This window comes from Periplaneta americana, chromosome 17 (genome assembly GCF_040183065.1).
Source record: "Periplaneta americana isolate PAMFEO1 chromosome 17, P.americana_PAMFEO1_priV1, whole genome shotgun sequence".
NCBI classification, from domain to species: Eukaryota; Metazoa; Arthropoda; class Insecta; order Blattodea; family Blattidae; genus Periplaneta; species Periplaneta americana.
In genome coordinates this window covers 7,131,677-7,275,855 of record NC_091133.1, presented here as the reverse complement: position 1 = coordinate 7,275,855, position 144,179 = coordinate 7,131,677, and the positions used below count along the sequence as shown (strand labels likewise).

The window sequence follows — 144,179 nt, the reverse complement described above, 5'->3', positions numbered from 1 at the left end:
ATACAGCCTTCAGTTCTTTTGTGCATATTATCGCACTATAGACTATTGCATCTAATTCCAATTACCAGTTTCGTCCTTCGTACTAGTAACTCAGGTTGAAATAATTCTACTCTATAAAAGAGTAGGGGAAACCCGGGCAAAGCGGATAAGCTAAGAATAAACAATGCCACAGGCTATATTTTGGTGCTCCCGAAATGAAAACTTCATGACTTTGGTTGTGACACATGTTGTCCACATATCTACAAAACAGTCATTCGTTTCTCATACCTAGCGAGAGTGATATGATTTGAGAAAGAAAATATAGTTAATTATTCGCCTTGCCCGGGTACACGGACAAAGCGAATAATTAACCCGGCAAAGTGAATATCCCTATAACATTTTCACTTTTCTATTTAATTTCTATTCACTGATAATAAAATTTAATCAACACATAAATACGATGCTAATGAGGCATATGAGACTATAACGAACATTATTACAGCCCTTTACAGCATGTTAGATTAGTACAAAATACAAATTTGAACAAGTCGACGTTTCACTGGCACTGAAGACTTGGATTTCTTCTGCTTTTGCTCCTGACCATAAGTTACTTCTCTTTCAACGTTTTTAATCTGTATAGATGTAAGGTCTTCAGAGCGCTGACATTTTCTTCGTTGAACTCGTATCTTTCTAGCATTCACTTTTGACACTCGTCTAAATCAAGACTAGGTTTCTCCTGCTGACGATGTTGAGGATTTTGGTGTAACCGAAACTGAAAATCTGATTGTAATTGATGTATTGAATATTTCGTCAACCTCTCAAGATGCCGACATCACAGATGTGGTTGATTCTGAGTCAGCATTAACTGTTTCTTCCGCCGCTGAAGAAGCTGTCACGCAGAATTTGTTAAATCTGAGCCAGCTGTCGTTTCGCTGATTTCTGTCTCAAGTGGGCGATCTGTAAGTTCATCTGGAGCAAAATCTTCATCAACAAACACGTTATGGTTGTATGGCCAGATACCAGAACCACTGATTGGAAAATTTTATTTCTTCAACTGCTTTCTTCATGGCTTCTTCAAACCAATGGCTTGCTCCGTCTTCCTCTTGAAAAATTAAACCATCTGAAAACACATTACGACCTCTTTAAGTAAACATTTAAGAGCAGTGTTGCTGATTTATAATTTAATTAGTGTGACTTAATGCCTCCACTATGTAAAATGATCTAACATGCTTTATTACAATAGACAAATACATACAAAAATGCAGCTGACACGTATATAGTCAAATAATGGTGGCAGGGCAAAGCGGATAAGTTATCCACTTTGCCCTATTCACTTTGCCCGCAGACGCAACTTCGCTTTTCATTTAAGGTTATACAAACATAAACGTCAATAATCTTCTTCGTAAGTACGGCACTTTAGAACTAATTCTATCGCCTATATATTACTATCACATAACAAAGAGCTTCTGCAGTACTGTGTTTTGTACATATGTTTCTCTTACTTTGAAATATTTTAAGGAAACAGTCAATTTTCTTCAAACACACGCTGACGTCTTCTTTTACTAGCTAGAATGACGACAAGTCAGTTCCAGCAGCAAAATCTGGTAGGGATTCTTCCCCAACATAGCAGAAAGCGCTACCTGTTGGCGTTTCTAAGAAATAGACATTATTCTCTTTGCCCGGGTTATTCGTTTTGCCCGGGTTTCCCCTACCTTACGTACTGTAAATTCAATTTTCACTTCTACCCGACTCTTACGGATAAAATTGCTCCTTTGTAAACTAACTCCGCTCTAGTGAGCTCAATAGCAATCTGCGTCTAAGGAAACCATGAAAAAGTTCAGTCAGATTGGTTGGTCACAAATTTTGAACCCATGATCTCCCGGATGCGAATCTCAAACTCCCTCAGTTGTGTATCTTAGTCTATTTATAATTCAATAATTTCCATTTAAAGACTTATATTTTAAGCCAAGCGGGAGAATTTGATCCACTTCTTTGTAATTATCGTAATAAGCCGTTTTCTTTACTGTAATTGGCACAGACATGCATACAAATAAAAATAAAAAAGGAACGTGATTTTTGTCTCAGGATGTGTAATTATAAATGATAAGTGCGTATATTTATTTAATGATCCATTTAATGAAACCTAGCATTAATTATTGTATTTTGTCGTTGCTTCAATAATTTCTCAGTAGGTGGGAAACAAATCGAATTCTACTCCAAATATGAGCGACCGTATTTTCATTGTAAATTAAAAAAAAAAAAAACAAACATTCCAGTTCACTGACCACAGCACCGGCAGAATATACTATTCACATCTTTTATTACTGTGTGTTATACGTGTTCTTTTATTTTATTCAACAAAAATCAGTTAAGCAGTTAATACATACTTACTGCTGATTATATAGGCTAAATGGAAATGTATTTAATGAAATTATAAATACCATATTGAACATAACGAGAATTATTGTGATGTAGTTTTCACATACTATCACTGAGCTTATTGTAACGTGAGATGACTCATAGAATATTGCAACATTAAAAGACACACAGCTAATCGTATGTTTCAATGTTAGATTCACCTATAAGAAACGCGGTTGTATTACTCTTCGTAGTCCGAAGATGGAAGTAATTTAAAGAAATGGGGTATGTCTGTTTGTACCCATCGCTGTAAAAAAAACAGCGTATTATGAAAATGACTCCATCTATTTAAGGCGGCCTTGCACAACAAACAGGGAATATTATTCATTTACCGAGACATATGGCATTATGTCAAATCATTCATCTGCACCTCATTAACTAAATTAAAATAGTACACATATTTGTACATTGCATTATTATTATTTTATTATTATTATTATTATTATTATTATTATTATTATTATTATTATTATTATTATTAATTCTGGAGATTGAAGGGATAGATGTAACAAGACTGAGCAGATTGATAAATACACAATGTTGCACATGAATTCGTGCAATTGATTATATGCGTTAACATATTGTGTGCCGCGTGTCTCGAACAAACGCCTGTGGTGAAGAGGCTCGCGTCTTGTCTGACGTTAAACTTTTTACATATTTCCACATGGGTCTATCCACGTCAGGCTAACCGCTGCTTTCTCTCGCAGACAAGCGAGACATGTGGCATTATATCAAATCATCATCCACACCTCATTAACCTCAGCAATTATTATTAAATTTTCGTGGAAGGAGTAAGGTAAAAGATTTGACTTCCTTAGAGTTTTCTCCATGATTATTATGTTGTACATTTTATTCACTTCTAGTAATCATATGTAATTGTTGAAGTGAGAATTGAGTTTTCACCACATATCTGAGTAATTTCATTCATTTCTACTCACCTTTCCAGCCTCTTGAATTCGATTTGATGCATTGTTTTACTTCCACCTTTCTCTTTCAATTACGGTGAACGGGTTGCGACGCTCCAGACAGCCACGTGCACTCAATGTCATATTGTCGATCACACAAATGGCTAAACCGACTGCGTAAGTATTCGAGACATAGTTTGCACTTCCGAGATGCGTGACCCACTTCTCACGCAGAGGCTACACCGTCCGCGTATTAAAAACTCATACAGAACTTTATTTTCAATTGGCCGTTGAAACGTTCTCACAATACAATGAACAAGGTCGCACACAACACGTGTCGAGGTGTTGTTTATCTTGTCACTTGCCAACGCTACACACATTCACTTCCACATTATTTTATAACCATGTGTATTACTAACAATGGACCTCGACACGTGTCGAGGGATTTACCTTGGCACTTACAAAACGCAGAGGTCAACAAGCTTTCACTTTCACAAAACCCCTCTCCCCACTAGCAGTTGAATTCAACATTCCCTCCATCCCCATTCGCTAATCGCTTTCCCATTATCCATTCGCATACGAGCATCACCCAACCTTTCCACCGTTTACGATCACTCACATACATCAGATCTCCGTCCTCATTCTCTAATCGAAAATCCACTCCACCCACATTCACCACTCAAATTTGAGACACGCCCCTATGCAATAATCAAAATTGAGTCCCCCCCCACTTTTTTCAACCAATCACGGGCCAGTCACGTCCCCTTCCTTCCAACTCTCCTTTGGCCACGCCCGTCCTGGCCCTCCATATCCACAAGCCAATGGCGTCAGTCCACTTTCTTATCTACTTCATAGATATTGCGAATAAATATAGTCATAAAGATGACCGTAGTAATGATGTGCATTTGAGCACCAGGAACATTAGCGGCAGTCAGTGGCGTATAATGGTTATGATACTAGGCGATGCGACATTCTGCTTGAAATAGTCTAGATGCTGTAGAATAAGTGACGTATCAAAATCATACAATAACACAAAACTAGCATGTTTAACATGGACAGTGATACCAACATAAATAATTTTATATAATTTTATTTCAATATTGTGCACAGTAATTTGAACATTAATAATTATAAAGACAAAATAATATTGATAATAATAATAATAATAATAATAATAATAATAATGACAAAGCGTCAGTGGCGTATCAAACTGGTTTTCTATGCTTCATTACGAGCAGGAACAATGGCGGTTACTACTGACAGGAAATGTTGAGCAGACAACAACAAAGCCACACAACATGAGAGTAACGACAACCTAGAACAATGAAGTAACTGCATTACACACAGAGCAGTGATGCCAAAACAACACATTTCCGATTATTAGTATGGTATAATGGTATTTCTGTCGTGTTGACAGCACTGCGTCTGCTCAGAACTGCAGCATGGCCGCCAATTTTGTGCGCCTGGACCGACGCGCCAAGTCCAGGGCCGTTCGTCCCCCCTTATCCCTCGCCCCCCGCTCAGCCCCGTGCTGCAACAGCAGCCGCACCACTGCGACATGGCCACTACATGCTGCACAGTGCAGTGCAGTCCACTTGTTTGCATAAGCAGGCTCGTTGGGCCGCGCACCAGCTTCCAGTAGCAACTCACATACTTCAAGACGCCCACGGTATGCAGCCTCATGCAGAGCAGTGCAGCCAAATGGTCCTCCCTTCACATGCAGCCGCGCCCCGGCAGCCAGCAGCGCCCTGCATGCATCCTGGCAGCCTTGCCATGCTGCTACCCACAAGGGCGTGCAGCCGTCAATATCAACGGCGTTCACCTGGCTGCCTGCATCCAGGAGCAGCTGCACAGCGTCTGTGTCACCCCGTTCTGCTGCCTCGTGTAGCTGAGTCATGCCTCGGCTGTCCTTCTGATCCCAGTCGGGCCCGAACTCAGCCGCAGCTCTTTGCTTCTGCAGCAGACAAAAAATCTGGTCAGAGGAAGCTCAGTCAGCTAGGTGACAGTTCCACTAGGCTGAGTGAAGCTGATGCCAGTAGTAGTGCCAGTAGCCATAACTACAGTAATGTCAGTTCAAGAGACAGTAGCCATAACTACAGTAATATCAGTAGTAGTGAACGTAGCCATAACTACAGCACTGTTAGCAATAGTGACAGTAGCCATAACCACAGTAATGTCAGTAGTAGTAACAGTAGCCATAATTACAGTAATGTCAGTAGTAGTGACAGTAGCCATAACTACACTAATGTTAGTAGTAGTGAAAGTGGCCATAACTACAGTAATATCAGCAATAGTGGCAGTAGCCATAACTACAGTAATGTCAGTAGTAGTCACAGTAGCGATGATTACAGTAATGTCAGTAGTAGTGACTGTATCCATAACCACAGTACTGTCAGTAGTAGCGACAGTATCCATATGTACAGTAATGCCAGTAGTATTGACAGTAGCCATAACTACAGTAATGTCAGTAGTTCTGACAATAGCCATAACAAGAATAATGATAGTAGTACTGACGGTAGCAACAACTACGGTAATGTCAGTAGTAGTGAGAGTAGCTATAACTACAGTAATGTCAGTAGTATTGACAGTAGCCATATCCACAGTAATCCGTAGTAGTGACATTAGTCTTAACTACAGTAATTTCAGTAGCAGCGACAGTAGCCATGACTACAGTAATGTCAGTAGTATTGACAGTAGCCACAACTACAATAATGTTAGTAGTAGTGACAGTAGCTATAGCTACAGTAATGTGAGTAGTAGTGACAGTACACATAACTACAGTATTGTGAGCTGTGGTGACAGTAACAACAACTATAGTATTGTCAGTTGTAGTAATAGTAACAATAACTACAGTAATGTCAGCAATAGTGACAGTAGTCATAACTACAGTAAAGTCAGTAGTAGTGGCAGGAGCCATAACTACTGTAATTTAACTGAAACTGGTCGCAATCTCTGATGTGACAGTTTGTATCAATCATTGCTCAGTAACTGTAACCATGGCGACAGGTCACACTTACTGCTGTCTTCTGGCGCTCCGCTTGCAATTCCTCTACCATTTTATTCAGTTCCTCCCCCTTCGCTTGCAGTTCTTTTCGCAGGACCCGTCGTGCTTCCTCTTCACTCTGTAATTAAAAACAAATATGGTTGAGATGTCGCTGAATTGAATAGGAACATAACTGCTATGATGATGATGATGATGGCGAGATTACGATGAATTGATGATAATAATAATAATAATAATAATAATAATAATAAACATTAATATTATCATCATCTTTATTAAAATGACAAATGACTGAATGGAGCTGGTAAACTTCCTCGTAACTATAACCATTCCAACAGTTCGCACTTACTTCTTCCAGCCGGTGCCTCATCTCCTGCTCAGACTCCAGTTGTTGTCTCAGCTTCCCCAGCTCTTCCTGGTAACTCTGTAATATAAACAATTCTGGGTTAGAGAAAGCTCAGCTAGTTACGTGATAGTCGGTCTTGAAGCAACAGGTTTCATGAAGAATCAAGCTGATAGCCGGTATACAGCATCAGGAAATGAGACAACAGCTACCATCGTATGTTTGGATAAATGCTTTAAAATAAAACCTCTCAGTCTGCCTATGGTTTTCCCTAAAGAGTTAAATAAAACTTACGTGGTCTCAAATAAATTAGACATCTGGAGAAACATAATCTTCATTCTCTTGGTGAAGTTTTAACAAATTCGTGAAAGATCGAATACTCTACCAGTACATATTGTAATTCGTATTTCATGATAAACCCTAATGCAAATAGGCTATGCTTTGAATTTTATAAGCTCTAAAATAAATGGGCCAATTGTGATCTAGACCACTGTCCGTCAAACTTTATGATGATGCGGCACTCTTTATGGCGAGACTTTACTTTGCAACACCCACCCCCACTACCGTTAATGAACCCCATTTGAACAATACAAACCCATGTATAATGGAAAAAATTATGATTTTATTGAAAACCAGGCGATAGCAGTCAACTTCTAATGTATCATTCTGAAAGATGAGAGATCCGAATATGCAAACCTACTTTCCAATTTATTCTATTTTGCTTCTTAGACGTGCCTTCCTTGCTGATGTGGCCTATCTTTCAAACACTTTAAATACGTAATTAGGAAGGTCAAGATGTTAACATAACAGCCAAAGATGAAACCAACAGATTTGTAAGAAAACTTGATTTCTGGTTGACAAAACTTCACACAAAGGAATTTGTGTATTTAATGAACTGTTGAGTGGTAAAGTTTTACAATGCAGGTTTATTAAATGTTCGGGAATTTAAGGTTTTGTGTGTGCTTGAATTTAGAAATCGTCGACAATTTCTTGTCTAAAATTATCCTGATTTTCATAAAAAAATATTTCCAATATATTATGGTATCGAAACTATACTTTTTCGTCTTTGGAGAAGAGATAGATTCTGAAAGACAAAGCATCACTTCTTCGATAACCAACTAGATGGAAACAGTGGTAAAGTGGTATAACTCAATTACATATACGACTGTTCCTCTCCATAACACTGACCATAGAATTCTCCTACCGCAATTACTTTAAATTGTAACATTTCTATCCATCTGTGCTTCCTAACCTAGTGAGAGGAGGTGGGATTGGACAGTTAAACTTCCACCAAAATATATTTTACAAACCTTTTAGTATGATCTTTGATGACATTAAGAACTTGAGCTGACTTTTTATTAATAGTGTTTTACCACACAGATCTCCTCCAGAGGATTTTTTTTCGAACCCGCCCATTAGACATGACGGATGTCTCAAAAAATAAGTTTTGCACGCATTAAAGCTCTTTGTTTTCAAGTTCAGAAAGCACTTTAGCGTAGCCGACTTTGGATCCTTTGATGTTTCCGAATTGTTCTCACAGCGATGTTGTTGATCGACAACCATCGAATTAGTCCCGAAAGGTAAGCGTTTTGAGAAGAATAATCTGTTGAAGCCCAAGATGAGGTGAAGGCAGATTTCCTATCGTCTTCAGAAATGAGTTCAGTATAACGTCTAGGGTACGGACACGTTGGAGCGACGATAAACGATAAAAGAAGCAGCGATGCTATATCAGAGAGAATTGAAGCATGCATTGTCATTGAGGTGTGCATATTGGAGTAACGATAAAAGCGAAGATACACGATAAAAGCGACGAAAAAAAAAGTACCATTTTCTTCGCTCTTGTCGTTTATATGATCTCTGATTAAGATAATATTAATCTGTATAATTACCGGTGGTTATCAATATATCCGAATATTAATCGATTTATTATTATTTCGGCATATTAAATTAATTATTGTAGATATTGGCAAATTGATCAGTTGTGTATTTATTCGTCATATGTTATGTGATCACAAGAACCAATCACAACACAACGAATTTATACTATCTTTGGAATGAGAAACGGGTTTAATTTTGTACGTATTTAAGTTATATTAACCTTGAACTTAACAGCTGATATTTCCTATATATCTTCTGTCATTAAGTGCATGCATAGAATATCTTCTACTTATAAATCAAAATGTTGGCTTCCCGCGTCCTCGTTGCTCCGATATGAACACTTGATTCTTTGATAATACCAAAGCGCCGCTAGATCGTTTCTTTTATCGTTAATCGTTGCTCCAACGTGTACTTACCCCAACACAGCAACAGTTTTTCTAATCAAACACTTTAGCAGGTATTACCACACCCTTTTTTGTGACATACGCCTTCCCAATATTATGATATATCTTAGCTTTCGCTCGCTTATGTATCGATTTATCATGCAAACGTTTCTTCCCCCCTTCCACTTGAATGAATTCCTCATTCACTGATATGATCAGTACAACTTGAAGATATTCTGTACATGTATACAAACATAACTTTAACCTAAACAATAACAGTGATAGCACACGATTGGTGGGGAAGCTACTAGTAGGTGTTGTGAGTTATACCGCTACACCAGTAGTGGCGCGACGATTCCAGTTACTGTAAGAAGATCTGATCGCCTTTCTATTGGCTAATCTTTGAAACAAAATTGTTACTTCACCAATTAATAGCCAACAACCTCATAGACGAGAACAGGCTGTAAATCAGAATTAATAAATTTTTTATTTATAACACATTGCTTCTCAGAAACTCAAATAAATCACGGTAAATTTAGCTGTGTACTGTATGACACGACAAACATAGAAATTCCCTTTAGACACATGCAATAAAGTTACACAGTTTTAAAGAATATATTACTGACCATCATCCAGAAGAAACTGGAAACAATTGTGACGTCCACAGATGGATACTGAATCCGTTTTAGACAGAAAAGCTGAATTAACTGAAATTCCACACAATATTAAACAAAAAACTCATTGCAATATGTAGCTACTTGCGAATCCTGAATGAAGCAGTAAAACAAGTGGACAACTACTCAAATACTTGGCGTGTACTGTAAGCAGTAACATGAGATGCTGCCAGGAAGTCAAGAGGAGGATAACAATGGCAAAGGAAACTTTTAACAGAAAAAGGGGAGTCTTCTGCTGACCTCTGGAAAAAATCTAAGGAAGAGATTAGTCAAGTGCTTTCTGTAGAGTCGGGCATTGTACAAGGCAGAAACATGAACATTGCGACAAAATCGAGAGAAACAATTAGAAGCACTTGAAATGTGAATATGGAGAAAAATGGAGTGTGTGAAATGGACAGACAAAATAAGAAATGAAACTGTTCTACAAAGAATGAGTGAAGAAATAATAATGCTGAAACTGATCAAAAAGAGAATAAGAAATTGACAGGGTCACTGGCTAAGAAATTGGCTACGGAAGGATGCACTGGAAGGAATAGAGAACTGCACAGTTCGGGGTCGAAGAAGATATCATATGACAGACGGATGATATGCGGAGACTAAGAGGAAGGCAGAAAAAAAGGAAAGATTGCTAAACGTTGAACTTTGTAGTGAAAGACACGCCCCTCGGCAGAAAACTGTGAATGAATTATGAAATGGTGAAACTATATGTGCGGAAGATCGAATACACTACCAGTACATACTGTAATTCGCATTTTCATGATAAACCCTAAAGTAAATAGGCCATAGTTTGATTTTTATCAATCAGTCAATCAATAAATCAATCAATAAATCAATTTTGGGACATTTCAAAATCTAAGTGGTTTCTAGTCTCATTCACGATATATCGCCATTCATCTCTGTTCTCTGGATCTTCTTGTCGTCCTCCCGCTGTACAAAGATTATCATATACTTGGTCCAGCGAATGGAGACCTGGTCTACCAAGAGGTCTCTTACATCTTGGAGAATAGTCGAAAGCTTTCCGTAGAAGAGAGTTTTCATCACGCCGTAGAACTTGTCCAAGCCAACATAGTCTTCGACTTTTTATTAAGGCTATTATTTCCGGATCTTTATAAATATCCATTAGTTCCTTGTTCTTCAAAACTCTCCATGTGTTATTTTCTTGAATGGGACCAAAAATCTTCCTCAATATTTTGTTCTCAAATTTAAAAAGGGATTTTGTTGTTTCTTTTGTTAATATCCAAGTTTAGCAGCAATATAGGGGAGTTGATAGGATTATTGTTTTATAGCATCTTAATTTTATTGAATTTGGTATTCCCAAGAAACTAGTTCTATTAATTAAAATGTGTCTCAGTGAAACGTACAGCAGAGTCCGTATAGGTCAGTTTCATACAGATGCGGTTCCAATTCACTGTAGGCTAAAGCAAGGAGATGCACTATCACCTTTACTTTTTAACTTTGCTCTAGAGTATGCCATTAGGAAAGTCCAGGATAACAGAGAGGGTTTGGAATTGAACGGGTTACATCAGCTGCTTGTCTATGCGTATGACGTGAATATGTTAGGAGAAAACCCACAAACGATTAGGGAAAACACGAGAATTTTACTGGAAGCAAGTAAAGAGATAGGTTTGGAAGTAAATCCCGAAAAGACAAAGTATATGATTATGTCTCGTGACGAGAATATTGTACGAAATGGAAATATAAAAATTGGAAATTTATCTTTCGAAATGGTGGAGAAGTTCAAATATCTTGGAACAACAGTAACAAATATAAATGAAACTCGGGAGAAAATTAAACACAAAATAAATATGGGAAATGCCTGTTATTATTCAGTTGAGAAGCTTTTATCATACAGTCTGCTGTCAAAAAATCTGAAAATTAGAATTTATAAAACAGTTATGTTACCGGTTGTTCTTTATGGGTGTGAAACCTGGACTATCACTTTGAGAGAGGAACATAGTTTAAGGGTGTTTGAGAATAAGTTGCTTAGAAAAATATTTGAGGTAAGAGAGATGAAGTTACAGGAGAATGGAGAAAGTTACACAACACAGAACTGCCCGCATTGTATTCTTCACCTGACATAATTAGGAACATTAAATCCAGATGTTTGAAATGGCAGGGCATGTAGCACGTATGGGCGAATCCAGAAATGTATATAGAATGTTAGTTGGGAGGCCAGAGGGAAAAAGACCTTTGGGGAGGCCGAAACGTAAATGGGAAGATAATATTAAAATGGATTTGAGGTAGGTGGGATATGATGATAGAGAATGGATTAATCTTGCTCAGGATAGGGACCAATGGCGGGCTTATGAGAGGGCGGCAATAAACCTCCGGGTTCCTTAAAAGCCAGTAAGTAAATAAGTAAATAAGTAAGTATGTAAGTAAGTAAATAAGCAAGTAAGCATATTTAATTTTGATAATCTAGAAAGGAGTTTGGAACTAAGCAATTTATGAAGGGAGTAAGAACAAATTTGATTTTTATAAACCCTAAAATAAGCCCACTTGCCATAACTACAGTAATATCGGTGCCGGTAGTAGTGACATTAGCCGTAACTACAATAATGGCAGTAGTGACAGTAGACACAAATATAGAAATGTTACTAGCAGTAGCAGTAGCAGTGGCAGTGGTGGTGGTGGTGGTAGTAGTAGTAGTAGTGGTGGTAGTGGTGGTAGTAGTAGTAGTAGTAGTAGTAGTAGTAGTAGTAGTGGTGGTAGTAGCAGTAGCAGCAGCAGCAGCATTTCCGAAAAATGAAATTAAGTTTGCTATTCAACTGCAGCTGGTCGCAATCTGTATTGTGACAGTCTGTATCAATCATTGCTCAGTAACTGTAACCATGGAAACAGCTCACACTTACTGCTGTCTTTTGACTCTCCGCTTCCAGTTCCTCTGCCAGCTTTTTCAGTTGCTCCCCCTTCGCATGCAGTTCTTCTCGGAGAGCTTGCAGTGCTTCGTCATTACTCTGAGATTAAAAACAAATCTGGTTGAGAGGAACCTCAGATGTCGATAACTTGACTACAAACATGACTACTATGATGATGTTGTCGAGGGTGATTATGATGACTTTATAATAATAATAATAATAATAATAATAATAATAATAATAGTAATAATAATAATAATAATAAAGGTAAAGGTAACGTGCCATGAAGGCACTTGGGGGGCATGGAGGTAGAGCCCCATGCTTTCCATGACCTCGGCACTAGAATGAGGTGGTGTGGTCGGCACCACGCTCTGACCGCCTTTTACCCCCGGGAAAGACCCGGTACTCAATTTTATAGGAGGCTGAGTGAGCCTTTGGGCCGTTCTGAAAGTTTGGCAACGAGAAAAAATCCTGTCACCACCTGGGATCGAACCCCGGACCTTCCAGTCCGTAGCCAGCTGCTCTACCAACTGAGCTACCCGGCCGCCATAATAATAATAATAATAATAATAATAATAATAATAATAATAATAATAATAATAATAATAATAATAATAATAGAAATTAGTGTTACGTTAATATTATCCAATAAATTATTAGGACTATTACTATCATCATCATCAACATTATTAAAATGAGAACTGACTGAATAGAGTGGATAAACTCCCTCATAACTGTAACCATGGCAACAGCTCACACTTACTTCTTCCAGCTGGCGCCTCATCTCTCGCTCAGACTCCAGTTCTTGTCTGAGCTTCCCCAGCTGTTCTTGGTAACTCTGTAATATAAACAATTCTGGATTAGAGAAAGCTCAGCTAATTAGGTGATAGTCTGAATTGAAGCAACAGGTTTCATGAAGGAATCAAGCTGATGGTCCGGTATACAGCATCAGGAAATGATACAACAGCCACCAACGTATAATGTTTGGATAGAGGCTTTAAAGTAAAACCTCTCAACCTGTCTATGGTTTTATCTAAAGAGTTAAATAAAACTTACATTGTCTCAAAAAAATTAGACATCTGCAGAAACATAATCTTCATTTTGTTGATGAAGTTACAAGATATGTGCCAAAAATCGACTACACTACCGGTACATATTGTAATTCGTATTTTCATGATAAACCCTAAAGTAAATAGGCCATAGTTTGACTTTTATAAGCCGTAAAATAATTCCAGTTGCCATAAATACAGTAATGTTAGTAGTAGTGACAGTAGCCGTATCTACAATAATGACAGTAATGACAGTAGGCACAAATATAGCAATGTTAGTAGAAGTGGCGGTGGCACTATCAGCATTAGTAGTAGTAGTAGTAGTAGTAGTAGTAGTAGTAGTAGTAATCCTTCTGAAAAATGAAATTAAGTTTGCTCTCCAACTGCAGCTGGTCGCAATCTGTGTTGTAACAGTTTGTATCAATCATTGCTCAGTAACTGTAACCATGGCAACAGCTCACACTTACTGCTGTCTTCTGGCGCTCCGCTTGCAGCTCCTCTGCCAGCTTCTTCAATTCTTCGTCCTTCACCTGCAGTTCTTCTCGGAGAGCTTGCAGTGCTTCCTCGTTAGTCTGTAATTAAAAACAAATCTGGTTGAGAAGAACCTCAGATGTCGATAACTTGACTACAAACATCACTACTACGATGATGATGATGATGATGATGATGATGATAATGATGATGATGACAAGGGTGATTATGATGACTTTATGATGAGAATAATAATAATAATAATAATAATAATAATAATAATAGAAATTAGTATTACGTTAATATTATCCAATAAATTATTAGGACTATTACTATCATCATCATCAACATTATTAAAATGAGAACTGACTGAATAGTGTGGATAAAGTCCCTCGTAACTGTAACCATGGCAACAGCTCACACTTACTTCTTCCAGCTGGCGCCTCATCTCTCGCTCAGACTCCAGTTCTTGTCTGAGCTTCCCCAGCTGTTCCTGGTAACTCTGTAATATAAACAATTCTGGATCAGAGAAAGCTCAGCTAATTAGGTGATAGTCTGAATTGAAGCAACAGGTTTCATGAAGGAATCAAGCTGATGGCCTGTATACAGCATCAGGAAATGAGACAACAGCTACCAACGTATAATGTTTGGATAGAGGGTTTAAAGTAAAACCTCTCACCCTGTCTATGGGTTTACCTAAACAGTTAAATAAAACGTACGTCGTCTCAAAAACATTAGACATCTGCAGACACATAATCTTCATTTTGTTGATGAAGTTATAAGAAATGTGCCAAAGATCGAATACACTACCAGTACTTAATGTAATTCGCATTTTCATGATAAACCCTAAATCAAATAGGCCATGCTTTGATTTTTATAAGCCATAAAATAATTGGGCCATTGGTCATCTAGACCAGTGTCCGTCAAATTTTATTATGATGCGGTATACATTTTGCGAGACTTTACTTTGCAACACCCACCCCCACTACCGTGTATGTACCCCATTCGAAAAATACAAATCCATATATAATCGAAAAAACTATGATTTTACTGAAAACCAGGCGATAGCAGCCAACTTCTAATGTATCGTACTGAATGATGAGAGATCCGAATATGCAAACTTACTTTTCAATTTATTCTATTTTGCTTCTTAGACGTGCCTTCCTTGCTGATGTAGGCTATCTTTCAAACACTTTCAATACTAATTTGGAAGGTCAAGATGTTAATACAATAACAGCCAAAGATAAAACCAACAGGTTTGTAAGGAAACTTGATATCTGGGTCACAACACTTCACACAAAAAAAATTGTGTATTTAATGAACTGTTGAGAGGTAAAGTTTTACAATGCGGATTTATTAAACTTTCGAGAATTTAAGGTTTTGTGTGTGCTTGGATTTAGAAATCGTCGACAATTTCTTATCTAAGTTTTCCTGAATTTCATCAAAAAAAATTTCCAATATATTATGGTATCGAAACTATACTTTTTTTTCTTTGAAAAAGAGATAGATTCTGAAAGACAAAGCATCACTTCTTCGATAAACAACTAGATGAAAATAGTGGTAAAGTGGTATAACTCAATTACATATACGACTGTTACTCTCCATGACATTGTCCATAGTATTCTCCTATCGAGCCTCAGATTCTTTTTCGCATTTACTTTAAATTGTAATATTTCTATCCATCTGTGCCTCCTAACCCAGGGAGAGGAGGTGGGATTGGACAGTTAAACTTCCAGCAAAATATTTTTTGCAAACTTTTTAGTGTGATCGTTGACGCCATTAAGAACTTCAGCTGACTTTTTATTAATAGTGTTTTACCACACACCAATTTCTTTTCTTTCTTTTAAGTTTTCGAACCCGTTCATTAGACATGACAGATAAGAGTGCAATATCTTAACGACAGTTCTCTCACATTTTTTCCTTTAGCAGGAGGAACAATTATTTCCTTTCATCTTAAGCCCGGAGGACATAACCATTGCTTTTTAAGGAACTAGATTGAAGAACCCAATTACACAGGACAAGTACAACACATCATGCCGCACGTGCGTCTTATCAAATATAGTTTGTAGACAGCTGCCTATATCACCCCTTGTGCGTGCACTGAAGGCAGATGTATTCACCAGTTGTTCGGAGATTCATTCCCTGAAATCCTGACATCGCATTTCTTTGCAAGGTGCTAGTAAAATCAACCGATTTATCGCTTTGACTAACATTAATGTTGGACAAGTTCAACTGGTCATTGAGTGTATTTCAGTCAATTGGAATTCAAAATAAGATATTAGTGAAATAAATAACAGCTTCATTAGAAAATTTTGCCAGCAAATTGGCCGGCGCCATATAAATCACACTTAAGCTATCCCCTCACCTAACCCACTCACACCTTCTCACTGTCCTCGGCCTCCTGTCACTTAGTTATCGCCTTTTTCGTCTTTCAGACATTGCCAGTATAGTAACTGTCACTACATTGTGATATATAAAGGAGTACCCATATTTACCATTCAATTAAATGCCCATTTGAACACAACTCAGCGTCTGCACGTCTGGCTATTTTAAAGCTTTTTGCTTCTGCAGCTGAGAAAACAATCTGGTCAGAGGAAGCTCAGTCAGCTAGGTGACAGTTCCACTAGGCTAAGTGAAGCTGATGACAGTAGTAGTAACAGTAGCCATAACTACAGTAATGTCAGTAGTAGTGAGAGTAGGCGTAACTACAGTAATGTCAGTAGTAACAAAAGTAACCATAACTGCAATAATGTCAGTAGTAGTGAAAGTAGCCATAATTACAGTCCTGTTAGTGGTAGTGACAGTAGGCATAACTACAGTCAGTAGTAGTGACAGAAGTCATAACTACAGTAATGTCAGTACTGTACTACTAACAGTAGCGATAACTACAGTAATTAATGTCACCAGCCATAACTACAGTAATGTAAGTAGTATTAGCAGTAGTATTTGTTGTAGCAGGTCTAGTCTGAAAACTGAAATTAAGTTTGCAAATCAAGATTTCAGGTACAACTCCCTGTAAAGTTGATTTGAATAATTTCGAGGGAAAAATTGTTCCGGAGCCGGGTATCGAACCCGGGACCTTTGGTTTAACGTACCAACGCTCTACCACTGAGCTACCCGGGAACTCTAACCGACACCGATCTAATTTTTCCTTCTATATCCACAGACCTCAAAGTGGGCTGACAACTGTCAAGCAACCAACTTCGAGTGCACACTAACTCCGTGTGACTTAAATTGTGGTTTTTCTGTTAACGAACAGTGACGTGTATTATGCAAATCAAGATTTCAGGTACAACTCCCTGTAAAGTTGATTTGAATAATTTCGAGGGAAAAATTGTTCCGGAGCCGGGTATCGAACCCGGGACCTTTGGTTTAACGTACAAACGCTCTACCACTGAGCTACCCGGGAACTCTAACCGACACCGATCCAATTTTTCCTTCTATATCCACAGACCTCAAAGTGGGCTGACAACTGTCAAGCAACCAACTTCGAGTGCACACTAACTCCGTGGGACTTAAATTGTGGTTTTTCTGTTAACGAACAGTGACGTGTATTATGCAAATCAAGATTTCAGGTACAACTCCCAGTAAAGTTGATTTGAATAATTTCGAGGGAAAAATTGTTCCGGAGCCGGGTATCGAATCCGGGACCTTTGGTTTAACGTACCAACGCTCAGTGGTAGAGCGTTGGTACGTTAAACCAAAGGTCCCGGGTTCGATACCCGGCTCCGGAACAATTTTTCCCTCGAAATTATTGAAATTAAGTTTGCTTTCCATTTGCAGCTGGTCGCAATCTGTGTTGTAACAGTTTCTATTAATCATTGCTCAGCAACTGTAACCATGGCAACAGCTCACACTTACTGCTGTCTTCTGGCACTCCGCTTGCACTTCCTCTACCATTTTCTTTAGTCCCTCCTCCTTTGCTTGCAATTCTTCTCGGAGAATTCGCAGTGCCTCCTCTTTACTCTGTAATTAATAGCAAATCTGGTTGAGAAGAACCTCAGATGTCGATAACTTGACTACAAACATGACTACTGTGATGATGATAATGATGATTTTATAATAATAATATAAATAATAATAATAGTAATAATAATAATAATATAAATAATAATAATAGTAGTAATAATAATAATAATAATAAGAATAATAATAATAATAATAATGTAACAGCTCACACTTACTTCTTCCAGCTGGCGCCTCATCTCCCGCTCAGCCTCCAATTCATGTCTCAGCTTCCCCAGCAGATTCAGGTAACTCTGTAATATAAACAATTCTGGATCAGAGAAAGCTCAGCTAGTTAGGTGACAGTCTGACTTGAAGCAACAGGTTTCATGAAAGAATCAAGCTGATGGCCTGTATACAGCATCAGGAAATGAGACAACAGCTACCAACGTATAATGTTTGGATAGAGGCTTTAAAGTAAAACCTCTCATCCTGCCTATGGTTTTCCCTAAAGAGTTAAATAAATGTTATGTGCCCTCAAATTAATTGAAAATATGCAGGAACATAATCATCATTTTTATAATGAACTCCTAAGAAATGGCCCACAGGGCGAATACACTACCAAAACAAACTGTAATTAATTCGTATTTTATGATAAACCCATACAGAAATGGGCCGTGAATGATCTAACTTCCCACAACGTAATTCGGATTTTCATAAACCCTAAAAGAAATTGCCGTGGATCATCTAGACCAGTCGTTGCCAGCAAACATTTTGAAGATGGGACCCATTTTTGAGCCAGACTTTTATTACAACCCCCGACGACTACATATATACATGTTAAACGTCTAACTCGGCTACAGATTTTATATTCAAACACTTTAGCAGGTATTAGCACATCCTTTTTTGTGACATACACGTTCCCAATATTACGATCTATCTTAGCTTTCGCTCATTTAGTCTATGTATCGAATTATGACGCAAACGTTTCTTCCCCCATTCCACTCGAATTCGTCATTCACTGAAATGATCAGTACAATTTGAAAATGGTTCTGTAGATGTATACAAAGATGACTTCAATCTAAACAATAACAATGAAGCACACGATTGGCGGGGAAGCTACTAGCAGGAGTTTTGAGTTATATACCGCTACACCAGTAGTGGCGCAGCGATTCTTGTTTCTGTAATAAGACCTAATCGCCTTTCTATTGACTAATCTTTGAAATACAATTGTCACTTCACTTATTAATGCTAACAACCTCACAGACGAGAACCTGGTAGAAACTCAAAATTAATAATTTTTTTAGTTATAACAATTTATATCCCAGGAGCTCAAATAAATCTTTGTAAATTTAGCTATGTAGCCTACTGTATGACACGACAAACACAGAGTTTTCTTTTTCAGACATGCAATTTAAGTACAAATTACACAGTTTTAAACAATATCTTACTGACCATCATCCAGAAGAAACTCAAAACAATTATTATGACAGTCATAGATGGATACTGAATCCGTTTTTAGACAGAAAAGCTGAATTGACTGAAATTCCACACAATATTAAAGAAAAAATCGTTCCAATATGTACCTACTTGCGAATCTGGAATGAAGCAATAAAACAAGTGGACAACTACTCAAATACTTGGCGTGTACTGTAAGCAGTAACATTAGCTGGTGCCAGGAAGTCAAAAGGAGAATAGCAATGGCCAAGGAAGCTTTTAATAGAAAAAGGAGCATCTTCTGCGGACATGTGAAAAAAAAGATCTAAGGAAGAGACTAGTGAAGTGCTTTGTGTGGAGTGGGGTATTGTGTGATGAGGCAGAAAAATAGACATTGCGACAAAACCAAGAGAAACGATTAGAAGCAATTGAAATGTGGATATGGAGAAAAATGAAGTGTGTGAAATGGACAGAGAGAATAAGAAATGAAACTATTCTAGAAAGAGTGGGTGAAGAAAGAATAATGTTGAAACTGATCAGAAAGAGAAAAAGAATTTGGCCGCGTTACTGGCCAAGAAGAAACTGCCTACTGAAGGATGCACTGGAAGGAACGGTGAACGGGAGAATAGTTCGTGGCAGAAGAAGATAGCCTATCAGGTGATAGACAACATTAAGATAAAATTTTCGGATCATATGCTGAGAATAAGAGGAAGGCAGAAAAAAATAAAGATTTGAGAATGCTGGATTTGCAGCAAATTCTTTTTATACTTGTAAACGATATCACTGTGTATGTTAGGGAATACAGAGTCTAGATTTGAGAAATTTATTTCTCAAAAACAGTCACATTTATTGCTTATATATATATATATATATATATATATATATATATATATATATATATATATATATATTCCTTATAACTATTGAAACATTTTTGTATTGTTATACTGAACGTTGTGTTTTGTTCCTAAGTGTAAAAAATATGTATGTTAATAAGGCGTTGTTTATTTTATTTTATAATCCATCCCTCAGCTGGTTACACATGACAACCCAGGGCGACGGGACCCATACTTTGGGAATCACTGATCTAGACTTGCCCTCCCAATATGTAGGCCTAATCCAGATTTTCATTATTAGAGCCAAAAGGAAATGGGCATAGATCATGTACTGTCCAGTACATAATCCATAGCAGGCTGGGTATATTGCCAATTAGCTACATTCTGTTACTACTCTTGAGGATGGAGGCGTGAGTGTATTTCTCAGATCTGACCTTAATTTTAAAAATATTGATCTTTCATATTTTTGCAAAGAGAGGGATTTAGAAATTTGTGCTGTTGAATTAGAAAATGAAACATATAATTTCATTATAATATGTCTATATAGAGCACCATCTGGAGAGTACGAAAATTTTATTCATTTATTGGAAAAGAACTAGAATACTTACAGAAACTGAAACGTGAATGTATTATTTGTGGAGATATCAATGTCGATTATCTAACAGAAAGCAATGGGAAAGATCAACTAAATTCATTGCTAGCATCTTTCAATTTAATTTACACAGTAAACTTTCCGACCAGAATACAAGGGGATTCAGCTACTGCAATAGACAACATATTCATCGGAAAAGAAAAAATAGGTATATCTTAAACAACCCCAATAATTAATGGTCTTTCGGATCACGATGCTCAACTCCTAAGTATAAATATTAACACATCATCAAAAAAACCAACTAAAGTGAGATTCAGAAATATAAACAGGGAATCATTAAATGATTTTGAAATAAATCTTAAAAATGAAACATGGGAATCAGTATACAGTCAAAGTGATATGAATAGTAAATTCAACGAGTTTCATAAAACATTTCTAAATATTTTTGAATCCAGTTTTCCTGTAAAGTATAAAAATGAAACAATATGTAACAATAGATGGATTACACAAGGTATTAAAATCTCATGCAAAACCAAGAGATCATTATACATACAGAGCAGAAATAGTAATGATACAAACTTAAAACAACATTATAAAAATTAATCAAAAATATTACACAAAGTAATTCAAAAAGTTAAAGAATTACACTGTAATACAACAATACAAAACTCTGATAATAAAATCAAAACAACTTGGAACATAATTAAAAAAGAAAGCGGACGATCAAAAAGTAAAGTAACAAACTGTACCCTTATATCTAACAATACAAAAACGTCAGACCCAAATGAAATTGCAAACATATTTAACAAATATTTTCTTACAATAACTGATAACCTCAACATCCCCCAAGATAATGTTACTAACAGTTTAGATTCTTTAACACAATATTTTCCGACAAAATTCCCAAATATTCAAATATTTCCAACAAACAAACAAGAAATAATTGCAATTATTAAAAATCTAAAGTCAAAAAACTCCTCAGGGTATGATGAAATAACAAGCAAAATATCAAAAGCGAGTTCACATATTATAGCTGGGCCATTAAGTTATTTATGTAACTATTCAATGTTCAATGGTATATTTCCCGAGAGATTAAAATATTCAGTGGTTATTCCTATCTTCAAAAAGGGAGAAACAACGTCTCCAGAAAATTACAGACCCATATCACTTCTACCAGTCTTCTCCAAAATCTTTGAAAAAGTAATGTATAAAAGATGATATCATCATCTAGAAAGGTACAACATTTTTAGTCCCAGAACAATTTGGATTCAGGGAATATAAAGGTACGGAAAATGCAACATTTACTTTAACTGAAATAATTCTGGAGGCAGTTAATAAAAAATTACAAGTTGGAGGGATTTTCTGTGATTTATCCAAAGCATTTGACTGTATAAATCATAAAATGCTGCTAGCTAAATTAGATTATTATGGAATTAAAGATGTTGCACACCAATGGTTTCACTCATATCTCATAGACAGGAAACAGAAAGTCGAAGTCAATACAGCGATGAAATCTGCCTCGGCATGAGGAACTATTAATAATGGAATTCCTCAAGGATCAATGTTAGGTCCCCTACTTTTTCTAGTGTTCATAAATGATCTTGCCCTCTAATAAAGGATGTAGGTCATCCCATATTATTTGCAAATGACACAAGTATAGTAATTACAGCCAATAACTCCAACACATTCCACTCTTCAACAGAGGAAATTCTCTTCAAAATATGTGACTGGTTCTCAGTCAATAAATTAGTATTAAATTGTAATAAAACTAACAATTCAATTTAAATCCTGTCCAAATTCAACCTCTCAAATTTATAGCGCAATAATTGACAATAGATCCCTATTAGAAACAACAAACAAATTTCTTGGCTTATAAATCGATAATGTGTTAAATTGGAAAAATCATATTAAAGAACTTAACCCCAAACTAAATTCAGCATGTTTTGCTATTAGATCTATGCAAAAGATAGTAAATATCAATACCTTAAAAACAATATACTTTGCATACTTTCACTCGGTAATGAGTTTTGGAATAATATTCTGGGGAAATTCGACGGATAGTAACAGTATATTTCTATTACAAAAGAGAGTAATTATAGTAGATGCCAAATCCAGAAAATCGTGTAGGATTATTAAAAAAAAACTACAAATAATGCCCATGGCTTGTCAGTATATCTTTTCATTAATAATCTTCCTCGTATGTAATCGTGAAATCTTTGTAACTAATGCAACAGTTCATAGCATAAATACACTTCAAAAAAATGACTTTCATACTCCATCGGGAAGTCTATCGTGCTTTGAAAGAGAAGTGCGTTACATGGCAGTCAAAATTTTTAATAGCCTTCCTAACGATATGAAAAATGAAACTCAAAACATAAGATAATTTAGGGCCAAATTAAAGAAGTACCTAATTTCTCACGCCTTCTATTCTGTAGGTGAATTCATGGCGTTGAATAACGGTTCATGAAATTGATACTAAAACTTTGTGTTGTACTGGCAGACTATGTTGTAGGCCTCGTCTGTATATATTTCATCTAGACTGTGACTACAAATTAAGACTTTATAATAGTATTAATTTTTTTGACTTGTTCCATATTCTAGCTGTGAAGCAATGTATGAATACATGGAATGTTAATAAATACAATACAATACAATACGGAGCTCATTTCCTAGGACTCAGAACATTTTTCATTACCGAAGATCGCCAAATGGGAATTCAGAAAATTACATACTTGTGAGCTGTTATGTCCTGAGACGTAAAATCAATACGTATCAAAGTTCAGATATTTCTCACTCGTGTACTAAAACATTCAATTTCTATTTTGATGCTTATTAATTTGTTACAACTTTAATGTAGGTAAATGGGATAGCAATGTCCTCTTATTTCCTCTAACCTTGCTCTGGCCGCGAAAACAGTTGGCCCGAGTTCGAATCCCAGTCTAGGTAATTTACCTGGTTGAGGTTTCTTCCGGTGTTTTCCCTCAACACAATATGAGCAAATGTTGGGCAACTATCGGTGCTGACCCCGGACTCATTTCACCGGAATTATCATCAGTTCATTCAGAATCTAAATAACCTGAGATGTTGATGTAGCGTTATAAAATAACCTACTAAATAAAATCCACTCTAAACTTATCACTGTCCTCGGCATCCTGTCACTTAGCTACCTCTCTTTTCGTGTTTCAGATATTGCCAGTACTGCTACTGTCTTTACGTAGTAATTAATAGACTATATAGTGGAATACCCATACTTATCATTCAATTAATTTCTCATTTTGAAAACGCTCTATATTGCCTGTGTGTGGGGCTATTTTAAACTTTTTCGTGCTTACTGCTCCAACCTTCAATGTACCTTGAACTGTCCAATTACTGTGTCTGTAACCACGGTAACAGCTCATCACTTACCTTTTTCTGCTGCAGCCGCAACTGGTGCTCTCCTTCATATTTCTGCCTGAGTTCTACTTTCTCCTGTAACCACAAAGGAATCAGGTCCAGGTATAGCCCAGTCAATAGAGTGGCAGTGCGATGAGAAACAGAATAAGACCCAACCAACTACTGAATATATTGTAGGCTACCAACTACTGAATATATTGTACTAAACAACACTACATTACTAATTCTATCTTCGCATTTTGCACATGGCTACAAATTGGTCTTAACTCTTTCGTCACCCATTTTGTGAATGCCTGGTACGAGGAAATAGTAACTAATAAAGGAAAGATTGCAGAATGTTGAACTTGCAGCGAAAGACATACCATTGGGCAGAAAACTCTGAATGAATTATGAAATGGTGAAACTATATGTGCTTTCTTTTCCCACAGCACTGACTATTTTTTTTATCTAAGGAATGCAATAATATCTCGGGTTTCCAAAACAAGCTAGTAAATTGTTGATAATTATTATTTGCAACCTTGTATTTATGCTAAATAAGTTTCTCGTCTATCACTGCCATCAAAACAAAAGTGAGAAATCTGCTTGAACTAGTAAAATGATATCACTGTGTTTGTATCGAATACAGAGTCCAGATTTGAGAAGCTAATTTCTAAAATAACAGACACATATTGTCGAATTCATTATTTTTCACATTACAACTATTGAAACATTTTTGTATAGTTATGTTCAACGTTGTATTTGTGTTCCTAAGTACAACATAAATATATGTTGATAAGCAGGCATCGGAAGTTAAGGCACTAAAAATTGTATTTTAGGCGCCTAAAAAGACTCTAAAAGCAATAAAGACTCTAGGGCAATAAAAGGCATTGAAATTATATTGAATCGTCCATAATTCATAAAGTAAACATCCATAAGACCATCAGTAACTAACTTCACAAAGTACACTGGAAAAGTAGTTTCTCTCTTCTACAGACTTGTTTCACTTGCACTTATTCATCCACAACTTCATGTCCATAATTTGAGTTACAATAAACAACAAGCAAATTTTCAAGTTTAACACACAAACTTCTGTCACGTTTATTGGACAAAATCAGTGTGACGATGATTAATGTAATAATAATGAGACGTCGCGTCGGTAGAACCGCGAAGTCCTACTAGTAAGCACCGTGTTTGTCCGCGACAAATTATAGTTGGACTCACCGGGATTCAAAACCGGGTTATCAGCGTGGAAATCCAATGCTTCAGGTAATCGACTAATAACTTATATTTGTTGTTGTTCAGTCAATTGTACGAAGACAGGTTTGAACCTCACAAGTGACACCAATAAGTCATTACTCATGAGGCAACTAAGCCAGGAATTAATGAGGTAGGTGAGTGCTGGAGTCAGGTAGCAGTGCTGAGTAAGGACAAGGTCGATTCCAGAGTAAGCGAAACAACAACATTGCATTGCAACAGAGTGTCCCTTTGACTGAGCATTAATGTTGGACACGTTCAACTTGTCATTGAGTGTATTTTATTCCATGGGAATTCAAAATAATACGCTAGTGAGTGAAATAAGCAGCTTTATTAGAAAATGTTGCCAGAAAATTGGCCGGCGAAGAAGGAAGCTTGTTCAAAGCAAATAGAAGCAGCGCCATATAAATCACACTTTAGCTAGCCCCTCACCTAATCCACTCAAACCTTATCACTGTCCTCGACCTCCTGTCACTTAGCTATCGCCCTTTTCGTCTTTGAGATATTGCCAGTATTGTCACTACATTACGAACTATCTCGACGAACACAAACTCCTTGATGACTATCAATCGGGTTTTAGGCCTGGGTACAGCCCTAGTTAAAGTGATTGAGGACATCCGTGAAGCTATGGATAGGGGTGAAGTAACGGCACTAACTCTTCTCGATTTCAGGAATGCCTTTAGTTCTGCTGATGTCGACCTGCTTCTTGCATTGATGAAGACTTTGCACCTGTCAGACAATACCTTGAGCTGGATGAACTGCTACCTACGTGACCGCCAACAGTGTGTTTCACTTGGTAATCAGTTCTCCCAATGGCGATGCACAAAGGCGGGAGTGCTGCAGGGCTCCGTATTAGGACCACTACTCTTCTCTATCTACATTAATGATGTATCAAAGAACTTACAGTATTGCCGATATCACCTCTATGCCGACGACCTACAACTTTACATACATTCCAGACCCAATACGATCAATGAATCAATTGACAAGTTGAATTGTGACCTAGCCACTGTTTCCACTTGGGCGGCCAATTTCGGACTCGCACTTAATCCAAGTAAGACTCAAGCTATAATTATTGGCCATAAGCGTTTAGTTAACTCTCTTAATAACAGTAATCTTTCAGTTGTTACCCTTAACAACACGCTAATCCCTCATTCATCTGTCGTAAAAAATCTTGGCTTCTTTTTCGATAATAATCTAAATTGGAATTTTCAAGTTAAAGAAACAATAAAAAAATCTGTTCCTCCATTCACTGTTTGAGTAGCTCAAGAAACTTCTTGCCCCAGCAACTAAACCTTACCCTAGTACAAACCCTAGTAATGCCGAATTTCGAATATTGTGACCTTTTGTTAAGTGACCTAAGTTCTGATCTGTCAGTCAAGTTACAGCGAGTTCAGAATATGTAGTCAGATACGTATGCAACATCCGACTATACGATCACATTTATCACCGTCCTTCGCAAGTCTTTCGTGGCTCCGACTTAAAGAACGTAGAACTTTACACTCCTTATCATTACTCTTTCGAATTCTGCACACTTCAACACCAAATTACCTTTCGTCTCGTTTCTCTTATCTATACTGTAACCACGACGTAAATACCAGATCACTTATCTGTGGCGCGTTAAGCCTACCTCTTCATAGAACATCTCGTTATTCATAATCTTTTACAGTATCCACCTCGCGACAATGGAATTCCCTGTCACAAAGTATTAGGGGCTGCAAGACAATAAACACTTTTAAAAACAGCTTAAAAGATAACCTTCTTAACATTTCACTCCAATCATACTGACTTAAACTATCACTGTCTACATTGTTACTCCTTCCTTTAGACATGCATCCTGATACTGAAGTGCTGTATTTTCAAAATTGTCTCATAATAATCTCTTTCTATTATCTAACATTATTACGGCCTTAACTTTGCCAGCTAAAATAAATTATTATTATTATTATTATTATTATTATTATTATTATTATTATTATTATTACATCGTGATATATAATGGAGTACCCATATTTATCAGTCAATTCAGTGTCCATTTCAACACACCTTAGCATCTGCATGTCTGCTTCTTTTAAAGTTTTTCGTGTTTACCGCTCCAACCTTTAATGTACCCTCAACAGTCCAATATCACTCTATCTGTAACCATGGTAACAACTCATCACTTACTTCTTCCTGCTCCAGCCGCAACTGATGCTCTCCTTCATATTTCGGCCTCAGTTCTACTTTCTCCTGTAACCACAAAGGAATCAGGTTCAGACATAGCCCAGTCAGTAAGGTGGCAGTGCGATGAGAAACAGAGTAACACACAACCAACTACTGAATGTACTGTCAACTACTAAACAACACGAAATTCTAATACTATCTTCACATTTTGTACGTGGTTGGGTCTACAATTGGTCTTAACTCTTCATTTTCCCACATCACCCATTTTGTGAATGTCTGGTACGAGCAAATAGTTCTATGGAATAAAACCTTAACTGTGACCGAATCTAAGGTATTCAGTGGTAACCGTAAATATGACAACAGTGTATCTCTTACCCTTTCACATCCTTCTTTCAGCTTTTCCAGTTCAGCTTGCGTCTCCCTCAATTCCCTCTCTTTCAGCTTCAGTCTCTCTTGCAGCTCATTAAGGTCGTTGCTGCTCCCTACGTTCTCCTCTTCCTTCCTCGCCTCCAGGTCATGCAGGGACCACAAGTCCATCCTCTCCTTGAGGACCCTCACCTCCTCTATGAGAGAAAGCAACAGACGTGCCTGTCCTTCCAGGGTCTTCACTCGCTGTTTGAGGTCTGGTATTGGGTTGGGTTTTGCCATACTGCACACCAGAAAGAACAACAGAAGTCACTAGCGACCTTCTGTTAACAGCTACTTCACCTATCTTAAGGAACTGTAAGTGATATGTGGGATTACAGGTTTCAAGGTCACTTCTGTGCATCAAATACTTCGCTTTGGTGAAATATGTTACTAAGTACGTAAACATTTGTTCTGAAAGTGTTAGACCGGAATAATACAACTTCACTGTGCTGACTAATATCAAGGGCTAGCTTCATAATATCATATTTGTGGTGATACATTATGTACTTTACCTTATTTACATAAATCGTGTCTAGGTTACCTTAACATTTATTCCTGATTTCCCTTTGTAATTCAATACAATAATTTGACATGTAAAAACTTGCAACAACTTTACAAGTTCGTGACAGTGGGAACCTACACTTGCTCCTTTACACATATTGAAATATCAGCAGTGCTAGATCAATACCATAATCACCAAGGCCTGGATATTGCTAGCATGTCACCTTTTATGTCAGAAGTTGCAGATATTGTTAATATATAGATATATCTAATCATAGATTTCTGGCTGTGAAACACACAGTTTTAAGATAAATTTTATCATTTGGATTTCTTTCGTTTTTAGATTAATGTTTGTAGTATTGATACATTCTTGGCCATTTGTTTATATTTTTGCTATACAATTTAATTTTGTTTTTTTTAATTGACTTTAATAAAATTGTAGTTTATTTTGTGTCTGCTTCACCTTCTCCCTTTACAGTAGCGGTAGTATGGAATTTATTTTTCATGGAAGAGGAATCCAAGAACAGAGAGTAAACTTGGACCATAGAAGAATGCCAAGGCTTTCGAGAGAGAAAGATGCCGAAATCAATCACTCAATTTCCAAATACAATAGACAACCTTCATAAAGTTTTAAGATTTTCCGGGTTTGAGTGAAATGTAATACTGAAGGAATATCTTCTTCTCTTTCTAAGATTCTATACAGAGAGCAGTTTTCTGTATTTCTTAGTAACTTTATTTCCACAGTCCCTACCCTAGAGTCAAATAGCAAACTGTCGCGAATGGTGCGAAAGAGAAACGATCAGCAAGATCTCTACTGTTAACGCGAACTACCGCCAGTCACAGTAAATCATCTCAGAATACAGAATACAGGGGAATTGCGGAACAATGTATCTCTTTTTTTTATTCACGAATTCACTGTGCTTGAGAATGGAAGATCTGCTGCCAACACCAAGCTGTACCTGATGTTAATTTTACTTAAAATAAACTTATTTCACAGCCACCAGCGTAGCTCAAGCGGTAGCGCGTTTTCCTGTTATCCAGATTTTCCCTCGTGCATGGATTCGATTCCCGCTTGGTCTGATTACATGGTTGGCTTTCTTCAGAGGTTTCACCCAAACGTAAGACGAATGTCACGTAATCTATGGCGGATTCTACGCCTCATCTCGCCAAATACCATCTCATTATCACCAATTCCATCGACGCTAAAAAAAGCAGTAGTTGATACAGCGTCGTTAAATAACAAATTTAAAAATTCTTATTTCAATCTCTTTAATAAATCTGATTTTGAGACGGCATGCTTCCTACATTTTTCAGGCAAATGTTTCAAGTATTTGACTCTGCTGTTAAACTACGTGTAACCACCAGCAAACAAGATTCAGGATAAATAAAACAATACGTCTTTATTGTGCACAGCAAATCCAACCCCACTTTTCATAAATCAATATGATTAAAAGCTCTATTGTAAGTTCCACTTTTGACGCTGAAATTTTGTTTTATCTGTAATTCTGATCTCTGGCAGTCTAAATCTCTGCTAAAAGTAGCCTGTGACCTGATTGCATATTTTTTGTGTGATTATTTTGTAATTATTTATTTAATTTTGAACCTCAACCCCCATCGGAAATCACTTTCAAACAAGGTTTTCACTCATAGGTCTAACTAATTCAAATAAAAACATTGTTGGCCACTCCATTATTATCATGTTAATTAAAACTAAATGCACTTTATCACTTATTATTAAAATTCGGCTACAGACTTGAGTATCTCACAAAGAAACTGGTTAAATAAACATGCAGTGACTTCCGATTTCCTAAATTGGCGGTACACCTTTATTTGTGACCAGTGGCGTCATTAAGAGGGAAGGGGTGTAAATTGAGCCCGCCCACGAAGTTTAAAACAAAAAACAATTAAGTACTAATATTATAGACGTTTAAGAAATAAAGGACGAACTAGTCAATGGCTTTGCTTAAAAGAAACAAAGGCATTAACCTTTGCTATATTAGCAATTCTTACCTATTGTTTCACTACCTAATTAATGGAATGCTCATAACATTGGATTTTCCCCATGAGTTGTTTTCTAACATATCAGAAAATGTCTGTGATGTCATTAACACTTCTCTCTGAAATATTGATAGCTTTACAGTTCAGTATGTGATGCAAGTTCATAGCTAAATCTTGTTCTCTGCACGGAACACGTTTTGGTGATGTATAAATTACAATTCTTCAGAGATGCGCTGCCAGACGGTCATGTCCAGTTGTTAGTCTGAAGATAGCCACTGCTGTTATTATGGGAGAATTAGGACTTAAGTATTTATCTCTTTTTTTCATTTCGGATCAGAATTTATTTTCACTAAACTTTTGTATTATAATTTAGTACTTTCCGTTTATAATTTTTTTTATTGATAATTTTGCTGCATAATGTGAAAACTCAGAATAAAATCTTTGTTGAATAGTTATTTATTTCTTAATGTATCAATTTTCATTTCCTTCCAATCCACATATGAAAAACAGGCTATTCATTGTAAAGCAACTACTTTCGTCTCTTTTTATACAAATCTATACGATCAATTTCTACGTCGTTATAATATGTGATTATGAAGAAGAAGCTGTTGTTACACAGCCAGATCCTACCTGTGTGAATTGAAAATGAAGTTATGTTAACACTCAGCGACACGAAGAACGGTGCTACCAACAGTGACGGAGTTCTGGTCAATTCTCAACACAATCGTCCAAAGACTTTCTACACGGAGAGAAAAGTGAAGAAGTTCGAACCAAAAACCACTTCGTTGAAAACGAGAATGATTAGTGATGCAATCCTGCTTCTGTGGAGTTATATAGTGCCTTATCTACCGATTAACATACAGCCAGATAAAGCTGTGAGACAGCTTACACAAACAAGGAAGAGTGGATCATACAAGAGGAGCTTGAAGATAGCCAATAGGAGAAAGGATTATTATTAAATATAGTTAAAACGTAACGATAAGATAACGCAGTGACATTCATTTTAAAATATATATTATTAAGATAATAGATTAGATAAATCACGTGACTGGTACCAGAAGTCAAGAGCTTGTTATCGTGTCTAGAGAGGTTGCATAACAATCCACTCATCGCGTGATAAAGATTGTCTTTCTTAATTACTGCAAGAAATGTCATTTCTATGGGCAAATTTTCCTTCTCTTCCAAGAGTTAAACATAATCCTGTAGTAAAAGTTTCTTGTAATATTCCATAGAGAGGAATATCACGCCCACCCATTAGATTTACCTGGTTTCGACATTGCATTCTCGCATTTGTCCATTCATCGATGGTGATTTGTAAAAAGAAAATCAGGAGATGTAAAAAAAATTGTTTAAGATCCATCATTTCATAAAATGTGTTATTTACTTTATGTTAGTATTTTCACAATTGTTTTCATACATCAAGCAAATGAGTTCATGGACAAATGATTTATAACCATTTATTAACGTGAAGCTACGAAAATGTTGATAACGCCCCTCTTACAAAACACCACTGGTATGAAGACAATGGTATGACATATCCGGGCTGTATGTTGGTTGGTACAGAATTTAGCTATCCCTCTCTACAGTTATGTGTGGAGACACGTGGATTATCAGATCATGCTTTGTCGAAATGGAAAGATAGAAAACTTGATTCCTGCAACATAATACTTGACATTGAAAACAAATCTTCTCAATAAACATTTGAGATAGGATTTACCGCTGGACATGTTTGGCGTAACTAGCCATAACGAGCCCCACAGAGTAAATCTTGAAGATGTTATATAGGGTTGACCACCAAGAAATCTGCTTATAAACTACAGTAAATTTAACACAATACGCCACATAGGAAAATAAAGAGTCAGTGTAAACTACAGCAAGAATCTGAAGGAAAAGAAACAATGTTACAGAATAGGCTCACAGAAATCTCTATGTGGTAACAGTTGCCAGGGCTCTTCAGAAATCTCTCAATTCTTTTTCAGTAACATTATAACGCACGTAAAATCATGACTTCGTTAATAAAAGAATAATGCGCAACATCACGGTCTTGTTTCAGCTGTTTTCTTTCGGTTGCTCTGGCAACGTGTAGAGATATCTGAAGATGCAAGAATTGAAATCATCTCGTTAGGAATCCTTTGCTCCCACAGTCTTTTTTATTGTCCTGTAGCCTGTAGGCCCTATCACTATCTTTCTTAATAATTCTTTTTGGGTACTCCAACTGCTCGTGTTTATATTTTTGTAGGACGATCATGCAATAAGATTTGAAATTTTATGTGATGTACTGCGGACATCTTTAATAATTGAATTTATTTCTTTATGGTACAGTATAGGCCTTCTAAAACACATTATTTAAATAATTTGTCAGTCCTGGAATAATTTCGAGGGGAAAATTGTTCCGGGGCCGGGCATCGAACCCGGGACCTTTGGTTTAACGTACCAACGCTCTACCAACTGAGCTACCCGGGAACTCTACCCGACACCGATTCAATTTCTCCCTCTATATCCACAGACCTCAAAGTGGGCTGACAACCGTCAAGCAACCAACTTCGAGTGCATACTAACTCCGTGTGACTTACATTGTGGTTTTCTGTTATATATTATGCAAATCAAGATTTCAGGTATAACTCCCTGTAAAGTTGATTTCAATAATTTCAAGGGGAAAATTGTTCCGGGGCCGGGCATCGAACCCGGGACCTTTGGTTTAACGTACCAACGCTCTACCAACTGAGCTACCAGGGAACATAATACACGTCACTGTTCGGAAGTATATTAAAATCGTTTAAATGTTAAACTCTGCACCTGCTACCACGCCCCTATTTTTTGACGTTTCAGTGCATTTGTTTCGGATATATATTTTTCTATCATCTAAAGAGTTTTCTCAAAATCTATAAATTCCAGACCTATGATTTTTTTAGGAGTTGGTTATTATATATTCCTGAACATTTAGAACCACAATGATAAATAATTCATTACTTATATATTTATTTTTAGGGTATTACATTAAGAATAAGAAATATTATTTTTTCAACTATAATTTCAAAATTTTACAAATAAAAAACTAATATGCATCTAGTATTCATTATAGTTGAGTAATCTTATAGCAGTATTAGCTTCATACAGTAAAAATTTCAAATGAATTTCATAATTAGGATTCATATTACGACTTTCATACACTGTTTTAAATGTTTATAATATATTTATGCGCATGTCTTACTCTTAGGTAGGCTTATTCCATTATATATTTTTTTTTTCATCGAATACAGTTCTTTGTCTTGATGCACAAAAAGTTTCATGTCTTTAACTTAAAAACTATGGTTATAACGATTTAAAAAATGAAATCATCCATTAAACTGACACGAAAGAAAAGAAAATCGCCTTTCAAGAATTGGTACTGAAATAAAAGAAACAAAGAAAATAAAATAATCTCTCACATATTGTCAACAAATGTTAATATTTTCTTAACCAGTGAAGAATTTGTTTTAGAAAAGTGATTCTAGCCTACATTACGAAATGAAACAACGTCTCGTTTCCGTCGACGATCCTCCATCTGAGGACGAAGAGATCGATTCATTGGCACACAGCAACGAACATCAGAGCCACTGGTGTAGTTCAGTCGGCTAAGGCGCTTGCCTGCGAATCCGTAGTTGCGCTCGGGAGCGAGCTGATTACCTGGTTGGGACTTTTCCGAGGTTTTCCCCAACCGTAAGGCGAATGTCAGGTAATCTATGGAGAATCTTCGGCTTCATCACGCCAAATACCATCTCACTATCACCAATCACATCGACGCTAAATAACATTATAGTTGACACAGCGTCGTTAAATAACCAAGTAAAAAAACGAGCATCAGTCTATTTGTAAGCCCACGATTTGTTAATCGTAGCCAATAAAGCTCCTTAGCGAGGTTTGCTGATTCTCTTGCTGTTCTCTACGTTAAATGAATATCGGCTAATTCAGCATCAGTGAATCTTTCCATTACGTCAAATGTTGGCAAACTAGGATTCTATAAGGTCAATGACCGTTTACTGACGAAGCAGAACTTATGATTGAAAGACGTGCGTATAGTCTAACTGACAGGCGTTCCAGAGTACGTTTACGATCACCGGACTGACGTCTGATCTGAGTTTCGTTATGAGTTTGATGTGTTAAATCGAGGGCTTAGTGGGAAATTAACGTAATCGTAAAATTTGATATTTTCAGGTTTTTACATCAGTCGTTCTTCCACTTGGCCATAAAAAATCGTAACTCAGTTCCGAACATATTGTATATAATACAATTGAAGAGTCCACTGCAAGAATGATGGATGTCACTTTCTTGTCGAAAATGAACCAAGACTGTCAATGCATAGCGTAAGACATATAGAATGTACATAGAGAGTTATGTGGCATTAACACTGATAGACATTGTCCAGTAATGATCGGAAAATCACAGTTAAGTTTTGAGCGCTAAGCATTTCAAACTTTCAATTGCTTCTCCTGCAAAATGTATTCCAAAATGACATCCATCATTCTTGCAGTGGGCTCTTCAATTCGTAACTACAAAACATGATGGTATAGTTCATCTGAAATAAGCTTATTGCATGTTAAGAATCTTATTGTGAATAAAGCCTCGATTGTAGGTTTGTTAGTTTCGTATTAAGCCCCCGAAATGACGAAATAGCTAAGGGCCATATTCATAGACATTCTTAGCGCGGGCTTCCGGTGGATGATAGCGAACTAACGTTTTTCGTATTCATAAACCAGTGTCAGCGATATGATATGATATAAATCCCGTACAAGTAACCAGTCGATAGCCGGGGCTAATTTAGCACGCTCGTAGTGCGGGCTAGTGAAATGTCTATGAATAGCACCCTAAGTGACGAGATGTCGATGTATGTGAAAATGTTTGAATGATGTAAAATGCGTCTTCTCTCCCGTGTGTAGTGTGGGGAGATATCGAAGTTTCACATACAGAATGTTTCTAAATTAGACAGACAAACTTTTGGGTCTGATATATAACCCAGTTTGTTTACTCCATCAGCGGAGTATCATTCCTCGACCGCGCTTGTTTATTGGCTGAGCTCGGTATCATGTATTAATCTAATTTGATTACTACCTGTGGTTTATGAAACCCTTGTTGACGCTGAAGATCTTGCAACACTTAATGTCTGGGCAGTAGCTGAAATGAGGGAAATGCCTGGCATCCTTGAAAGGGCACGACAACGTATGGCACGTGGATGCAATGCTTGTCTGGAAGTCAATGGGCATGTATTCCAGCACTTGTGATGAGACAATAAAGGAATGGATCCATCCTGCTAATTTAACACTAAAGTGTGAGTGATTTTCCTTTACATTTGCTTTGTTTTGTTTGTGTTTTTCTGTATTCTTGGGCCAATAAATTGTTCCTGTAACATTAGTGATTTGTTGATTCACTTTTCATGTAACTAATTACTTCAATCCCTTCTCTACGATGAAACCACGTAATGACATAAACCCTTCTTGCTCTGAAAGGAATTGTCGCATCCCGTGGGTGCCTTAACAAAACCTGCTTGAAAGAAGGTGATCTATCCGAACCCAAAACTTTTCTGTATAATTTAGAAACACCCTGTATATTCATAACCCCGGATTCGGTTTCCGCGGCTTCAGTTGTCGGAAGTTTACAACGTCCTAAATATAATATATAAAAGTCCAGAAAAAAATTATTCATATGTTTCAAAATGCACGTCGTTCTGTGTGTTGTGGTGAAAACTTCATTGCTACATAAAAATAAATAGAATAACGTACAATGTACTTTATTACTCAAAAATATTAGTAATATAAATTAAGACATTTGTCTACAACGACTCACTATCGATTTATTAGTTTTGGCATTTTTAGGTGGATTACGTGCTTAATTGTGACTTTTTCTAGGTGTTCATTGTTTTTCCGTGTTAACTAATAATATAGGGCCTATTCTAATTTTAATGTTTTAGGTATGATGTCATATCACTTAAATAATCCCCTCAACTAACTCACCAACCTAGACACATACTTATGTAATATCACTTAGCCAACCCCTCATTTAACCCATCTAACCCATAAAGAACGAAACTTATATGTGAAGTCTGTGAGTTAGTTGATGGAATTATTTAAGTGACATTACATCGCATCTAAAACATTAAAATACAAATATATAACTAATTAACACCGGAAAACAACCAACATCTACAAAAAGTCAGAATTAAGTTTTGTCGCGTAGATACTTTATATAAGTTTGTCGCGTAGATACTTTATATAAGCCCGAGAAAGGAGCCAGTGCGCATGATCTGAGGACGAGCGACCTGGTTCACAAGAGAACGACTAGTTGAGGTAATAAAATTAGTTTGCTTTCGTTGTTTGTCCAATCATGCGCACTGTCTCTTTCTGGGACTTATAAAGTAGGCCTATCTATGCGACAGAAATTCTTTCTGAGACTGTATGTAAACGACTAACTTCTTGTATAGAGGATACGCAGCTATCCATTATAGGCCTTAGAACAGGGTTACAGGGAGGTTTATTGTTGTGTCTCCTAACATTCTATAAAAAAAATCCAGATGCCGCCACTGCTAGATCCTTTTAAAAGTTATTATATCAGAGTTCGCAATTCGAATTTATCTGATATTTTACATTTTAATTTACTGGATTAATTCAAAAATTATAATTTTGGGCTTAATTATTAAAAATCTTGACAACATACAGCCTACATATTGTTTTCAAAAACTAACTCTACACAACATGTCTCTATCTTTCCTGCTTTTACAGCTAGATAGCAGCTATATGCAGCAAATGGCCTACTTTGCAAAATATCTGTTACGTCATATAAACGCGTCACCAGGTAGCAATAAACAAACGAATCCATACCCAAATTTGTGTCTTGGGACGATTGTGACATTCCTGTGCGTCCTGTTGGACTCTTCTCTTGAACAAACAAGATGCATTATGAACCAGATTAAGACAAATACATGCATATGTAACCTCCCCCCCCCCCACAAAGTACATCTTAACATTTTCAATCCTTTTAATGTAAACTACCCCTAGTAAATACATAGATATTCCCGATTGTTCAGTTGTATTAATGAGATGTCATTTGACTTGATATTTGAGCGCATTTTCTACTTGATTAACAACCTGCTTAGCGCCCATATCGAATTTCGTCTGAAACTACATTACATTCTACTTTCCAATATTCTTAAGCATCTGTTAACACAATTCCAGTTCCAAATTCAAGTCTATCAAAGTTCTTAATATACACGGAAAGTGACGTAACAATCCAATCGTTATTCAAACTCAAGTCTCAAATGCGAACTATGCTCTCATGTTTATTAAATTTCTCAAGTTATGAATCAGGACTTTATCCTAATTTAAATCAATATCCTACTTAGTCGTAAACCATTGTCCTCGAGGGATTTGCAATGCATATTTCATGTAGCCTATACGATTTACAGAGAAAGAAATCTTGAATTTTGACTCACCGCATCGAACGCAAGATCTTACCGCACATGACTCGCGTCGCCGCCTCACTAAACAGAGGCAATAGCGCTCAGATTCCAACCACAACAGATAGAGGGCAGTTGTGTGGCGGCAGTAATTCAGCCAATGAGAATGTACACAGTAACTTTTTCTTAGATTAGCCTACGTTTAGGCCTAATAATATAATTGTACGAAATACAGGACCAGACAAAAATAAACAAATATGCATACTTTGATAAATTATAACGGAGGGCCAAATGCAAGAAATGCCTAAGTCCAATTTTTCAGTTTTATGGCAAATGAGCTTTGAATATTTTGAATGTTTGCACAGTTAACATTTTCCTTCAAGTAAATTGAGTTTGGTTTCATGAAATACTACCCGACTAATGGTTTTGCTTGAGAATTTTTTTTTCGAAATAATATAATTTCCACTCAGATATTAAGGCTTAAAGAAATGGACTTAGGCATTTTTATCCACAAATAATGTTACATGAATTTTTAGACCTTTTACATAATGTGTTTTTGTGTTATTTCACTTTTACATAGTTTATTATTGTAAATTACATATTTTTTCAACATAACTAGATTTTAACTGTGACTCTAAGAGCCTATTTTGTTCAGTTTAATGTTTTGAATTTGTAATATTCAGTATTATTTTTATTTTTTCTTAAATACATTATTTTTATTATGCTATAACTCATATATTGGCGTAAATTACATATTGTAAGTTGCATCAACATGCTATTTTTCTAACTACAAAGATAATTTGATACATTTGTTAAATATTTGGTGTTTCATTATCATGAACTCACCACAATGATTAAAGTTTGTTTCAGTGCTGTAAACTTTTAACACACACTAGATTAAATATATCCACATTTTTAATGCACTCTCACCATCATCATTTTTCCCTTTTACATATTACATATTTCAATATTCTGAACCAAAAAGACTACATGCAATAGACCTAGGCTACATCCTCTTTTCTCATTCCATATCATCTTGAATTTCCTCGGCTGTTTTTCCTGTGTTTGCATTATAATTTTTGTAGAAATTCTGTTGCTCATATTTTGGCACATATTGTAGAGGTAAAATATATCATCTACTTTTCTGGAATTTATTCAAATGTATTGCCCATAAGTAAGGAAAATGTGTTTCCTTTTCGGTGTCTTCCTAATTTGTACAAAGCAACTTTGTACAAGGGCCCACGCATGGTTTCCCCTGCTTCGGGTCCGTTTCCTTTGGAAAAGTGCACTTTTCCCCATTTGGATATTCCTGGAACAGAAGTTTTCATTCCGTCTCGAAATAGCTTTTATAATCAAGTACCTTACAACTCGTTCATCAGCGGCGTTTCCATCTGCCCAGAGACTGTGTTCCACGAAAACAACTTCAAATGGATTTTTTATTCTGCATTTGTTCACCATATTTATATAGTAGTTAGGACTGTGCACTTTGTCACTTTTTCTCTTACAGCGCTCAAATGAATGCAAAATCACGATTGATGGGCATCATTGTGTATCCAGAAATTGGGTAAGATACTAAAATATCCTCGAAGATCCCCTTAACAGTGAGATATGTTTGGGATTATTTCCTATGAAGTTCAACTAAGTTAAGGTCTGAACTTAGATATTTAAGATGTTTGTTCTCAGATCGGCTATAATGAGATTCCCTAGCTGGAAGATTGTGGTGTTCTGAGGTGTTCGATTCACATGATTATCGTGCTTCCATCTACAATATAGGATATCTTTTTCCGGGTGCTGAACTTTAGCCCTCAATCTTTGTCGTTCTGTACCGTGTATAGCTAGGAATGTCTTCTGACACATAATTAACTCTGTATCATCTCGAACTATTACGGCGTATTTGAAAACACGTCTGTCATTTCTGTCATCTAGATCTGTATTCTTTCTCCTGCGCTTAACGTTTACATTACGAGTATACTCCTGCAAATGTATATTTTGTTTATAGTGGGAATATAGGTTGTTGAAATTGTCAGAGATACTTTTCTGCTTTTCAGGACAGAGCTCTGCTTGACAGTTATATCTACATTTTGGTATTTCACGTTGATATCTAAATTTTGCACTTACAAGACGTTTCTTATTTTTATTCCGTATCCATTCTCCCTGATTATGATTCCTTTCCTTGCCATTTGACTTCAGCATTTCTTCCGGCAGTTGATATTCACTCTCTGAAGAAGATATGTTATCATTTGTTAGGTTGATCTCAAATATTTAGATATCGTATACTATTATCTACATTTACTTTAACAAGGTACTTTGAATTGTTTTAAATATACTGAGAACAATCATCTTTAACAAACTATTACAATAATGTCCTATAGTCCCTAACGATAAATTTTAAAAGTCATATTACATGTTCCACATAAATTTAATTATTTAAAGAAATTTAAAAAAAAATAAATATAAAACTGAACACTTAGAGCGGCTACAGTGGAACTAAGCTATTGAAAAAAAAATAATGAAACTTTGGACTTAGGCATTTCTTGTTCCTGAAAAGGACTTAGGCATTTTTTGAACAGAAATACCTGCTTTTCACAAACATAAGCACTGTGTGTATATGGAGAACGGTCCTACTTGGAACAAAACTGAAAGCATATTAAAAAAGATCGTGTAAATTTCACTTAAGTGGTGTTAAAACCCCAAAAATGAAAAAAGTGGACTTAGGCATTTTTTGCACTGGACCCTTCATACAGAATGGGGAATGCGTTCCAATTATGTAAGTCTTCTTATTTCTAAAAAAAATGTTCAATACACAGGCCCAATTCATTTCCCTTCCACATCTCATACATAAACAAGCTGTTGTAATAGAATACAAAACTATACCTAAACCTCCCTCAATTAAGATTTCCACATTTGACTCCCGTCCTGGATATACAAACTCCCTACTCAGGACAGAAACCAGACAAATGAGCTACTCATCCCGCACGCTGATGTAGTGAAGAGACGAGTCATTCAATGTACAGCCAGGCCGGATTCCTGAATCCACCGAACCAATCCGAGTCAACACGAAAACCGCCGAAGTTGACCGGGACTAAAGCGTGTCGTGTAGCGAGCAGGCGACGTACTTTACACGTGTTTGGCGCTGAGGTGTTACCAGTACTTCGCGTTATTGTTATACATAATGGAAGGAAAGTATACATGTGCATATTGTGATCGTGCGTTCACCACAAATTCGAATTTATTGAAACACAAAAGAAATGTACATGGAGTTCAGTCTCACCTAAGGAAGAGGGACTTTAAGTGTGAAGAATGTGACAAGCAATTCACAACAGCCACGAATCTCAAGAAGCATGTTAGGAAGTTTCACCAGGCAACTCATTCCTGTGAAACGTAAGTTTTTACAACATTATTTCAGGCAGGGGTAGACAAATCCCAGCGCCAGGTCGATAAACTTTTAAGGGGCGCCTGAGTTTTTTTTTTATTGTGTTAAAATTTTAAGACTACGACTTTTTTTTTCGGCGGCGGCGCCAGCGGGAGGGTCTTGGTGGGCTCCAGCCCAAAATTAATTAGAGCCTTCTCTTAATCCCCCAACATGAAAATAAATAGTATATGAATTATTATAGTCTATATATTGTTCATCACGAAATAGTAGTAATCGCTTCAATAATATAACACAGGACGGAACAATATAAATCATGATTTTAATCACTTGACTTTTATTACATAAATCACTGATTTAAATCAAATTATTTTTATCAGTGAATTATTATTTTTAAATTATGTTTAATATTAATTTTTGAAGTAGCTACTCATTTACAGATAGGCCTACACACTATTTATTGTTAACAATGACTACAGTTGCCAACTTCTTTAAAAAGAAAATACGGGAGACTAAGGAATCGACAAAATTTCACATAGAAAGTTAACAAATTATTCAGTTCAGTAAAAAAAAATATATAATGCAATTTGGTAGCTAGATTTAGGCCTAAATTAAGAGTATTTTGAGATAGATTTTGTCTCGCGTAATAGTTGAAGTCGACTGCAGTTTGCAGCTCTGATTTGATTAGATGTGTCGTGCTCCTGTTGTCAACATCTGTACAATTATTGTTCATCAGATTAAATACCCTCTTTGTATAAGCATAAGTACTTGGTATACTTAGAATGAAACTAGTCAGATTTTACAAATTTATAATATTAACATTGTTTGATTTTAAACAGGTGAGCTCTAAAACCAATTTCTGGCGAGCATTACCTCTACAAACACTTCACATTTTAATGCATCTCTGGAAAACAAAATTAATTTATCATATACAATAAATCATCATTCAAGGGAAAATTAAATGTTTAGAATAAAGATTTTTACATTTGCAAAAATATAGGAGAAAAATGCTCGCAGAGAAAAAAAACGAGAATCGGGATACATAAAAATTAGGGGCAAATACGAGAGATCCCGGGAAATACGAGAGGGTTGGCAACCCTAACAATGATATACCTAATGGATAAATAATTAAAATCAGTTCGCTTTCTTATAATTGTCTAATGCTTGTAGTCCATTGTTGTTCAAATTCCCCCCCCCCCCAGCTTCCTTTTATGTCACTTTTGAGTTTAACATCTAGTAGTAACTAGCTATGCTAAGAGAAGAGTCACTTTATTGAGTGTATTAAGTTCTTCTATTTGTAAAAGTGTAGCAATAACTTTGCTGTTAACTTAAAATGAGGAATTCAGACCCCGAAAACTTGATCCAATTTGGAGATAATTAATTTTTTCTACCACTTCAAGTGGAAAAGGCATGATAACTAAATGCAAATCATATGGTTTGTAAATGCAGGGATTAGTTGCTACAATGAAGTTACATATTGAAAAATGTAACAGCATAAAAGATAAACAAGGAAAAATTAGGATAGGCCTACTCCAATATCTGACAATGAAAATAAAAATTCAGAGACAGATCCAATAGTTGCACCTTCAGTATCAAAACGAAAGAAATCATTAGTTACGGATCAACTATCCACTGAGAGACTATCTCTGAAAATTAAGCGAAGTAAACTTAGTCCCTTTTTCATCCGAACAAATGAGAAATAGAAAGAGGGCTTAGATAAACAAGTTGCCAAATTTTGTTATTCTACAAACAGATCCTTCTGTTGCATTCACCTGTAAGACAGAAGAACTGGTTCAAGTATGTTGTCATGTAGGCCTATCACATTCCAATTCAAATTATTGTTAAAACACAGCATGTATATACAGTTTTCATTTTTCATCCCAGGCACTTCATAAACACTGAAGCATACACCAATATGAGAATAATTTCAAATGATTTACTATATAAACAAAAATTTAATTTCAAAAAATTCGATTTAAATCAAATAAATCTGATTTAAATAAAAAATAATTATTTTTAGTACAATTTATTATTTTTTACACCCGATGTAATAATGACTCCATAATGAACTTTACAAGATTACATCTCTTTGAATCAATCTAATATAAAGAACGTTATAATTAAGGCATTACATTAGTTTTTATCGTCTCTCTGCTGGTTGGGCTGTTTATTTTTGCAACCCTACACATCAGCGCCAGCGACAAGTGCAATCTCTTAAATTCTTTGGTTCGAAATTATGAGTCGAGTTTGTTATGAATTTTATTTAGTGCCCTGTAGCAGTCGGACTTCGTAGTCAGTCACACATTCTTACAGTTTATTGCGAAACTTATAAATGCGTGCCAACAGTACAGTAAGTATCTACTTGTATGTATCTATGTTCTCTATACAAATTTACACATTTTGACCAATATTTACCAAATTTTTCACACTTATAACTTTTACAGCCAAGAAATAAACACAATTCGGACAAACCACTCCTCCCTTGGTTTCATCCCTCAATCACTAAAAAGCAGTAATATTTGGTTGTGGGATACGACCGATAAAGAGCTTTTTTCTGTTCTGGGGGAATGGGAGAGAGAGGTTCTTTGATACGAAAGAAAGGAAAAGTTTGCTTCATCAGGGCACCCCATAGGGTAAGTTCTGAGTGTAGGAAGAAAATCCGAAGTCCCCTAATCGAAGTACAATTTGATATCCTGGGATTTTTTTGGTGTGTAATACAATTATGAGATTGATTTGTGTGTTTTTTTGTTTTACTCTGATCACAAACCTCAAACGAGCGTATAGGCGTAAAGGGGTGGAAAATCCAAAATCTATCAATGTAAATAGTACAATATGATTGAAACTGTTGTGTCTTCGTGCGAATAAGTAATTTTTTATAGACTGTAATGTGCATTTTTTCACATATATTTTTGGTTTGCCCACCCCAGTGCCCTCCCAGTTTGAAAGTTCTGGTGCCGCCACTGTTTCTTTTATGTCGCTACGACTAATATGTAATGCTAATAAAAGCGTTCCTAAAAAGTTCGAGCATGAAGTGTGTTTTTTTACTTAATTATAATATTGTTGAATATATTTAAGTAACTGTATCTTTATCTTAGCTCGAATGGTTTTCTCATTGCATGTGCAGGTAAAATGCAGTGGCTCTTGAAAAAAGGAACTGGCGTCTGAAAATTCTAGAGTTTTGTCTGTCTCTGGTTTTAGGACAACATATGAGTAGACTAAGCTATATCTCTATAGCTTCTTTATTGATTTATTTTATGATTACCTACATACAGTACAGTACTAATATTGTTTTTACAGATGTGACACTGTCTTCAAAACCGAAAAAGATTTACTTAATCATGTGCACAATCATCAGAATAGTGCCGAAGAAACTGCAGAAAAACCAGTAAAAATAACGAAAACAGTGCAATGTGATGATTGTAGTCAAATATTTTTTGACATAAGCACTATGAGGCGACACAAACAACGCAAGCATGCTAAATCTCTTATCTATGCTGTTCCCAAGCTTCTTTGTCCTTTTTGTGATGACTGCTTCCTCACATATACATTCCTACACGAACATCTGCACAACAGCCATGACTTCCCTATTGAAACTTCGTCACTAACTTTCAGTTCTCATGAAGGTGAGCGTTAATATAAAAGAAAATAATAAACAACGATTTTATAGCATTCACTTACTTCTATTAGGGTGGCAATGAACCTCCGAGTTCTCTAAAAGCCATTTGTAAGTAAGTTAGTAACTTAGGTACTTCTATTTCATTATTGTTTTTGTTGTATAGAATTTGAAGCTTGGAAGACTGCGCAAGAGAAGGATGATATGGCATCATCTGTGAAGCGATATCGAAAGGGAACATAAATTACTATGTTTGCCACAGATCCGGAGTAAGCAGAGGCTACGCCAACGGAGCACAAAGGATCAGATGGAGAGAATCACAGAAGATTGACAAGTGTTGTCCAGCTCGTATTAAAGTGACAACAAATGAGGAAGAAATCCATGTAGAGTACATCAATAGTCATGCAGGCCACTTCATGTCAATCAAGTATTTACGACTTTCAAAAGAAGAGAGAAGCATTCTAGCTGGAAAAATAAAAAACGGAGTGACTTTTGAGCACATACTAGATGATATCCGCAATGACGTGGCTACAAAACATGAAGTAGAGAGAATCCACATGATAGATAAACAAGATCTGCGAAATGTTGTCAGAGACTTTGATTTGGACACCGATAAAATACACAGTAATGATGCCTTGAGTGTGCATATGTGGGTTGAAGACCAGAAGACTTTGGAAGCTGACAGTCCTGTACTCTACTATAAACCACATGGAGCTGAAAGTCCTGACGGCATCCTCAAAAGAGTTGACTTTATGTAGGTGTTAATGACACCCTACCAAAAAGAGTTTTCAAAGTTTGCAATGGATAAAATTTGTATTGACAGCACACATGGCACAACTGAACATGACTTTCAATCACAACTTTGCTTACAGTGGATGAATTTGGAGCAGGTGTGCCTATGGCAGAATGCATAAGCAACAGAATTGATTCATTATCGATGGTGCAATTTTTTACTTCCGTGAGAAATTTGACAGGCGTAATACACAGCAAAGTGTTCATGTCTGATGATTCTCCCTCTTATATAAACGCGTGGACAGAGGTAACGGGTCAGCCGGACCAGCACTTATTATGCATATGGCATATTGACAAGAATTGGAGGCAAACCTTGAATAGGATTAAAGACCCAATGAGGCAGTCTGAAGTTTATAAATCATGCAGGATGTTGTTAGAACTTACAGACGAAGATGAATTTCAAGAGCTAATGTTTGCATTCCTATCCTCTTGTAATGACGATCCTGATACAAAGGCGTTTGGCGAATACTTTCGTAGTACCTATGCCAATCGACCTCAGCAGTGGGCTTCCTGCTATCGTCTCCAAACAGGTCTCACCACGAACATGTATTTAGAGGCCTTACACAAGAAGCTGAAATATTGTTACATGGATGGAAAAAAGAACAGAAGGGTTGACAAGATAATTTCATTACTTCTTCGATTGACTAGGGACGTTATGTTCGATAGAATGATACGAATGGCAAAAAACAAACCAACTTTCAGAATGAAGAAAATTGCTCAAAGTCACAAACGAAGTGAGGAAGTAGCGGATTCCATGGTTCGACAAATTCAAGCCCTTAAATGGAGCGTTGACTCGACCCATGAATCAAGAGGACAATACACTGTGTGCTTTAGTAGTGATGAATGTAGTGGATGCCCGCTAGCATGTCCAGAATGCAAAGTCTGCGTGCACCAATTTACTTGCACATGTGTTGACCACCTTATTAAAGGAAATACGTGCAAACATGTTCACGCTTGGATTCGAGTGAAGAGGAAAACAGAATTACAGAGTGTTCTTGCTCTCGAGGATGAGGGTGAAATTTCGGCAACACAGACGAAGGAAGACGGTAGCACATCATTCAACCAGCATTCTGAAAGTCTGATGAGATCATTACAAAGTGTACCTGTACACATTCAAGAAGCTGTGAGTGAACGGCAAAAGCTGCAAACACTTTTAGAGATAATTTCTGGCATTGCAGCTAATGCTTCAGACGAAATTATTCCCGAACTTCGTCAGGAGGCCGAACGATTCCTTCACAGAACACAGAAGTTATGCCAGAAAACTAAAGAAGTTGAATCCAGTGACACGCTTCATTTCAGTGCACCCTCCTTAATTCAACCCACACATGCCAATATTGAACGACAAAGATTCTATTCGGCGAAGAGGAAATCTGCTGTCTCTAAAAGAACCATTTCAAAACCTACTGAGACGCAAAACGTAATATTAAAAGGAACAATCTAAGGAAACCTAGTGACAAATGTGCACACAGATTTTGACCATATCTGTGAGAGTGGATCTCTTCTCAATAAGAAGCAATGAAATTATTACCCTACTGGTTCCTAAATATTGTAACCTAAGTTCTTTTCGCTTAAAAAGTACAAGATATTTTACGATGAAAGAGTAATGGAACAGAGTTGACGCAGAATATCTGCATGGAAATATCATATGTACTTCGGTACATTAAAATAATTATATATATATATATATATATATATGTATATATATATACAAGATATTTTACTTAACTTAGGTCAAGAAATTATAATTACATGCTTTTTTTTATTTCTAATTTGTGACTCTTGTGAACTGTAACAATTTTAACAAATACTCATGTGAAATCTTTTCAATCTCTGCTGCAAGTGTATGCTAACGTCCTCAGTAGTGCGGTGCATTGTGTACCGGGCTGACTAAATGAAGTGCAGGTGTATTGGTCACATATTGGGTTCATTGTGACATTATTTTGTGAGTGTTGATATTTGGTAAAGATAGAGAGTGAAATGTCTTTCAGTGTAATATAGAGAATTTTTATTGTGAAACATTAAGTGAGAAAGAAAGGTTACAAGAAATTCAAGAGAGACGAAAGTATCTCGAAACACGAGTCCTTTTCAATCGTATGCTTAGAAACTTCCTATGGAATATCTGCATAATAAAAAATGCTGATTTGAACAAAAAAAAAACTTACAGACGAAAGGCTAATAACATTCCAGTGCAGTTCTTTATCCTAAAGTGCGATAAATGTTTGGAAGTGAAATGTGGTCACTTTGAGCAGTACATTTAATTTTGGTGAGTAGGCCCTATATCATGCTTAATTTACTCATTTATTCATTTCGTATATTTCTTTATTATTCATTAATTTAATTTTTAAACCATGATTTGATTTATTTCTTAATTTAATAGGATATGCTATATACGCGTATCATTTGGGATGAGCAATGACAAAATCGGACGACTAACAGCAGAGTCCACTTTTCGTTGAGCCTTCCTATGTTATGAAATATTAAAAGATGATTAAATTCTTCAAAGAATATATATAGGCCTGTATGTATAGGTCTGTGTGAGCATTGCCAGGACGCATAAAACCGATTCTTATAAACCATTATTTCAAACGTAACAAACATCTTTCCTTGCGAATATATATATATATATATATATATATATATATATATATATATATATATATATATATATATATACATACCTTCCTTAATGGCATTTCTCATAGATAATGAGGGTACATTCTCAAGAATTATCGGAATTTACAACCAATACAAGGCATAAAAATGATTTTCTTAAGCATCGACTTCTTTAACGTGTTTCCTAAATCGTGTATAAATACGAATATAATGTGTTATTCATTTACACGTGTCTCTGTGCCAAGATTATATAACCTCCGTCTAAACGTTATACATTTCGTTTACAGCCAAAGACGTAGTTTTTACAATTTAACAACTTTAATTAACAGTACCCTTTCTTCTACTCCTTAACAAGGAAAACAAACACGCCTGCATCATAACCGGAAACTTGATTAGGTATTGAAATTTTTGTTTTTTTAAACGACGGTTATTTTGCATAGAAATTTGAACCTTTATTTTAACAAGTAGACAGGAATGTGCTGTGTGGAAGTTTCTCTCGCATTTCGCGAACAGTGGAGTGTTTGTGATTTACGATTTCGGCTCCTTTCGGCTATATTCGGTGGATTCAGGAATCCGGCCTGGCTGTACATTGAACGGCTCGTCTCTTACCTCACTTACAAAATGGCGGACAGACACAGTAATGCCAATGGAAATGCTTTCTTCACATAGATATTACGAACCAATATAGGCATAAAAATGGCATTAGTATTGCAATGCATGTGAGCAGTAGGAACACTAAGGGCGGTCAGTGGCGTATCAGAATTATCAGAGAGAGCGGGGCGACATAGGCCTACTTACTGTCCTTCAAATAGCGCAGTGAGATGCTGCAGGATAAGTGGCGTATCACAATTATACAATAACAACAATGGTATCAACATAAACGATCTTTCATATTCTTATTTGAATATTGTATACAGTAATTGAACCAAATTATAAAACAATAGAATATTGATGATGATTAGAATAATACCGATAATAATAATAATAATAATAATAATTTTTACTTATTTATTTATTTAATTATTTATTTATTTACTTATTTCTTTATTTACTTATTTATTTATTTACTAAAATTTATTTATTTACTAACCGTACCCGTGCGCTCCGCTGCACCCGTTAAAAATAAATATAAAGTAATTAGGTAATTAAAATAGGACATTTGATCCAGGGAACATTCGTGTTTGATGGAAGGATAAATCGTTTAATATGTTACTTAATTTAAATTGTATTTAAAATATTAAAATGCGATCATTTTGATCCAGAGACCACTCATTTGGTTCAATGACAATTCCTTTAACATGTTTCTTAATTGTTATTACCAATTATTTTTGGAAAAGCGAAAATTAACAGAAAAATTTTGGCTACAGATTTATTATTATGTTTATATTATATTATATTATGAAAAAGTGTGTTGATAACGGATGTACTCGAATTAGAAAGTTTTTAATTTGTTGTGGGAGCTCTTGAATCTCAGGAGGAACTTTTACAACAGCGCAACATAATCTGCTTGGCTCATTACCCAATTTTTTTGCATTTCATTTATTGCATATGTATTTTATATATTTTAACACGATTCAATTGAGCATAGTTAAATTTGAATTATAAAATAATGGATTGCTAAGCTAACGTACTATTACTGCATACTAAATCAATATACTCTCGTTGTTCGTTAATTCTCTGAGATAAAAATGAATATGTTCATAAACATTATTATAAGAAATACAGGAAATGAATATACAGAACAACCTATCAAGTTTTCTGTGCATGAGAAGCTATTTTAATCTTACCTGTCCTCAATTCACTCACAAGTTACTGTAATAACATTATAGCATTATGTCCATCCAGAGAAACTACACTTTCCAATGTCGAAATAATAATCAATTATACAAATCGGTTAATTTAGCTTCCGATATTACTTCATACAAACACAGAAACATTGTCTGTAGGCTATGTTTCATAGCTTTCGATTGTTGTGTCCAAGGCCCCTTATAGACGAAGTCATTTGTTTTTTATTTCAATACACCGCCTTAGATGGCAGTTATTTTAATTTTAAAACTCATTTATCTCATTAAATATCAGTCCTATCAAAATGTTTCAGAGACTGAAACTTATCAGAAATCATTTTTAAAGAAACTTTTGTTATGTAACATATTTCACAAAAATCAATAATAAGGGAGATATTTCAATTTATTTAATTCAGGCCCCCTTATAACCCCCTTTTTAAATAAAGTATTTTGAATGCCATATAGCCTAGAATCTAAGTTACAACGAACTTAATTTATATTCAAATTTTCATCGAAATCGGTTCAGCTATTATCGCGTGAAAAGTTAACAAACATTCAGACAGACAGACAGACATACAACAAAAATTTCAAAAAAGCGATTTTCGGTTTCAGGGTGGTTAATTATATATGTTAGGACCAATTATTTTTGGAAAATCGAAAATTACCAGAAAAATTTCGGCTACAGATTTATTATTAGTATAGATTTATTTATTCATTCATTCATTTATTTATTTATTTATTTATTTATTTATTTATTTATTTATTTATTTATTTATAATGTTAACGTGCAAAACAACAGCACAAGGCCAATTACAGTTTAGCACAAGATACAGAACAAAACAAAACAGAAGAAATTATTATAAGAATGAATGATAGAAATGGCAGTGAGATGGAATACAATCAATATAATAGTCATCAATAATCTTTGACCAAATGCAGCAAATTAAATAGCAATATCTGACAATAATAACAAGTAAGGATATATCATGATAAACTCAAAAGGTGTATAGGCCTACTACATATTAAATAGATCGAAGCTTAATCCATGCAAATTAGCATATTTTATACATCTGCAGACCGGAGAGAGAGATTTTGAATTTCTATTATAAAACATGTTATGATATCTTAAACCCTTAGCAGGAATACGAAGACTGATATTGCTTATGAATGATTCACAATCAATATCACCCTTAATGACTTTACAAAAAAACAAATAATAAAGATCTTGACGACTGGCAAATGAGCTGCAGCAGTTAAAATATTTACAGTTAATCTCATATTTATAGTCATCGGAATTTGGTAAAATAATAATATAATATAATAATAATAATAATAATAATAATAATAGGCTAGTATTGAAAAGGCGTCAGTGGCGTGTCAGGCTACTATGCAATGCTTCATGACGAGCAGGAACAGTGACGTTTATTATTGACACGACATGTTAAGCACACAACAACAAAGTCACACAACACGAGAGTAACGACAGCCTAGAGCAATGAAATAACAGCATTACACACAGAGCAGTGATGCCAACATAACAAATTCCCGCTGGTTACTGTGGCATAATGGTATTGCTGTCGTGTTGGAAGCACTGCGCCTGATCAGCTCTGCAGCATGGCCGCCACTTCTGAGTGATCCGACCGAAACGCCAGGTCCAGGGGCGTCCGTCCCATCATATCCCTCGCCCCCCGCTCAGCGCCATGTTGCAACAGCATCTGCACCACTGGGGCGCGACCGTTAAATGCCGCATGATGCAGTGCAGTCCGCTGGTCTGCGTCATCTGGCTCGTTGGGCCGCGCCCCAGCTGCCAGCAGCACGTCACACACTGCACGGTGCCCACGAAATGCAGCCTCATGCAGAGCAGTGCGGCCAGATGGTCCTGCCTTCATATCCGGCCGCGCCCCGGCAGCCAGCAACGCCCTGCACACAACTTGGCGGCCTTCACGTGCTGCCAGCCACAAGGGCGTGCGACCATCATGATCCTCGGCGTTCACCTGGCTGCCTGCGTCCAGGAGCAGCTGCACCGTGTGTGTGTTCCCCTCCTTTGCTGCCCGGTGCAGCTCAGTCCTGCCTAGGCCGTCCTTCTGCTCCAGGTTGGGCCCGACCTCAGCCGTAGCTCTGTGCTTCTGCAGCAGACAAAACAATCAGGTCAGAGGAAGCTCAGTCAGCTAGGTGACAGTTCCACTAGGCAGAGTGAAGCTGATGACAGTAGTAGTAACAGTAGCCATAACTACAGTAATGTCAGTAGTAGTGAGAGTAGGCGTAACTACAGTAATGTCAGTAGTAACAAAAGTAACCATAACTGCAATAATGTCAGTAGTAGTGAAAGTAGCCATAATTACAGTCCTGTTAGTGGTAGTGACAGTAGGCATAACTACAGTAATGTCAGTAGTAGTGACAGTCGCCATAACTATAGTAATGTCAGTAGTATTGAAAAGCCATAGCTACAGTAATGTCAGTAGGAGTGAAAGTAGCCATAACTACAGTAATGTCAGTAGTAGTGACAGTAGGCATAACTACAGTAATGTCAGTAGTAGTGAAAGTAGTCATGAGTACAGTAATGCCAGTAGTAGTGAAAGTAGCCATACCTAGAGTAATATCAGTACTGGTAGTAATGGCAGTGGACAGAACTACAGTAATGTCAGTAGTTGCAGTAGCCATTACAACAGTAATGTCAGTAATAGTGACGGTATCCATAACTACAGTAATGTCAGTAATACTGACACTAGTCATAACTACAGTAATGTCAGTAGTAGTGACAATATGCATAACTACGGTAATATCAGTAGTACTGGCACTAGTCATAACTTCAGTAATGTCAGTACTAGTAACAATAGGCATAACTACAGTAATGTCAGTAGTACTGACACTAGTCATAACTACAGTAATGTCAGTAGTAGTGACAATATGCATAACTACGGTAATATCAGTAGTACTGGCACTAGTCATAACTTCAGTAATGTCAGTACTAGTAACAATAGGCATAACTACAGTAATGTCAGTAGTACTGACACTAGTCATAACTACAGTAATGTCAGTACTAGTAACAATAGGCATAACTACATTAATGTCAGTAGTACTGACACTAGTCATACCTAAGTAATGTCAGTATAAGTGACAATAGATGTAACTACGCTAATGTCAGTAGTAATGACACTAGCCATAACTACAGTAATGGCAGTGTTAGTGACAGTAGCCTAACTACAGTATTATCAGCAGTAATGTCAATGGTGACAGTAGCCATATCTATAATAACAGTAGTGACAGTAGGCACAAATATAACAATATCAGAAGTAGTGGCGGTGGCAGTGGACTAGCATAAGTTAGTAGTAGGAGTAGTAGTAGTGGTAGTAGTAGTAGTGGTAGTAGTAATTCTTCTCAAAACTGAAATTTAATTTGCTCTCCAACTGCAACTGGTCGCAATCTCTGTTGTAACAGTTTGTGTCAATCATTGCCCAGTAACTGTAACCATGGCAACAGCTCACACTTACTGCTGTCTTCTGGCGCTCCGCTTGCAGTTGCTCTACCATTTTCTTTAGTTCCTCGCCCTTCGCTTGCAGGTCTTCTCGCAGGACACGCAGTGCTTTCTCTTTACTCTGGAATTAAAAACAAATCTGGTTGAGAAGAAATGTCGCTAACTTGACTAGAAACATGACTACTATGATAATGATAATTATTCCTATCATCATCATTATTAATATGTGCAATGACTGAGTGGACCTCATAAATCCCCTTGTATCTGTAACCATGGTAACAGCTCACACTTACTTCTTCCAGCTGTCGCCTCATCATTCGCTCAGCCTGCAGATCTTGTCTAAGCTTTGCCAGCTGAGCCTGGTAACTCTGTAATATAAACAATTCTGGATTACAGAAAGCTCAGCTAGTTAGATGACAGTCTTGACTTGAAGCAACAGGTTTCATGAAGGAATCAAACTGATAGCCAGTATACAGCATCAGGAAATGAGACAATAGCTACCAACGTATAATGTTTGGATAGAAGTTTTAAAGTAAAACCTTTCACCCTGCCTATGGCTTTCCCTAAAGAGTTAAATAAAACTTATGTGGTCTCAAATAAATTAGACATCTGCAGAAGCATAACTTTCATTTTGCTGGTGAAGTTTTAAGAAATGGGCGAAGGATCGAATACACTAGCAGTACATACTGTAACTCGTATTTTAATGATAAACCCTAAAGCAAATAGGCCATAATTTGACTTTTATAAGCCCTAAAATAAATGGCCCATTGGTCATCTAGACCAGTGTCCGTCAAACTTTATGATGATGCGGCATACTTTTTGGCGAGACTTTACTTTGCAACACCGCCACTACCGTGTATGTACCCCATTCGAAAAATGCAAATCCGTGTAAAATCGAAAAAAATATGATTTTACTGAAAACCACGCGATAGCAGATCGGAATATGCAAAACTACTTCCAATTTATTCTATTTTGCTTCTTAGACGTGTCTTCCTTGCCGATGTATCTTTCAAACTCTTTCAATACCAATTTGAAAGGTCAAGATGTTAACATAATAACAGTCGAAGATAAGACCAACAGATTTGTAAGGAAACTTGATTTCTGGTTGACAACACTTCACACAAAGGAATTTATGTATTTAATGAACTGTTGAGAGGTAAAGTTTTACATTGTGGATTTATTAAATATCCGGGAATTTACGGTTAGGTGTGTGCTTGGATTTAGAAATCTTCGATAATTTTGTATCTAAATTTTCCTCATTTCATCAAAACGTATTTCCAACATAATGTGGTATAGAAACTATACTTTTCCTTCTTTGAAAAAGAGATATTCTGAGATACAGAGGGCCGCTTCTGCGTTAAACAACTAGATGGAAACAGTGGTAAAGTGGTATAACATATTCGACTGTTCCCCTTCATGACATTGTCCATAGTACGAGCCTATCGAACCTCAGATTCTTTTTCGCATTTACTTTATATTGTAATATTTATATCCATCTGCGCCTCCTAACCTAGCGAGAGGAAGTGGGATTGGACAGTTAAACTTTCACCAAAATATTTTTACAAACATTTCAGTGTGATCGTTGACAACATTAAGAACTTCGGCTCACTTTTTATTAATAGCGTTTTGCCATGCAGGTTTCCTCCAGAGGGTTTACCCATTTCTTTCTTCTTTTGAAATTTTTGAACTCGTTCATTAGACATAACAGAGATCTCCAAAAGCATGTTTTGCATTCATTAATGCTCTTTGTTTTCAAGTTCAGAACGCACTTTCGCATGGCCGAGTTTGGATATTTTGATGTTTTCGAATTATCCTCACAGCGATGTTGTTGAATCGAAAACCATTGAATTAGTCCCGAAAGGTAATCATTGTGACAAGAATAATCTGTTGAAGCCCAAGATGAGGTGAAGGCAGGTTTCCTATCGCCTTCAGAAATCAGTTCATTATAACGTCTAACACAACGACACTTTTCATTTTTAAACACTTTAGCAGGTATTACCACACCCTTTTTTGTGACATACGCCTTCACAATATTATGATATATCTTAGCTTTTGCTCGCTTATGTATCGAATTATCACGCAAACGTTCCTTCCCCCCCCCTTCCAATTGAAAGAGTTCCTAATTCACTGACATGATCAGTACAGCTTGAAGATGATTCTGTAGATCTATACAAACATAACTTTAATATAAACAATAACAGTGATAGCACACGATCGGTCGGGTAGCTACTAGTAGGCATTTTGGGTTATACCGCTACACCAGTTGTGGCGCGGTGATTCTAGTTACTGAAACAAGATCTAATCACCTTTGTATGGGCTAATCTTTGAAATAAAATTGTCACTTCACCAATTAATAGCTAACAACCTTATAGACGAGAACTTGGCACTAACTCAAAATTAATAGTTTTTTTAGTTATAACACTATGCTCCTCAGGAGCTCAAATAAATCACGGTAAATTAAGTTATGTAATATATGACACGGCAAACACAGAGTCTCCTTTTGGACACATGCAATTAACCCTTCGTTACTCGCGTTAAATTTCGTAACGCCAGTACTCACCTGGATTACAATGGTAATCCACATTTGTTTTTGTTTACGGACATGGTTTAAACATTGCGATTAGATATAAATGTTAAGAAATAATATTCTTTTCAGTTATAACAGCAATGAGAATGGTTATTTTACTCATAATGGAAAGTATTAAATATAAATAATAATAATTAAATATATAATATAGAAATTGCATTCAAGTGACATGTTTGCATAATAGTTCCACACTGGACGTATCTTTGAGTCATAATTTATTGTTGCACCATAGTTATGAGTTAGTTCACTATTATAATCACGGCTGGGCAGTATTTGAAATACATTTGTATTTTGTAATTTGTGAGGATTTTCGAAAGTATTTTGTATTTTGTTTAAATACATAAAATTGATGTATTTTGTATTTCAAATACTCAAAATACTTTCTTCTTCTTCTTGTCCTTCAAGTTTTGGATTTGGATTTGAAAAATTAACTTTTGTCTTATTTGCATAACCATTTCAGATGTGCTAGCCATACACTTACTTTTCTTGCCATAAAGAAATCTCCAACAGCATCAAGGATCCATCACCCAACACTTGCTAAATGTTCAGCGTTATGGAATGCGTCTAGGAGACTCAAATCCTCAGAAATTATATGAGACATCTTGAAATATTCATTAAAGTTTCTTGCCCAACTCGATGGAATTCTCTTTATGACTCAATCTCTCAAATATTGCAATTCAAACATGATATAAACAGTATATGTGAAAAGCTAGGATTGCCAACTTTCAAAGATGGTGAGTGTCAGTCCTTGAAGAATATTGTGCAGTTCTGAAACCCATTGCCGTAGCCCTTGATTTAATGCAAAGTGAGAAGACGTGATATTACTGCCAACTTTTGTCCACATTAATTTCCTCAAAAACAGATTACATATTCTGTTATCTAGTAATCTACGCCCTCTATTCCAAGTAACTCCAATCCTAATAAGTTCACTTTCATCAAGATTTAAAGCGATGTTTGATCTGACCCAAGAAGCAAATTGAGCTATTTTGGCAGCTTGCTTCCACCCATCATTTAAGATGGGATGGCTACCTGACACTGCCTCACCAAATGATGAGAAGAGGATACAGAATATGTGTCTGAAATCAGCTGAGCAGTTCTCTACTCCACCTTTGGTCAGTTCAGACGATGAAGACGATGAAAACAATTTTTATGTTTTCAACTCAAGTACAACAGACTTTGAAAAGCAAAAAGAAAAGAACTTGTCTACTGCGGAGTTTGAGCTCATACAATTTTTCAATGGCAAAGGGACAGCCCTGTGCACTCTAGAGAATTACCCAACGTGAAACAAGCTTTTATAAATATAATACAAATTTGTGTTTCTCTACGCCTGTAGGAAGACTTCTGTTTTGCAGGATTTATTCATTCACAAGCAAGGGGATCCTTATCTGATAAACTTCTTGAGAAACTGTATTTTTTTTTTTTTGAAAGGGAGCAGAAATTATTCAGATGTAGCATAATTTTATTGCTGACTGGGAAAAGGAAGAATGTTCAGTTACAGAGTTCATATAAAACTTCAAGATAAAAATACTTTTAATGTTAATATAATATTTTCGATTTTCAGTAATATTCTTATTTCTTTAGGCCTATATATTGTATGGAGCATTTGAAATACAAATGTATTTTGAGTATTTGAAATACAAATATATTTTGGTTAATTTTTAGAAAGTATTTTGTATTTGTAATTCAAATACTATTCTTCGAAGTATTTTGTATTTGTATTTGAAATACTTGGATGTCAGTATTTCGCCCAGCCCTGATCATAATTATGTAGGATATCTAGCATTGTTGCTCACTCGCTGTTTGAAGGTCACCTGAACTCTTGATGTAATCTCTCCCGCAGGAATCGCAAGTTCACCACTGCTGACCTTTGTTACGTCATATTTGATAACTAAATACCTCACTCAGGGGTGTAGCAATGAAAAAATTCAAGGATGTAACAATCATTCCCTCTTCACTTACAATATTTTACAGATGTCTGTGTGTATTGTAAGAAGGATATTGATTCACTTTCATTTCTATTTTTGTAGTTCAGACTTTACGCACATGATAGCCTAATCTACATCTGATTCAATTATCTAAGTAGGCCTATGCATTTTTTCTACACAGTTCAAACAAATTACATCTGAATGAGTAGGACAAATTCTCTTCAAGCACTGGGAACAAGATTGCCTTGTGCTCTTGTTTCTTGTTCTACCACACATGTAGCACCTGCCAATACCTTCTGACCGTGTAGTTTCTTCTTGGCCTGTTCGTGTAATGCCTAAAGGTACGGTCACACGTCGCTACTTTTGCTGCACAACTTTCGTATTGCAGCTGCAAAAGTTGCGTGTCGTGTTCACACGTAAACCAAAAGTAGCGCGCTCCACGCTACTTTTCGTGCTGCGCAACCCGAGTGCAGCAAAAGTTGCAACTGGAGGTTACGAGTCTGTTCACACACAAGGCGCAACTTTTGTAGCCGCAGTCATGCTGCAGGTTTCCATCTCCGTGTTGACTTCTCAATATACATTTTGTGGTTATGTTCGCATTATTAAGAAATTCATGCTTTTCTGTCCTAACTAGTATTCAGAAATTGGCATTAGTTTTACTATAAAGCTTTTAAAAACGCCTATAGAGGCCTACTTAAATGATAACCAACAGCACATTCACGTAATCAATGTTGGCAATCCTCCTGTTTTGAAACTACGCTACGGAAAATTAAAAAAAATAATTATATCGTTAGCAAATATGCTCAGACTGTGTTGTGCATTTAATAACTGTTACAAATAATTTATTTTCATCACATCTAGCATTAACACGTTCGCTGCCGACTGTATTGTTGCAAAATCTATCCCCAGGAGCCGATTAGTTTTTTGTGTTTATTTATCATATAATGGTGTCTATGAATAATTTTTTAGCCTCATATACAATTTTCGAGTATATACAATGTTTGAAATCTTGATGACGCATTTACGCGTTACCGGCACTACGTTAATATTTCCATTATCAGTGCCATTGGACGCGTTTGCGCTTCACACTTATTTTTGTTTTTACGTGACCGTATATTGAAATATTGTTAGAGAAAAACAAATTAGGCCTATCTTACTTCATTTGTGGTAGATTCCGAAGCAGGGATCGACACACAATCCAGGCTGACCAAGGCAATGAGGACAGTAGAATGTTGATTCTTTTCTTCTGCCATTGTCGTAACACACTTTGCAGCGTTTCCTCAATTTTTTGTTTTTTTTTTTTTTTGTTTGTTTTTTTGCCTTTCTCATTAGAGCGTTGTTTTGCAGGCAGGCGTTTCCCAGCTGGTGATACCAGTTTGATTGTTGGACTGCTGAGTGTTGTATACGAGAGCAATATCGTGTTACTGAAAGTCTGAAATCATATAACGAAATCCTACTACTTGTGGTGTACCGAGGATGCAAATTATGTGCGTTCAGCAACATTATTTGGAAGAGGTGGATGTCAATTTTTTTATAGGCCTACCACCGAACTGTTTTTCTTTCACATGGGTAATACGAAAGCATTTGATCTTGCCGATCGACGCCTGACATGTGGTTATTATACTTTTCAATTGCATGCGGCTTTTGTACTTTTTTCCCTCTTTTATTTACTGTTGCAACAATACTGTCTTCAAATTCAGTCGAGATAAATAAGACGTCGAAATATCCACATTTTGAACTGGATTGGCAACTGCAGTAGCACTTGAATTATTAGATGTTTCAAAATCAGTTTCACTTTCACTATCACTCTCACTTTCACTTTCATTTTCACTTTCACTTTGGCTTTCATTTGGATTGAAATCACTGTCACTGTCCGAATCAGGCATTGAAGTATTCACTAGACGCGCAATTTCGTCATCCTTGCAAGTTTATCTGGCGCATTTTTACGATGTTTTGCATTTGAAGGACCTGGAGGCGTCTCAAAATTATCATCTAATTTGTCATCCATGATTCCTCTACTTAAATGAGCGGAAGATGATAACCAAGCATGCTAATAAGTAGCAGCACCCTTCCAGTAAGTAATACTACATAACAATACAGGATAACCAAAATACTGAAGGAATAATGCGCGGGAAAGCAAGAAAACAACTATGACGTCCATACGCGTCATTGGCATATGGCGCTAGGACCGTGTGACGTGTATATGCGTCAGGTAGCATTAAACGTGTTAAAATATATCCAAACAATAAAAGTATCATTGGCACATTTGGGTGGCAACACTGGTCGCAACCGTAGCAAAAGTTTCAACAAAACAAAAATATCAAAATTGCTGCGGCTACAACCCTGAGAACCCCGTTCACACGTCGCTACTTTCAAGCTGCGCGCAGCATGGAAAAGTAGCGGGCAGCAGGTTCGGCAGCCGCTACTTTTCGGGTTGCACCGTTGTTCACACGTCGCAGTACGAGAGTTGCGCAGTTTTTTGTACTGCAGCGCTGCAAAAGTAGCGACGTGTGACCGTACCTCAGTTGTATGTATGTATTTATTTACACTGCAAGTGGGCAAGCAACCGGTGCCAATGGTATACACAATATAAACAATACACAATAAAATGATAACCAATACACAATAAATTTACAATACACAATACAATAAGAATACACAATATAATTTAACACAATAAAAATAAAACATAAATAAAACACCTAATTTTACATTACAACCTACATAATTATGTATAGGCCCTACATAAGTTTCAATAGTCTTTCACTTTACTTTCATCTCACTCACTGTAGTGGCACCATGACGCATTTCACTGACACTTTAGCACACATTTCACTGACACTCTATAACACATTTTACTGACACTTTAGAACACATTTCATTGACACTATAAACTATCACTGATCGGAACTATTCACTGCACTGTAAAACCATAACTTCACTGACTCACCTCGCTTCACTGATACAACAGTTCAAATAAGTCAAATAATTACACCCTTATGCATACATTTAAACAGAACTACATTTAAGCTAAACATTTCTAGTCTAAGATCCTCTTACATCCTATTTCTAAATAATTTACAATTCAAACCAAGGAAGTAACTCGTCAGGCAAAATAAATACATGTCACCTTAAAAAATTAAATGTTAAATGTCACCTTAATTCTAATTTGCACTTTATACACAACTTTTAAAATTATTCTTGAATCTCCTTATGGAAGGACAGCCCTCAAAGACCGTTGCAGGTAGGTCATTCCAATCATTCATAGTTCTTTTTTAAAAATGAGAATTTACCTACATCCGTTTTCTGTTTCCTACATTTGATTTTAAAATCATGATCGTTCCTACCATAGTACGTTGGCTTTTCTAACCGAGCCGTTATGTCTACCCATGCTTTCTGACCTAGATGTGCTCTATACACTGATGTTATTCTAGTTTTCCTACGTCTGTTTTCCAAAGTTTCCCATTTAAGTTCTTTTATCGTATCGTTTCCATCTTCTCTTTTACCTTTAACAAATTTAGCTGCCCTATACTGGATTCTTTCTAAGGAATTTATCTGATATATTCTATAGGGATCCCAACATGTAGTTCCGTATTCCATTAACGGTCGCACTAACGTTAGATATGCTATTTCCCTCGATTTGGGGCTAGCCTTTCCGAAGATTCTCATAATAAAGTGAAGTGCCCTCCATGCTTTACCTTATCAACATGCTCTCCCCAAGAAAGTTTGGAGTTTAAATACACTCCTAGGTATTTACAACATTGTACTTGCGGAATTACAACATCACTGAATTCGTAATTAAGACTAGTTTCCTGTCGGGTTTTACAAAATGTTATAGATTTACTTTTAGAACTATTTATTTTCATCCTATGCATTAACGCCCAGTTGTAAATTTTATCCAAGTCTGTTTGAATAGCATCTACATCTGAATTATTTCTAATCTTTCTATAGATAATGCAGTCATCTGCAAATAGCCTCACATTTGATGTAATATTCTGGCATAGGTCATTTACGTATATTATAAAGAGTAATGGACCCAGAACGCTGCCCTGTGGCACCCCTGAACTTATATTTCCAATTTCCGATATTTCATGACCTACTCTAACTCTCTGGGTTCTACCTTTTAAGAATTCTTGGATCCATAGCACCAGTCTTTTATCTATTCCTAGCCTACTTAACTTATCTATTAATATGTCATGTGGCACCAAATCAAATGGTTTCGAAAAATCAACCACAACTGCATCGATTCTTCGTCTCTATCTACCTCTTCAGCTAGATCCTGAACCAGCGACGTAATTTGACTATCACATGAGAAGCCTTCCCTAAAACCATGTTGGCGGTTGTAAAACCAGTCTTTCGCATTTAGAACATGACGAATATAATCCGATATCAAATGCTCCATGACTTTACATACGACAGATGTAAGGCTAATAGTCTGTAGTTTCCGACATCTAATTTATTTCCACCTTTATGTATGGATACCACTATAGCTGATTTCCAGTCACATGGAATAGCTGCATTGTTAATGGAAACATGAAATATACGCATTAAATATGGAATTATGGCCTCGGAACCTATTTCAAGAATCTCTGTAGCGGGGCATTCCATGCCAAATCAACACAAAAAAGTGGACTTTTCAACCCGACCATCTCAGATTTTCATTAAATTTGTTGGAATGGTAAAGAACCTTAAGTTAAGTAATTATGTAAAATTTTAGCCCTCAATAATGCACGATATCCATACGGCAATTCTGTCAATACGAGAAAAAATGTAAAAATGTCGCATACTATGTCAACAAAAATAATTCATAACTTCTCTTCTAATTGAGGTACAATCTTAAACTTGGGCTTATTTTAAAGCTAACGAATCATACTTTTCAATAAAAATAGGTTTGCATCGAAGTATCGAATTATTTATTGAATAGTCACGTGAATCACATTTTAACATTGAATATCTAAAAATGCGGGACATAAATTATTTCGCGAAAAATATATGTTATAGAGGTAAGAGTATTCTCCCCTTGGTGTAAGTTTCATTTTGGAAACGTTTCAGGAATATGAGTAAAAAAATATATCAATGTATTGGTTTGTAGCACTTAAACCCGTCTTACACCAACACTGCATGCGCGCGAGTTCGTACTTGTCTGATAAGCTGTGTCGTCGATCTGTCAGGCCGTCATGAGTGGCAGTTTATACAGTCTTCAATTTATACAAAACGTGCGATCTGTTTCAAGTGCATTGTCGTTAGTTTTCGTAGTATGTGATAGTTTTGTGCGATGTAGTGGAGTCGCGTTTTAAGTTTTAGGCCTATGTTTGCTGCAATCTCTTCGAGAAATCAGGGCATTGTAATTAGAGGAAAAATTTAAGAAGTGTTATATCGTGGATGCTTAATGTATTTCCTGATTTAAAACAGGAACAAAAGGTGTGCGCTATGTTTCGCAAAGAAATAAAAATATAATATGATGCTATTACGCAGAATCCTCATAATGACTCTAGTAATGAAGAATACGTCGACTCTACAGCAAATGTAAGTTCATTAAATACAAGTCGTTTTGACGAAGGTGTGTTCCTTATTAAACAAGAAAGACTACAACAAGAGAAATATAAGAGACAGAAATTTGAAAATATTGTAAAAGACAAAGTCTTCGATATTAAAGATGCCGAGGAACCAGGACCTTTCTGATTCTGAAATTTTGTCTCAGTTGCAGGAAAATTTTCAAAATTCAGGTAAAAGTGAGAAAATCGCCATTTTAACACTACTACCTAAAAGCTGCAGCGTAAATAATATAAAAAAGAGTTTCTTTCAGTTTTCGAATACATAATTCGGAAAGGCAAAGTCCTGGCAAAGGGAAAAGGAATTTTGTGTTCACCAAATCCGAAACCTGGAAAACCCTTGCTCGCGGCTGTTGCCGGTAAAGTTAAAGAATTCTGTTGTTCTGACGAGATAAGCAGAATGATGCCTATTAAGAAATATTTGTTGTGATTAAAGAATCAGGGAGTAAATCACATGAGCAGAAATTAATTATATGCAGTGTTTAAAAATTCTAACCCTGACCAAGAAATTGTATTCTAGCTGGAATTAGTGGAACTATACTGTCTGTGTTTGTGTCCTTATCAGAATGTAAAACTTATGCCGGAAACAATTGATTAAAGTTTCAAGTCTACGTGGATTTCAAGAAAATTTCTTTATAGTTTCCAATTTAACATTTCTTGGCTACTGTGGTGTGAAATCCTCCTCATATAAATAGCTTGTTCAGGCAATGTACAGGATGTCCTGAAACATTCAAAATAAGAGAGGGTTTAGAGAAATGTTTCGTGTAAAACTTCAGTGAATCAGTGACCTACAAGCAGTGGATGATGACTGACCGATCAACGCTTGAGACTATAATGAAACCCACAGACAAATTTTTCGACTGTCTCTTGGAGAAACTTGGTGATTTACTGACTCACTCATTTATATCATCTGAACAAAGTAAGTTTCTACGTGATATGAAATCATTTCTACAGCCATGCCTGCTTGTTGTGTTATGCGACTTCGCTGAAAACTATTATTTCGTAATCCAAGATGAAATTCAGTCATATCACAGGACTAATGTGCAAACAACCATTCATACTTTCGTAACATATATAACGAATCGTCATCCGATACAGTCTCTATTAAAAATCTGGTAATAATTTCACACTGCCCGAAATATGACACTACAACTGTACATCTGTTTCAAAAGTATCTAATGGAGTCATTAAAACAAACATCTGTAATTCACAACAAAAATTATGTATTTCTCCGATGGATGCTCTGCTCAGCATAAAAATTGGAAAACATTTCCTGAACCTCACATTACATGAAGAAGATTTTGGATTTCCAACAGAATTGCATTATTTTTGCATATCGCATGGCAAAAGAGCATGCGAAGTTGTAGGTGGGACACTTAAAAGGTTTGCGGCTTGTGCTAGTTTGCAGAGACCATCCGATAAACAAATAACTACACCTAGGGAATTGTACGACTGGACAAGGGATCATTTCCCATACATTAATACCGTTTATGTGACTGAAAAAGGCTATACTGAAGAGGAAAAAATGCTTGCTCTTCGGTTTGCAAAATCCACCGCAGTGCCTAGAACACAAGTTTCATACAGTCCTGCTGTTTAGGATGGGTATTATGCTTGCTAAGCAGTTTCAAAATGCAGCTGAAACAACGCAGCATCCTGTCTGGAAAGATGATCAGGCTATTTCATTTCAGCAATGAAAGGTAACATTTCTTACAGAACTTCAGGTTTAACAAAATCCATGTGACAATAATTTGTTTCAGATAATACTTTAAAAAATTCGAATTATGTACTAAATGTTAAATTACATAGCGACATTCAAGAATATGATCAAATATAATTAAATACAACGAATGTGTGGGACATAATTATCGCGACTTATACGATTAGCTTACGCTTGCAGTGACATAATAATTTTTATCTTTGTAACCTATGATGATTCCAAGTTGAAACTTATCAATTCATTATATCACTAATTGAGGCGTACTATATATTTTTTTCATTAAAATAGAATATATGAAAATTGTTTCACCATGTTTTTTTAGTGTAATTGAATACATGCAGAAAACAATATAATCAATAAAAACTATCACATATTAAGAATGTATCTCCCAATTTTTGTAAATTTATCTGAAGACGTTGTTGAGATATATAATTTTAATTGAAGCGGCGTGCTTACAAAAATGTGATTTTTCTTCATGTTTGAAACGCCACTGACAGAAAACGAAAAGCACAGGACATATGAAACTCGGCAATTTTAGTTAGCGCGGCAGGTAAAACAAACCCTCAAAATTTGAAAGAAATCTGAGTCGGTCAGGTTGAGCGCCTTGTTGATTTGAAATGGAATGACCCTAACAATACTATCTTGTCCTCTAGACTTACGATTTTTTAATTTCGTTATTCTCTCTAACCCTTTTGGAAGTTATTTTTAAAGTCGAATTTGGTTCACATTCACGGACTGTGACACAACCACTCCTATCAGCGGGATTATTATTATTATCATTATCATTATCGCCATCATTATCACCATTACCATCATTATTATTATTATTGAAATCCGAAATGAAATAGGAATTTAATAAGTCGGCCTTTTCTTTGTCATCAGTTATACTTTCTCCGTTTTGATTTCGTAAAAGCACTCCTTCATTTTTTCCTTTTCTCCTGCGTACATAATTATAAAATTGTCTCCAATTGTTACTTTCATCTTCTTTTAAAATGGTTTTTAGAAAATTTTCCTGAGCTATCCTTTTTTCACACTCAAGTTTCTTAATTAATTCGACATATTTTTTCCCAATGCTCATGGCTTCGTTTACGTTTACTAAATGCGCGCCTTGTCTTTTTCTTTAAGTAGCGAATATAATTAGTGTAATATTCTGGGTCCGGATTTTTCTTAATTATTTTAGAAGGTTCACATTTTACTAATCCCTCGAAAATTATACTCTTAAATTTATGCCACACATTTGCCATATTTCCTTCAGTCCTTAGAAAGTCATCATGCTTTTGTCGTAGAAATGTTTGTAATTCATGGACATCGGTTTTGTTGAAGTTCCAGACAGACACTGGACTTGACCTCGGATTTACTGTATTTTCCCAGAAGATTTCTAATAAAACGCTATTGTGATCACTTATTTTATGAAGTCTTTCAGAGTTGACAAAGAGAGAGACAGGTCTTAGTAGGTTAGCATCTACTGTAAGAGGGCATTGTCTCGCGTCGGACCATTTACTACCTGCGTGAAATCTTTACGCCAGATCAATTCATTAACAAGGGTCTGTGCATCTGAATTTGTACCTGTAATCCCGTTCCAGTTAATTTTAGGGAGGTTTAGATCCCCAGGAATTACTACGTTTCGGTCTTCTGATACTGTATTAAGATATTCATTTAGTTTGTGCTAAGTTAAATTGTTTAATTCACTGGGTGGTCTGTAACATACAATAACATCTAAGGTTTCCGGCCCATTTCTTATCTGAACATTCAATATTTCAACTTCCTCATGTATCCACAGAAGATTGCTACTTATTTCTATCTTTGTACAAACGAAATCCCCCCTCCTTCCTTTTCACTTCTATCCTTTCTGAAGACTCTATAATCAGACCTAAAAATTTCCGAGTCATTTATGTCTTCCCTAAGCCATGATTCCGTCCCAATTATTACATCTGGATTATAAACATCGACCAAGTTCCAAAACGGATTAAGTTTATTTTTAATAATTCGGCAATTTACCTGCAGTAGTCTTAATAGGCCTGTCCTTACTTGAACATTCTGAATCCCCGTGGCACCTCGTCGTCACTGCTGGTCTCCGCCGCCCGCTGCTAGGTCTTCGACCGCACCGACCGCTCGTAGTCCCTCGACTCAACCGACCGCTGGTAGACTCTCACCCCCGCCAACCGCCGGTACTCCCACGCCCCCGCCGTCCGCTGATGGTTCTTCTGTCCCGCTACCCGCTGATGGGTCCACGATCCAGCCGCCCCATGTTGTAGTAACTACCCGCGCGAAGAGGGATCCCATGTCTGCAGTCCCCCTCTGATTTAGGTGGATTCCGTCTCTTCCGAAGCATCTGTCGTCTATCCAGGAATTTGGATCGACGAAACGCGCACCAAGACACTCCGCTACCCACTCGAAAGCTTTATTTACACGACCCACTTTTCTCCAGTTCACGTCCCTCCGTCTGACGATCCCACTGATGACGATCCCAGCTGCCGGATATTTCTTGTTCGTTTCCATCACCAAGTCATATAGATCTGCCATGATATAATCAACACCTCTTCGCAAATCGTTTGTTCTACGTGAAGGACGAGTTTTTCGGGTCCCTTCGTTCCTGATTCTCGATCACGCTTTTCATCTCTTTCACTCTAATCCCAGGGTAACACTCTGTCGCCAGCTCCGGTTGTAGATTTCCTACGTGTCGAATGATGGAGTCTCCGATGATAACACTTGCCGCATCATGCTTCTTCTTGTCCCTCTCTTCGCCATTTTCCTTTTCCCGTCGCAACAACTTATTTTCTTCCTCCAGATACTTGATACGTTGCTCCGCCGTCTCTAGCTTCTCGCGTAGCTTCTTCACCTCGTTCCGAAGACCGATGATCTCCCTATTGCCTGCCTCGTTCCCGCAGTCCTTGCACAGCCACGTTTCTTCTACTATCTGTTCCCGCTTGATCTTCTGACAAGTCAGATGGAACCACTTCTCGCACTGGTTGCACAGCACGCCTACTCGTAAATTCTTTCTGCAGTTCCCACACTTGGCATTGGTCGCCTCGTTGTCGCTTGCAAGTCCTGGATTCAGTTCGATACCACCAATAATTAGTAGTATCGCGATCACAATGTGAAATAAGAGACACTCAGCCAGACCTGCCAAAGCTGTCCCTTTCACGCTCCGCTGCATCCTTGACCTTGCCTCCCAGCTGCCTATCCTTGCCCGGTACAACTCCAACTCACAGCCCATTGTTCTAACCTTTTCTCCGCTGCGTAAAAATGCGTCCTTCCTCTCCAACTGCCTGAAGGAGACTGTTGCTCTCCTCTTCTCTTTATTTCTATTGGAATTGTCTGTAGGGGATTATACACTCGGAAATTAGAGATTTCATTAAGTCCAGAGCAAGGGTTTTTAGGAAGTTTTTCCGTAGAATTTTTTGATCTGCAGAATAAACAACAAGGGCATTGACACCTGCTATGTTTAGTATTTTATTGTATTGTATTGTATTGTATTTATTAACATTCCATTGTATTCATACATTGCTTTACAGCTAGAATATGAAACAAGTCAAAAAACTTAATACTATTATAAGGTCTTAATTTATAGTCACAGTCTAGATGAAATACATATACAGACAAGATTTACAATATAGTCTACTGGTATAACACATAGTTTTTGTATCAATTTCATGAAATGTTATTGAATGTCATGAATTCACCTACAGAATAGAAGGCGTGAGAAATTAGGTACTTCTTTAATTTGGTCCTAAATAATCTTATGTTTTGAGTTTAATTTTTTATATCGATAGGGAGGCTATTAAAAATTTTTACTGCCATATAACGCACTCATTTTTGATAGCACGATAGACTTGCCTTTGGAGTATGAAAGTCAAAGAAAATAGAGGCCAGTGTCGTGTATTTCTGCTTACATCATAGGCTGAGCATAAATGTTCCATGACATGCACAGCACATTTAGTTCTATTATAGAATAATATTATTTCAGGTTTCTAGCTTCCTTTCGTTTCCTCATCCATTGCCTTATGAAAATGCATGATTGATAATGCTAACAGTGTTTTTTTTCTTTGGTACATAAGAAATAATTGTGCAGCTTTCATTGAATCCAAACAGTGTATTGTAAACTTGCCTGTCTTGAGTAGTTGTGAAATGAGGAGGGATTTCTCTTTTTTTTTTTTTTTTCAAGGTTCCTACAAGTGTAATTTTGTCATTTTCTAGAATATCTAAACACAGAGGTATGCTCGTGAACCAGTTATCAGTGGTCACATTTCTTCCTGTTCCTTTGATGGGATGAACCAGCCTCTTCATCACTGTATGTACACTGTTACTTTGGTGACATGGACCATCTGGTTGAATACTAGCATGAATTTCTAAGTTATGAGTGTAATACGTTTTCACATCTACCATAGCAAAAATTTTGATCCTATATTTTGCTGGTTTAGTAGGTATATACACTTTCATGGGACATCGTCCTCTAAAGGCAACCAACTGCTCGTCTATAGTTACATATTTGCTTGGAATGTAGCACCTTTGTGACTTCTGAACAAATAACTCGAACACTTCACGTATAGCAGCCAGTTTATTAATTACTTTCCTTTCCTGTTTGTCATATATGTTATCATAGCGTAGATATCGTAACAAAAATTAGAATCTATTGTAGGTTATAGTCAGGTAAAGTGACTCTATTCCTGTGCCATTTTTATCCCATAGTTCTCTTACGTTCAGTCTTCCCGATTTCAAAGCGCCAGCAAGATACAAAATACTCAAGAGTGCTCGAATTTCAACGTCATTTGTCAATTTGCAATCTCTGCCACGTCCGTAATTACGCTTCACTTTTTCAATATAAATATTAGTACACCTTACAATTACATTGATTATTGTCTGATCAATAAAGCAGTCAAAGTTCTCTGTGTGTCCTCTCATTTTTGCAGCTCTTTTAGGGTCCGGTAAATGAATCACTAACCTATATTTTGTGCTCGTCTTCTCCCACGTTGAACTATTGGCACTTCCCGCCAAATCGTAGTCTTATTTCTACCCGTATAGCAATTTCCAGCATTTATAGATATTAGTCTTTTATCATCACCACATCATCATCATCATCATCATCACCATCACCATCATCATCATCATCATCGTCTGGTTCTGAATTAGAATCGTGAACTTCATTAAAAAAACTTCCCTGTTGCTTTCATCATCTCTTTCATTTTCAATGCTATAATGCATATCTTCATCCAGTCATTTTCAAATGTTGTTTGTAGTTTCCATACCCATTGAAGCCAATTACAAAGAGGCTGGAATGATGTCACACATTTTTTCATAAAGTTACTGCATTGCATATCTTATAACCATATAAAAATTATTTCATTTATCTGAGCAAAAAACTGACGTCAGTACTCGAGTGGACTGTAATGGTAATCCACTGGGAAAAATTGTGTATCACTTGATAAAACTCCGTATAACTTTGCAAAGCGTTGCGACAAATAGGTCATGCCCCACTAAGATTGTGACGAGAAATTGCATTGACGCTCAGCTACGCAGTTCTACAGGCGGTGACGTAATACAGGATTAAATATCAATGGATTACTATTATAATCCACGCGACTACTGAAGGATTAAGAATGTACAGTCTTCATTGTTATATTACTATCATCCAGAAGAAACTGGAAACAATTATGACTGCCACAGAAGAATACTGAATCCGATTTTAGACACATGAGCTGAATTCACTGAAATACCACACTACATTAAAGAAAAACTCATTCCAGTATGTAGCTACTTGTGAATCCGGAATGAGGCAGTATAACAAGTGGACAACTACTGAAATACTTGGGGTGTACTGTCAGTAGTACGATGGGATGCTACCAGGAAGTCAAGAGGAGGATAGCAATGGCAAGGAAGTTTTCAATAGAAAAAGAAGCATCTTCTGTAGACCTGATGCAAATCTCTAAGGAATGGATTTAGTGAAGTTTTTTCTGTGGACTTGGGCATTGTATGACGAGGTAGACACATGGACATTACGATAAAAACACGAATCGTTTGAAATGTGGATATGGAGAACAATGGAGCATGTGAAATGGACAGACAGAATACGAAATGAAACTGATCTACAAATCATGGGTAAGGAAAGAATAATGCAGAAATTGATCAAAAAGAGAACAATAAATTGACTGCGTCACTGGCTAAAAAAAAAACCTCCTACTGAAGGATGCAATGGAAGGAATAGTAAACTGCACAGTTCGAGGCAGAATAAGATATCAGGTGATAGAGAACATTAAGATATAACTTAGCTACGGATCGTATGAGGAGACTAAGAGGAATATCACATGCCAGCCCTTTTCATTCTCTCATCTTTTTCATCGCTGTATTTCTCCTCGCCGGCCACCATTGCATGCAGAACGCCCACCACATCATCACAGCCATTTTCACCTCTCCATCCCCGCTGTTTGTTTTGCCACGTCCGCCATAATGACGGGATTGATCTGTTAAGGATGCCTTGCTAGGTTACATTCTTCTTTCTCTTCTAGATTGTATATACATTATTAGGTTAAGTATCTTAGGCTTACAACTCCCGTCTCACCAGCGGGGATCTTTCCTATCTTCGTAGTTCTGTCCCACGGTTTCGAGCGCGACGTCCAACTTGTGCGGCCCGACAGGGCGCCCAGCAACGAAGCAATAGTGGGCCCTTCATACTGCCCCTATATGCAAGTTTAGGTGCCGAACCCGGACCAGACGTCAAGTACACTCACGTAGAGCCCCCATGGGGGTCCGGGACGATTTAAACGTCCCGGTGACCGACTCTGCTCGCAGGGACGGATATATCGCTCCTACGTGTTACCGCTGACTTATGGGTGTCGCAGTGTAATCAACCACAAGTCTCCTGAAGCTACGTGCGATCTCGGATTGCTCCGGCTTTGGGAGGATAGGTCGGAGTTAGCCGAAGTAGTCTGGCGGTTGTGTTCAGTGTAGAGTGGGGAGCCACGGGCGGTTATTCCCGTGGTAGGGGCATAAAACTGCGACACGCCTCTGGTGCAGAACTTGCCGTTAGGTATGTAATGACCAGTTTGAAGGGTAACTTGTGTGAAGTGGGGTGCTTGGGATCGGGCTGTGGGGGGGTCCCCACGGCCGGCACAGACTGCGAAGAATATTTCGGTGTCTTTTTCTTTCGCCCCCCCCCCCGGTGGTAGGCTGACGCCGACGGTTCCGTTAGGGGGGGGCCAGTTGAAAATGTCCTCGCGCTTCTCTTCTCCTCCCTCAGAAAAAGCTAATAAAAAACAATGTACAGGAATTGATACGACTGGTGTCCATATTATGACGAAAACTGCTATGAAATTGGACCCTGAGAAACAAACTGTCAAAGTGCCGCCTCCGAAGTTTATCAGTATCACCTTGGACGGAACAGAAAAGACAATGAAGCATATTAGTCCATTTTACGTGAGACGCGCACTCGACAGACTCGTTGCGAATGTCAAAAGTGCAACTCGCCTACGCAACGGTAGTCTCCTCGTTGTGACAGTATCTCCAAAACAGAGTGAGACGCTCTTGAAAGCGAAGTTGCTAGGGTCTTAGCCTATTAAAGTCGAACGGCACTCCTCGCTGAATATCACGCGGGGAGTAGTGCATACGGATTCTCTGGACGGCATGTCTGATGAAGAGATCCAACTAGAACTGGCGGAGCAGTCTGTGTCCAAGGCTTACCGTTTATTACGTAAGCGGGACGGACAGACTGTTCCCCTGAGCACTGTCTTTTTACCTTCGAAAAGCCTGTCCTACCAGAATACATCCTTGTCGGGTTTGAGCGTGTCCCAGTTCGTGCGTATGTGCCGAACCCAATGCGGTGCTTTAGGTGCCAACGGTTCGGACATACGCAAAAACGTTGCACTAACGATAACGTATGTGCAAAGTGCGGTGGTGCTGATCATGGGGATTCCCCATGTGCCGGCGCCGAGCACTGTGTAAATTGTTCTGGGGACCACGCCTCCAATTCTAAAAATTTCCCGAACTATGTGGTATAAAAAAGGATATTCAAGAGAACCGACTCCGGGAAAATATTATGTTTTTCGAGGCGTGTAAGCGTATTTTAGATCAACAGAAAAAGGCGACGGAAAAATCCTATGCAGCGGTATTGAAAACAGCAACAGAGGGGATTGACGCTTTTACAGAAACGCCACGTCTTTCAAATATACCTGGGAAGCCAATTGAGTTTGGTAACCAGACGTATGTGAAAGTTGCCACTCAGACTGCTGAGTCAGACGACTCGTGTGGCCTTGATATCAGGCTTTACGTTCCAAAAAATATCACTGCCGTGGCAACAGAAAAAGATTAAAGGCCTGGTAGATTGTCGCGACGTCACACTCCGTGTGCGGGTGACGGGTCGAGATCACGGTCTCGGTCCCGCCCTCGATCAAGGTCACGATCAGGTTTGCGATGAACTGGGAGTGAGTCACCACGGTCGAAGGCTAAGCACTCGCAATCAAAGGCACCAATTCATAGAAAGGATAAGAAGAGAAGATCCCGTGTGAAGCCTCCAACATAATTTAGCTCCTCGTTATGACTGATATTGTACAGTGGAATGTGAACGGTATACGCAGCAGATACACAGAACTACAACAATTGATCTATCACGAGAACTCTGCTATATTATGTCTTCAGGAGACACACCTACGGGCTGAAAACTCCCTGAGTATCTCGGGATAATACGTTCACCGGTACGATCGCCTTGCCGGTATTCGTGCCAATGGAGGTTGTGCTCTCCTCCGCCAAAGTATCTTTTTCTCTGTTATCAACGTTAACAGTCCACACCAATCCATAGCCACTACAGTAACTTTACCTTCCATACAGTTCTCAATAGTCTCTCTATACATGCCCCCAGACACCCCTTTCACAGTACAAGAAATTGAAGACATTCTCTCGCAGGTACCTGCTCCATATCTGGTAGTGGGGGATTTCAATGCATCCCACCACTCTTGGAGCTCAAATTCCGATAACGACAGAGGAAATAAAATAGCAGAGGTATGTACCCGTCTAAATCTTGTTATCCTGAATTCAAGAGATGGAACACACATCTCCTTGGCTTACGGTACATACTCCATGATAGATATCTCCATCTGAAGCTCAGTTTTGTCCGCCTTTCGAATGGTCTGTGATTCACGACCTACATGGTAGTGACCACTATCCCATTCGAATGCGTATGTCCGCTTTACGTCCTGCGGAATCTCGATCTCCAAACTGGGTTATTTAAAAGGCGGACTGAGTCGGATTTTCGGAGTCCATATCATTCGATTATAACCGACAAGAAAATGTGGACTCCTTAGTGGATCATTTCTTAAATGTGGTTATAAAGTCTGAGGAATTGTCTATCCCCCGGTCGTCCTCCAGACCAAAACGCTTCTCTGTCCCCTGGTGGACGTATGCTTGCAAAGATGCAAACCGAGTCAGCAGACGTGCCTTACGCCAATTTCAGCGCCATCCGACCCAAGAAAATTTTGTCCTGTTTAAAAGTCTTCCAGCCAAAGCTAGTACTAGTAGGGTACAGGGGCCTTCCGAACCAGTCGGATTTGGAGCCTCTATTGTGAAGCAGGAGAAATATCACTGTATCGGCGACGTAATATCTTGTTGTGCTCATATGCTGTTAAGCTCCGCTCGCAGCCTGAGCACAATTCTTACGACTCCTTTTACCATCTGTCTCCTTGCGGCCGATACAGTGAAAAACCACGGAGACTTCGTCCAGCAGGTGTGCGGTTTCGAGAACTGCTGCCCGAGCTCGACATCCGCTTGCCAACAGTTGGCACACTGGAATATACGACCACTCCACCGTAGACCAAGTGACGTCCCATGTTTGACGTAAGTCTGAGCCGATGTTTTAAAAATTTTACACCCGCTTTTGTTTATAGACTTCGTTTCAGTGAACTTTTATCACAGTATCCAAATTATTGTTTAGTTTTTACTGACGGATCCCGAGTAAATGATTGTGTTGGTTGTTCCTTTATTGCGAATGGACAGATATTTAAATATAAATAGAGCCAGTACACCAGTGTTTTTACCGCAGAATTATATGCTTTTTATAGAGTTTTATTGTTTTTAATTAGGCAACCTCGGGACTGATTCCTTATCTGCTCCGACTCTCTAAGCGCTATTGAGTCACTGCAGCGTCTGAATTCTGATGATTCGCTAGTGTTGAGAACCCAGGATCTTTTCCACACTCTCCTAACCTCTGAATATGAGATTGGAGTAGTGTGGACTCCAGGCCATGTTGGCATTCCTGGAAACGAGGCAGCGTATGCTGCAGCAAGGGACGGTGCTATAAATGGGTGTGAGGTGTACTGCCGTCAGAGGTGGCAAGATATTAAAAATTATTTGAAACATATATTATGGTGGCAATGGGAAAGCGAATGGTCTGCACAAGAGGGAAATAAATTACGAAGAATGAAGAATACTGTTCGCGTTTGCGATTCGTCCACAAGAGCGTCACGACTTGAAGAAGTTTTACTCACCCGGTTGAGGATTAGCCACTGTCATCTGACGCTTGGGCATCTCCTACGTGGCGAGCCTCAGCCGGAGTGTGATCTATGCCATGTTCCACTGACCGTGGAACCTTTTTTATTACAGTGTCGAAAATACGACCGTGCCCGTCGGCAGTATGGAATTCGGCCGACTCTACGTGACGCTCTTGGAAATGATTTTAATTGTACAAGTGCAGTTGTGAGATTTTTATCGAATACAGGACTTGACAAGGTGATGTAGTTTTTAAAGATCCGTTTTACCTATCCTCCGGACTCTTTACATCCGGAGGTTACATTTTTTTAGTGTTCGATTTTAACAAATTTGACGTTCGGACCTTTTACATCCGGGCATTTTATAAATGCGCTAGATAATTTATCTGTGGTGGCATTTGTTTTATTGTTTTGTTGTTTCTTTTGGAATACTACACAGGGTCTGAGAACTTCTCACTTTTATGGTTTTTATGCTTCACCTTGTTGAAACTGCATTTGTTTGCCTCCTTTTAACCGTGACAACGCTTTTTTAGTTCTTTTAAGTATTCTTGTTATTGTATTGTGTTTGTGTTTAGTGAAAGAATTTAGATAAGGGCGCAAATAGCCGTAGTAGCTGACGCGCCCTTTTTAAACCACACTAACTAACTAACTAACTAACTAAGTAACTAACTAACTAAGAGGAAGGTAGAAAAAAGGAAAGATTGCAGAATGCTGAACTTGCAGTGAAAGACATGCCCTTGGGTAGAAAACTATGAATGAATTATGAAATGATAAAACTTAATGTGCTTTCATTTCCCAGAGCACTGACCACTTTCGGATCAAAGAAATGCAATAATTCCTCGGGCTTGCAAAAGAAGCTAGTAAATTTTTGGTATTATGTATTTGTAACCTTGTATTTATGCATAAGTTTCTCGTCTATCACTGCCATCAAAACAAAAGAGAGAAATCTCCTTGAAATAGTAAACGATATCACTGATTTTGTATCGAATACAGAGTCCAAATATGAGAAGCTAATTTCTAAAAAACAGACACATTTTGTGGCATTTGTTATCTTTTACTCTAGAACTTTTGAAATATTTTTGTATAGTTATGTTCAACGTTGTGTTTGTGTTCCTAACTACAACATAATTGTATGTTAATAAGGCACTGTTTATTTTATTTTATAATCCATCCCTCTCTTCCTTACATGACAACCCACGTTGATTTGGTTATCACTGTAATATGTTCTTTGTAACGTGTTTGATCTGCCTGTCTTTAATATTGTTGTATCCCTCATCTAACCCTTTCTAATCTTGTCACAGTTTTCTGCCCACCACCTCTTAAGCGTGATTTATATGTTGCTCATTTTAACGCTATTCGCTGGCTCCTTCTGTCGTTAACGTTACTAATATCTGATTGGAAAATCGATAGCTTATGAACGTTTACACAGTCCTATCTACTCTTTTATTACCTAACTGTTCATAAGAGAGGAATACCGTATTTTAATAACTGTTCTCTCACACATATCTCTCTTTAGCAGTAGTAATCAATTATTCCTTTTTATCTTAAGCTCGGAGGACATAACTTTTACTTTATAAGAAACTAGCATTGGAGGATCCAATTACACAGGACAAGGACAGCACATCATGCCACACATGAGTCTTATCAAATGTGGTTGTAGACAGCAGGATATATCACCGATTGTCCCTGCACTGAAGGCAGATGTATTCACCAGTATTTCATAGATTCAGTCCCTGAAGTCGTGACATCCCATTTCTTTGGAAACTGCTAGTAAAATCAATCGGCTTATTGCTTTGACTGAGCATTAAGGTTTGACACGTTCAACTTGGAATTGAATGTATTTCAGTCCATGGGAATTCAAAATAAGATGATAGTGAAATAAATAACCAGCTTCTTTACACTTGTTTCAGAAAATTTACAGCGGAATAAGGAACTTGTTCAAAGCAAATACAAGCAGCACCATATAAATCAAAATTTTGGTAGCCCCACACCTTATCCAATCCAACCTTCTCATTGTCATCAGCATCCTGTCACTTAGCTATCGCCCTTTTTATTTTTCAGATATTAGCAGTACTGTTACTGTCACTATGTTGCGATATTTACTTGAGTACACATATTTATCATTCAATTAAGTGCCCATTTGAACACACCTTAGCGACTGTGTGCCAGCCTATTCCATAGTTATTCGTACTGTTCAATTACTCTATCTGTAAACATTATAACAGCTCATCACTTACCCTATCCCACTGGAGCCGTAACTGGTGCTCTCCTTCATATTTCTGTCTCAGATCTACTTTCTCCTGTAACCACAAAGGAATCAGGTTCAGACGTAGCCCAGTCAGTAAGATGGCAGTACGATGAGAAAACAGAATAAGACACAACCAACTACTGAATGTACTGTCAATTACTAAACAACACGACATTCTAATACTATCTTCACATTTTGTACACGGAGGATTGCAAAAAAAAAAAAAAAATTTTACTTAATAATAAAAAGAAAAACTATTCTTTTTTGTTTCAAATTATTTTATACTTTTTTTAACAATGCCATGAAATAGTGCGTTTTTTAAATGTATTGCTGCCGTTAACTAATGCTGAGTTCTTGGCAATAAAGCCATTAACTGACTTGTTGTTCTACATTTATCATACACACACATTGTGGTTAATAGGAAAGAGCTGGACATATGATTCTGATTTATTTATTCCTGAAGACTGCACAATGGACAACGCGGTAAAAAAAAAATAAATTTTGTTCAAATGTTTAGACAAATAATCACAACCTGTAAGTAATCAAAAGAATGCAACTGAACTTTTCTTTGGATACTCAAGAATTATATTTTGTACACTGAGACTCTCCCATCTTCTATGATATGATCTTTTGTATCGATTAATCTTTTAACTGTTGAAAATGATAAAGTTAGGAATACCAGCATTTAAGACATTTTAAATTTAATGTGCTGTTTATCAAGTTAAATAAAGTTATTTATTCATAAAATTAATACTCTACTAACTAAAAAAGTACATTTTAGAAAATTAATGGTGAATTTCATAAAAAAAAACTTCAAATTTGCCTCTTTTTGATTCCTTATATCTATTTCACTGAAGGTCTATCATCGATTAACAGTGAGAAATAATTTTTTACAACATTATAAAAAAGTTAGACAGTCCTGTTTTGAATTGGTACAATGTTATAGTTCTGATTTCTAAATCAGTGGGGCATCTGTTCATGCAGTTTGACCATTTGTGGTCCATTGTGACCTTAGGAGGGATTATTCCCCGTGGGCACAAGACAATTGTACACACTTTTTCACCTCATAAAATAAACATTTCTTTTTATCATTATCCGGTCGAGGTGGGTTCCGCCAAGTTGGTGACCGGGGGATGCAATGGTGGCTCTCGTCCTTTTCTTTTAGAACATTAATCGCCTTATCACCACGCAGTCCTTTTCATTCTCTCGTCTTTTTCATCGCTCTATTTCTCCACGCGGGCCACCATTGCATGCGGAACGCCCACCACATCATCACAGCCATTTTCACTTCTCCATCCCCGCTGTTAATTTTTGCCATGTCCGTTACTACGACGGGATTTGTTCAGAATGCCTGTTAAGGCTTCATTCTTCTTCCCCTTCTAGTTCTTATATCTATTATTAGGTTAAGTTTCTAAGGTTTATAACTCCCGTCTCACCAGCGGGATCTTTCCTATCTCCGTGGTCCTGTCCCACGGTTTCGAGCGCGACTTCCGACTTGTGTGGCCCGACAGGGCGCACAGCAACGAAGCAAGAGTGGACCCTTCATACTGCCCCTATATGCAAGTCTAGGTGCGGAGCCCAGACCAGTAGTTATGTACACTCACGTAGAGCCCCAATGGGGGCCCGGGGCGATTTAAACGTCCCGGTGACCCACTCTGCTCGCCGGGCGAATATATCGCTCCGACGTGTTACCGCTGACGTATGGGTGTCGCAGTGTAATCAACCACAAGTCCCCTGAAACTGCGTGCAGTCTCGGATTGCTCCGGCTTTGGTGGGTGGGTCGAAGCTAGCCGAGTAGTCCGGCGGTTGTGTAGTGTAGAGTGGGTAGCCACGGGCAGTTATTCCCGTGACAGGGAACACCACGCGAGGGGTTGTGCATACGGATGGTATGTCCGATGAAGAGTTCCAATTAGAGCTGGTGGAACAGTCCGTGTCCAAGGCTTACCGTTTACTGCGTAAGCGGGACGGAAGAACTGAACCCCTGAGCACAGTCTTTCTGACTTTTGAAACGTCTCTCTTGCCAGAATATATCCTTGCGTGCGTATGTGCCAAACTCAATGCGGTGCTTTAGGTGCCAACGGTTCGGACATAAGCCAAAACGTTGCACAAACAACATCATATGTGCAAAGTGCGGCGGTGCTGACCATAGGGAATCCCCATGTGTCGGCCCCGAGCACTGTGTGAATTGCTGTGGTGACCACGCTTCTAATTCCAAAAATTGCCCGAAATATATGGTAGAGAAAACTATTCAAGAGCTTCGAGTCCGAGAAAATATTACTTTTTTCGAGGCGCGCAAGCGTATTTTCGATCAACAAAAAAAAAGGCGACAGAAAAATCTTATTCCTCAGTATTGCAGAATGCAACAGAGGGAATTCATCCATCCACGCAGACGCCACCTCTCGCAAGTATGCCTGGGAAGCGAATTGAGACCGCGACCCAGACATAAGTTGACTCTGCGACAAAGACTGCTGAGTTAGACGACTCGTGTGGGCTTGTTATCAGGCCTTACGTCCCTAGAAAGATCGCTGCCGTGACAGCAGGGAAGGATTCTAGGCCTGGTAGGACACCGGAACGTCGCGCTCCGAGTTCGGGTGGCGGATCGAGATCACGCTCTCGATCTCGTCCTCGATCAAGATCACGATCAGGAGTGCGACGATCTGCAAGTGAGTCGCCACAGTCCAAGACTAAGCAGTCGCAGACAAAGGCATCAACCCGACGTCCTGGACAAATTACGTCAATTAATTGAAAAAGAACGTCCCAGTTAACATTGTGTGGGACAAAGTCCAGTCGGATAATGGGGACACCTAGTTCTGTAATTCAGGGTCTTCGAACAACGGCGTAACGACCACCAGTCACATAGAAATTGCAGAGATATTCGCTAACTCATTTGCACAGATAAGCAGCTCAAACAATTATGACCCGGAATTTCTAAAAATTAAGGATACTGCGGAGAAACTAACTGTGAACTTTACATCTAATAACACTGAACACTACAATGCACCGTTCACATCCGAGGAGCTGGAGGCGGCACTGGACGCATCCCTTGACACCTCCCCTGTCCCTGACAACATCCATAACCGTATGCTTCGCCATCTTCCGCCAGCTGGAGAATCCTTTCTTCCGGCAATGTACAACAAGATCTGGACTGAGGGTGTATTTCCATCTGCTTGGCGTTCCGCCATTGTAATCCCAGTTCAGAAACCAGGAAAGGATCCTTCTTTAGCTGGCAGTTATAGGCCAATTTGTCTTACCAGCTGCGTATGCAAGGTTATGGAAAAGATGATAAGCAAACGCCTGATGTGGGTACTCGAATCGGAAAACAGATTATCTAATATCCAATGTGTGTTTCGTAAGCACAGATCAGCCGCAGACCATCTTGTTCGACTAGAGACCTCCATTAGAGATGCTTTCCTCAAGAAGGAACATCTAGTGGGATCTTCTTTGATCTAGAAAAGGTTTGCGATACCACATGGCGGTATGGCATTCTACAAACTCTGCATGATTGGGGACTTCGTGGCAGTCTACCAACATTTATTGCGAAGTTCATGCCAGAGCGGTATTTCCGAGTTCGAGTAGGCACCACACTTTCTAACGAACATCTCCAAGAAAATGGCGTTATTCAGGGGCCCGTATTAAGTGTTTTTTTCTGCATTGCGATCAATGGAATTGCCCACTGTGTGGGTGGCCAAGTATCTTCTCTGTGGTACGTTGATGACATCAGTCTATTTTACAGCTCCCGATATCTTCCATCCATCGGTCGACAGTTGCAATTGTTCATCAAAGTACTATCAGTGTGGGCTGTTCGCAATGGCTTTAAATTCTCCACTCTGAAGACGCAGTTTGTCCACTTTTACAACCAACGTGGACTACATGCACATCCTGAACTGCGTCCTAATGAAGTGGAGTTGCAATATACAGACACTGCGAGATTTTTGGGCCTTATCTTTGATTATAAATTAACGTGGGAGGCGCATATACGTGATTTGAGAAGGCGTTGCGAGAAATCCTTAAACATTTTTCGCCTTTTATCAGGGGTTCGCTGGGGTGCACACCGTACAGTGCTTTTACGCCTTTATCGAGCTCTTACACGATCAAAGCTGGATTATGGCTGTTGTATTTATGGCTCAGCAAATAAATCTAAATTAAGTCTTTTAGACACTATCCATCACCAAGGAATACGACTTTCTACATGGGCCGTCCGAACCAGTTAGATAGTGAGCCTGTATTGTGAAGCAGGGGAACCGTCTCTGTATCGGCGACGTAAAATCTTGTTGTGCTCATATGCTGTTAATAGACTTCGTTTTAGTGAACTTTTATCACGATATCCAAATTATTCATTAGTTTTTACTGACGGATCCCGGATAAATGACTGTGTTGGTTGTTCCTTCGTTACAAATGGAGAGATATTTAAATACAGACTGAGCCAATATATAAGTGTTTTTACTGCTGAACTCTATGCTTTTTACAGAGCTTTATTGTTTTTAATTAGGCAACCTCGGGGCAGATTCCTTATACGTTCCGAACTATTTAAGTGCCATCCAGTCCGTGCAGTCTTTTAATTGTGATGATCCGCTTGTGTTAAGAATTCAGGAGCTGTTCCACACTCTCCTTAGTTCTGATTATGAGATTGGAGTAGTGTGGATTCCTGGTCATGTAGGGATTCGAGGAAATGAAGCCGCGGATGCTGCAGCCAGGGATGGTGCACAGAATGGCTCTCTGGTATATTGGCGCGAGAGGTGGCAGGGCATTCGAAACTACTTGAAATATAAAATATGGTGGAAATGGGAAGGAGAATGGTCTGCACAAGAGGGAAACAAATTACGAAACATAAAGAATAGTGTTCGAGTTTAGGATTCGTCCACAAGAGCGTCACGACACGAGGAGGTTTTACTCACCCGGTTGATGATTAGCCACTGTCATCTGACACATGGCTATCTCCTACGAGGCGAGCCTCAGCCGGAGTGTGATATGTGCCATGTTCCACTTACGGTGGAACATTTTTATTGCGTTGTAGAAAATATGACCAAGTCCGCCGGCAATATGGAATTCGGCCGACACTACGTGACGCTCTTGGAAATTATTTTAATTGTACAAATGCAGTTCTGAGATTTTTATCGAATACAGGTTTGGATAAGGTGATTTAGTTTTTTATTGATCCGTTTTACTTATCCTCCGGACCCTTTATATCCGGAGGTTACAATTTTTGTTTAATATTTGATTTTACATTGTTGATATTTTCGGACTTTATACATCCGAACATTTTATATAATTTATTGTTTTTAATATATGATTTACAATTTATCTCCGGTGGTCTTATTATTATTGTTTTATTTGTTCTTCTTGAAAAGCACTTAGAGTATTAGAATTACTCACTTTTATGATTCTGTAGAAATCACCTTATGTCTACTGCATTTGTGTGCCTCGTTTTATCGTGACAACGTTTTTTAGCACTCTGATTATTATATTACTTATTATATATTTGTTATATTAAGATTTTTAGATAAGGGCTCAAATAGCCATAGTAGCTGACGCGCCCTTCTTAAACTCTACTACTACTACTTTTTATCATTATTTGAATTTCGCTTCTATAAATATTTAGACAGTATACTTAAAACACCTATTACTTTGGATTTACCATTTATTACTTAGACTACACAGCAGAAACACAAAAACATATTTGAATCCCACTTTTTAGAAAGAAACTAAGTCAAAATTTGCTATTTTTATTTTAACTGATGAAATGATTAATAGTTTCAATGCTCACTAATTGGCGGAGAAAAACACTTAGTCAAACCTCTCCCTGTATCTTTAACATCAAGTTGATATTTATATACGGCGCTGGTAAACTGGTATTTTTCATAAAATAAGTTTCTTTTGCTCTCCAGAAAAGTAGCATATTTTGACTTAGTTCCTTTCTAAAAAGTGCGATTCATTTCCAATCAAACTGAATATCTGGATTGCTACTTTCTAATGATGCACTGTTGAGTATCAATTAGTGAGCAAGTGATCATGACTGAATGATTACTTGTACCACAAAGAAGGCTGCCAAACTTGCATGTCTTCTCCATGCACGCAACAGTCAGATCATTTCATGAAGTCGAAGTGGTGTTTCGTGGTTTAATGATTCAGTGGTACAAGGGAAAAAATTGGTACCATGCGGTGTACTTTCAACACAATTTAGTTTATAGATTAGTTTTTCATACTGCAGTTTTAAGCTGAGCTTATAGAAAAATAAAAAAGACTAGAATATTTTACAATTTAAACGCCATAAAAATACATTTCATTGGATTTCTTATAAATTTAACGAAACCTGCTTCAGATGGTAAGCGGACTGTATGCAGATATAAGCATTAAGATTGTTTGCACTGTATATTCTACAAAAATTCCTTATTAACAATAATGTTTGTTCGGAAAATATTTAAAGTTTTACTCCATAAAGTCAGGAGCACCACTGTAAATTCACAACTGTAAATTTTATAAAGGCCTGAATAGAAGGCAAACATGATTTTACATTGTAAACAAGTAGAATAAAATTAAAAACTTCTATGGAGAAAAAAAAGTGACATGGTTTGATTATATACATTTAAACACTGTTTATAATTAATAGAGAATAGAAGATAAACATAACAGAGATTTCTGTTGACTTAAAAATAATATCATAATATAGTTTTAAACATTGTGTTCAAAACGTTTTAATCAAATTATATTGTTTTAATCTAGGGCTGGACGCAGGGAGCGAATCCAAACTCTAACCGGGAATGTTTAATATTCTTCCGTCACAGCATCAATGCTGCGCGGTGTTCGGCAGAGAAGAAAGAGGTTGAAGAGAAGTCACATAGCTCACCGTTAAAGAGTAGAATTCGCTCTTGATGCCCAGCCCTGTTTTAAACAATTTTGAACACTTTGTTCAAAATGTATTGTTTAACACAAGCCAACCCTGTGTACATAGTTGGGTCTACAGATTGGTCTTAACTCTTCTTCAATAAACGATATCAATAGGTTTGTATCGAATATTGGGTCCAGATTTGAGAAGCGAATTTCTCAAAAACAGGCACATATTGTCGAATTTATTATTTTTCACTTTACAACTATTGAAACATCTTTGTATAGTTATGTTCAACGTTGTATTTGTGTTCCTAAGTACAACATAAATGTATATTAATAAGTAGACATCGGACGTTAAGGCACAAAAAAATTGTATTTTAGGCGACTAAAATAGCTCTGTAAGCAACAAAAATAGGGCAATAAAAGGGTTTGAAATTTTATTGAATCACCTATAATTCATGAAGTGAACATCCATTAGATCATCAGTAGCTAACTTAACAAAGTACACTGGAAAAGTAGTTTCTCTGTTGTACAGACTTGTTTCACTTGCACTTATTCATCCACAACTTCACGTCCATGATTTGAATTACAATAAACAACAAGCAAATTTCAAGAATAACGCACAAATTTCTGTCACGTTTATTGGACAAAATCAGTGTGACGATGATTAATGTAACAATAATGAGATGTCGGTAGAACCGCGAAGACCTACCAGCAAGCACCGTATTTTTACACCACAAATTATAGTTGGACTCACCGGGATTCGAAACCTGGTTATCAGCGTGGAAATACAACGCTTTATGTATTCGACTAATAACTGATATTTGTTGTTGTTTAGTCAACTGTACAAAGACAGATTTGAACCTCAAAAGTGACACCAATAAGGCATCACTCATGAGGCAACTCTGCCAGAAATTAATGAGGTAGGTAAGTGCTGGAGTCAGGTAGCAGTGCTGGGTAAGGGCAAGGTTGATTACCGAGTAAGAGAAACAACACTGCATTGCAACAGAGTGTCCCATATCTATGGCTACTATGAGAACTGCAGTTTTCTTAGTTTCGAATGCAGAAATAAGTGCAGTATTATTGAGTGAGTAGTCAAATGAAGAGAAATGCAAAAAAGGTACATATAAAAGAAGCAAGGAAAGGCCAAAAACGTAGGTCTACATATTAAAGTAAAAAAGGCGTAAACGACCATAGAGGCAAAAAAAAAGACAAGATAAAACTTTATCAGAATGCTTCATTTCTCATGATTCGTGCTTAAATATGAACATTCAAATAAAATAGGCATTTTCCAAAACATCCGATGTCTATTAATAAGGCACTGTTTGTTATACTTTATAATCCATTCTTCAGCTCTTTACATGACAACCCAGGCTGATTTGGTTATGGCTGTAATGTATTCTCTGTAACGTGTTTGATCTTCCTGTCTGTCCTATTGTTGTATCCCCTCATCTAATCCTCTGTAATCTTGTCACAGTCTTCTGCGTCCCGTCCCTCAAACGTGATTTCTATGTTGCTGATTTTAAGCTATTCGCTAGCTTCTTTTGTTGATATTGTTACCTTCATGCTTTTCCAGAATGAATATCTGGCTGCAAATTCACTAACTCGTAACCATTTACACAGTCCTATCTCCTCTTTTACTTCTTAATTGTTTATAACAGTGGAATATCTTAATAACAGTTCTTTCACATTTTTTCTTTAGCAGGAGTAGTCAATTATTTCTCTTCTGCACTGAAGGCAGATGTATTCACCTGTTGTTCAGAGATTCATTCCCTGAAGTCCAGACAGCCCATTTCTTTGGAAGCTGCTAATTAAATCAACAAGCTTATCGCTTTGACTGACACGTTCAACTTGTCTTTGAGTCCATTCTAGTCAATGAGAATTCAAAATAAGACGCTAGTGAAATAAATAACCTGCGTCATTAGAGAATTATGCCAGCAAATTGGCCGGCGAAGAAGGAAGCTTGTACAAAGCAAATATAAGCAGCGCCATATAAATCACACTTTATCTAGCCCCTCACGTAATTCAATCAAACCTTCTCACTGTCGTCAGCATCCTGTCACTTAGCTATCAACCTTTTCATTTTCAGATACGAGCAGTACTGTTACTGTCACTATGTTGTGATGAATACTGGAGTACATATTTATCATTCAATTAAGTGCCTATTTGAACATACCTTAGCATCTGCATGTCTGCCTATTTTACAGTTTTTCGTGCTTACTTCTCCAACCTTCAATGTAACCTCAACAGTCCAATTACTGTAACTGTAACCATGGTAACGGCTCATCACTTACCTTTTGCTTCTGGAGCCGCAATTGGTGCTCTCCATCATATTTCTTCCTCAGTTCAACTTTCTCCTGAAACCAAAAAAGGAATCAGGTTCAGACGTAGCCCAGTGAGTAAGGTGGCAGTACGATGAGAAGCAGAATAACACACAACTAACTACTGAATGTACTGTCAAATACTAAACAACAAGGCATTATAATACTATCTTCACATTTTGTATACGCAGAGTTGGAAAAAAATAGATTTACTCAATAATAAAATGAAAAAACAATTTTTTTGTTTTAAACTGTTTTTATACCGGTACCTTTTTAAACAGTGTCATGAAATTGTGCGTTTTTTTAAGTATTCCTGTTGTTGTCCTTAAGTAATGCTGAGTTCTTGGCAATAAAGCCATTGACTGACTTGTTGTCCTACATTTCTCACACACAGTGTGGTTTAGAGGAAAGGGCTGGACATATGATTCTGATTTATTTATTTCAAAAGACTGCACAATGGACAACGTGACGAAGAAAAAATTCAAATTTTGTTCAAGTGTTTAGAGAAATAGTCATACCCTGTAAGTAATCAAAAGGAAGAAACTGAACTTTTCTTTGGATACTCAGGATTTATATTTCATACACTGAGACTCTCCCACCTTCTATATCTATGATATGAAATTTTGAGTTGATTAATCTTTTTAAAGTTGAAAATTATAAAGTTAGGAAAACTAGCATTTAAGGCATTTTAAATTTATTGTGCTGTTTGTCAAGTTAAATAAGGTTATGTATTCATAAAATTAATATTCCACTAACTAAAAAAAAGTACATTTTTTAAAACTATGATGAATTTCATAAAAACCACTATTTTCAAATTTACCTCTGTATGATTGCTTATATTTTACTGAAGAACTATAATCGATTAACAGTGAGAAATAATGGTATACATCATTATAAAAAAAGTTAGACAGTCCAGTTTTGAGTTGGTACAATGTTATAGTTCTGATTTCTGAAACAGTGGGTCATCTGTTCCCGCTGTATGACCATTTGTGGTTCATTGTGAGGTTAGGAGGGATTATTCCACGCTGGCACAAGCCAATTGTACACACCTTTCCACCCCTTTCAATAAACACTTCTTTTTAATCATTATCTGAATTTCGCTTCTCTAAATATTTAGACAGCATATTTAAAACATCTGTTACTTTGGATTTACCATTTATTAGTTAGACTACACAACAGAAACACGAAACCACATTTCCAATCAAACTGAACATCCGGATTTCTACTTTCTAATGATGCACTGTTGAGTATCAATTATTAGTGAGCAAGTGATCATGACTGAATGATTACTTGTACCACAGAGAAGGCTGCCATACTTGCATGTCTTCTCCATGCACGCAACAGTCAGAACATTTCATGAAGTAGAAGTGGCGCTTCGTGCTTTAATGACTCAGTGGTACAAGAGAAAAAATTGGTACCGTGTGGTGTACTTTCAACACTTTATTTTATAGCTCAGTTTTTCGTACTGCAATTTTAAGCTGAGCTTGTAGAAAAATAAAAAGCACTAGAATATTTTGTAATTTAAAAACCTTAAAATACATTTTCATTGGATTTCTTATAAATTTAACAAAACCTGCTTCAGATGGTAAGCGGCCTGTATGCGGATATAAGCATTCAGATTATTTGCACTGTATATTCTACAAAAATTCCTTATTAACAATAATGTTTGTTCGGAAAAAAGTTAAAGTTTTGTTCCATAAAGTCAGGAGGAACAGTGTAAATTCACTATTGTAAATATTATAAAGGCCTGAATAGAAGACAAACATGATTTTATATTGTAAACAAGTAGGATACAATAAATAACTTGTACGGAGAATAAAAGTGACATGGTTTGATTATGGTACTTTTAAACTCTGTTTATTATTAACAGAGAAATATATAATAAACATAATAGAGATTTCTGTAGACTTAAAAATTAATATCATAATACAGTTTTAAACACTGTCAGACTACACCTGTGGAGTAATGGTTAGCGCCTGGCCGCAAAACCAGGTGGCCCGGGTTCGTTTCCCTGTTGGGACAAGTTTCCTGGTGATGTTTTACCGGGGTTTTCCCTCAACCCAATATGAGCAAATGCTGGATAACTATCGGTGCTGGACCCCAGACTCATTTCACTGGCATTATCACCTTCATCTCAATCATACGCTAAATAACCTAAGATGTTGATAAAGTATCGTAAAATAATCCTCTAAACTAAATTAAACATTGTGTTCAAAACGTTTTAATCAAAGAATATTTTTAAACCAGGGCTGGGCACAGGGAGCGAATCCAAACTCCAAACGGGGACGCTTAATATTCATCCGTTACGGCATCAATGCTGCGCGATATTTGACACGCACGAAAGAGGTTGAAGAGAAGTCACATAGCTCACCGTGAGTGAGTAGAATTCGCTCTTGATGCCCAGCCCTGTTTTAAATAATTTTCAACACTTCGTTCAAAATGTATTGTTTAACACAAGCCAACCCTGTGCTCATGGTTGGGTCTACAGATTCGCCTTAACTCCTCTTCAATAAACGATGTCAATAGGTTTGTATCGAATATGGAGTCCAGATTTGCTAAGCGAATTTCTCAAAAACAGGTACATATTTTCGAATTTTTATTTTTTACTCTACAACTATTGAAACATTTTTGTATAGTTATGTTCAACGTTGTATTTGTCTTCCTAAGTACAACATAAATGTACGTTAATAAGTAGACATCGGAAGTTAAGGCACTGAAAAAATTGTATTTTAGTCGTCTAAAAAGGCTCTAAAAGCAACAGAAATAGGGCAATAATAGGCATTGAAATTATATTGAATCACCCATAATTCATGAAGTGAACATCCATTAGACCGTCAGTAGCTAACTTAACAAAGTACACTGGAAAGGTAGTTTCTCTGTTCTACGGACTTGTTTCACTTGCACTTATTCACCCACAACTTCACGTCCATAATGTGAGTTACAAGAAACAACAAGGAAGTGTGACGATGATTAATGTAAGAATAATAAGAGCCGTGATGTCCTACCAGCAAGAACCGTGTTTGTCCATCACAAAATATAGTTCGACTCGCCGGGATTCGAAACCGGGTTATCAGTGTGGAAATCGAACGCTTCATGTATTCGATTAATAACAGATGTTTGTTATTGTTTAGTCAACTGTTCGAATACAGGTTTGAACCTCACAAGTGACACCAACAAGGCACCACTCATGAGGCAAATAAGCCAGGAATTAATGAGGAAAGTCAGTGCTGGAGTCAGGTAACAGTGCTGGGTAAGGGCAAGGTCGATTCCCGAGTAAGAGAAACAACACTGCATTGCAACAGGGTGTCCCATATCTATGGCTACTATAAGAATGCAAATTTTTAATTTCGAAAGTAGAAATAAATGCAGTATTGTTTAGTGAGTAGTCATATGAAGAAAAAGGCAAAGAAAGGTACATATATTATAAAAGGAAGAAAAGGCCAAAAAATAGTAGGCCTACATATTAAAGTAAAAAGGCGTAAACGACAAAAGAGGCAAAAAAAAAGAAGATAAAACTTCATCGGAATGCTTCATTTCTCATGATTCGTGCTTAAATATGAACATTCAAATAAAATAGACATTTTCCGAAACATCCAATGTCTATTAATAAGGCACTGTTTTTTATACTTTATAATCCATTCTTCAGCTATTTACATGACGACCCAGGGTGATTTGGTTATGGCTGTAATGTATTCTTTGTAACGTGTATGATCTGCCTGTCTGTCCTATTGTTGAATCCCCTCATCTAATCCTCTGTAATCTTGTCACAGTCTTCTGCGTCCCGTCCCTCAAGCATGATTTATATGTTGCTGATTTTAAGCTGTTCGCTAGCTTCTTTTGTTGTTATCGTTACCTAGATGCTTTTCCAGAATAAAAATCTGGCTTGAAATTCGTTAGCTCAAAACATTTACACGGTCCTATCTCTCTTTTACTTCTTAACTGTTTATAAAAGTGGAATATTTTAATAACATATCTCTCACATATTTTTCTTTAGTAGTTGTAAGCTTAGTCAATAATTTCTTTTTATCTACAGCCCGGGGGACATAACTTTTGCTTTTTAAGGAACTAGCATTCGAGGTTCCAATTACACAGGACAAGGACACAACACATCATGCGACACATGCGTTTTATCAAATGTTTTTAGAACCTGCATATATCACCGCTCGTGTCTGCACTAAAGGCAGATGTATTCACCAGTTGTTCAGAGATTCATTCCGTGAAGTCCTGACATCCCGTTTCATAGAAGCTTTTAGTAAAATCGCTTTGACTGAGCGTTAATGTTGGACACGTTCAACTTGACATTGAAGGAATTTTAGTCAACGTGAATTCAAAATGACACGCAAGTGAAATAAATAACCAGCTACAATAGAAAATTTTAATAAAATTTTAATAAGGAAGCTTGTTCAAAGCAAATAAAGTAGAACCATATAAATCACACTTTAGCCAGCCCCTCACCTTATCCAATCAAACCTTCTCACTGTCATCAGTGACCTGTCACTTAGGTATGACACTTTTAATCTTTCAGATATTAGCAGTACTCTTACTGTCACTATGTTGTGATATATAATAGAGTACCCATATTTATCATTCAATTAAGTGCCCATTTGAACACATTTTAGCAACTGTGTGCCTGCCTATTCTAAAGTTATTCGTGCTGTCCAATTACTGTACCTGTAATCATGGTAATAGCTCATCACTTACCTTTGCCTGCTGGAGCCGCAACTGGTGCTCTCCTTCATATTTCTGCCTCAGTTCTACTTTCTCCTATAACCAAAAAGGAATCAGGTTCAGACGTAGCCCAGTCAGTAAGGTGGTAATACGATGAGAAACAGAATAACACACAACCAACTACTGAATGTTCTGTCAACTACTAAACAACACGATATTCTAATACTATCTTCACATTTTGTACACGCAGGGTTGGAAAAAAAATAGTTTTGTTAATAAAATGAAAAAACATATTTTTTTGTTTAAAATTATTTTTATACTTTTTTAAACAGTGTCATGAAGTAGTGGGTTTTTTTTAAAGGTATTGTTGATGTTATCTAATGCTGAGTTCTTGGCAATAAAGCCATTAACTGACTTGCTGTCCTACATTTTTCACACACAGTGTGGTTTAGAGGAAAGGGCTGGACATATGATTCTGATTTATTTCGGAAGACTGCACATTGGAGAATGTGGTGAAGAAAAAATTCCAGTTTTGTTCAAGTGTTTAGACAAATAGTCATACCCTGTAAGTAATCAAAAGGAAACTTTTCTTTGGATATTCAGGAATTATATTTTGCACACTGAGACTCTCCCATCTTCTATGATATGATCTTTTGAGTTGATTAATCTTTTAACTGCTGAAAATTATGAAGTTAATATTTTTTTTTTAAATATGAAACATGTTTTATACATAGGGTTGCCAGATGGTTATTTTAAAATGAGCGAAATTCCAGTTTGTTTTAGAAAATTTAGGGAAACCAGCATTTAAGGCATTTTAAGTTTATCGCACTGTTTATTAAATTAAATAAGGTTATTTTTTCATAAAATTAATATTCTACTAACTAAAAGAAAAATACATTTTTGAAAATTAATGGTGAATTTCATAAAAAATATTATTTTCAAATTTACCTGTGTTTGATTCGTTATAGCTATTTCACTGAAGATCTATCATCTATTAACAATGAAATGTAATTTTTTACAATACTATAAAAAAGTTACACAGTCCAGTTTTGAATTGATACAATGTTATATTTCTCATTTCTAAAACAGTGGGACATCTGTTCCCGCTGTTTGACCACTTGTGGTTCATTGTGAGCTTAGGAAGGATTATTCCACGTGGGCACAAGCCAATTGTACACATCTTTCCAACACTTTAAATAAACACTTTTTTCAACCATGATCATAATTTCGCTTTTCTAAATATTTAGACAGCATGCTTAAAGCATCTAATACTTTGGATTTACCATTTATTACTTAAACTACACAACAGAAATACAAAGACACATTTCCAATCAAACTGAATAAGTGAATTTCTACTTTCCTATGATGCACTGCTGAATATCGATTAGTGAGCAAGCAGTAGCGGCTCATAAACATTTAATGCCTAGTGGCAGAGATAAGGATAATTATAAACTTACTTAATTACTTACTTACTTATTGGCTTTTAAGGAACCCAGAGGTTCATTGCCGCCCTCACATAAGCCCGCCATTGGTCCTTATCCTGGGCAAGATTAATCCAGTATCTGTCATCATATCCCACCTCCCTCAAATCCATTTTAATATTATCTTCCCACCTACGTCTCGGCCTTCCAACTAAGACTCTATATGCATTTCTGGATTCGCCCATACGTGCTACATGTCCTGCCCATCTCAAACGTCTGGATTTAATGTTCCTAATTATGTCAGATGAAGAATACAATGCGTGCAGCTCTGCGTTGTGTAACTTTCTCCATTCTCCTGTAACTTCATCCCTCTTAGCCCCAAACATTTTCCTAAGAACCTTATTCTCAAACACCCTTAATCTCTGTTCCTCTCTCAAAGTGAGAGTCCAAGTTTCACACCCATATAGAACAACCGGTAATATAACTGTTTTATAAATTCTAACTTTCAGATTTTTTGACAGAAGACTAGATGACAAAAGCTTCTCAACCGAATAATAACATGCATTTCTCATATTTATTCTGCGTTTAATTTCCTCCCGAGTGTCATTCATATTTGTTACTGTTGCTCCAAGATATTTGAATTTTTCCATCTCTTCGAAGGATAAATCTCCAATTTTTATAGTTCCATTTCCTACAATATTCTGGTCACGAGACATAATCATATACTTAGTCATTTCGGGATTTACTTCCAACCCTATCGCTTTACTTGCTTCAACAAGAATTTCCGCGTTTTCCCTAATCGTTTGTTGATTTTCTCCTAGCATATTCACGTCATCCACATAGACATGAAGCTGATGTAACTCATTCAACTCCAAACCCTATTATCCTGAACTTTCCTAATGGCATATTCTAGAGCGAAGTTAAAAGTAAAGGTGATAGTGCATCTCCCTGCTGTAGCCCGCAGTGAATTGGAAAAGCATCAGATAGAAACTGGCCTATACGGACTCTGCTGTAAGTTTCACTAAGACACATTTTAATTAATCGAACTAGTTTCTTGGGAATACCAAATTCAATAAGAATATTATATAAAACTTCTCTCTTAACCGAGTCATACGCCTTTTTGAAATCTATGAATAACTGATGTACTGTACCCTTATACTCCCATTTTTTCTCCAATATCTGTCGAATACAAAAAAAAAAAAAATCTTATCAATAGTCGATCTATTACGCCTGAAACCACACTGATGATCCGCAATAATTTCATCTACATATGGAGTTAATCTTTTCTAAAGGATATTCGACAAAATTTTGTACGACGTCAACAAAAGTGATATTCCTCGAATGTTACTACAGTTAGTCTTGTCCCCCTTCTTAAAAATAGGTACGATTATGGACTCCTTCCATTGTTCTCGTACAATTTCCTTTTCCCAAATTGCAAGTACAAGTTTATAAATTTCGCTAGATAATGCCCTTCCACCCTCTTGTATTAATTTTGCTGGAATTTGATCAATACCTGGAGACTTGTACTTTTTCAGATTTTCTATCGCAATTTCGACTTCAGAAAGTGTGCGTTCCGATATGTATGGCTCAGCAGTTTGTATTTGAATTTCGTCCTGATCATTTCTATTTGGCCTATGTATATAATAAATAGTAACAATAATGACATTATTATTATTATTAGTATTATTATTATTATTATTATTATTATTATTATTATTATTATTAAAGTCACCAAAATGTATACAGCTGTACACAAAGTCCAGACATATTATAGGAAAAATACGCATTTGTCGGTTAATAGACAGACATTCCATCAATAATGTAACGTAATTTATTTATTTACTTGGTTATTTAACGACGCTATATCAACTACGAAGTTATTTAGCGTCGATAGGATTGGTGATAATGCTATAGTATTTGACGAGATGAGGTCGAGGATTCACCATAGTTTACCTGACATTTGCCTTACGATTTGGGAAAACCTCGGAAAAAACTCAACCAGGTAATCAGCTCAAGCGGGAATCGAACCTGCGCCCGAGAGCAACTCCGAATCGGCAGGCAAACGCCTTAGCCGACAGAGCTACGCCGGTGGCTCGTAACGTAATAGTGGGAAGAATTCAAACATCTGTCGTATGGTAAACAATGAAATAATCATTAGTTCTTTTTTATTTCTACATAGTACAATTTCTACATGCAGCCAAGCAACTCGTTTTGAATGAGTTTAGAAGTACCCTTAAATGCTTTTGACTTGATTAAGTGCTCTTTTAACTTTTTAAGTTTTATCTCTAACTCAGAACTGAAGTGAATTAATTCACAAAACACGCCCCTGCATTCTAAGTCGTCGGATTTATCGTACCTTGTTAAAGAGTGTCTGTACTCTGAATTTGGTGAAAAAAAATTGAAAATGTGTTTTAATAAAAGATAAAGACCGTAATTTTAGCCTGTTACATACAATAATACTTGAAGAATAACCCCTAAAAATTTAAAATATGTATCTTATGTAAGTCCTGAGAAAAGTGCACCTAAATTAGATGAAATTTACATTGTTGGGATAGGCAGTACAGACGCCCCTTTAAATTTACTGCTGCTTAAAATTTTATACAATTTATTATTAAATTCAGGACATATCTGTTTTCTTCAACTTGCTCCTTGTGTTTTGCAATCGTGAGTCTGTAATGTAAGTTTAACTGAATTTCAATATTTTCTTTAACCAGCACAGACAAACTGAAGACGTTATTCATACGAACTTTTGACTTTTGTGTTTTAGTTTACCCTTTAGCCCTAAGTGTAGTAAATCTTTAAAACCCCTTTTGACTAGTTACATTCACCTCGGAACAGAACACTCGGGAAACAGAAGAACACTTCTCCATATCTCATCCACACAACCAGTTGTTTTTTTTTTACAATAAACATCCAAGTTGAATTGGCAGATATGTTAACTTTAGCACTTTGCTGTTTTTAGTGAATATTTAAACACCGTGTAAGTAAATTATTTAACAGGAATTTAGTTTTCATAATTTCTTAATATTGAAAGCGGAAATTTTAATGAAGTGATAACTGATTTCTTCACAACTTACGTAACACGATAACACTTCACAGGCTTACAGTTTCGCACTACAGTTAGAAATATACTGAAATAAAATCATCCTTAAACAAGGTATTTTAAGAAACCGGCAAGGATTTTATTACCTTATTTTTGCATCCTTCTCTCTAAGAAACTTATTCCGACAAAGCGGGAAAACAGACGAGAGTGCGAGGTGAGAGAGTGAGATAGTAAATGGGTTAGTATAGAGCTATGCACGCATTTAAAAACGAAAGCGGTATTCTGTGCCTGGCACATTTTTAGATGCTGAAATGGACGGGAGGAGATGAAAATTGCGCGCGCATCCCAATATATTTCTTATTGGACGTAGTGCCTGACTCAGATCCATGCTGCAAACACTGGTTACAACGTGGTTGGCGGCAACGATAATATTGGCGGTAGAGTTTGCAAGTACAAGCGTAACTTGTTTCTCTTCGGTTTTGCGCGGAAAATATTAATTCTCTTTTTTCTCTTGTGTTCTGGTAATGATGGCACTGCCACTAAAGCCGCCCCTGTGAGCAAGTGATCATGACTGAATGATTACTTGTACCACAGACAAGGCTGCCAAACTTGCATTTCTTCTCCATGCACCCAACAGTCAGAACATTTCATGAAGTAGAAGTGGTGTTTCGTGGTTTAATGACTCAGTGGTACAACAGAAAAAATTGGTACCTCTGGTGTACTTTCAATATTTTATTTTATAGCTCAGTTCCTGATTTTTAAATTTTAAGCTAAGTTTGTAGAAAAAAAAAAGACTAGAATATTTTATACTTTAAACATCTTAAAATCCTTTTTCATTTGATTTCTTATAAATATAACAAAACGTGCTTCACTTGGTAAGCCTGCATGTAGATATCAGCATTCAGATTATTGTATATCCTACAAAAATTCCGTAATAATAATAATGTTTGTTTGGAAAAAAGTTAAAGTTTTGCTCCATAAAGTCAGGAGCACCACTGTAAATTCATAACTGTAAATTTTATAAAGGTCTGAATACAAGGCAAACAGGATTTTATATTGTAAACGAGTAGGATAAAATACATTACTTGTACGGAGAAAAAAAAGACATGGTTAGATTATCGGTATATAGTTTTAAACATTGTTTATTATTAACAGAGAATAAATTATAAACATTATAGAGATTTCTGTTGACTTAAAAATTAATATCTTATAGTTTTAAACATTGTGTTCAAAACGTTTTAATCAATGGATATTGTTTTCAACCAGTGAATCCAAACTCTAAACGGGGATGCTTAATATTCTTCCGTTACGGCATCAATTCGGCGCGGTGTTGGGCAGGGAAGAAAGAGAAAGAAGAGAAGTCATATGGCTCCCCGTGAGGGAGTAGAATTCGCTCTTGATGACCAGCCCTGTTTTCCGGAAGTTAACAAATGTAAATACCTCGGAATAACATTTAGCAGCGATCTCGGCTGGGGGGGGAACACGTTACGGACACAGCGGGAAAAGCATGGAGAGCGTTACACTTTGTGATGAGAGTACTAAGAAAAGGCTCTGATAAATCCAAAGAGATTGCATATAAATCACTAGTACGTCCAGTAATGGAATATGGTGCTGCATGTTGGGATCCTTACAGATTAGAACATATTAAGACACTGGAAAAGATTCAAAAACGGGCTCTCAAGTGTTGTCGGAAAAATTCACCATTAAAATGGGACACACTCAAGGACAGGAGAACGCGAATTCGATTATGCGCACTGTTTAAAACATACAGAGGTGAGCCTGCCAGGAGAGAAATAAAAAATAGGTTGCAACCGCCAAATTACTCTTCAAGGAACGACCACTCACATAAATTGAGGGAAAGAAGACAGAGGACGGACACTGAAAAGTTTTCTTTTCTCAATCGTACTATCAGGGACTGGAATGCTTTACCTGCAGACTTACTAAAGGCTTTACCAACAACCAAAAACGTATTTAAAAATAGGCTTAAGAACTTTACTAATAGAAGATAATTCTGTGGTGCCCGGGTAAAGAGGTATAAGTCTTAAAATTAACTTTTGAGGAAATGCAAAAACAAAGTTTGCAACAAATCTGTAAATCTCAGTGTGTTTCTTTTTACAATGTACTCTGGTCATTTTGTCCTTCGCTTAATGCTTTTCAAGTTCTATTACAAACATTTACTTATTTTCAATATTTTCATAATGTTTTTTATATTATAGTAAGTTTGGACAACTTATCCCCCTTTACACAAACTTACATACAACTTATCCCCCCCCTTTACACAAACTTACATACAACTTATCTCCTTTTACCCCGAAATATTTCTTACAGAATAAACATGCAAAGCTCATATTATGAAACATAATGACTATTAAAAATTACACAAATGTTTCAAAATGGCTGTACAGCTGCTTTCAAAAAAAAAAAAAAATTAAGCAAAGTTAAAGAAGAAAGTAAATTTTACAGTTCATAACACCAATAGTATTAGATGTTTCAATGTCAATAAAATGTTATTTTCAAAATAGTATCTGCCTCAGTATACCTAAGGAATGATAAGATAACATTTTCAAACTATACACAATAAGAATTAATAAGCACTTTCTTTAACATTTTTGCAGGAAATATGACCATGCACGGAGGCAATATGGAATTCGGCCGACATTACGTGACACTCTTGGAAATGATTTTAATTGTGCAAATGCAGTTCTGAGATTTTTATCAAATACAGGTTTGGATAAGGTGATTTATTTTTTTATTGATCCGTTTTACTCATCCTCCGGACCCTTTACATCCGGAGGTTACATTTGTTGTTTTATCTTTGATTTTACATTGTTGACATTTCGGACTTTATACATCCGAATATTTTATAAAATTTTATGGTTTTAAAATATGATTGACAAGTTATCCTCGGTGGCCTTAGTTTTATTGTTTTATTTGTTCGTCTTGAATACCACCTAGTGTGGTAGAATTGCTCACTTTTATGATTCTGTAGAAATCACCTTATGTATACTGCATTTGTGTGCCTCGTTTTATCGTGACAACGCTTTTTAGTTCTTTTAGCACTCTGATTATTATATTATTTATGTATTTGTTACATTAAGAATTTTAGATAAGGGCGCAAATAGCCATAGTAGCTGACGCGCCCTTCTTAAACCCTACTACTACTTCTTTAACATTATCAAAATCACTAATCTTCATCGACTTCTTCAATTGTGTCAGGATGGATGTCTCGTACTGTTGAGGTTGTTGGAAGTGCAATGTAAAAGGAATGAAATATAATTGGAACAACCGGTAGCAGGTCCAATAAATCGTTCTTCTTTTGACAAGAAATTGGTACAGGGTCCTGATATGAAACAGGTAACTGGAGTAGATTACGTGATTGTCCTCTTCGCCTGACATTCAGTGTCTTGAAATCTTTTCATGTGTCAAGTGTTTCTTTAAACAATACCATGTCAACAACCTTTGTAAATTTGAACCACTTCATAATTTTGCAGAGAGATCTTTCATATTATTCTGTGGTTTTCTTCATTTCGAGAGCATCTTTGAATAAGTCAGAATACAATGGTCTACAAGAAAGACATGCAACAACCTAGATTCTGAAATGCTCTAAGCATGTTATATACTAGCTCAGCATAATTATCAGCTCGATAATTTCCTAAAAACCTAGTTGACACTAGTACAAATGTGTCCCAAGCTTCGAGTTCAAGAACACTAAGTTTTGACCTGAGCGTAGTGTCACACGTCATAATTAAAAATTTAAAATATTATTACTTTAAAATTGTGACGTGACAGACAAAACAGACTTGAGATCTGTAATCAGAACACTCAAATTAGGATTGGTACACTTGTTTTTGTTCAGTAGCAAAATCACAATAAAATAAATGAAATGGATCTAAATCTATTAAAATGTAACATTAAAAATGTTACTATTTTAAACTTGTGGCGTGATACAAAAGAACGGACTTCAGATCTGTAATCAGCACACTAGATTTAGGGTTGGTATATTTGTTTTTATTCAGTAGCAAAATCACAGAAGACCAGTGATACTGAAGCAAGTCTGACTGATTCATTTCAATCACGTTGAATGGCTTCTTGTTGCCTGTAAGTCGTACAAGCTGCATTCAGTCATGAAGAATGTGGATTTTTATGTCACAATTTTTCTTCTTTCCCTCAATTTAGGCATGGTCGGAGTCGCACTCCATATGAGTGTGGCTTTTTATAAAAAAACTTGCTACTCAATGTTTCAAAGTGTGGATGATTTTTCAGAACAGATACATAGTCAGCATGTCAAAGTTTTTTGTCCCCCCCTCATGTGTCTGAATACACCATTACATGTTTCACATGGAAAGGCAGATTATAGAGAAATTTTGAAATGCAAGATGCAATTTGATTAGCTCCCCCGGTCACCATCAACTTCACTCCACATAAAACATGTGACTTGTCCGTCTTTACAGTTATGTACGGTCAAATTAAAAGTCCAAATTTGACGCTTGTAGAAAGCAACAGAAGTGTTCAACATTGGTGTCTGTAAACATTGATGTAAGTCAAATGTTATAACATAACATGTGACTTTGTCAATACGTTTGTCACAAATTGAATCGTATAATAATTATTGTGCCTATTATAATATCATGAAGTGTTTCATGTGCAGGTTGTATCCCTGATCATAGGAAAAGATAACTTCCTCTTTGCTTATTGCAGCTGATTGTTAAAAGACTCAGTTCGAGGTATAATAATTCAAGATAAAAGAGAATTTCACTCTCCTCCAAACAAGAGTTCACTATGAGAAAATGATGGGTAACTATCAGTGTTGAACTCTGGACTCAATTCACCGGCATTATCACCTTCATTCCATTCAGATGTGAAATAACCTGAGATATTGATACAGAATCGTATAATAACCCACTGATTGCATATTCTTTGCCTGTAGATGTTGCAAGATATGCTATATCAGCCAGATCTTGATATTGCAATAGGGACGCTTGTACTGCTGTCTTTCCATCTCCGGATAAACAATTCAATTTCATCTTCAGGTTATCACATGTGTGATATGTATCTACGAGTATTTTGGGATGCTTGATTTTTAGATTCAGTTCATGAAATAATTGTTCACAGACTGTGCGACTTACTGCCTTCGAATTTCCACAGTATCGATTTAGAAGGAAGAGATAGTCTCATCAAACATTTCTAAGAAACACTTTTTGCATACAGGAACCATTTGTCCATCAATTCTCAATGGATACTTCGATATTAAAAAATGTAGCTATTATGCCATACTCTTGCATAATGTTGGTACCGCACATGAATTATTCGAATGATATATGCAGACATCAGATATGCAAAAATGTTGTTATTTTTGCTATGTGATACAGTAAATTTGCCAAACTGCCAGTAAATGTTAAGTACGGTTTTACAGGTCTACACGTGTCTTCATCTAGAAGTTGTGCAAAAGGGTATAAGTTCAGTACCAAACATGTATGTACAATTCCAGATCGTGTAAATGGATATAAGTATAGGGGAGAGTGCCCGAATATCGGATGGTTCCCTAATATCGGATAGTAGTGGTTCTCATCCAGTAATTGCTAGATTCTAATTGTGAGTGCAGTTACTTCTTCCCCTTGCTTGTCTACAAGGTCAGCGTGCGTTTCGTTGTAGTAGAAAGCATGGTTGAGTGTCAAGCGGGTGTTTTGTGTGAGCCGAGGTGAACAATATTTTACAGAAGTCACTGCATCACTTGTTTCAAGCCAAATGTAAGCAACTATTATGTTTGTATTGTACATAGTCATGAAGTTAATGCTTCACATATTCGAAATTATTATGATTCAGTGTTAAAATCGTGTTAGTTCGAAAATTATACCGCGTTATACTTAATTATGCTTGGGTTCCTAAAACCGGATAGTCTGTGGTTTCCCAATATCGGATATCCGATATTAGGGTTACATCGTCTCTCGTACGTTACATTTATTTTACAGATGTATTTGTCAAAAGAAAGCACCGGTAATGGAAAAAATGAAATACAGAATCCATAATGCTGGCAGTAGCTGCAATTAAAGAAAAAAGCATGGGCTACTTAAAAGCTTAAAAAATATACAAAGTTCCGCGATCAACGCTCGAGGATTATGTAAAAAAAAAAGATGTCCAGGCACTAATAAATATGAAATTGGGAAGAATATGTGCTTTGGGGGAAGAGTTGAAGGAGCAATTAGTGGAATATTGCAGAATCATGGATATCATGGAGTAGATATTTCGGACTAAGATAGGCTTATGTAAGGCAACTAGCATTTCATTTGGATGTTAGGAACGATATCGATCATTCATTTCCTTTGTCAAAAGGGGCGGTAGGAAAGACATGCCTGCAAAATTTCTTAAAATGGCATCCTACAATTTCTCTGCGAACACCGGAGTCGGTTTCATTAGCAAGAGCCAAGGGGTTTTCACGAGAAAATGTCGGTGGATTTTTTGATGTCCTACAACCCAAGCTTGAAAAGGTAGGATTCAGTCCTACGAAAGGTATTCAACGTTGACGAAACGGTGATCACAGTTGACCAAAGTCGACGACCAAAGGTTATTGGCGCTAAGGGGAAAAAAAACAAGTTGGAGCACTTTCATCCCAGGAAAGAGGAGCTCTCATGACAGTCGTGACATGCATGAACGTTGCCGAATTGTTTGTTCCACCTCTAATAGTTTTGCCTCGCAAAAACATGAAGGCTGAATTGCTGAATGGTTGTCCTCCAGGAACTGTCACAAGTTGTCGTCCATTCCATGGACCCATATACATATTTTCACTTCTAGTTCAAACATTTCGTTGACATTACGCAACCAATCCCAAAAAATCGTGTTGTTTTGATTCTGTATGAGCTTGAGAAACATTCGTGTGATCCATTTGGCCAGAGAACACGGGGTTATCATCGTGTCCCTACCTCCGCACACAACCCATAAGTTACAGCCACTTGTCGCACCATTTATGGGTCCCTTCAAAGCCTACTACAACCAGGAAATCGAAACCTTGATGGAAAATCATCCATTTGGGGCTGTGACAGTTTACCAAGTAGGAGAACTCATGAAAAGGACTTATGCCAGATGTGCCACTCTTCAGGTTCCTGTGATTGTATTTGAAATGTGGCATCATTCCCTTTAACAGAAATATATTCAATGACCATGACTATATTCCTGTGAAAAACCAAAACAGACCTAATGATGATGAAAATCAACCTGAAGATAATGGGCCTCAACAACAAGTTTTACCTTTCCATTGCGTCCGCCTTCAGTTATTCAAGCTTCTACTTCAACAGGGATATCTAGAGGTAGCACAGTTGTCATTACAGGCTCACCTTTTAGGAGAGATCTTGAAGAGAAACTTGAGAAAAATAGGCCTAGTCTGCAATGAAAGCTAGGTCAAATCTTGTAGAAATCAAGCTTCCAGGACAGTGGCATCAGGGTCTTCAACATCTTCAGGATCATAAAACATATCATCTGCTCCCCTTCACAGCATGCAAAGAATTGAGTCTAACACAAAAATATCTGAACTTGGAAGTCGCCACAGAAAAGGAAGAAGGAGGCCACGTTCTGATTCTTCCTCATCGTCTGAAAGTGATAGAGATGTTCCTCTTATCTCCACTCATGATGAAGACAGTGCTGATGAAGAATGCGTGTATTGCAACCAATCCTATCGACTGGACAAAAGGGGAGATCAGTGAATTCGTTGCATAAAATGACTTCGATGGGCCATGAATTGTGTTCCGGAGTAGACAGTGGAGGATGGAAAACTTACGTGTGTGATGTTTGCAATTAAACTTTTCTTAATTTCGACATTATGCTGACATATTATTGACCACTGAGAGTGATAATGTATTTGTAAAGTGTTTACTAACTATGTGAATATAATTAATAAATAGGTGTTCATTCTATACTTTTATATGTAATTTCCCTATCCGATATTAGGCACCCTCTCAGATAACTAACAAAATTATAATTTTTTAGTTTTATAGTGTTCTTTTTTAAATAAGCACACTTTCATTTAATACAATCATTAAATGTTTTAACAGGGGGTTTGAAGTATCCATACCATGACTTTCTTTCATAATAGTCTCTAGAAAGGTTCTCCAAATTAAAATTTAAGAAAAGTATCCGATATTCGGGCACTCTCCTACTTATCCCCCTTTACCCAAACAAACATTAGCTTTTTGAGATTAATACCCTTTTTCATATCTCTATATATACTTTTCTGAGCTGGATGGACTTATGTCCCTTTACCCAATTATAGAATATGGCTTTCTGAACATCATGGCATACGTAACTCATTTTTCGATTTTTTGGACTTATACCCCTTTACCCGGGCACCACAGAATTATACACAGTATGTAAAGGGTGTAAATGGTATTTTGTTATTGAAGTGTTGTATCAGTGAAGAATTATGTTGTGTGAGTGAAGTGTGTTGTGTCAGTGAAGTGTGTTGTGTAAGTGAAACGTGATCCTGTCAGTGAAGCTTTATAGTTTATAGTGGCAGTGCAAAGTATTTGAACAGTGAAATGTTTTTGAAGTGTTAGTGAAATCAGGATAGAATCAGTGAAATGTGTCGTAGTTCCAGTGCAGTGAGTGAGTTGACAGCGAAATGAGTGTAGTGCTGAAAAGTACTTGTGCAGATATGAACATATCATACTCGTGGGTTTTAGTTCGAACTTAGGTTTAAGATACAAATTAGATTTATTTTAAATGCTATTTTAAGTGATCGTGCTTCATTTAATTTAGGATATTCCTTATTATTATTATTATTATTATTATTATTATTACTATTAGTGTTAATTATTGGTATTAATTATTGGTATTATTATTATTAACTGTATTTTTAATTAATAAGTTTATTATTGTCATTGAGTGTAATTAGTTACCACTGCCACCGGGTATATACCCATTGCAGTGTGAATAAATACATACATACATACACTTGCACTTATTCATCCACAACTTCACGTCCATTATTTGATTACAATAAATAACAAGCAAATTTTCAAGATTAACACACAAACTTCTGTCCCCTTTATTGGACAAAATCAGTGTGACGATGATTAATGTAACAATAATGGGACGTCGGTAGAACCGCGAACTCCTACCAGTAGGTACCGTATTTTTCCACCACAAATTATAGTTGGACTCACCGGGTTTCGAAACCGGGTTATCAGCGTGGAAATCTAACGCTTCATGTATTCGACTAATAACTTATATTTGTTGTTGTTTAGTCAACTGTACTAAGACAGGTTCGAACCTCACACGTGACACCAATTAGGCATCACTCATGAGGCAACTCTGCCAGAAATTAATGAGGTTGGTCAGTGCTGGAGTCAGGTAGCAGCGCTGGGTAAGGGCAAGGTCGATTCTCGAGTAAGAGAAACAACACTGCATTGCAACAGGATGTCCCATATCTATGGCTACTATAAGAACTGCAGTTTTCGTAGTTTCGAACGCGGAAATAAATGCAGTATTGTTGAGTGAGTAGTCATAAAAAGAAAAAAGACAAAAAAAGGTCGATATAAAAGCAAGAAAAGGACAAAAAAGTACGCATTAAAGTAAAAAAAGGCGTAAACGACAAAAGAAGCAAAAAAGACAAGATAAAACTTCATCAGACTGCTTCATTAGTCGTGATTCGTGCACATTGAGCCGAGCTCGACGCCTCTACAAATCTACTTGCCTGTTACACCACCGACAGCGTTCGCATTCCTGCCATACTACTGACAGCGCCGTCTTTTCCCTTTATTTTTCCGACATGAATTCCTATTGGCCGGTTAGGGTTTAACGTGTCTGTGAGAGAGGGAGGGTGAGCTTTTGTGCTGACTATCAAAACATGGAACCTTCACTTAGGAACTCGTCGTTATGTAGAAAGGTTGACTTACGAACTCGTCTTGTAAAAACTGTTTGACTCAACTATTTATCATCGTGTAGTGAGGTTGACTCAGGAATTCGGCTGGTTTGTATCAGCATCATCCGTATGTTTCACGCACGAATTTAGCTGCACAGAGGTAACGTTGCTTAGAAAGATTATTAAACCAGCAAATTGCTAGCATACAGAAAAGATTGTCGTTTTATATTCTTCCTAATGTTGCGAGAGTACGTGACTTTAATTTCATTGATCGCTGCATAACATGTTACATTTCGTTACGATAGTTTTCTGGAGTTAATGCTAAGTGGATTCGCGGGCGATTATGTACTGGTTCGCGTGTGTATAGATTACCTGAAGTTTGTGGTTGCAATTTGTGTCGTGTTGGGATACGATAGCTTTCGAGATTAGGCGAAGTGGATTTGTGATATATTGGGTCGCGTGTGTATTGGATACGCGGAAACCGTGTGTATAATTATTTACGTCGTATTGAGATTTTATGGTCATCTTGAGAATAGTGGTATCAGCGCGAGCTATTTGAATATCGTAACGAAGTATGCAAAACGGCAGAAGTCAAATTGGTCTGTCCATAGCTGGGAACAATATTGAATTCCAAATTGATTATTCGTTCGTACACGATTTCTGAATTATTGTCGTCGTCCCTTCATCTCTCTCTCTCTCTCTGCGATAATTGGTTATTTAATAGTACAGAGACCGTATGGTAAATGGAAATTGTAGTTATATCCTAAGTACATATTGTTTCATGTTGACTGAGCGCGAGTGATTGCTCAATTACAGAATGATTTCTTGTAAGTTATGATGTTAATAATTATGGAGCTTATTAGTCAAACCTAAGTCATATTTTCAAGAGACTAATGGGGATCGTATAGTAATGAAGGTGCCACATTGTTTCAGATTATCTTATCATATTATTTTGTCTATTTAACTTCATTAATTCATGTATCATGTATCTAATCCATCAATTCATTGTTGTATTGTTATTTATCGCTTGTTAAATTTTCATTTTCTTATTTCGATGTCTTCCACAGCGCCCACCCCGAAAACCCAATGCTTTATAAAACATCTAGCGAGGTTCATCTAAAAGGCAGGCACCAATGGTAGAGCGCCTCAACATTTACTAAAAGTCTTTAAATATGAACATTCAAATAAAATAGGCATATCCCTAAACAACAGATGTCTATTAATAAGGCATTGTTTGTTTTACTTTATAATCCATTCTTCAGCTTTTTACATGACAACACAGGGTGATTTGGTTATCGCAGTAATGTGTTCTTTGTAACGTGTTTGATCTGCGTGTCTGTTCTATTGTTGTATCCCCTCATCTAATCCTCTGTAATCTTGTCACAGTCTTCTGTCTCCCGTCCCTCAAGCGTGATTTATATGTCGCTGATTTTAACGCTACTTCCTAGCTTATTCTGTCGTTACCTTGATGATTTTTCAGAATGAATATCTGGCGGGAAAATTCGCTAGTTCATAAACATTTACGCGGTCCTATCTCCTGTTTTATTTCTTAACTGTTTTAACAGTGGAATATCTTACTAACAGTTTTCACATTTTTTCTTTAGCAGTACTAGGGAATTATTTATTTTCATCTTGAGCTCGGAGGACATAACCTTAGCTTTTAAGGAACTAGCATTAGAGAATCCAATTACATAGGACAAGGACAACACATCATGCCACACGTGCGTCTTATCAAATGTGGTTTGTAGACAGCTGCCTATATCACCTCTTGTGCCTGCACTGAAGGCAGATGTATTCACCAGTTGTTCAGAGATTCATTCCCTGAAGTCCTGACATGCCATTTCATGGAAGCTGCTAGTAAAATCAACCGGCTTATCGCTTTGACTGAGTATTAATGTTGGACATGTTCAACTTGTCATTGAATGTATTTTAGTCAATGGGAATTCAAAATAAGATGCTAGTGAAATAAATAATCAGCTTCATTAGAAAACTTTGCTATCATTCATTCATTATTAGTACTACAGCCCATGAAGGGCCTGGGCTTCCTTAATCAGTAGAAACCATTCATCTCTATCTTGAGGCCGTTTTCTCAATCTCTTGCATCCAACTTTCCGCAGATCATCCTCCACATCCTGAAGCTACCTCAACCTTGGTCTTCCTCTCTTCCTTAATCCTCCTGGATGTCCATATAATGCCCGTTTAGGTAATCGGCCTTCTCGCATACGTTCAAGATGTCCCAACCATCTAAGTCTGCCTTTCTTAATGAAGGAAACTATACTCGGCTCTCCATACAGTTCCATTAGTTCTTTATTTGTTCTACTTCTAAACTGACCATCTTCAAAATGGGGACCATATATCTTTCTCAGGGCTTTTCCTTCCCAAACTGCTAGCATATTTTCATTATTTATTGTTAAATCCCAAGCTTCGCTAGCATATGTAACCACTGGTCTTGGAATAGTTTTATTAGTTATTTTCTTTGCAGATCTGGATAATGAACCAAGTTTAAATAGTTTTCCAAGCCCAAACAAGCACCTATTACGGGCCATTATTCTTGTCTTTATTTCTGAGGATATATCATTATTGTTTGTAATCATTGTACCTAAATATTTAAAACTTGTACAATTTTCAAAATTATGGTGATGAAAGACCTCATTGTCCTGCTTCTGTACCTCTCTTCTGGATGTTTTCATATACTTGGTTTTTCTTTCATTTATTTCCAAACCAAGCTTTTTCGCTTCTTCCTCAAATTCTTGTAGTGACCCTGATAGTGCTGCCTTTGTTCTTGCAATTATGGCCACATCATCTGCATATGCTAGATGTTGGGTTAAGTGATTGTATATCGTCCCTCCAGGGTTTGTTTTGATGGCTCTAATTGCTTTTTCAAGAGCCAAGTTAAATATGACTGGGGAGAGTGGATCACCTTGTCGTAAACCATTGTACACATAAACTCTTCCGATAAATCTCTCTCTATTTTCACTTGACATGTAGGACTCTTCCATATTAACTTTTTAGGTATTTCAGCCAGTGCATTGTTTCCAAGACTTCTTCTCTTATTATGGTATCATATGCTTGTCTAAAATTAATATATAGATGATGCAGGTCTATATCATTTTCATAAAATTTCTCCAAAACCATTCTAAGATAAAAGATGTGGTCAATTGTTGATTTACCAGGTCTAAAACCACTTTGGTATTCTCCAATAATCTTTTCAGCCCATTTCATTAATCTATCATAGATCTCTATTGACAGAATTTTATAAGCTACTGGGAGCAGTGCAATCCCCCTGTAGTTGGAACAGTCAAACTGTTCCCCCTTTTTGTATATTGGGCACAGAATACCTTTAGACCACTCACGTGGCATTTCTTCTTTTTCCCACATTTCAGAAATCAACCCATGTAGGCTTTCTGTAACTCCTTGCCCACCATACTTAAACATTTCTGCTGGGATACTATCAAACTCAGGTGACTTATTGTTTTTCAAGCATTTTATTGTCACTCCAATTTCTTCTTTAGTTGGAGGTTGAGTTTCTTCATCATTTTCATCGTCTTCAAAACTTATCCAGCTCTTTTCATCATTTCTATTTCTCTCCTTATTAAGAGTTTCCTTGAAGTGTTCCACCCATCTATCTAATATTGGCTTTTGACCTGCCAATATGTTTCCCTCCTTGTTTTTTATAATATTAACTGTGCTGTTAAAACCAATCTTAATCTGTTTTATTTCCTTATGAAATTTCCTTGTATTTTTAGCTTCATAATGGTGTTGTATTTCTGTCAATTTATCTAGTTCGTATTATCTCTTTTTCTTTCTGCATATTTTCTTTGCCATATTCCTCTTCAGTGAATAGTCTTCTGATGTTGCCCTAGTGGTCCTTTGTAACATTTTTATGCGTTCTAGATTTCTTTCTTCTATAGCTTGCTTACAATCCTCATCAAACCACTCATTTTTTGCTTCCATCTGTTTCCAACCTAAGCTCTCTTCTGCAACAGATTGCAGAGTCTTTCAAATTCTTCCATTTTTCTTCGATGTCATTTCCACTCATTTCTTTTATCTTATCAGTTATTTTTTACTAATCTTATCCTTAATTCCTTCTTCCTCTAACTTTCCCGTGTTATATGGATTAATTTTATTCTTTATGGGATTTTTTCTTGACATTAACTTCTGTTGGTAAGCTACTCTTACTAAAAATGATCGGATCCGCACTGTGCTCCTCTGTAGCTTCTGACATCAATTATGTCCGTTGCGTGTCTCTTGTCCATAATTATGTGGTCGATCTGATTTCTAGTATTTCCGTCTGGGGATATCCAAGTTTCCTTATGTGTTTCTCTATGATCAAGGCAAGTGCTACTTATTACCATACTTCTTGTGGCTGCAAAATCTACCAATCTCATCCCATTTTCTGTTGTCATGTTATGTTTACTATATTTTCATATTACTGGTCGTAGTGAGTTCTCTTTACCAATCTTCGCATTGAAGTCTCCCAGCACCATTTTCGCGTCATGTTTTTGTATCTGATCATAGGTTCTTTCAAGTTCCCCATAGAAAGTGTCTTTTTCTTCTTCAGTAGCATCTTCAATTGGGGCATGTACACTAATTAGAAATATATTGAAGAATTTACCTTTCATTCTCAGCAAACATATCCTCTCGTTAACCGGTCTATAACTTATTACAGAGCTTTTTATTCTATTTCTGACCATAAAACATGTGCCTCTCCTATTTTCCTTACTACCACTATTAAATAGTGTATATTCCTTTAATTTAACCACTTCCATAGTTCTCCACCTTATTTCTTGAAGAGCAAGTATATCCACTTTGTATTCAACTAATACTTGTTCCAGATCTCTACTTGCTCCTGGCTGGAGTAAACTTCTTACATTCCATGTTGCCATTTGCATCAGTCCATTTCTATGCCTAGGTCGTTCCCATTATCCATCCGGCTTCTACTTCCATGAGGATTCTCAACATTTTTTGTTTTCCGATATAGGGTAGTCGGCCCTATGATCAACCCCCAACCTGGAGGGCCAGGTAGTTTGTCATCAGGGTTTTCTTCCCCTAGCCTTTGTAGAGCCAACTACTAACTGCAAGGCAGCAGTGCTGATTTTGGTCCACCCTGGGTATTTTATTTCCCCAGTACCTACTATATCTGGTGAGCATTCCCCTATCCGCCACCTGGGGAGGCACCCGATGGGAGATCAGCAACTCCACACGGCTACTGTTACTACATTGTGATATATAATGGAGTACCCATATTTATGATTCAATTAAGTATCCATTTCAACACCCCTTAGCATCTGCATGTCTGCCTATTTCAAAATTTTCGTGTTTACTGCTCCAACCTTTAATGTACCCTCAACTGTCCAATTACTGTGTCTGTAACCATGGTAACAGCTCGCCACTTACCTTTTCCTGCTGGAGCCGCAACTGGTGCTCTCCTTCATATCTCTGCCTCAGTTCTACTTTCTCCTGTAACCACAAAGGATCAGGTTCAGATGTAGCCCAGTCAGTAAGGTGGCAGTACGATGAGAAACAGAATAACACACAACCAACTACTGAATGTACTGCCAACTACTAAATAATGTGACATTCTACTACTATCTTCACATTTTGTACATGGTTGGGTCTACAGATTGGTCCTAAGTATTCCTCAATTTTTCACTTCAAGCATTTACTGAATGTCTGGTACGAGCAAATAGTGCTGCGGAATAAAGCTTTAAATCTGACCTACTCTAAGTTGTTTAGTAGTAAATATAAATATAGCAACAGCGGATCTCTTACCCTTTCGCATTCTTCTTTCAGGTTTTCGAGTTCAGCTTGTATCTCTCTTAATTCCCAGTCTCTCAAATTCAATCTTTCCTGCAGCTCCTTAAGGTCCTTGCTGTTCCTTACGTTCTCCTCTTCCTTCCTTGCCTCCAGGTCACGCAGGGCCCAAGAGGTTATCCTCTCCTTGAGGAATTTCACCTCCTCTATGAGAGGAAGTAGCAGACATACCTGTCCTTCCAGGGTCTTCACTCGCTGCTTGAGGTCGGGTATTGGGTTGGGTTTTGCCATCCTGCACACCAGAAAGAAGAACAACAGACGTCACTAGTGACCTTCCGTTAACAGATACTTCATCTATGTTACAGGAACTGTAAGTGATGTGTGGGATTACAGGTTTCAAGGTAATTTCTGTGCATCAAGTACTTAGCTTTGGTCAAATATGTTACCAAGTACGTAAAACTTCGTTCTCAATGTTGCACCGGAATAATACATCTCCACTGTGCTGACTTATATCAAGGGCTAGCTTCAGAATATCATATTTCTGGGGATACCTTATATACCTTCCCTTATTTAGATAAATCGTATCTAGGTTACCGTAACATTTATTCCAGATTTTCGTTTTTTTTTTGTACCGTAATTCAGTACAATAATTGACAAGTAAAAACTTGCAACAACTTTACAAGTTCGTGACCGTGAGAACCTACAGTTGCTCTTTAACACATCTCGGGATATCAGTAGTGCTATAACAATGCCATAACCACCAGGGCCTGGACGTATCTTGCATGTCATGAGATAAACTCAGAAGCTGCAAACATTGTTAATATATACATAAATCCTAATCATAGATTTCTGGCTGTAAAACACACAGTTTGAAGATAAATTTTATAATTTAGACTTCTTTCGTTTTGAGTTAATTTTTGTAGTTTTGACACATTCTTGGCCATTTGTTTATATTTTTGGTATTCATGTTAATTTTTGTTGTGATTTGAGTTGAATTTAATAAAATTTTATTTTATTTTGTTTTGTGGTTGCTTCACCCTCTCCATTTACAGCAGAGGTAGAATGGAATTTATTTTTCATGGAAGAGGAATCTAACAACAGAGAGTAAGATTGGACCCTAGAAGAATGCCAAAGCTCTAGAGAGAGAAAGCTGCAGAAACCAATCAGCTGTTCATCACTTTACAAATACAACAGACAACCATAATAACATTTTAGGATTTTCCAGGATTCAGTCAGGTGTTATACTGAAGGAATATCTTCTTTTCTTTCAAGATTCTATACAGAGAGCAGTTTTCTGTATTTATTGGTAACTATTATTTCCACATTCCCCACCCCAGGCTGAAATAGCAAACTGTCGCGAATTGTGCCAAACAGAAACGATCAGCAAGATCAGTACCGTAAACACGAACTACAGCCAGTCACATCATCTCAGGATACAGAATATAGATTATATGTGAAACAATGTATCTCATTTCTTTATCACGAGTTCACTGTACTTGAGAATGGAAGATCTACTGCCATCACCAAGCTGTTACCTGATGTTCATTTTGCTTAAAATAAACTTATTTCTCATCCGCCAGCATAGCACGTTTTCCTATTATCCAGAGTTTCCATCGTGCATGGGTTCGATTCCCGCTTGATCTGGTTACCTGCTTGGCTTTCTTCAGAGGTTTTACCCAAACGTAAGGCGAATGTCATGTAATCTATGGCGAATTCTGGACCTCATCTCGCCAAATACCGTCTCACTGTCACGAATTTCATCGACCAGTAAGAAACCAGTATTTGATACAGCGTCGTTAAATAACCAAGTTTAAAGAACTTATTTCACTCTGTTTAATAAATCTAATTTGGAGCTGGCATGCATCCTACATTTTTTTTTTGGAAAATGTTTCAAGTCTTTGATTCCGTTCTTAAATCACGTTCCTTCACCATCAAAAAAGATTCAGGATAAACAAAACAACACGTCTTTATTGTGCACCGCAAATCCAACCCCATTTTTCATAATGAATTTGATTAAAAACTCTATTGTAAGGTCTACTTTTGTCGCTGAAAGTTTGTTTTATCTATAATTCCGATTTTTGGGAGTTTAGCTCCTCTGCTAAAAGTAGCCTATGACTTCATTGCATAAAATTTTTTGTGATTGTTTTGTAATTATTTATTTAATTTTGAACCTCAACACTCATCAGAAATCAATTTGAAACAAGATTTTCACTCATAGGCCTAATTGATTCAAATAAAAAAACATTTTTGGTCACTCCATTAATATAATAATTGATAATTCATGTTAACTAAAATTAAATGCCACTTTATCACCCCATTACTGCATAAAGTTATTAATGACTTGAAAAATGCGTTTCCGAATTTAAGTTTGCTAGTAGGTGACTTAAGAATGCTTTCTTACCATTTTTAACTTCATTTACTTTCTGGAATAAAAATTAAGGACCGTCCCATAAATAGGACGCTATGCATAATGGTCAGTGATGCAGTAGCTGAATAGAATAACCCCTTTTTGTAGTTCAAAAAGTATGTATGTGTTTATTATTTAGCAAATACATATACATATTAGAATCAGTTGTTCAACTGTCCCTCTCACACAAGTCTACACATTGTACAACACTATTTTGTGTGGTAAGGGTAGAAACATTTAGGGTGGAGTCCAATTTGATATTTGCTGCAGATGAACTTTGCTTTCCCTGTACAATTAGCACATCTTCGCTGAGTTTCATTTGCAACTGGCCAGTGGTGTTGACCATCAAATCTTATTTCTCCTGATTGAATGGGAACAATTTTTCCATAGTGGGAACTCACCCAATGCCTTTTCAGTACTGTAAAATCCAGAGACGGCAAAAGTTGAGGAGCGGTTCTGAAGAGTTTTGAGGCTTCCATTTTCTATACCAGAAACTAAGCATTTACTACGGCAACATCAATAAAATAAGCGAAGATGGACCACCACTCTGTTGTTGCCGCTGTTGTTAACATTGGTACTGCCAACGCTGGTGCTGCTGTTTCTGTGTTAGCGCTGGTACTGCTGTTGCTGCTAGTGATGGTGCTGCTATTGCTGCTGCTAGCGTTGGTGCTGATGGTGGTGATTGTAAAAAAATCCGTAGCGCTACAGCCCATGAATGGCCAAGACCGACCAGCCGGCTGCTGGTCTCACGTCCACATGCCGAACAGAGGTGGACTATCCAACCAGAATGGCGGTATCGTGAGGTTAGCACGATGATTCCCCCCAGCAGTTATAGCTGGTTTCCGAAACTGGATTTTCGGTACCTATCGTAGCTCCACAATTGCATGATGATGTTGGGTGGGCACCGGTCCCATACACTGGCCGAAATTTCACGAGAAAATTTATTCCCCTATGAGGATTCGAACCAGCGCGCATTCCGTAACGCGAGTCCGAGGCAGGATGCCTTAGACCACGATGCCACGGGGCGGTACGTTGGTGGTTGTAGTAGTAATAATAAGTAGTACTTGCAGTTGTAGTAGTACGATGGCCTTCTAGCCTGGAATTACCTTCCCGGTCTTGGAAATTTTCATATATTAGCTTCCTTATTTTCGGACGGCAATAACTTGTGCGAGAAACCTCAGCTTCATTTTTGTCTAATGTACTTTCAAAATCATTTGTTGCAGCTTTTTATGTTAGAAGGCACTGGCATACTTTCATCAACAATGCCATCTTCATTATTATCATTACATTAATTCTTTGTAATTCCGCTTTCCTACTAAGTAGCATTTTAGTGCCAAGATTATTCAAATTAGCCTTATGCTCGTCTCCGAATTATCACTGTCTTTATCTGTATCATGGGAAACTTCTAGAGGGATCACATATTTATTAGACTCTCACTATTATTATTTTTATTTTCCATTAACGCCAGAATTTCACTCACGGTTATACTGGAAATAAGACAATGTAATGGAAACCATATACATAATATAAATAATACTACAGGAGTGTACACGGCATGGCGTCCTATTTTTAGGACGGCACTTTATTTCACCTTGTACCTAGCAACATATAAGAAAATTTTATTGTTGTTATATACCACATGAAAACTGAAGTATTCAACTCATTATGTGAAAATAAAAATCATATTTCTGTACCACCATTACAGAGTAACTAAGAATGAAATTACGCGCGGTGCGTCACAAAATGCTGTTAACCTACAATCTTGTAAAAATTTAGCTGGTATGAACAAATTTTTGCGCGGAATTCAAACACTGCAACACCATAATACAATGTAATAATTTACCTTCTAAACATTGCCTCGAACTGTACTAAACAAGAAAAAGTTCCATAGAAATCAGTATTTTACGCAAGTCCTATTTTTAGGACGCTATGCAGTAATTAGTAAAATTCATCTTCACTCTTGAGTATCTCATAAAGAAACTGGCTAAAGAAACATGCAATGACTTTCGCTTTCTTAAACTGCCGGTAAATCTTTATTTATGACCATTGGCATCATTTCAGGGGGATCGGGTGAAAATAGAGCCTCCCCGAGTTTAAAATAATAAATAATTAAGTACTTATACTATAAAGATTTAAGAAATAAAGGTCGAACTAGTAAATGGTTTTGCTTAAATGAAACAAAGCCGTTACCCTTTGCTGTATTAGCAATTCTTACCTATTGTAAATAATTCACTATTTATTGGAATGCTCACAAAATTGGATTTTCCCCATCAGTTGTTTTCTAACATGTCAGTAAATGTCTGTGATGTTATTAACACTTTTCTCTCAAATGTTGATGGCTTTGCAGTTCAGTGCGTGCTGCAAGTTTGTAGTTGAACCTTCTACTCTGCACAGGACACATTTTGGTGATGTATACATTACAAATCTTCAGAGATGCGCTGCCAGACAGTCTTGTCCCGTTATTAGTCTGAAGAAAGCCATAGCTGTTATTATGGGAGAATTAGGACTTAAATATTTATCTTTTTATATTTCGGATCAGAATTTATTTTTACTAAAATTTTGAATTATTATTTAATACTTTCCGTTTATAATTTTTTCTTCTTATTAATAATTTTGCTGCGTATTGCGAAAACTTAGAATGCAATCTTTGTTGGGTTTCGGTTATTTTTCTTGCTTAATGCGTCAAATTTCATTTACTTCCAATCCACATATGAGAAAATAGGCTATTTTTTGTAAAGAAACTAATTTATCTGTTTCTCTGCAAATATATAAGATCAATTTCTCTGTTGTTGTAATATGTGATTATGAAGAAGGAGCTGTTGTTACACAGCCAGAACTTACCTTGTGAATTAAAAATGAAGTTATGTTAACACTGAGCGAAACGAAGAACGATGCTAACAACAATGACGGAGTTCTTGTCAATTCCCAACACAATCTTTCACAGACTTTCTACACGGAGAGAAAAGTGAAGAAGTTCGAACCAAAAACACTTGGTTGAAAACGAGAATGAGTAGTGATGTTGAGAAGTTATATAGAGCCTTATCTACTGATTAACAAATAGCCAGATAAAGCTGTCAGACAGCTTACATAGGCAGGGACGAGGAGATCATGCAAGTGGCGCTTGAAGACAGCAAATACGAGAAAGACCTGGTATTAAAAATGTTACAGTGTAACGATAAGATAACGCAATGATTTTGATTTTAAAATAAATATTAATAGTCTAAGATATCTGTAGAGAGAAATCACGTGACTGGTACCAAAAGTCAAGAGCTTGTTATCGTGTTCAGAGTTTGCACAACAATCCACTTACCGTGTTATAAAGGTTTCTGTGTCTCTTAATTACTGAACGAAATCTCATTTCCTGTGGACATATTTTCCTTCCAAGCGTTGAAAATAATCCTGTAGTAAAAGTCTCTTCTCGTATTCCATAGAGAAGAATATCACGCCCACCCATTAGACTTAGCTGGTTTCGACATTACATTGACACATTTGTTCATTCATCGATGGTGTTTTGTAAAAACAGCGCTATCAACAAAATCAGGAGGTCTAAAAAAATTGTTTTAAGATCCATCTTTTCTTACAATATGTTACTTTACTTCAGTATTTTCACATTTTTTTCATATACCAAGGAAATGTATTCTTGGAGAAATGATTTATAACAATTTATTAAAGTGAAGCCACAAAATTGTTGATAGCGCCCTTCTTACAAAACACCAGCGATATGAAGACAATGGTAATACGATAGTCTCAAATCCGGGCTGAATGTTGTGTGGTACAGAATTTAGAAATTCCTCTATAATTATATGTGGAGACACGTGTATTATTAGATTAGGTTTTGTCGAAATGAAAGGTAGAAAACATGATTACTGCAACATAACGATTGACATAGAAAATAAATCTTCTCAATAAACATTTGAAGTACGATTTGCCACTGGACATGTTTGGCGTAAGTAGCCACAACGAGCCCTAAAGAGTAAGTGATCATGCAAATCTTGAAGATGTTATACAGAGTCGAGCACCAAGAAATTTGCTTATAAACTACAGTAAGTTAAAAAAATACACAACATAGGAAAACAAAGAGTCAGTGTAAACTATAGCAAGAATCTGAAGGAAAACAATGTTACAAAATACGCTCACAGAATTCTTCATGTAGTAACAGTTCCCAGGGTTCTTCAGAAATCCCTCAATTTTTTTTCAATAACATTATAACGCACGTAAAATCATGACTTCCTTAAAGAATGAAGCGCAACATCACGGTCTTGTTTCAGCTGTTTTCTTTCGGTTGCTCCGGCAACGTGTAGGCATATCTGAAGATGCAAGAATTGAAATCATCTCGTCGGGAATCCTTTGCTCCCACGGCTTTATTTATTGTCCTGTAGCCTGTAGGCCCTATCACTAGCTTACTTAATAATATTTTCGGGCACTACAACTGCTCGTGTTTATATTTTTGTAGGACGATCATGCAATAAGATTTGAAATTTTATCTGCTGTACTGCGAACGTCTTTATTAATTGAATTTATTTCTTTATGATACAGTATAGGCCTTCTAAAACACATTATTTAAATAATTTCTCAGTCCTCGAAATTACTTATATGAAAAATATCATGTTTTAAATTAATTAATACTTCCATGCTATTTGTTTTCCCTACGAACGACTGCCTTGTGTGGGTTGCCTATCGTCCAGGCTTAAGGTATATGTACACCTTTACATACAAAAAATTTTGTTTTGCATAATTTTGCTCTGTAAAATTTTTATCCAATTGAGAATGGTACCAGAAAGAGAATGAAGTTAACAGATCCCTTGAAATTATGTCTAAATTGTTTATAAAAATGATTTTGTTCATAATTTTGACATACAACTTGAAACATGATAGCTCATGCAGTTTTTAAGATAGACCCACAGTTTTTCACTATTTTATAACTAAAACTATTCTTTAGTGCCTGACATAGAGCTATTTTTTATTTTCATTTACGTTAATTAAATATTACCATATATGTAACTTATACTAATATTTTATGTTGCATAAATCATGTAAAAATCCATTATTATTAACTATATTAATGTTATTTTACTCATTGTCAGGTACTGGGGGGACATTTCAAGCTTCAAAATGACACCAATATCTTCTTGGTATCACCATATTTGACTGAGATATCATGATTAAAAGAATTAAATATTCTAAAATTACTGTTTACAGGAAATGAGCCACAAACTTTCAGAGCCTAGAACACTCCATCATCATATGTTACCCCTTAAGCAGCTTCATGTCGGTCCAGTTTCAGCTTCTTTCTGCCTCTCAAATACCTCCTCCTTGTTTTAACTTCAGGTGTTGAATGTTTTTTTTTTTTTGCATTTTTGTCCCTATTTTCCATTGGTGCAACAAATCTTGCGATGGTGTTTGTCCCAGGGTTTATGCCCTCCTCCTCAGAAATTTAATTTCTGCTTTTGGACTCTTATTAAAATGACGTACAACATCACTGACATACAAATTTACAGTTTTATGACTAACAGTAAAAGATTATAAATTACTTCATTATGTAAAAAAGTGTTTTCAATCTAATGATCATGCCCTGATATCTATGCATCTATTTTGGGACTAGAAAAAAGTTTATTTTACAAGCAATGCTGGACGAGGGGATTGACTGCTACGAGGATCACTCCAAAAGTAATCCACAATATTTATTTAAAAATTACAATTTTATCTTACAGCTTTGCTATTTTCATAGAATGTAGATACATCCTTCAGGAAAAATACGTCACTTGTTCACATAATCCCCGCACCTTTGAACTGCCTTAGGCCACCTTGGAATGAGGGCCTTTATACCTGCACGATAAAAGTCTGGACCAACACGTCTGAGCCAATCTTTAGTAGTGTGAACGAGGGAGTCATCATCTTCAAACCACGTTCATTCAGTTTACCAAAGCATGGTAGTCGCATGGTGCCAGATCAGGACTGTAAAGCGGATGTTTCAGTGTTGTCCATCCAGGTTTTCTGATCTGGTCTGTGGTCTTGTGACTGACTGTTGCCATGCGTTGTCGTGCAATAGCAGAACATTCTGCTTCTCCCGATGTGGTCGAACACAACCGACTCAGTCGAGCTTGAAGTTTCTTGAGAGTTGTCACATATGCATCAGAATTAATGGTGGTTCCGTGTGGAATAATGTACACAAGCAATAGTCCTTCTGAATCGAAAAGCATAGCAGCCATAACATTTCCTGTCAAAGGCGCAGTTTTGAATTTATTTTCTTCGGTGAATTTGCATGATGCCACTCCATTGTCTGCCTCTTTATCTCCGATCAAAATCGTGGAGCAATGTTACATTTCCTGTCACAATTCTTGCAAATAATGCTTCTCCACCATTCTCATACTGGTCCAAAAGTTCGCTGCACACTGTTTTTCTGGTTTCTTTGTGGGCTTCTGTTAACATCCTCGGAACCCACCTGGTACAAACCTTTTTTTTAACCCCAACTGTTTCAATACTCTGCACACAATTTGCTTCTTCTATTCCAACTTGGAGTGATAATTCTTTCACTGTTACAGTTTGTCACCCACAGTTGTTAAAGCGCTGCACGTTGTCAGATCTTCGTGGAGTGCAGGGTCATCCACTACAAGGAGCATCCCGAATATTTCACAAGATAATCTGCTTGCCCACCGACTACCGTACTGCGATCGACAGCTGCATATCCATACACCTTTTTTCAAACTCTTGTGAATGTTTCCCACTGTCTCGTTCTCACAGCACAGGAACTCTACAACAGCACATTGCTTCTGACGAATGTCAAGTAGGCTACAGGAGCCATCTTGAAGAAGTGTCATCATGGCGCCACTCACGAGAACGACTTCAATTAATTTTGAATACAAGGACGAAGGATGTATCTATGACCTCCATAAATTGCAAAGGTTTAGAATAAAAAATAAGTTTTAAAAAATATTTTGCATTACTTTTGGAGTGATCTTCGTTGAAGTGACCATGGCTGATGACGCAGAATTTTGGAAAATGAGACTTATCTGAAAAACCATAAGGCATAAATCGAAAATTCTTATATCAAATTAAAGGGTAGAAAATTCTCTATTAAAATAGTTACATTTTGAAAATTCCAATTTTTCATCATTTTTTGCGTTTTGTGGGTGTACATATCCTATCTTAAAATGAAGGTCTTTGTACTGTAACAATTAACCAAACAATTCAACGTTATCAAAACACAAACACGTTTTTTATATATTTTACATGAACACAAGGAATTTATTTGATTGTTTATTTTGTATTATGTTGTTGTTTAGTCAACTGTCTGAAGGCAGGTCTGAACCTTACAAGCGATACCATCAAGGCACCACTTATGAGGCAACTAAGCCAGGAGATAATGGGATAGGGTCGCCAGTTCCTTTCATTAGAATTACAGGTTTTAGTGCGTTATTTTACGACGCTGTATCAACATCTCTGGTTATTTAGCGTCTGAATGAAACGAAGGTGATAATGCTGGTGAAATGAGTCTGGGGTCCAGCACCGATAGTTATCCAGCATTTGCTCGTATTGGTTTGAATGAAAAACCCCGGAAAAAACCTCAACCAGATAACTTGCCCAGACTGGGATTCGAAGTCAGGTCACCTGGTTTCGCGGTCAGACACGGTAACTGTTACTCCACAGGTGTGGTCTAGAATATCACGCACAGCCTACATTTTTATTCCGATAAGTTGTTAGACTGCACTGAAACAAAAGCAATAAAAGATAATGTTATCTAAATTAACAATATTAAAAAAACGGCTTTATAAACAGTATGGCATTCTCAATTAAGAAGAATTTGGTGTCAAAAATGGATTTTTGGAAAAATGTTTTTCGTAATCTACATAGTGTAATTATTTATATTGTGTATAAATTACGTTTTTTTTACGTTTCAGTGCATTTGTTTCGAATATATATTTTTCTATGCCCTAGAGCCTTTTCTCAAAAACTATAATTTCCAATGCTATGATTTTTAGGAGTTTTGATTGTATATTGCTGAACATTTAGAACCACAATTATATTAATTCATTACTTACATTTTTATTTTTAGCGTATTATATGAAGAAAGAAAATACTATTCTTGCAACACTAAGTTCAAAAGTTTACAAATAAAAAACTAATATGCATACGGTATTTATTATAGTTCAGTATAAGGTGCTTAATATGTATGTATTTATTCACACTGCAAATGGGTATATACCCGGTGGCAGTGGTAACTAATTACACTCAATAATGACAATTAGTAATAAAGACAACTAATAGAAAACGATAAATAATAATAATAATAATAATAATAATAATAATAATAATAATAATAACAAGGAGCATCCTAAATTAAATGAAGCATGGTCACTTAAAATTACATTTAAAGTAAATCTAATTCGTATCTTAACCCTAAGTTCGAACTAAGACCCAAGAGTGTGACAGGTTCATACCTGCACAAGTACCTTTCGGCACTAAACTTATTTCGCTGTCAACTTACTCACTGCGCTGATTCTATCCTGATTTCACTAACATCTCTAACCATTTCACTGTTCAGATACTTTACATAGCCACTTCACTGACACCAACACATTTCACTTACACAGTAGACTTCACTGACACTACACACTTCACTGACACAACACACTTCCTCACTGATAGAACACTTCAAATAACAAGATATCAATTACACTCTTTAAATAATGTGTATAATATACTACCGTCTACTAGTAAAGTCCTTAAGCCTATTTTTAAATACATTTTTGGTTATTGGTAAAGCCTTTAGTAAGTCTGCACCCTGATAGTACGATTGAGAAAAGAAAACGTTCCAGTGTCCTTCCTCTGTCTTCTTTCCCTCAATTTATATTAGTGGTCGTTCCTTGAAGAGTAATTTGGCGGTTGCAACCTATTTTTTATTTCTCTCCAGGCAGGCTCACCTCTGTATGTTTTGAACATTGCGCATAATTGAATTCGCGTTCTCCGGTCCGTGAGTGTGTCCCATTTTAATGGTGAATTATTACGACAACACTTGAGAGCCCGTTTATGAATCTTTTCCAGTGTCTTAATATGTTCTCATCAGTAAGGATCCCAACATGCAGCACCATATTCCATTACTGGACGTACTAGTGATTTATATGCTTAGGAGAATATTTGGGGCTAAGGGAAATGAAGTTACAGTAGGATGAAGAAAGTTACACAACGCAGAACTGCACGCATTCTATTCTTCACCTGACATAATCAGGAATATTAAATCCAGACGTTTGAGATAGACAGGGCATTTAGCACGTATGGGCGAATCCAGACTTAGATTTGTGGGAGGTGGGATATGATGGTAGAGACTGGATTAATCTTGCTCAGGATAGAGACTGATAGCGGGCTTATGTGAAGGTGGCAATGAACCTCCGGCTTCTTTAAAAAGCATTTGTAAGTAAGTAAGTAATCTTACATCAGTGTTAGTTTCATACAGACCGCGAAGGTGGCTCATGCGTTCAGGACTCGCATTCGGAAGGTCCGCGGTTCGATCCCAAGACCGACTAACCTGATTGTGTTTTTTCGGTGATTTTCCACAGTTACTTAGACAAATACTGGTTTGGAATTTTCATTGTCACGGTACATTTCCAGTCACTTACCGTGTATAAAATAATTTAGATATCATATCATTCATCTTCATCTCATTCCATAGATATATTCAGGTCAAGACGCATGTCTTCGTCCGCTTACGGGAGGGGGCGTCCTCTCTGCAATCGTCCCTAGGTTCCCAGCATTCCGCTATATCTCAACCAAGATTTATTTCCTAAAAGAGTATATCCAAGGGCGCTTCGACATCTTGGAAGGACCGTTGGAATGGGTCACTTTGGTGTTATGAACTTAGGGCGGGGGATACGGGGGCCTCCATTGTGGGAGGGGTCACATCCGACCGGTGATCTAACTCGCCCCTAGCAACCGTTACCTAACCTAACCTTACCTAGCTTCATACAGTAAAAATTTCTAATTAATTCCACAATTAGGATTCATATTATGGCTTTTTCATACACAAAAGGCATAACTATTAAATATTTATAATATAATTATGCATATATCTTACACTACGTTATTAGCTTATATATTTTTTTCCATTGAATACAGTTCTTTGCCTTTAAGCATAAACAATTTCATGTCTTTAACTTAAAAACTATGTAATGATTTTAAAAAAAGTTGTATTTCCGATTAAATCCCCCATTAAACTGACACGAAAGAAAAGAAAATCGCCTTTCAAAAATTCTTACTGAAATAAAAGAAACATAGGAAATCAAATAATCTCTCAAATATTGTCAACAGAAGTTAGTATTTTCTTAACTAGTGAAGAATTTGTTTCAGGAAAGTGGTGTTACCTTACGAAACGAAATAACATCTCGTTGCCGTCCACGATCCTCGATCCGAGGCAGAAGAGATCAAGTCTTTGATGTACAACAACGAATATTACTATGTTTGTAATCCCACGATTTGTAAATCGTAGCCAATAAAGCTTCTTTGCCACGATTGCAGATTCTCTTGCTGTTCTCCACATTAAATGTCGATTATTTCAGTGTCAGTGAATCCTTCATTTCGTTATATGTTGGCAAGCCATGTTTCTACAAGGTCAATGACCGTTTACTGAACATATGATTGCAAGACTTGCGTATAGTCTGAACTGACAGGCGTTCCATAGTACTTTACGATCACCGGACTGACGTCTGATCTGAGTTTCGTTATGAGTTTCATGTGTTAAATCGAGGGCTTAGGGCTATCACCACGGCATGGCGCGTCCTCAGGTTGCAGATCGAGGAGACGGCCTCCAGATATGGAAGGTAGCTGTGAATATATTAAATAAGCAGTCGCGGACAGCCAATGAGGGGTGGTCCTCCAGCTTGGGGGTTCGGCGAAGGGCTAACAACCCATCACCGTAAAAGCAGCTTGTTACGAATCCTTTAAATAAGCCTCGGAATGGGACTGATTCTCTGGCATGACCACAGCAAAGGAATAAGGTTTTGAGATTTGGTACTTGGATAGTACGAGTCTATATAGAACAGGAGGGGTAACATTAGTTGCAAAAGAACTAGCTAGATATAGAATAGACTTTGTGGGAGTATAGGAGGTTAGGTTACATGGGAACGGCATAAAACAAATAGATTGCTTGTTGTATTATGAGGAAGGACACTATAATCACCAATTATTAGGAACAGGATTCTTTATTCATAAAAGAATAAAATCAGCAGTAAAAAGGTCGAATTTATCAGTGATAGGTTATCGTATTTAGTACTTAAGGATCGATGGTGCCATATCGTAGTTATAAATGCTCATGCCCCTACAGAAGAGAAAGACGACCATATAAAGGATAGCTTCTATGAGCAATTGGAACAATCTTTTGATTAGTTACCTAGATATCACATGAAAATTTCATTGGGGGATTTCAATGCTAACGTAGGACGGGAGGATATTTTTAAACCGACTATTGGAAAAGAACGCCTAACTTACATATAACTAGTAATGACAATGGAGTTAGGTTAGTCCGCTTTGCGACATCAAAAAATTTAATTGTCAAAAGTACAACATTCTCCCATAAGGATATACATAAATACACTTGGACTTCTCCAGATGGATTGACACATAACCAGATAGATCACATCTTGATAGATAAAAGAAGACATACTAGTATAGTAGCCATTCGAACCTTCAGGGGGGCAGACTGTAATTCTGACCATTATTTGATAATTTGAGAACTAAGAGAAAAACTATTAGTAGCCAAGCGAGTAGAGCAACAAGTTAATATTAGAAGATTCAACATTCCGAAATTAAAGGACGAGGAAACTAAGCAACATTATCAGGTAGAAATTTCAAATAGGTTTGGCGTATTTTTTTATTTTATTTTATTGGGTTATTTTACGACGCTGTATCAACATCTAGGTTATTTAGCGTCTGAATGAAATGAAGGTGATAATGCCGGTGAAATGAGTCCTGGGTCCAGCAACGAAAGTTACCCAGCATTTGTTCGTATTGGGTTGAGGGAAAACCCCGGAAAAAAACCTCAACCAGGTAACTTGCCCCGACCGGGATTCGAACCCGAGCCACATGGTTTCGCGGCCAGACGTACTGACCGTTAGTCCACGGTTTGCCGTATTGGCAAGTTCCGACGAAGTTGAGGAAGAGTTAGATGTTAATAGCATATGGGAAAATATCCGAGATAATATCAAAATTGCAGCTGAACGAGCATAGGTTACTATGAAACTGAGAAAAAGAAACCGTGGTTTGATTAAGATTGTTGCATGGTAGTAGAAAGAAGGAAACAGGCAAAATTGAAATTCTTACAGGATCCAGTTGAGGCGAATAGAGATAATTATTTCAATAAAAGACGGGAAGCAAATCGTAAGCTTAGGAATAAAAAGAGAGATCACCAGGGGCGGCCGGTCCTTATGTGCTCATGTGCTACAGCACATAATAAATATAAGAGAGAAAAAGATTTTTATTTTGAAAACCTCAAAAATATTAATTTTAATTGCAATAGTTTCCGTATGTTTCCGTTCTCTATCGTTAAAGCATTTGAATCTTCCGCCTTGTTACGTTTCATCATTCACCCTCCACTGTAGTGCGAGATGTGCTAAGCACAAGAAAGATGTCGACAAGGAGGAATGCGCATGCTCCAGTTACCCATTTCACTTCCCCGCAAGCACCGAAAACCTCATGAAACTGCTCTCCCTTTTGTGCTCACGGAAGAGTAGCCAGACAGAATAGCCAACTTATGTATTTAGTACCTAAAACTCCGGTTATTAAAATAATGTAATTAATTACAAGCATTTCTTTTTTCTATTGGAAACTTGGTTTTTATTCGTTTTCAATTCTTCTAGTTAATAAAATTAGACATACATGTTTACCTTTGTAAATATATGCATTTTAGCTGTATTCAATTGCAGATTGTCTATTGTTTGAATAAGAGGGTTGGGGATACTAACACGTGGTCGGCACCAGGAAGGCTGGATACAGTCGTGTTTTTCAAATCTGTGTCTGAAGTGAGTGGTTGTTTGCATGGTGTATTATTTTGTGTTGTTAAGTGTTGTGTTTTTACTTCTTCGAGGTGAGTGCCAGTGTTGGACCATTGACATGAATTCAGTTGACAGTTTGTTAAAAATATTATTTTTTTCTAAATCTCTAGAAGATAAATTACACATTAAACAGTTAGGTAGACCGGTCCCAGACTTAAACACACAAAACAGCGAAAGGAACCGGAAGTCGGGAATACACAAGACAGTTGAATAGGAAAGTGTATGATGCATGTAAATCGATTTATGGTTGTAATATTAGAAATTCACCCTTCTGCTTTCCTTGTCTTCTTTTTGGAAACAGTGATACATTTAGCAAAACAGGTGTCAAAGATCTTGGCCATCTTAATTATTTAATTAAAGTCCATGGTGCAAATAAGAAGCATATCAACAATGTGTTGGATGTCTCTTTGCTTGACACAGTTAATATTACGATGGAAGAGTAATGGAACGGAGAAAAATTCTCTTCGGCGCCGGGATTTGAACCCGGGTTTTCAGCTCTACGTGCTGACGCTTTATCCACTAAGCCCCACCGGATTCCACCCCGGCGTCGGAAGAATCGTCTCAGTTTTAAGTTCCAACTCTTGGGTTCCCTCTAGTGACCGCCCTCTGCACTACGTCATAGATATCTATGAAACTAGGACCGAAGTCCACATATGTACTGAGGTGCACTCGTAATGAGTGACTAGTTGGCCGGGATCCGACGGAATAAGCGCCGTCTTAAATCACAAAGTGATTTACGCATTTCATATATATTATTATAATGTACCGAAGTACATATGATATTTCCATGCAGATATTCTGCGTCATCATACGATGAAAGAGTAATGGAACGGATATGCGTAAATCACTTCGTGATTTAAGACGGCGCTTATTCCGTCGGATCCCGGCCAACTAGTCACTCATTACGAGTGCACCTCAGCACATATGTGGACTTCGGTACTAGTTTCATAGATATCTATCACATAGTACAGAGGGTGGCCACTAGAGGGAACCCAAGAGTTGGAACTTGAAACTGAGACGATTCTTCCGACGCCGGGGTGGAATCCGGTGTGGCTTAGTGGATAAAGCGTCAGCACGTAGAGCTGAAAACCCGGGTTCAAATCCCGGCGCCGGAGAGAATTTTTCTCCGTTCCATTACTCTTCCATCGTATGATGACGCAGAATATCTGCATGGAAATATCATATGTACTTCGGTACATAATAATAATAATAATAATAATAATAATAATAATAATATATACAGTTAATATTGCCACAACATTAAGCAGAGCCTACCAAGATAATATTATGACACGACCAACAGGTAGAAAAAAATAGACACATTCTTTCCAGAATAATTGATTGCGTTAAGTTCTGCCGTGCCTTTGTGCTCGCTCTCAGGGGACATGATGAATCTAACGAATCAGAAAATCCTGGTGTTTTTTTAGGACTCGTAGAGCTTATTAGCTGCATTGAAAATCCTGTAAAAGAACATATGGAGTCAAATAATGTTTCCAAAGGGACTTCGGACACTATTCAAAACGAGCTGTTAGATTGTTCATTTAATTTTAATAATAATAATAATTATTATTGTAGCACATGCGTTTAAAAAGTCACGAGCCGCCACTGGAGATCACTTGAAGGAAAAAGTGAATGAGGTAGAAACAAATAGTAAAAATAAAAACATTCGAGATTTATATAAGGGCATAAAGGAATTCAAGAATGGATATCAGGCAAGAGTAAACGTGATCAAGGATGAGAATGGTGACTTGCTTGCAGATGCTCATTCAATCTTGAACAGATGGTAAAACTATTTTGGACTACTACTAAATATACATAGGCCAAATAGAAATGATCGTGACGAAATTGAAATACAAACTGCAGAGCCATTTATACCCCTACCCACACTTTCTGAAGTCGAAATTGCGATAGAAAATTTGAAAAATTGTAACTTAAGTGTCCAGGTATTGATCAAATTCCAGCAGAATTATCACAAGAGGATGGAAGCGCATTATCTAACGAAATTTATAAGCTTGTACTTGCTATTTGGGAAAAGGAAATTGTACCAGAACAATGGAAGGAGTCCATAATCGTACCTATCTTTGAGAAGGGGGACAAGACTAACTGTAGTAACGTTCCAGGAATATCACTTTTGTTGACGTCGTACAAAATTTTGTCCAATATTCTTTTCAGAAGATTAACTCCATATGTAGATGAAATTATTGGGAACCATCAGTGTGGTTTTAGGCGTAATAGATCAACTATTGACCAGATATTTTGTATTCTACAGATAATGGAGAAAAATGGGAGTATAAGGGTACAGTGTATCAGTTATTCATAGATTTCAAAAAGGCTTATGACTCGGTTAAGAGGGAAGTTGATATTCTTATTGAATTTGGTATTCCCAAGAAACTAGTTCGATTAATTAAAAAGTGTCTCAGTGAAACGTACAGCGGAGTTCGCATAGGCCAGTTTCTGTCAGATGTTTTTCCAATTCACTGTGGGCTAAAGTAAGGAGATGCACTATCATCTTTACTTTTTAACTTTGCTCTAGAGTATGCCATTAGGAAAGTACAGGATAACAGAGAGGGTTTGGAATTGAACGGGTTACATCAGCTGCTTGTCTATGCGGATGACGTGAATATGTTAGGACAAAATCCATAAACGATTAGGGAAAACACGGGAATTTTTACTGGTAGCAAGTAAAGAAATAGGTTTGGAAGTAAATCCCAAAAAGACAAAGTATATGATTATGTCTCGTGACGAGAATATTGTACGAAATGGAAATATAAAAATTGGAAATTTATCTTTTGAAGAGATGGAGAAGTTCAAATATCTTGGAGCAACAGTAACAAATATAAATGATACTTGGGAAGAAATTAAACACAGAATAAATATGGGAAATGCCTGTTATTATTCGGTTGAGAAGCTTTTATCATCCAGTCTCCTGTCAAAAAATCTGAAAGTTACAATTTATAAAACAGTTATATTACCGGTTGTTCTTTATGGTTGTGAAACTTGGACTCTCACTTTGAGAGAGAAACGTAGGTTAAGGGTGTTTGAGAATAAGGTGCTTAGGAAAATATTTGGGGTTAAGAGGGATGAAGTTACAGGAGAATGGAGAAAGTTACACAACATAGAACTGCACGCATTATATTCTTCACCTGACAAACTTAGGAATATTAAATCCAGACGTTTGAGATGAGCAGGGCATGTAGCACGTATGGGCGAATCCAGAAATGCATGTAGATTGTTAGTTGGGAGGCCGGAGGGGAAAAAAGAACTTTAGGGAGGCCGAGACTTAGAGATAATATTAAAATGGATTTGAGGGAGGTGATATGTGATGATAGAGAATGGATTAATATTGCCCAGGATAGGGACCAATGGCGGGCTTATGTGAGGGCGGCAATGAACCTCCGGGTTCCTTAAAAGCCAGCAAGTAATGAAGTGTGGTGAAATTAACGTAATTACAAAAATTGATATTTTCAGGTTTTTACACCAGTCGATAATAATTAGTTCTTCTACTACAGAGACTAAACGGGGAGGAGCGCTCCACAATGACTCTTTCCATACTCAGGTGTTTCCACGAACATAATAAAGTTGAAAGCATGGCTGCGTCTACAGCGTCTTTGACCCAAGCTGGGAGAACGTGTTTTTATTCACATAAGTGAGAAATAATATCCAGTGTCTAATTTTGTAAACAGTTCCTGTCGATGAAAAGATTCAATGTGAAGCGCCATTACGAGAGAAAGCATAAAAATGATTACAAACATATAGAAGGTAAGGAATGTGCTGATGTGGTAAAGCGTATGAAATTGGAAAGTGATGAAGATGAATGCAATGTATTAATTAAATTCTTTTCACTGAGTTAGCCATATTCGAAACTCCACTCTCAGTAGATATCAAAACTGTGTGCGACCCTGGTGTACAGTTGGATTTCATTGAACGTGAATGTCATCGTCGCCTTTCTGAAATAATGAAGACAAAAATGCTATTGATATGGTGCAGTTCTATAAAGACCTTGATAAAACACAATTTAAGCACTTACGTAAGAACGCCGCTCAACTTATTTTTATGTTTGGTAGCACTTATGTTTGCAAGCAGGGGTTTTATGTGTTGAAACAGTTGAAAAAAAAAGAACAGGGAAAGGCTTTCTGATATCAATCTGAAAAACAGCCTTCGAATTTTTTTGGTAAATAGCATCTCAGCTAACATAAAAATATTAGTGAACAATAGGAAATGTCAGGTTTCAACCAGTCAGTGCAGAGTTATTTGAAAGTGAATGTACATTGATAGTTGTTTGTGAGCATTAAAAGAACAATATTTCAGGTTTTATAATAAAAATAGGATTTAAGAAGTTAATTTATTTTATTTGTTCGTAACCATATGTTTACTATTAAAACTTTCAATACTAGTTAAATATGTATTTTGTATTCTATTATTACTAAGTTACACAACACAGAACTGCACTCATTGTATTCTTCACCTGACATAATTAGGAACATTAAATCCAGACGTTTGAGATGGGCAGGGCATGTAGCACGTATGAGCGAATCCAGAAATGCATATAGAGTGTTAGTTGGGAGGCCGGAGTGAAACAGACCTTTGAGGAGGCCAGGACGTAGATGGGAGGATAATATTAAAATGGATTTCAGGGAGATGGGATACGATGATAGAGAATGGATTAATCTGCACAGGATAGAGACCGATGGCGGGCTTATGCGAGGGCGAAAATGAACCTTCGGGTTCCTTAAAACCTATTTGTAAGTAAGTATTCTATTATTATTATTATTATTATTATTATTATTATTATTATTACTGTTACATTGTTATTGATATATGAGCATCTGAAAATTTATTTGCTTAACACTGCAGTTCTGTTTGACGCCGGAGAACGGAGACCGTAAACAACGGAGCTCACGCTCCGACTACAGTCTCCTGGTCCACAACCAGTTTTGGAGCTTACAACTCTGACACTACTGTTCTACTTGGTCACAAAAATCGTAACTCAGTTCCGAACAGTCTTGTGTATAATACAATTCGTAACTACGAAACATGATGATATAGTTCATCTGAAATAAGCGTATTGTCTGTTAAGAATTTTGTTGTGACTAAAACATCGATTGTAGTTATGTCAGTTTCACATTAAGCCCTCGAAATGAAGGAATAGCTAAGTGACGAGAGGTCGAGGAATGTGAAAATGTTTGAATGACGTAAAATGCATTTTCTCTCCCGCGGCTTCAGTTGTTGGCAGTTTACGACGTACTAAAATATTATATGGAAATTTCCAGAAACAAATTATTCGTAAGTTACAAAATGCATATCGTTCTGGTGAGTGCCATGGTGAAAACTTCATTGCTTCAACGTCCCTTCAACGTCACAATCCAGTTCATTCGAGACAGAAAAAGCATAAATAGAAGAACATACAATGTATTTTAGTATTGTAAAATATTAGTAATATAAAAGGTAAAAGGTATCCCCGTAACATGCCATGAAGGCACTTGGGGGGCATGGAGGTAGGGCCTCAGGCGCGGATACAAGGGGGGTCTGGGGGGCTATAGACCCCCCTATCAGTTCAAAGACCTTTTTTTATTTAAAATTTACAAAGCATTATTTTTTCATTCATATAACTTATATGATTTCTTCACTCTCTAAATTTCATATTATTTTGCTATTTTACTTTCGCATACAAACTCTCTTTACAGTTCGCAGTGAATAGATCAGGTAAGTGGTCGCATTCCTTAGGGGTCGTTACCAAGGGGTTTAACAACAGCTCGGACTTCGAAACGGAAATCTAACGGTAACCACCCCTACCACACTGTAGCTATGTAGGCCGCTGCCAATACCTTTGTTATCGTATCGTTACAATAGCCACTACATTGGACTTCTGAATTGAGACGAGAAGTGATCAGTCCGTACAGGTGAATTATTTAGTGTAACAGTTATAAGAAATTATAAAATGTCGAAACGTAAGTTTCAAACAAATATCTTACAATTCATCAAGAAGCCGTGTGGTGAAGTGAAAGAAAAGTGCAGTACGGATGACAATGATACGACTGATGAAGAAAAGTGTATGCCTGTTAATACCGTAACAGTGGAATCGGTTATGTGCGGTGAAAGTGATGACCAGGGAAAGGATTTATATGTAAATACATATTTACTTATAAAGCTAATATAATTTATATTTTGCATTATCTTTATGTTTCACAATGTGTAGGGTTGAAAAATCCTACTTTTATTTTCCATATTTTTCCATATTTTAGAGTTTAGTACATATTTTCGTTAATTTCCATATATTTTCCATATTTCATATAAAACAGTCCATATTATATTAGGTTTAACAATAAAACAAAACAAAATTCCATTAACTTTTAAAAATACATTTCAACAATAGAGATTTAAACACATGTTCAGTAATCCCTTTAACATCAGAGTTATTTGAAAATTAGCAGTCCTATCAACAATGGGAAAGTAAGTTACAAAACTGTATTAATTTAATTTAAAATTTTTAACAGACTTCAGTTGTGCAGCTCAACAGTTAAATGCCAGTCAGAGTACACATAGGTTCAGTTTTGTAAATCATACTATAAAGACGGTAAATATGCCAAAAGTACGTCATTCAGTCAATTTAAAATCAAAACTAACAAGTTACATTTCAGAATTTAAAGAAGATGGTTTATCAACTGACAATAAAATATTATTTTGTAATTTGTGTCAGTGTGCAGTATCATCTACACAAAAGTTCCTGGTGCAACAACACATTACAACTAGTAAACATCAGGCCAACAAACAACTAAATTCCAAGCAGAGACAATTGTTTTTAACACAACCAACAACATCGAATGTAAGATCTGAGTTTAACATCGACCTGTGCCGTTCTCTCATCTCTGCTGATATTCCTCTCTACAAACTAAAGAATAAGGTCTTCAGGGAATTCCTTGAAAAATATACTCAACATACAATCCCGGATGAGTCAACACTTAGGAAGACGTATGCTCCATCCATCTACGATGAGACAATACAGAAGATAAGAGATGAAATTAAAGATAGTTCAATTTGGGTTTCCATTGATGAGACTCCCGACAAAGAAGGTAGACTTGTTGGTAATGTAGTTATCGGTTTGTTAAGTGAACAATATTCTGAACGAATTCTTTTACATTGTGATGTTCTAGAAAAGTGCAATAACAAAACTATAGTTAAACTGTTCAACGAAGCTATGGGTATCCTGTGGCCAAAGGGTATTATGTACGATAATGTGTTATTCTTTATTAGCGATGCTGCCCCTTATATGGTCAAAGCTGGACAAGCATTATCTGTTGTATATCCTAAATTGACTCATTTTACTTGTGTGGCGCATGCATTTCATCGTGTGGCAGAAGTGGTCAGAGACAATTTCCCTAAAGTAGATTTGTTGATTTCATCAGTGAAAAAAGTATTTCTCAAAGCTCCCAGTAGAGTTAACGTGTTGAAAGAAATGTACCCTGAAATTCCATTGCCACCAAAGCCAATTTTAACTAGATGGGGTACATGGCTAGAAGCAGTTGAATATTATGCCGAACATATAGACTCTATTAACAATGTTCTCCTTGCATTGGACTCTGAAGATGCAGTCTCAATTGATACTGCGAAAACAGTTACCTGTGACATAAGTGTGAAGAATGACTTAGCTCACATTCAGCATACATTTTCATGCATCATAAAAACGCTCAAAAGTCTCCAAAATAGGCACCTTTCACTATCTGAAAGTTTTGAAATTATAAATAGTACTGTGGAACAACTGAATCGTGGTAGAGGTAAAGTTGCAGATGCAGTAAGAGCTAAGGTGGACACTGTACTTTCAAAAAACCCTGGATATGAAGAACTACAAAAGGTTGTTGCTGTGATGAGTGGTGAATCAACAGTGAAGATTAACTTGGACTTATCCCCAGCAGACATTGTGAAATTGAATTATGTACCAGTTACTTCTTGTGACGTCGAACGCTCTTTTAGTCAGTATAAATCTATCCTCAGAGACAATAGAAGAAGATTCACTTTTCAGCACTTGAAAGAAATGTTTGTAACCTATTGTTATGGTAACAGACAATAAAAATTGTGTTTTGTTGAAACTACATTGGAAGATAAGGTACGTCCATTATATTTTTTGTTTAGTTTGATTAAAATGTACCAATATTTAACGTACATAGTCATTTTTTTATAATTTTAAGTCCATATTTAATTCCATATTTTGGTAAAAATCCATATTTAATTCCATATTTTGGTAAAAATAACTACATATATATTTACATATTTCATATATTTTTAGTCCATATAAATCCGTTCCCTGGTGATGACGCTAGTTCGACCACACATAATGTATTAGATATTGGTAGCTTAGTGGAAAAAGAAATATGTAGTAACGAGATAAAATACAAAGCTCTAACAAATCCGTGGATACCACACGAAAAATATCCATTTCCGAAGACATTAGAATCGGGACAGTCTAGACAATTTCAGCGTGCGTGGCTTAAAAGATTTCCATAGCTCTCTTACAGTAAGAAGGATGAAGGTGCGTTCTGACACGTGTGCGTTTCATTCAGACCTAAAGAGGGAGGGCGAAGCAAAGTCACGTTACAGAATTTAGTTACGAAACCTCTAAGAAAATTCAAAAAGGCCTCTGAAATATTCAGGAGACATTCAGAGAACAGTTATCATAAAACTGCTCTCTTAAAATGTGACAACTTTAAACGTTCTGGTTCAATTGAATAATGAAGTGTTACAAACAGTGCGAGAAAACAGGATGAAACTTGTCGCAATAGTAAAAACAATTATTTTGTGCGGCCGACAAAATATTCCATTATGAGGACACAGGGATCATGGTGCGATTGACTAGGAAAGCGAAAATCAAAACGAAGGTGATTTCAGGGAGCTTCTAAAATATCGCGTTGATGCCGGTGATCAGATTCTGCATAGTCATCTTAAAAATGTCCCCAAAAACTCATCTCTAACAAGTAAAACAACGCAAAACGATCTCATAAACTGTTGTGGCACCATTATTGAAAAGAAAATTGTTGAAGAGGTTAACCAAAGTAAATATTTTTCTATCTCAGTAGATGAAACAACCGACATCAGTTCCAATGAGCAACTATCATCATGTGTGCGATTCGTAGACCGAGAAAAGTGTTACTTGCATGAGGAATTTTTGAGATTCGTAGTGGTGCAAGGTCTAAGTGGAGAGGCATTGTCAAAAGTTGTTTTAAGTGAACTGTGGGACTTAGGTCTAGACATTTTGAATCTTCGCGGACAGGGTTATGACGGCGGTGCTAATATGTCGGGGAAGTTTCGCGGTGACCAAGCGCGAATTTTAAAAGAGCAGCCTCTCGCATACTATATGCACTGTGCCTCACATTGCCTAAATTTGTCACATTGAAAATCGTGCTCTGTTCCCAGTGTTAGACAAACTGTAGACACAGTAGCTGAAATAGCAAAATATTTTAGGGAGTCTAGCAAGCGGTCAATCATGATGAAAGGAAAAACTAGTCAAATATCCCCTGAACACAAGAAAACGAAACTAAAGACCTTGTGTGAAACAAGATTGAAGGGCATGACGCAGTGTTACAATTTTTAGACATTTTCTCCGCAGTTATATCATTCCTGGAAGATTTTGGATCCTATGGTACAAAGGCACATTTGATGCTTAACTCAATTCTAAAATTCGAATTCATAATTTCATTGCATATTTTAGCAGAAGTATTTGGAATAACACTGTGTGTTTCGCGGAAGCTATAGAGCCCAAATCTCGAACTAAGTCAGTGCTACCAGATGGTTGAATGTGTCATGAATACTCTTCAGGCCTGCCGAGATAATAACACTTATAATTTTCTTTTTGAGAAGGCTGTTGCATTGGCTCAATCTGTAGACGTAGAAGTAAATGTACCTCGAGTTGCATCCAGACAAATCCATCGCAATAATGTTGCGTCTAAGTCTCTTAAAGATTATTACTGCCTCAATGTATTTCTTCCTTTTCTTGATCACCTTCTAAGCGACTTGTCAGTACGATTTTCGCCTGCTAGGCACAGTCATGTAATTAAACTCCAATCTTTGATTCCTAACTTTTTACACGATCCTGATAAAAATATCGATGTCATCCTACAAGTTGCAACGATTTATGAACAGGATCTGCCAGGAACTATTCCAGAGCTTAGAGGAGAGCTACATTTGTGGTTTCAATTTTGGAAGGAGCAACAAAAAAACCAGACACGGCTATAGGAGCTTTGCTGCATACTAGGAATAATTTCTACCCCAATATAAGAGAGCTGCTCACCATATTATGTGTCATGCCAGTGACAACTTGCACCGCGGAACGGTCATTCTCAACACTGAGACGTGTGAAAACCTACCTCAGATCGACGATGAACCAGGACAAACTGAATGGTTTGGTATTGCTCAACATTCATCGTAACATTGACGTAAGTCCGGACGAAGCCATAGAACTTTTCGCAAGAAAACATCCCAGACGACTTCAGCTTCGTTAAACTGTAAGTAACATTTAATCGACTTTCCATTCCAGTCACCATTTCCTTTAGAATTAGAACTAACTGAAGACTTAGAACCTATATTGTTGTGGTTTATTTATTTGTTTTTAATTCCATTGTTCTGTGTTATGATTATACTACTGTTAATTGAGGGGTTGGGTGCAAGAAAGAGCACTTCTCTCAAATGCAAGTTTTGAGAAAATTGATGTTGAAAATTCAAACCGTAATAATGTTATCTATGCACGCCTTTACATTTTGGGTACCGGTACTCCTGACCTCTATGATCACAGTATTGAACTACAACTTTGTGATCATATGCATAACAGATCAGAGAACATGATAAAGCGTTTTACTCAAAAAGGGCACATCCTCTAAAATGCCCTTCTTGCACCCAGCCCCTCAATTACTATTAGCCTGGGCCCCCATGCTTTCCATGACCTCGGCACTAGAATGAGGTGGTGTGGTCGGCACCACGCTCTGACCGCCTTTTACTCCCGGGAAAACCCCGGTACTCAATTTTATAGGAGGCTGAGTGAACCTCGGGGCCCTTCTGAAAGTTTGGCAAGGAGAAAAAATCCTGCCACCACCTGGGATCGAACCCCGGACCTTCCAGTTCGTAGCCAGCTGCTCTACCAACTGAGCTACCCGGCCGCCCTGAAATATTAGTAATATAAATTAAGATAATTGTCTACAACGACTACACCATCGATTTATTAGTTTTGGCATTCTTAGCTGGATTACGTGTTTACTTGTGACTTTTGTAGGTGTTGATTGCACCATCTGCTTGCTCATAGACCTGGCACAGCTGACGATCAATTTCAGTCGGCGCTATGCCCTGTGCATTCGAAAACTTTATCACTAATCGCACTTTACATGCGGCGGGAGCTGGAATAGGAACGTCCATCTTCAGCCAATGCAACGAAGCTACTCAGAGCACTCGGGAAGTTCCGCTACCGAATGCGCCATGCCAGGACATTACTCTCTCACGTACACGTAGTCACATATGGTTTACTAGCTACGAGGCGAGTGGGAAAGTTACTTTATGGACGCGCCTAGTAATTGGGGCTAAGTGGGATGAAGTTACATGACAACGGAAAAAGCTATATAACGCAGAACTGCACACACTGTATTCTTCACCTGACCCTAATTAGGAACATTAAATCCAGACGTTTGACATGGGCAGAGCATGTAGCACGTATGATTGAATCCAGACATGCATAAACTATAAAGTTTTAGTTGGGAAACACGACGGAAAAAGACTTTTGGGGAGGCCGAGACATAGATGGGAGAATAATGTTAAAATGGATTTGAAAGAGGTGGGATATTTTTATTTTATTTTATTGGGTTATTTTACGACGCTGTATCAACATCTAGGTTATTTAGCGTCTGAATGATAATCCGGTGAAATGAGTCCGGGGTCCAACACCGAAAGTAGAGGTGGGATATGATGGTAGGGACTGGATTAATCTTGCTCAGGATAGAGATCGATGGCGGGCTAATCTGAGGGCGGCAATGAACCTGCGGGTTCATTAAAATCTATTTGAAAGTAAGTCTCACATTTCATAAGTTTGATGTTACAGCCTTTTTCGAGGGAGGTGTTAATTTTAGAATTAGTACTAGTATACGAAGACTTATAAACATTGAGGTTTCGTAACAAGCTCATTTTTTACGGTGATGGGTTGTAAGTACTTCGCCCAACCCCCAAGCTATGGGTGAATCTAGAAATCCATATAGTGTGTTGGTTGGAAGACCTGAGAGAAAAAGATCTTTGGCAAGGCCGAGACGTTGATGGGAGGATAATGTTAAAATGGATTTGAGAGAGGTGGGATATGATGATAGGGACTGGATTAATCTTGCTGAGGATAGGGACCGATGGCGGGCTTATGTAGGGGCGGTAATGAATCTCTGGGTTCCTTAAAAGCCACAAGCAAGTAAGCAACCGAAATATTTAGTGAGATAACATAGACTATAAGTTGCAGGCGTACTAAATTACGACTGGAAATCAAACTCGAAAATAAAAGGCTATAGGTGGACGCTATGCCTAACATAGGCCTAAAATGTTGCTCGACTAATTTTCTTCGAGGCCGTCTTTTTTCACTTCGATTCATTCTTCTGTTACGTAGGGCTGGACGATTGAGGGGTATCTACATGAAAACAAAAAGTAGTGGGGGAAATTCATGTCCATACCACATAGCTACTGATATCCGCACTGGAAATGAATGGAAACAATACATCAGACACATTTAAGTCTGACGTTAATTATGTAGGCTGTGTTGAATCACTCAACGCCAAAAAATATCTCAGGGGTGTGCGATGTCCTCTGTTTTGTAATAAGTTATACTAAACGTCTGATTCCATAGGCAGGAGAGTACAGGGATAAGCCTACTCATAGGGTTAGGCCTATATTAGACTAGAAGGCAAGTTTCTTCCTTCGCATATCGTGAGATATAAATTCCATTTAACTTCAGTCTTACCTCGCTTACAATATGGCGGACACAAAGTGCATGACGGCATATCCTGCTTCAGTTTTTAAATTTATCAGTGGCGTAGGCCTACTTTATGGACATAATGAGGCAAGTTTCTAGACGTGAATGTAGAGTTCGTGCAGAAACAGTAATGCCAACGGGAATGCTTTTCTTCTCATAGCTATTGCGAACCAATGTAGGCATAAAAATGACTGTACTATTGCAGTAGGAACATTAGCGGCAGTCAGTGGTATATCTGGATTATCATACAGAACGGGGCAACATAGGCCTACTTACTTATTGTCCTTGAAATAGTGCAGTGAGATGCTGCAGAATATGTGGCGTATCACAATCATACAATAACAACAAATGATACCAACATAAACAATTTTCCATATTTTTATTTGAAAATTGTATGCAGTAGGCCTAATTTGAACAAAATTATAAAGACAATCGAATAATGATGATGATAATGATAGTGATAATAATAATAACAATAGGCCTAATAATAATAATAATAATAATAATAATAATAATGAAAAGAGAGTAACGACAGCCTAGACCAATGAAGTAACAGCATTACACGCAGAGCAGTGATGCCAACACAACACATTCAAGCGTGATACCATAGTCTTATACATACAGTCGCGCAACTTCAACACTTTTTTTGCCAACATTCGCGACACTAGCGCCCAAGCGGCAGGCAAGGCACTGGTCATAGGGTTGATACAGCCAGCACGTGCTTTAAAGGGATGCGAGATGTTATAATAACGTTTTAATCATGCGTCGGAATAAAGGCAATGTGTGCAATGAAGAAAATTGCAGTAACAACAAGTTTAAATCTCCGAATTTGTCGTTCTTCAGATTCCCTAAAGACCAAGAGAAAATCATAACTCAGTCATAACCAATAATCCACGTTGTAGATAGCCTACGTATTGTGTTCTATAAAACATTTACTAGTTATCAGTTACCTATTTGTATGTCAGGAAGGAGAGTTTAAATAAAAACAAAGTAAATACCTGTTACAGTATATTATTTTTTGCAGAGATCATATGTGTAAATGTGTAACCATTCCGATTTTGGATATTATATCTACAGTTTTTAATGCAAGTAATTCCATAATTTTTGTATTCGTGTTTTTTTTTCTTTATATTTTTAAAAAGTTGAATGTTATATAGCATTCAAGTGGGTATCATGGTGTTAATTTTGCAAGAATACATGGAGTATAGTAATCCTTTTGCAAAATATTCACTTCTTGAATAAATCCAGACTGTGTCGATAAATTTCTGATGTGTTGGTGTAGATTCATGTGGCAGACGTATTAAGTTCTCAAGAAATAAAAGAGCCTTTTTAAATTTAATATAAAAAGCAATCTTTTCTGTAATAATTTGCATGACTGTTATTGGTGTTGATTTTACATTCCCAGTGATTATTTGAGCCGTTCAGTGCAGAAGTGGTGTAAGCCAAAAGCAGGTAATGAGGTTTAAAGTAAGAATTCTGTAAAATACAGCGCAAAGCAGCAATTAATATATCCTTCGTTCTATTCACCGACTATTAATAGTTTAAATACATTCAATATTAACTGCCGCATTGTGCTGTATTTTACAGAATATTTACTTTAACCCCTCATTACCCATTTTTGACTTACATCACTTCTGCTCTGAAAATAAAATTAGGCCTACATTTTCTGAGTTAATTGAAGTTACAATTTTTTTTAACAAAATTGTGTGTTCATTTATTTGTTCTCACCTACGTCATATTAACAGTAAGTGCATGTAAATTACGTATTATATAGGTAGGATAAATTAAACTTAGGCATTATGTGTGAAAACTGGAAATGTAATGTAAAATGCGGTAAACTTGCCATAAAAATTTAAACCATAACATCAGCACTATTTGTGGCTCAAAATAATAAAGGAAATAGTCTACAGGTTCTTAAGAAATGGAAAAATAATGAACTTCATATTAATGTTTAAATCCTCCCCTTTTCTTTATTTTCAAGTTTACCTCAGCGGTCGAGTTTACCCCAATTTGCGGTATGCAAAATCGTTAATTTCTCAGGAAATAGGGAGAGGAGTTCACCACGCGATGTACCCTACGAGATATGCCCTACAATTCTGAAGCTACTAATTTTTACTCTTCTCACAGGAAATACAAAGTTCCAATGATTCATAAATATATTTAGGAATGAATGAACTAACCGACCACGCACGAACAATTATATTATTTGAAACCATGATACGTGATCAGAGCCATGATTCAGTTGTAAGGAGCAGAAAGAATTACGTTTATTCCCAGCTTCTGAAACTTGTAAATTAGCTGCGTGTGAAATTCTCCCAGGATTCTGAAGTAGAATTAATAAGAACCATATACACTTATTGTATAGCATAAAAATATAAAATAAACTACGCAAAACCCGTTTTCTAATGTGTTATCATAAGTCGTGTGCACACTTTTGACTTGCCTGCCGCTAGAGGGCTACTGTCGCGCCAGCTGTCAAATGTTGGCATATTTTATACGTATGAGTTGCGTGACTGTATCTATTAGACTGTGGTGATACTGTGATATAATGGTATTGCTGTAGTGTTGGCAGCACTGCGCCTGCTCAGCTCTGCAGCATAGTCGTCACTTCTGTGTACTCCCACTGACGCGCCAGCTCGAAGGCCGTCTGTCCCTCCTTATCCCTCGCACCCCGCTCAGCGCCATGCTGCAACAGCAGCTTCACCACTGTGGAGTGGCCCCACCCTGCTGCACAGTGCAGTGCAGTCCATTGGTTTGTATCAGGCTTGTTGGGCCGCGCCCCAGCTGTCAGAAGCAGCTTACACACTGCACGGTGCCCACAAGCTGCAGCCATATGCAGAGCAGTGCGGCCAGATGGTCGGTCCTTCATATCCAGCCGCGCTCCGGCAGCCAATAGCGCCCTGCAAGCATTTTGGCGGTCTTCATATGCTGCCAGCCATAAGGGAGTGCAGCCATAACCATCCACGGCGTTCACCGGGCTGCCTGCATCCAGGAGCTGCTGCACCCTGTGTGAGTGTCCCCGCTCTGCTGCCCGGTGTAGCTCAGTCTTGCCTTGGCTCTTCTTCTCCTCCAGGCTGGGCCTGACCCCAGCTGCAGCTCTGTGTCTCTGCAGCAGACAAAACAATCTGGTCAGAAGAAGCTCAGTCAGCTAGGTGACAGTTCCACTGGGCTGAATGAAGCTGATGGCAGTAGTAGTGACAGTAGGTATAACTACAATGTCAGTAGTAGTGACAGTAGCCATAACTACAGTAATGTCACTAGTAGTGACAGTAGTCATAACTACAGTAATATCAGTAGTAGTGACAGTAGTCATAACTACAGTAATGTCAGTAGTAGTGACAGTAGCCATAAATACAGTAATGTCAGTAGTAGTGATAGTAGCCGTAAATACAGTAATGTCAGTAGTAGTGATAGTAGCCGTAAATACAGTAATGTCAGTAGTAGTGATAGTAGCCGTAAATACAGTAATGTCAGTAGTAGTGATAGTAGCCGTAAATACAGTAATGTCAGTAGTAGTGATAGTAGCCGTAAATACAGTAATGTCAGTAGTAGTGATAGTAGCCGTAAATACAGTAATGTCAGTAGTAGTGATAGTAGCCGTAAATACAGTAATGTCAGTAGTAGTGATAGTAGCCGTAAATACAGTAATGTCAGTAGTAGTGATAGTAGCCGTAAATACAGTAATGTCAGTAGTAGTGATAGTAGCCGTAAATACAGTAATGTCAGTAGTAGTGATAGTAGCCGTAAATACAGTAATGTCAGTAGTAGTGGCATGACTACAGTAATGGCAGTAATAGTAACAGTAGCCGTATCTGCAATAATGGCAGTAGTGACA

At 37.1% G+C, this 144,179-nt stretch overlaps 2 protein-coding genes across 3 annotated transcripts; both read right to left on the bottom strand.

The window, feature by feature from the left end:
* Positions 1-4,350: 4,350 nt before the first annotated feature.
* On the bottom strand, positions 4,351-31,256 carry LOC138693327 (golgin subfamily A member 6-like protein 7). 2 transcript variants are annotated; one of them, XM_069817225.1, is made up of 13 exons: positions 31,099-31,256; positions 27,937-28,210; positions 27,565-27,627; positions 24,178-24,240; positions 18,147-18,221; positions 17,824-17,928; positions 14,390-14,464; positions 13,959-14,063; positions 13,206-13,280; positions 12,437-12,541; positions 6,656-6,730; positions 6,320-6,424; positions 4,360-5,256 (listed from the first exon to the last, which is right to left on the bottom strand). In XM_069817225.1, exons 2-13 carry the CDS (start codon positions 28,207-28,209, stop codon positions 4,732-4,734), a joined length of 1,644 nt encoding a protein of 547 aa, XP_069673326.1. In that variant the 5' UTR covers position 28,210; positions 31,099-31,256; the 3' UTR covers positions 4,360-4,731. The 2 variants fall into 2 exon arrangements, with proteins under 2 accessions (XP_069673327.1, XP_069673326.1); XM_069817226.1 differs by lacking the exon at positions 24,178-24,240 and having other exon boundaries at positions 4,351-5,256.
* A 17,099-nt stretch (positions 31,257-48,355) lies between these two features.
* LOC138692581 (ankyrin repeat domain-containing protein 23-like) lies at positions 48,356-117,317 on the bottom strand. The gene is made up of 9 exons (XM_069815578.1): positions 117,170-117,317; positions 111,940-112,213; positions 111,565-111,627; positions 91,887-91,949; positions 87,159-87,221; positions 78,029-78,091; positions 53,835-53,909; positions 53,558-53,662; positions 48,356-52,192 (listed from the first exon to the last, which is right to left on the bottom strand). The coding sequence occupies exons 2-9, from the start codon at positions 112,210-112,212 to the stop codon at positions 51,668-51,670; spliced, it is 1,230 nt and encodes a 409-aa protein (XP_069671679.1). The 5' UTR covers position 112,213; positions 117,170-117,317; the 3' UTR covers positions 48,356-51,667.
* Positions 117,318-144,179: the final 26,862 nt, after the last annotated feature.

What these genes read in the sequence shown, in the direction of transcription:
- LOC138693327 (XM_069817225.1), bottom strand. Translation starts at nt 28,209, where the DNA reads ATGGCAAAACCCAACCCAATACCAGACCTCAAACAGCGAGTGAAGACC. An exon ending in TGAGGCGCCAGCTGGAAGAA is followed by an intron (nt 14,064 to 14,389) that starts GTAAGTGTGAGC and finishes TTTTAATTACAG; the next exon opens with ACTAACGAGGAAGCACTGCA. An exon ending in CGGAGAGTCAAAAGACAGCA is followed by an intron (nt 6,731 to 12,436) that starts GTAAGTGTGAGC and finishes TTTATATTACAG; the next exon opens with AGTTACCAGGAAGAGCTGGG.
- LOC138692581 (XM_069815578.1), bottom strand. Translation starts at nt 112,212, where the DNA reads ATGGCAAAACCCAACCCAATACCCGACCTCAAGCAGCGAGTGAAGACC. An exon ending in TGAAAGAAGAATGCGAAAGG is followed by an intron (nt 111,628 to 111,939) that starts GTAAGAGATCCG and finishes TTGTGGTTACAG; the next exon opens with GAGAAAGTAGAACTGAGGCA. An exon ending in TGCGGCTCCAGCAGGAAAAG is followed by an intron (nt 91,950 to 111,564) that starts GTAAGTGGCGAG and finishes TTTTGGTTATAG; the next exon opens with GAGAAAGTAGAACTGAGGCA.